The 144179-nt window shown below is 39.7% G+C and overlaps 3 protein-coding genes across 9 annotated transcripts; 2 read left to right on the top strand and 1 right to left on the bottom strand.

Annotated features, from left to right (window-relative positions):
- Nucleotides 1–48539: 48539 nt before the first annotated feature.
- LOC149316408 (DEP domain-containing protein 1A-like) lies at nt 48540–70821 on the top strand. Of its 4 annotated transcripts, none has more exons than XM_089515423.1 (12): nt 48540–48593; nt 54923–55188; nt 55735–55885; nt 57903–58021; nt 58661–58791; nt 59123–59170; nt 60046–60186; nt 60599–61447; nt 61916–62088; nt 63076–63252; nt 66264–66449; nt 69434–70821. In XM_089515423.1, the coding sequence occupies exons 2-12, from the start codon at nt 54956–54958 to the stop codon at nt 69572–69574; spliced, it is 2349 nt and encodes a 782-aa protein (XP_089371549.1). In that variant the 5' UTR covers nt 48540–48593; nt 54923–54955; the 3' UTR covers nt 69575–70821. The 4 variants fall into 4 exon arrangements, with proteins under 4 accessions (XP_089371549.1, XP_089371547.1, XP_089371548.1 ...); XM_089515421.1 differs by lacking the exon at nt 48540–48593 and adding an exon at nt 49742–49823; XM_089515422.1 differs by lacking the exon at nt 48540–48593 and adding an exon at nt 52309–52908.
- A 2145-nt stretch (nt 70822–72966) lies between these two features.
- RPE65 (retinoid isomerohydrolase RPE65) lies at nt 72967–86265 on the top strand. Its single transcript, XM_089515419.1, has 14 exons — nt 72967–73010; nt 73944–74026; nt 76831–76981; nt 77313–77420; nt 77510–77651; nt 79524–79671; nt 80104–80185; nt 80807–80939; nt 81086–81225; nt 82725–82854; nt 84078–84192; nt 84276–84370; nt 84810–84921; nt 85580–86265. The coding sequence occupies exons 1-14, from the start codon at nt 73000–73002 to the stop codon at nt 85729–85731; spliced, it is 1602 nt and encodes a 533-aa protein (XP_089371545.1). The 5' UTR covers nt 72967–72999; the 3' UTR covers nt 85732–86265.
- Nucleotides 86266–86634: 369 nt separating this feature from the next.
- LOC149316406 (methylcrotonoyl-CoA carboxylase beta chain, mitochondrial-like) lies at nt 86635–115966 on the bottom strand. Of its 4 annotated transcripts, none has more exons than XM_089515418.1 (13): nt 115920–115966; nt 110706–111038; nt 108130–108326; nt 107148–107326; nt 103328–103408; nt 102197–102375; nt 100929–101121; nt 99758–99849; nt 95953–96109; nt 92583–92705; nt 91228–91376; nt 90318–90399; nt 86635–87255 (listed from the first exon to the last, which is right to left on the bottom strand). In XM_089515418.1, the coding sequence occupies exons 2-13, from the start codon at nt 111032–111034 to the stop codon at nt 87166–87168; spliced, it is 1851 nt and encodes a 616-aa protein (XP_089371544.1). In that variant the 5' UTR covers nt 111035–111038; nt 115920–115966; the 3' UTR covers nt 86635–87165. The 4 variants fall into 4 exon arrangements, with proteins under 4 accessions (XP_089371544.1, XP_089371541.1, XP_089371542.1 ...); XM_089515415.1 differs by lacking the exon at nt 115920–115966 and adding an exon at nt 115158–115242; XM_089515416.1 differs by lacking the exon at nt 115920–115966 and adding an exon at nt 113850–115068.
- Between the last annotated feature and the right edge of the window lie 28213 nt (nt 115967–144179).

Raw genomic sequence — 144179 nt, 5'->3', positions numbered from 1 at the left:
ATGACAATTTCCCTTGCAACTATGTATTTTTGGGTTGCATTATCATTCTCGTATGGATGAAATCTCTGAGAGAGGAACATAGAATAGCAAGATTTGTAAACTCATCATGTGAAGCAGCCAAAACATGCTTTGACATGGTGGAAAATGTAATATTTCTAACACACCTGAAAAATGGAGTTCTGTGGCTCTGCAGACTCCCCTTTTGTTTGCCAGTGATGAGCATAAAAATTAAAGACATTTAGTAGGTTAAATAAAAAGTTGCCATGTGTCTGGCTTACAGGCAAGACAAGGTCTGCATTACTATGCATAAATTTGCATGATGAAGCAAGACACTTCAAAAGCCACTGTTTCTCTGATTTCATTTGCAGTTTTTTTCCAATATTAATGTTGAGGTTCTTTTCTCCAAACAGTGACTTCCCTGACTCACCTGATGTAAAACATCCATGTTGTAAATAAATATTTCAAAGTAACTTCTACATTATAATGCTAAAGGGCAATCAGATCTCCAGCTGAAATATACCATAAACAAACTAAAGTCTAAGTTGAGCTCATGCACTGATTCCTCCTAAATACTACTGTGCAAACTGTGGAGGATACTAATGTCAAACCAGGCATCATTAGGAGAGCTAGAACCAGGACAGACCTTGTGTATAATCCCTTGCGGCTATGAAATATAAGCAACTGACTAGGTCACAAAAAAATTTCCTGGTGAGTTTCTTTTATTACTAGCACAAGTGTGGAAATAGCTAGTCTGTTCTTAAATAGCTGCACCTCACTAGGACAACTCATGTGCATTTGAACTTAAGCCTATAAGTGGATGGTCAAAACCTTATGCTAGACAGAAAGTGTGTAGGGTGCAAAAGGCATACTGCACTCTTTCCACATACAACACCAAATATTCTCCCAACTTTCCCAGCAGTATTTCATCTGTTGATGATAAAAAGATGGTAATGCATTCTGGACAGATTGAGAATAACTCCAGGGAAAGAACTGGCAAAACAATCTCTCTTGCCTAAGAAAACTCTATGAAATCCATGGGGTCAACATAAATCAAGAGTGACTGGCATACACACATACACACACATGAACATTCTATATGTAGCCTGGTGAACCTAGTGTTTGATCTGGACATTCCTAATGATAAGCTGAAAATTAAATGGTATGTTCATTTGATAACTATGAAAGCCTGGATCTCAAAGGAAACATCCTTTTGGGTGCTCAACAACAGCTTCCTTTTATCCTGGAGAGAAGTGACCAGTGGGGTCCCACAGGGCTCTGTCCTGGGGCCAGTGCTATTCAACATCTTTATCAATGACTTGGAGGACAGAATTGGTGGCATACTTATCAAATTTGCAGATGACACCAAATTAGGAGGAATAGCTAATACTCCTGAGGACAGGATCAAAATTCAAAATGACCTGAATAGGCTAGAAAGCTGGCCCAGAGCTAACAAAATGAAATTCAACATGGAGAAATGTAAGGTACTGCACTTAGGGCGGGAAAATGAAATGCACAGATATAGGATGGGTGACACCTGGCTGAACAAGGCTACATGTGAAAGGGATCTAGGAGTCAAGTAGACCACAAGTTGAACATGAGTCAACAGTGTGATGCGGCAGCTAAAAAGGCCAATGCAATCTTGGGCTGCATCAACAAAAGTATAGTGTCTAGATCAAGAAAAGTAATAGGTGCCACTATATTCTGCTTTGGTCAGGTCCTACCTGGAATATTGTGTCCAGTTCTGGGCACCACAATTCAAAAAGGACATTGAGAAACTGAAGCGTGTCCAAAGGAGGGCAGCTAAAATGGTGAAGGGTCTGGAAACCATGTCCTATGAGGAATGACTTAGGGAGCTGGGGATGTTTAGCCTGGAGAAGAGAAGGTTAAGAGGTGATATGATAGCCCTGTTTAAATATTTGCAGGGATGTCATATTGAGGAGGGAAGAAGCTTGTTTTTTGCTGCTCCAGAGAACAGGACCCGGAACAACGGATGCAAGCTACAGGAAAAGAGATTCCACCTCAACATTAGGAGGAACTTCCTGACAGTAAGGGCTGTTCGACAGTGGAATGCACTCCCTCGGAGTGTAGTGGAGTCTCCTTCCTTGGAGGTCTTTAAGCAGAGGCTGGATGGCTATCTGTCGGGAATGCTTTGATTGTGAGTTCCTGCATGGCAGGGGGTTGGACTGGAAGGCCCTTGTGGTCTCTTCCAACTCTACGATTCTATGATTTTGTGTTGCTAATGGAATTTAAATTTAATTATTGGACTTTAAGACTCTTTGTCTCCCAGAGCCCACATGGCCAGAAGGAATGGCCTCTGCCTGCATGGATCCATACCATCTTAACTTAAAACAACATCTTGACAAAATGTAGGGCTGTTGACTCTAACATTGTCATATTTTTCTTTCTCCTGTATAATTTTTAACACCTTTGCCTGATGAAGAAACCAAGGGAGCTGGGCAAATCTGTCAGTCTTGTTTTCTTCCACATTAATATTTTTTTTAAAAAAATAAAGATCTTTCCATTCTGCTTATGAATTGCATGAATTGTTCTTATAAAAAAATAAACCAAAGAAATTCTTACTCATCTGCACTTGTCAAATTCAATAGGTATACAATTATTATATTGATATATATCTGGCTGACACGCAAGAGATGGAGAGAGCCATGTTTTACCTGTCATGTTGCAATTAGAGATGGGAAGCCTGTGAGAAATCAAGGATGGCAATTTTAATTCAGCACCACATAAGAAGCTTTTTGGGGGGGAGGGGACATTGGGTACTTGAAATTGTTGATACTTGAAAAATAAAATGAAATTGTTAAATAAGTCTCAGCCTATACCACTTTGGGCTGCAGAAAGCAATTATTATTTTCCTATTCCTTTCCAATTTTTAGGAAAGGTAATACTGAGGACCCAGATTAAATGTGCCAAAAAGCTAGTGGGCAGCAGCAGTAGGGCAGGTGATACTGGTGGAGGATCTCGCAGAAACAACGGCAAGGTTGAGATGAAGGCTTTCATGGCTGGCATCCATAGTTTTTTGAGGGTTTGTCAGGCTATGTGGCCATGCTCTAGAAGAGTTTCTTCCTGACGTTTCACCAGCATCTGTGGCTGGCATCTTCAGAGATTAGATGCCAGCCACAGATGCTGGTGAAACGTCAGGAAGAAACTCTTCTAGAACATGGCCACATAGCCTGAAAAACCCACAAAAAACAGCAGCAAGGTTGTTAACACTTGTTGGTACTGCACAAAAGGAGGCACAGTAAATCCTTTTTAAAATGTCTTTTACCATGAAAATTATATGATGAGACATCCAAAATGAAACAAGAGATGGTGTGAGACAATGAAACTCCCAGGTCAGATGGCACTCAAGGAACTATTGATGTAGAGCAGAGGACAACTGTGGGTAGCACTGTGGATAATGACACAAGTGATCTCAACCCAAAAAAATCCAAAGCTGCACAATACATATTATAGAAACAGGGAAACAAGGGAAGCTAGATATAGTAAAACAAGAAAGGGAACATATAAATATTACAATACTTAGGATGAGTGAGCTAAATTGGACAGACATGAGCCAGATAATTACACAGCATTTTAATCAGGAAATGAAAATCTAAGAAATGAGGTGGTAATAGTAAGGAGAGCTGTAGCAAAAGCAGTCAAAGGATATAATGCAAAGTTTGACCAAACAATATCAAGACTTCAGGGGGGAAAACATTAATATAATCATAATCCAAGTTTATGTTCCAACTACTGAGGCAGAAGAAGAAAAGACTGAAATATTCTGTGCTGGATTCTAGAAGGAAATTGATCACACACCAATACAGGACTTGTTATTAACCATAGACTACTGGGATGTAAAAGTAGGGAACCGAGCAGAATCAAAGATTGTAGGAAAATTTGACCTAGGATCAAGAAATGAAACAGGAGACTCACTGACTGAATTTTGCAAGACCAACAGTTCATTCATTGTAAACAAATTCTATAAGCAGCCCAAGAAGTGACTGTATACAAGGGCATCACCTGATGGGGGATATAGAAATCAAATAGGCTACATCACTGGGAGCAGAAGATGGAGAAGTTCCATTCTCTCTGCAAAAACAAAACCAGGAGTAAACTGTGGCACAGACTGCTATTATCAAAACTGAGCATAAAACTAAAGAAGAACATTAAATATCACGCTAAAATGCAACCAGAAGAACACCCCCATATAATTTAAAGATAATGTTAAATATATATATATATATTTTCACTATTAACCCTAATTGGCTGGGAGCCAGAGATCTTTGGCCTAAAGCCATTACTAGGCCATTGTTAAATTCTATCTATTGATGTAATATTAACAAGCAGAGGAGTTCGCAACAGAATACGGTGTGCCTGCGCCATGTGCAGATGCATTTTATGTGGCTTCCAGTTTATGTGGAAGCCGTGTGGGGAGGTAAACAATGGTGCGCACATCCATGGCGCCACATGCACGAGCCCTATTATCTCCTAGGGGGCTCGAGCATAGGCAGATTTTCCCTTACGTGGGAGGATCCAGAACGGATCCCCCGCGTAAGGAGGGTGCCCCCTGTATATCTGGCCTATAATAAGGTGCTTAAGGACAGTTAGAAAATGCCCAAATGCAATTACTGCCTGGGAAAACAGGGCTTCACATTTGAAGTCCCCAAATTGCATTTGCATTTGAGAAAGGCAGCATCACACAGGGAGGTACAGGATATGCCCTTGCATAGAGTTTAAAGGACATATTTTGAACACTAACAATGGTTGCACAATTCTCTAGGAAGGGCAGCTATGAAAGAACTAGACAAAATCCTAAAGTGTAAAGATATACAGCTGAACACTAAGGTTAGAATTGTTCAAGCCATTGTATTCCCTTTTACCATGTATTGCATCAAGAGCTGGACAGTGAAAAAACAGATAGGAAGGAAATTAATTCCTTTGAAATGTGGTGCTGGAGAAGACAGCTAACAACAACAAGCCCAATTCTCTATGTCTTGGCCTTACCTACCTTTATTTGGAAAACAAAGTACATGTCATTGTTATTTAAAATAGCATTTTGATGCAATTAACTGCAGCTGAAATAAGTAAATTGATATAAGATTTTGTAACTCATAAGCATGATAACCAGTCTCAGTATGATCTCAAGATGGTGAAAGGTGAAGGATAACTGAACTGTACTATCATTTGACTTCAGACATATTATGACTATTGTTGCCAATGTTTCTTAAGTTTAGAGGTGAGATGCTATCCATATGGAACAAAAATAGCACTATAGACACACAGAAGGAAAAAATAAAAGGCTTGAGAGAAATTCAAGCTTTGCAGCAATAGAGGGGGAAAAAGTATTTAGTAAGCTCCCTCCTCCAAACAGACCAATTAGGGATGTGCATGCTCAGTGGTCACAAAATGCTAGGTGACCATTGGGGTATGGAGAAAATGAAACCAGGATGATGGGCAAATAGAATGGGATAATCTTAGAGTCAGACTTTTTAAAAAGAAAAGAAAATGCTTAATCTGCCACTAATTCTGCCACTTCGTCCTTACTGTTCTCTACTCTTTTATCAGCATGTTGACACATTCTGTTGATATGGCTTCATTTTGTTTTACAATGGACCCTTGGTATCTGCTGGGATTTGGTTCCAGAGCTCACGGTGGATACCAAAATCCACAGATGTTCAAGTTCCATAAAATACAATGGATAGTAAAATGGTGTCCCTTATATAAAATGGCAAAATCGAGATTTGCTTTTTGGAATTCATATATTCTTTGAATATTTTCAAGCCGCGGATGCTTGAGTCTGTGAATAAAGGCTGACTGTACTAACTTTTGTAAACCACTGTGGGAATGGTGATACTGAAGGGCAGGTTGAAAATGTCTAAATCACACAAAAAAACTAAAAAAAAAAACTGCAGAGCATGGGTGACATATGCTAATCCCTTCTAGCTTTAATGAAATCTTGCACATTTTCTAGCCATTCAACCAAGGATCTTCTGTCAGTAATATTTCTATGAATTTAAGGCAACTTCCAGCCAAGAAAAACAATGACCAAAGTATACAGGAGTTGTAGCATGAGTCTTAGGCACACACAGCAAACTTTCTCTAATGAGATCTTCCACAGTTCAGCGGTCAGTAGGGACCATTAGACTTGTGTGAAACCTGGGCAAACAAAGCGTTCCATTCCATAGTAACAACTTCTGAATAATTTAAATAGAGCAGCTTACAACACAGCAATTTACTATGGCATATTTTACACAACTGTGCCAGGCCTGTGATAAAGCTAGTAACAAAGATAGATGCTGTTGTCATGGAAATAAACAGCATCCATTTTAGCCCCTCCTAAGATCAGTCAGAACAGCCCTTTACATTTGCAGCATATCCAAGAAGTGTTGGCAGTTTTATGTATCTTTGCTGTACATCCCTTTTTAAATTAAAATAGTAGTAATCACACTAGAGGTGTATATGTCAGGTGGGGGAAGATTAAGCAAAAGTGGATGCTGAAATAATTATAAGAATCGAGACCCTCAACAACGTAGACAGAAAGAATATAGTGGACTTTAACTGATCCTAGTAAGTCTATAGTGACAGCAAAGATAGCAGTCTTAAACTCATGTACTAGGGTGGGATAGGAAACAAATGGCCCTATAGATGTTTTTGGCCTGCACATCATTCCAGCTCCCATAGTCAATGGTGAGGTCTCATGAGAGCTGCATTTGAAGGAACACATCTGGAGGAACACAGTTACCCTAACTCTGAAGTAGGGAACATATCCAGGCGTAGCCATGTTGGTCATATAGCAACATGCAATAGCATTCAAAATCCACAAAACAGTGATCCCTTTATTAGTCCAACAGAAATGCACAAAATATATGTCACAAGCTTTCAGAGCTCCACTGGCTTCTTCCTCAAGCAAAGGTGTTAAAAGTTATACAGGAGGGGGAAAATTGATAATGTTAGTCACAGGCCTGCATTTTGTCAAGGTGTTCTTGGTGTTGTACTAGGGAGTCAGTTGCACTGAATAGCAAGTTACATCTGAATAGACATGAGTAGTAGTTTGCTAGTTTTGTATTTCCCTCAGGAGACTCACTGTCATGACTCTTTGTTTCTTCTTTTTGGCCTAATATCATGAAGGCTGGCAGGTCTATCTTTCTTTTATTTAGGCTTCCATGATATAGATCTGTTAGGAACATAACATGTGGATTATTTTGTCTCTGTGCAGGTGACTTTGTAGGATGACATTTAAATTTACTCACCATAACGTACAATTAAATGCTGTCTTGTTAAAATGTAAGAAGAGCCATGTTGGATCAGACCTGAGGCCTATCTTGTCCAACATTCTCTGCACACAGAGGAAACTAAGTTGGCTATGGGAAGCCCACTATGGGAAGCAACAATAACTTTGTCTCATATTCTCAAACTATCAGTGTACAAATGCAAACTGACTATAATATTGGGGAGGGGAGTATTTGACTAGCCTGACTAGTAGCCATTAGTGGCTCCATCCTCTATGAGTTTATCTAACCCCCTTTTAAAGCTGTACAAGTTGGCAGCCATCACTATATCTTATGGCAGTGAATTTTCCAATGTAACAATGCACTGTGTGAAAAATTACTTCCTTTTATTTCTTCCTCCATTTAATTGCAGTGAATGACCCTGGAGTCGAATATTAACACATGGGGGGGAGTGTCTCCCCATCTACTTTCTCTCCACCGTACATGAATGTATACACCTCATTCATGTCTCTTCTTATCTTTTTGCTAAACTACACAACCTGACATTCCTCATAAGGGAATGATTCCTGTCCCTTGACCATTTGGGCTGTGCTTTTCTGCAACCAAAGGCCTTTTCTTGTAGATCAAAATAATAAAAGAGATTTTTTTTAAAAAAATAGTATATTGTCTTTGGGGAAAACCAAAAAAATATTTCCCCATTAAAAATACATTGAGGGCTCATTCACACTACAAAATACTGTAACTCAGTGTGGAAATTGGGTTATTTCTGAGTCCTTCATATTTGTACCAAGTGCACTCAGTACAATGGGAGAAGGGGGCTGCAAAATCCCCCACTTAATCAGGTACTTTTGAATCCGGGTCTTTTACCACATTTTTTAGAAAGAACCAATCTTTTTAAAGAGCCACAAATGAAATCGTGCTGTCAATTCCATTCAGAGCACTCAGGAAGGGAGGGGTTATGTGCAGAGTCACAGAACATGCACATCCCCTGGTCTTGCCCTGCCAGCAAAGGACCATTGTTTTTCCCTCTCAGCACTCGGTTGCGGTGATGAAGAAACTTGGCTCCATAAACGTGGTAGATTCAAACTTCCCACACTTCAGAAACTGGTCCCTTTAAAGTGCCACCCAGCTTTTTTCTCTTCTGCCAGTGAATTAGTCCCCTTATTTGCGCCAATGGCTGATTCCCAGAGCTCACAAAAACCGCGGAGGGGGTTCTCATGGGAACGTGATGAGACGGTGGACTTTAAAAAAAAATTGAGAGCTTATGCGCACTGTTGCTTTTGCAAGGCTGCCATTCTCTATCAGTATGAAAGTACCTTCAAATACTGACATAAGTGGTATTATAAATATGCACATCATTTGATTAACATCTTTAAAAAAACAAGAACGATAGAACGTGTTCGAAATGGAGGCTCCATTTTAAATTGAAACTATGGTAATGTGAATGTCAGTAGGATTAAAATGCCACAGAAAGACTCATTTGTGGTAAACGTAGTGGGAACTTTGTATCACATCACTGAATCTCCCCAGATTTTCTCAGTACAAAAGCAAGAGTGTGAATAACCCTTGCCTTTACAATACAGCAAATCACAATTTTCTAAGGATCTCGAAAGAACAGAATCATTGATACATACCCATTTATTTCTGGCAATATTTATATTGCTTTTCAGAAAAACAGAAGACCACTGGGGAGTCTGTGGGGTTGATCAGAATGCCAGCAGATCACCATTTTCCTCTCTGTCCATTGGCATCGTCTCTTCCAGGAGGCTATCTAGAAAAAAAGAGGGAAGGAATCCAATCAGAAACATTCTGATTGGCTTATTGGATTGGTCACTTAAAATAATTTGTTATTCAAATTAAAACTACACGGTCCAACCTATAAATAGCAATAGGGGAGAAGGGCCAAGACATAAATCATTTGTGGAAGGAAAATAGATGCACAAGCTCTCATCGGATTCTTCATACAAACAAAACCCAGACACATTTCAACTCAGTGGCCAATGAAATTCTTATGTTACCTAATGTTTCCTCCAGACAAAAAGCTGAAGCACTGCTTTAAAAAAAACCGACATGATTATACTGATAATCAAAGTATATATAATTACAAAGAAACAACTCTAATACAGTACTTAGCCCACAAAAACAAGTTCAGGGAGAGGGCTGTGCATGTAGAATGCCATCCTGCTGCTGTGGGGTTTCTTGGCAATATTTGTTTTTTGCATTTGCCTTCCACTCAGCCTGAGAGTATGTCACATGACCAAGGTCACCCAGTTGGTTTCATAGCCAAGCAGGGAATCGAACCCTGGTCTTCAGAGTCCAACACTCAAACCACTTTGCCACACTGGCTCTCTATGCCATTGTAATGAGACTTGAGCATCCACAGATTTTGTTATCCACAGGGGGTCCTGGAACCAAACCCCAGCGGATACCAAGGGCCCACTGTATGCTGCCAGTATTAACCCAAAGATAGTAAAATCTAGAAACAGTTTGAGAAAATGTTCTGGCTGTACTGGAATCACCAGTATTTATCTCAGGACTCATCTGGATATTTAAAGTTAACCTTTCAAATAAACAATCAAAATAAAGAATAATGATCTGTTTTCAAAAGCCCTTTTTACAAAACTTCAATAATGAATAGTGTGATTCACAAACTACAACATAACAATATGAACACAATTTTGGTTCAGCATAACTGAAAATCAATGTGATGAAGGTAATTTGTGCACAGCCACTCAGGGTTGAATTATATTGGTATTGGATTTAGGACAAAGCAGCAAAATATAGGAGTAATGCTTGAGTGAAAAAGCTGATGGTGGGAATGATCAATGCAGCCAGAGCAGTGATATCATCATCACCTTGTGTCATCTGTTTGCCATTATATAAATTGGGCGTGAAGACCAGGTCCAGAGAAGGAGAAAGAGAAAGAGAAAAGTAAAACTAAAGGCAGAGATCTAGTCTTGTATCTTTGCCAGTGTAAATTCTTCATTTCATTTGATAAACTGCACATCACTAAATAACCTCCTAGTAGACTCAGCACCAGAGGCCTTAAATATCCCAAAGGTACCAGATCACATCTGATCTAAGGAGCTAAGAAAGCTAAGCAAGGTCAGCCCTGGTTAGTACTCAAATAGGAGACAGCCAATGAATACCAGGTGCAGTGGCCTGTATTTCAAAGGAAGGAAATGGCCAAACCACCTCTGAGTAGACCTTGCCTAAGAAAACCCTATGAAATTCATGGGATTGACATAAGGCGACAGGCAACTTGAAGGTACACACATACATACAATGTCAGCACCCAAGACAGTGGGTGAAAATAGTTTCTTAACACAGGGTCATTGGCAACACATGCAGATTTCCTGCACATTTTTGAATGTGCCTAATGGTACAACATATCTGGAGTTCAGTACTAGCATAGTTAATGAGACCAGGTTTATTGTTTACCTTCAAATTCCAGAAATAGTAGAATTATGTTGTCTGGAGAGCTGTAGTTATAGATGGCTTCTAGATGAATTTATTCTGTGGCGGGATACAGACGGGCAAAAAGGGGTGTATTCATGACGTCATGAAGGTAGAGCCTTCAGACGGCCCTTACCTGAATGCCGCCATGAACAGGCCTCCCGCACGCCCCAAGGGGGAAGAAGCAGCATTAAAAAGGTGCTGCTTTTCTCCGTTTCTTTTCCGTTTGATGCGCAGCTGCGCAGCTCCGTCTGTAAGCTGCTGCACCGGTACGCCAGAATTGCTACGCCGCTAATTTAAGTTACCCATTTAAAAGCTCCGTGTCTGCTGCGTCGCATAATGAGTTGGGGTCCTGGAACATGCGCAGTTTGCAGTCAGGCTTTAATTGCAGTGTCAGCTGCCATGCAGGTGTGGAAGCTGCAGCACAGCTGCAGCGCATTTTAAGACTCGTAACCCTAACCCTAACCCTAACCCTAACCCTAGAGCAACATGTACGCATGCGCTGCTAGAATTGGGGAAAGTTTGGACTTTAAAGTGAACCCCTACACACATTCCTGGGCCATTTTCACCTAACAATAAAAAACGCTATAACTGTAAATATTTACATATGTACAAGGGAGGTGATGGGGGATGGCAGGGGGACAGCGGTGGCAGCGGTGACAGCTGTGGCTGTGCATTGCAGATTCAGCAAGAGCGCGGGGACCAAAGGAGAGGAGGCATCTATGATGCTGGTGACACTGGCAAAGTGCAAGCGGACAAGGATGCCAACACCAGCTGATCACCAGCTGGCAGGAGACCACCACTGTTCTTGGGCAGAGCGGGGGGAAAAGTTTTAAAGGGGCTTGGGCACTTTAAATGTGCCCATAGGCTTTCTGCCGCCGCTGCTTAGCGCTGCAGCTGCGCAGCTGCGCACCCGCCAGCCGGCAAAAGAAAAAAAAGCCCCGTTTTTGGCCGCCCGTGAGGAAGCTGCCTCTCTCTTTGCAGCGTCCTCCGAGGCGGTGGTTTGGAAACTCCGGGTCTGAAACGGCCCCAGGTGAGGCGTCTTCACTGCCCCCCATGTGGAAGCCCCATCTCCTGAGCCACGCCCCCGGGGCGGGCGGTCTGGAGGCTCCGTATTCAGCAGAATACACCTCCAAGACGTCTTCCCCTGCCCATCTGTATCCCGCCAGTGTTTCAGTCAGTAGTTGAACGGAGCTATCCAAGGTGCTGAACCTATTTTGCCAACAGAGTTCAACATCTTAAGCCTGGTACAGACCACCTCTTTGCAGCAGCCTGGGGCCAAAATTAGGGCTCGGGAGAACGGAGCATCTGCACACTCCGCACTCTCCCAGCACCATTTTGGGCATGTACATGTTCATACAGCATGTGCGCCAATGACATGCCTTGTGCACCACGTCCAAACAGCATGGCACACAAGAGACGTCACCGCACCACTCCAGGGCACTAATGGTGCCTTGGCAGCAGCACAGAGAGGAGCTGCATTTCGCAGGTCCTTTTTCTGAGCGCATCACTGTCGTGACATGTGGTTGCCACAGCAACAATGTGGGGGATGAAGGGGCGGCCTCTGTCCGCCCCTTTCCTCCCGTCTGTCCAGCTCCTTAGTTCTTTTCAAGTTTAGACTAAGCCCCAAAGAGAATTCACTATCCTATGAACATGGAAGCCACTGACCACTATGGACTGTGTTAGCAAAAGAGAGCTGATGGCAAATTTATACAAAGCACAAAGATAAGTACAGGAGACATTGGGAGAGAGGAGCAGTGGCTCGTTCGTTTCAGATTTGTTTATATAAGGAATACCCACCTAAATCTAACACTGCACTGGTGCCCAACTGCTAGTACAATGATAATTATTTGCTTCAACCTCTACCCTATGCAGACACACCTGAACTGAAAACTGGGAGGAGAGAAGGTTATGCCCTCCTGGTTTGGTGACAGGAGCACTAAACAGAATAAAAAAACTTAGCAGTACAACCTTATTAGCACCTCACCAAAACCAACATATTCCATTCTATAAATATATTGTATAGAGTACAGTAGTTGCCTGATGAGACTAAGGCTCTGTCACTCCTGGCTCCAGCTAATGCTGTGGCAGGTCTTTTGCCGGGTGGTGGACTCCTGCCTACCTCCAGCCCACTTTCTCAGGTAAGCTTTCACGTTATGTGGTATGTAAAAGATGGTGCAACATGTGCTATTTTAGTCTTACTGTGCTAGTTTATTTAGATTTCTATTGCATTTAGACTTGTACTAACCTTTATACCAAAATAATTGCAAAATGTATGTGGATGAGTAAATGAATGAAAAGTTTATAAATGTGTAAGTAACAGTTTGCCAGATTTAGCTAACATGAAGAGTCTGTTGATATCTAGGAAGCTGTCCTCTTATTGTCACTTTGGAAGTACATACTGTGGTCTCACTCTGAGTAGTTACATTTAACCAGTGGGATACACATAAATGTTTTTGCATCATTCAAAATTGATTCATTAGGCCTACTGTGGTTGGGACTACCAGTAGAACTGAATCCTATGGCATGTTCCTTTGAAGGCTGAGTGAAATATGCATACCTTTGCATGCCAGTCTGATAATTTCAGCAAGTGAAATGAAGCTGGTGGGAGTGATGCTTTCTTGGGATTTGTTATATGATGGGAAGGGAAAGCCAAGTATAGTCAGACATGTGTTCTAGACTTTTAAAAAGCTGATTTCTGTAAACTTTGGGGATTACTGGCCATAATTTTGAGAACAAGGATACTGAGTAAGAAGGGAGTTCAGGATGTATGGGAGTTTCTTAAAAGTGTGATACTAAAAGCATAAACTAAAACTGTTCCAATAAGAAGAAAAAATGGGAGGAATTTAAAGAAACCAGAATGGTTAGCTAAAGAACTTTCAACTGAGCTAAGTGTTTAAAAAATATAGAAGAAATGGAAAAATGGGGAAAACACCAAAAAGGAATTCAAGCATATAGCCAGTATATGTAGGGAGGAGGTCAAGAAAAACTAAAGCACAGAATGAACTTAGGCTTGCTAGACAGATTAAAAACAGTAAAATGCTTTTTTAGTTATGTTCACAGCAAAAGGAAGAAAAAGTAATGATAGTTTCACTGCGTGGAGAAGATAGCCAAGTACTAACTGAGAAGAGAGAAAAGGCAGAACTATGCAACACCTTCATTGCCTCTATTTTTTCTAGAAAGGGAAACAGTGCACAACCTGAGGAGCAAGGATCAGGTGGTGCAGTGAGGGAAATGCAACACAGAATAGGTAGAGAAGCTGTATGGGAATATCTTGCTACTCTAAATGAATTCAGGTCTCTAGGGCCAGATGAGCTACATCCAAGGATATTAAAAGAACTGGTAGAAGTAATTTCAAAACCAGTGACAATAATCTTTGAGAATTCCTCAAGAACAGGAGAAACCCCCACAGACAGGACGATTGCAAATATTGTCCCCATTCAAAAAGGGGGGAAAAGAGGACCCAAATAATTATTGCCCAGTCTGACATCAATACCTGGAAACATTCTAGAGCAGATCATTAAACAGATGGTTTGTAATTATTTAGAAAACAATGCAGTCAGTCATCACTAAGAGTCAACATGGGTTTCTCAAAAAGAAGTTATAGCAGACTGATCTGATCTCTTTTTTTGATAGAGTCCCAGGCTTGATAGATGAAGGAACGCTGCGTGTGTAGCATATCTTGATTTTAGTAAGGCTTTTCACAAAGTTTCCCATTATATTCTTGCAAAGAGGCTAGTAAAATGTGGCCTACACAGTGCTACTGAGGTGGATCTGTAATTGGCTGACTGACCAAACCCAAAGGGTGTTCACCAAGGGCATATCTTCATCCTGGAGAGAGATGACTAGTGGAGTGCCACAGGGATCTGTACTGGGCCCTGTTCTATTCAACATCTTTATCAAATGACTTGGATGAAGGAATAGAGAGCATGCTGATTAATTTTGCAGATGATATCAAACTGGGAGGGTTGCTACTTCCCCAGAAGCCAGGATTAAAATTCAAAATGACTTTAACAGATTGGAGGGCTGGGCTAAAGCTAACAAGATTAATTTTAACAGGGGGAAATGTAAGGTCCTACACCTAGGCAGAAAAAATGGAATGCACAGATACAGGATATGAGATACCTGGCTAGACAACAGCTCATGTGAAAGTGATCTAGGAATCTTAATAGACTACAAGCTGAACATGAGTCAGCAGTGTGATTCAGCAGCCAAGAAAGCCAACACGAATCTTGGTTGCATCAACAGGAATACAGTATATAGATCAGGGGAAGTGATAGCACCACTGTATTCTGCTATGGCCAGGCCTCACCTGGAATATTGTGTCCAGTTCTGGGCAACTCAGTTCAAGAAGAATGCTGATAAGCTGGAGTGTGTCCAGAGGACCATAATGGTGAAAGGTCTGGAAGTCATGCACTATGAGGAACAGCTAAAGGATCTGAGAATGTTTAGCCTGTGGAAAAGAATGTTAAGAAGGGACATAATAGTTGTGTTTAAATATTTGAAGGGATGTCATATTGAAGAGGGACAGACTTGTTTTCCACTGCTCCAGAGACCAGGGCAAGGAGCCATGGATTCAAACTACAGGAAAAGAGATTCCACCCAAATCTCACATGGAACTTCAGAGCTGTTCAACAGTGGAATATGCTGCCTGGGAGTGTGGTGGAGTCTCCTTCTTTGGGGGTTTTAAACAGAGACTGGATGACCATCTGTCGGGGGTGCTTTGATTGGTGTTCCTGCTTGGCAGGGAGTTGGACTCAATTTCCCTTGTGGTCTCTTCCAATTCTATGATTCTAAAAGGCTAAAATGTATTCTGCTTGCAATGTTTTAGAAGAGTACTTCCAAGATAGTGTTACATATTATTTTTCTTGGTCCTGTTAATTGCTGCATTGTTTGTAACCCTAACATTTTTATTTTTCTAACCTAAGAAACATGATTAGCAATGCAATTCTATGCCTTTTTACTTGGAATTGAATTCTACTGATTTCAATGGGATTTTCTCCAAAGGGATCTCCATATCCATGGATTCTTTATCCACAGATTCAATCAGCTATGGCTTGAAAATATTTTTTAAAATATATAAATTCCCGAAAGCAAAGCATGATTTTGCCATTTTATATAAGGGACACAATTTCTCTATGCCATGGATATTGGTATCCACAAGAGTGGTCATGGAACTAAACCCTAGCAGATACCAAGGGCCCAGTGGATCTATAGAATTCCATCAAGATTTGTGATAAACATAGTCCTGCAAGACAAAGAAAAACTTCTACATAGAACTTATATTTCCTTTCTGTTTTGATTTCCCAATTCACTTTGCACTCTGAAAGAACTGGGCACTCAAGGAGTGCACTTTCCCACCTCCTTTTCTGGAAATAGCACATATAATACATAAATACTTGAAAGGCAAATCAATACAGCATAACCTTATTATGGAAGACTCCTTCTCTCACACATTTTAAATAGCCTGTCAAAAGTACAGGCCTGAAGCGTCTTTCTGAATACCAATGAAAAGCTGTACGTGAGCTATTTCACTGGTATATTTTTAAAGGACCCCCTTTTTAAAGAAGTACCAGTAGCAATGTTATTTTTCCTTTATTGAAACTGCTACACATCTGTCAATTTCCTTAGAGGCATCAAATATTTTGTCTGTGCCTTTTTGGCTTTAATTATCCTAGTGCTCAAACAAAATCAAATAATCATTCGCCAAAACCATCATTGTGCTGTGCAGTGACAGTGTTTTAAATGGGTAATGCTTTTATTTGACTTTTCTTAGCAATTATCCTTGAGTATAATTGTTTTGATCGCAAGACTGACTTTTCACTCATTGCTCATTTGATGGATGGAAATGGGGCTGCGGTACTTTTCACTGGGGAAATAAGAATTCATTTCTGCTGACCAGACCTATAGTCAGAATGTTTGCAATGGACAAATTCTGAGAAAGGCTGTTAAGGAGCTTACCACGTAACACTGTTACACGTCACTTGCACTGCATTAGGCCTGTCTTTACCTGTAGTTTATCACATAACATTGTGGCTCCCCCAGTGCTGTACAAAAATCAATTCTTTTTCAAATTGAAATAATTTATTAATGAGCCTCATATCTCACTATGGTTTAGTAACCACTTTGGGTTCAAATGTCTCATTTTGTTTTATTGTAACATTGGGAGCTTAGTGGATGCAGTGCAGATGTCCTTTCATTGCTCCTCCCTTCAGTATTCCCTAGGAATCTCTAGCAGGAAAACCCCAGACTATATCCAGTGGTTGGGCTGGGAGGATATGGGGATTTCCAAAAATATTGTATTTCATTCTTTAAATTATTTTAAATTGTTTTTTAATAAGGACAGCAGCACAATCATACAATTCTGGTGCAATCCTAATAAGGATTATTGCCTAGAGAAACCATGGGTTTCAGAATAAGTATAAAGAGTAAATATCTGTGTGCATGGGTATGTGCCTTCAAGTCACCTGTTGATTTATGGCAACCCCATGAATTCCATAGGGTTTTCTTTAGCAAGAAATACTCAGAGGTGGTTTTGCCAGTTTCCTCCGCTGAAATATAACCTACAAGACCTGGTATTAGCCAAGTACTAAGCAAAACTGATCTTGCTTAGTTTCCAATATCGGATGGGATCAGATGGAATCTTTAGGTATTTGGGCTCTGAAGAGTAAATATACAGAAGTGCACCCTTCCCAGCCACGGGGTTTTGTTTCTGGACAATAATGGGGTAGGCGGATCTGCAGATACTTGAGTCTATAGTCAACATCTGCCAGAAGCTGCACTAGAGAACCTAGAGATTCTTAAAGAGAATACTTCTCCAGGCATTTATAGGTCCTCTCATGCAATTCAGTGGTCAACTTCTGGCAGATGTTGGCCACAGAGTTGTGCTAGAGGACCTAGAAATTCCTAGAGGAGGTGTTCTCTCATGTGTGGGGGGGGGGAGTGTTTTTTTATTTGTGATTTTTTTAATTCATTTTCACAGGGGTCCTGCACCCTAACCCTAGTGAATGGGCCCACTGTATCAGCAACTGGCCTATTTTTTTAAAAAAAATGTAAAAGCTGGGTATTTTTGTAAAAGCCAGCTCCTTGCATTAATTCCAACTCAGTGTGAGTTTCCTAATTTAAGGCTGTTGTGGAGAAAAAGCAGGAACCCCTGAGTTCCTTGGTTGAAAGGGGAGATAAAAAATTAAATAAGTTAATCAATCACAACAAAATGTGTCATTTAGAAAATAGAAATGATTAAGGCTTGGATGTTGTCCTTTTTAAAATAAAGAGAGGAGAAGTGATGGGCATTTTAACTGTTGTGGTTGAGAAGAGTATTTTCTAATCCTAGCCTCAAATTCTGTTTTGGGGGTTGATCTATTTTGAGTGATACTGGAGCATGTAACCATTTATATTTCACATGAGTGATCTTACCAGTTCACATATATTCCTCAATGAGGAGCCAATGATCTCAAAATGAATTAGGATTTATTCTTAATAAATGCTGTTTTGTGCATCACTGTATTCTGGTAAGCTTCCCTCTTTTTGCCCAACCATATGTTTTGCTAAGCAAAAGCAAAATGACCCGGTTAATAATATAGGTCCTGTCAAAACCTGTTTCACTTCCACTGTTTTTTCCCCTCGGTCTAAAGTTGTTTAAAATCATGCGGCGATTCAAGCTATTTAATTACACCTGAGAAAACATTCAATAATCTCAATTATCCTATTGACGTGTATTAGAACTACTCAGATGCCACTGTAGATTTAAACAGTCTTATTTCTGATCAGCCGGAAATCTTCCAGCTGTGAAAAAGAAGTGCTAACTAGATAAGAGACATGCTACACTGAGCTGAACACATCGGAAAAATAAATCTGGCTAGTCAGCAAAAAGCAGCAAAGGATTTACTCAGGCTTCTGGAGGAACCAACTCCTATTCAGTAGATTTACATACCTCTTGAGATCAACGGAACTATGAAGAAGGTCTTGGTCTTCACATTTGACCCACTGAATCATATTATCTACAAGACAATCTCTTCACGGTGCCACTTCCTATTAGTTCCAGAATGCCAAATGCCCAGCCATCACCAACTAGAAGCATATTGCTTTCACTTAACAGGGGGCAAACGTGAATTCTCAATTAGCCACATTTCATTGGACAACATGGATAATTCACTCCCCTCAGCCTCTGAATAACTGACCTTTACAGAAGAGGTTAAAGGAAGAAATAATGCCAGTTTTATCCACTAGTGCACAGTAATGACTTTATTAGTTATTATAGTGGTTTTGATGGCTTCCGAGGCTTCAGGAACACTTTCTGAACTGACTCGTGTATCAGACAGTTTTCATTAATCTATCTGTAGCATTCCCATAATTCCTAGATAGTACAATCCTCTGTGTTGGACTAGAGCTTCCAGGTTTCTTGGGCTATCACTGCAGTCCAACACTGCACCATGGGTACCAAGTGAGGGAGTTAGGCCTAGGAATTCCACCATCCAGAGACATGTTCTAGGGCATCTCTGAGGAAATTGTTTTCCTTCAAGAATCTTGATGGGACTGCAGCTCCCACCATCTAGCACCATGGGCTAGGCTAGCTAAGGCTGATAGGAACTGCAGTCCAACAACTTATAGCTTCAGATAGTTTACTGATGACTAGATAAAATAGATTATTAGAGTCAATGTTTGTCATACCTAATTCTTCAGAAATCATTCCCTTTAAATTTAATGCAAATTATTCTTGGAATGTATGTATAGGGTTTCATCCTTATTCAATTATTTGGCCAAATATAAGTTGTTGTTGTTTTTTAAGCAAGTGGTACAATGAAAATAGTAGGGGGCATCCATTTTTCCTTTGGGCAGATGTGCACACACTTGCATAGAGAAAACAAAAATAATGACCACGGATCATTTACTTAACTTTAAAGTAGACGATGAAGACATTGAAATAGTTCAAGATTTTCCATACTTTTGCTCAGTTATTAATCAGAATAGAGACTGCAGTCAAGAAATCAGAAGAAGCACTTGGAAGGACAGCTATGAAGGAACTAGACAAGGTGCTGAAGAGTAAAGATGTATAATTGAATACTAAAGTTAGGATTGTTCATGGCATTGTTTTTCCCATTTCTATGTATGGTTGTGAAAGCTGGACAGTAAAGAAAGTTGATATCTGTAGGAAGAAAATCATGTCATTTGAAATGTGGTGCTATAGGAGAATTTTATAAATACCATGGACTGCTAAAAAGACAAAGAAATGGGTCATAGAGCAAATCAAGCCTGAACTCTCCCTAGAACCCACGGTGAAAAACTGAGACTGTTTGGCCATATCATTTGAAGATTCCCCAGAAAAGACAATAATGCTTGGGAGGGTAGAAGGCAATAAGAAACGAAGAAGACTACATCTCAGATGGATGAACTGACTCAAGGAAGCCACATCCCTGTGTCTACCAGATCTTAGCAGTACTGTTGATGATAAGGTAACTTAGAGGTCTCTCATTCATAGGGTTGCCATAAGTCAAAGTCAACTTGATGGCAGTTAACAACAAATATATAAAACAACTGTCTCCTATTAACATTAAGTCTTTGGGCATAAACTGTAAGGAAAACAATAAACTTATTTCTTTTAAATTATAAAAATAAAAAGCCAAGTGTGTCAAGATTTCATATTCTGTATCAAATACTCGATTTTATATGTTGTTTGGCCAATGAAAAGAAAAGCTGGTGAACAACCCTCCAAGTAATACTAGGGTTTTTCTATGTGCCAGGATTTGCAGTGAAGGAATATGCATTGTGTTTCATCACTTTCCTCTTTTATAAGTGTCACAAATCCTGATGAATTTGTTAAATATTTGAACAGAAGACGAGATCAAGCCATAAGCAGCACCGCTTATGTTATAAAGAAGCTGGCTTCAGGAGCAGGTTCCATTCTGCTTTTTGAAGATCAGTCACTGCCGTAGTTGTGAAGTATATTTGAAAATGCAATTGCAATGTGCAATTAAAAACTCTGAATAAAAACTACTTTGAGATTTAGCTTTTTTAAAAAATCCAGTGAATTGTTTTATGATGAACTATCATTCTGAAGCCTCTGGTTCTGGCAGCAACTATGTGTCTGTCGTTCAACTTTTCTTTTTTTCCCCCCTTCAAATGACACTTATTTAAAATAGTTATACTTACAGAAATGGCTAGGAATATGGATGTCTTTGGATTGATGTAGCAGCTCCTGGGAAACCTGCAGTCAGTTCGGCAGACTATATATCCTTTTATAACCTTCTGCACCTTCTGCTTATGATTTTCGCTTTGTCTTTGCTGATTTATTCATGCTCTCCTCACTCATAAGCACAACATCTATCTGTGGCTCACAGAGGGATAAATTAATTTCACTTTATTGGCCACTCGTGGCTTACTCAGGCATTTAAGAGCACTTCATAATGTTCAACACAAGATGAATAAAGACGATCTATACTAATAGTATTTATTTCACTCACTCCACTAGACTATATAGTCCACTTATAGTTATCATATTTTATGCTCCTTGTTTTATATTTTACTCACACTTAATTCATTCTGAATTGTGGATCACTAGGGTTCTTTGCATCTTTTTTAACCTATGGTAGTCTTGCACATCACAAGGAAAGCTCAGGGAAGCCTCCCAAAAATACATCTCAGAGGTGACCTTGTGATGAATAGAATGCACATGGAAAAGGTAAGTGCAACTAAGGTGTAACTTTTGTGAACCTCTTAGACAATGGTGTACATTGCCTATAATGTAATCTACAATGTAAACTCTTCTTCAGCCTTTCTCACTCTTGTAAACATTCAATATTGGCCATGCTCACCGGGGCTAATGAATGTTCCAATACAAAACAATCAGAAGCACCAGCTTGGAGAAGGGTTTACATAATAAAACAGTAACATCAACCTTGCCAAGAAAACCCCACGACTTATAACACCTTAGGGTCATCAGAAGTTGGCAATGACATGAAGGAACACAACACACACACACACACACACACACAGAGAGAGAGAGAGAGAGAGAGAGAGAGAGAGAGAGAGCATTAAGCTAGTATATAACTAGTTCTGTGATAGGAACTATTCATGCCAAGCATCCTAGAGCACCTTCTGTGTTAAAATGAATACAGATCACATAAATGGCTCATCCAATTTTCTTCAAAAGGAATTAGTCATCTTTAATATGTATGTGAGACATAAATGTGTCAAATTTTGAGATTAGTCCAACTATTTCAATACTGATGAATGTGTGTGTCCCACAACCATGTCTGCTACTGCTTTGTTTGTGCTGCTTTCTCTTTCCAAGAGTGAGCCCAGTCAATCAGAGGTGCATCTGCACAACACAATTAAAGCGGATTCGTGCCATTTTAATTGTCGTAGGTTCCACCTTATGGAATGCTGGAATATATAGCTTAGTGAAGCACTCAAAATTCTCTGCTAATAAGCTCCAGTATACTCTGCAAAGAACAGCAAGGAATTCAAAATCCACCTCCACATTACAGATCCCAGGATTTTGTAGGATGCAACTCTGGCAGTTAAAGTGGTATCAAACTCTTATCACTGTATAGTGCAGATCTATCCTAGGTAGTGAATATGATTATTTAAAATGTTAAATAGACAGTCAGATCCTGTAGATATGAACAATGCTGTCTGAATCACTCACATGATCAACTGGGATCCAGTAATGGCACCACAATGAAATTAAGCCAAACCTGGCACCAGGCCAGCATTGCTGCCAACCCTTATTTCAATGAAACACTGGTTAGCCAATTCCAGTCTTTTCTACTTTATCTAAAGGCAATATAACCACATATGTTGTAAAAGCAGATGACAATCAGTTAGCAAAACACCAAAACATGATATCTCTCTTGTTTATCTGCCAGATATTAGAAAAGAATCCTGAAATTCTGAGGGGACAAAAGCATAGAATTAAAAAAAATCAACAAAGCCTGTGTAGTCAGCCCTCCACATCCACTGATTTTTTTTATCCATGGATTCAAGCATCCACTGATGGACAACATTCCAAAAAAATATAAATTCCAAAAAACAAGCCTTGATTTTGCCATTTTATTGAGCATCTACAGATTTTGGTATCCATAGGGAGTCCTGGAACCAAATCCCAGCAGATATTAAGGGCCCACTGTGCTATGCCAAGCTGTTTCCCCTGAAATATACACCCTTTCTGTTTATTAAATGCAGTAAAACTGTTAGTTGTCAGAAAGGATAGTATTAGATTCTTAAAAACCTCACAATCCATAGCCATAATATTAAGGAGAGTCTAGGAGGAGGGGGAGATATTACAGTGCCATAGGAAAAATGTCTTCATCCATATTCCTTCTTGTCAGCCTAAACAACTGTTAATTCAAATCATACATAAGCAATCCTGCTATGGCAGTTCAGGTTCAAGGCCTACCAGACAACCAGGAGAGCAAAGCCAGCCTGGAACTGTCAGCTTAAAGCAGCAAGGAGCCCTATGAAATCATTTTTGTTTTGATGACAGAGATCTGGGGGAACTATTAGAATAATCCTTCTGTTCATTATAAAATAGAGCTCATGCCATCATCCTGGAGTGGTGTATTAAAGCTGTTAACATGCTGCAGAAAAACACGTTACGTCTTACATATCTCATGTAAGCTGTAAAAGAAAAAGTATTGCACTCTTCACAGCTCTGGCTTCTGGGGAGTTTCTATAAATAAACGCCAAAGTTGTGATTAGTCCCTTGTGATATTAACCAGCTGAACAGAGAGACTTTATTTCAATTGCTATTTATTCCAAATGCAATACTAATGTGTAGAATCAGACAGCACATGTGTTCCAGGAGACACTTCCAAAAGGAGAATGCTGTCTATTTTGCATTTTTGAGCTGCATTCTTAAGCATACTTACTGGGGAGGAAACCCAATATAGGACAAACTGAAGCCCAATATTTTTGTTGTTGTGTTCCTTCAAGTCCTTCCTGATTATAGTGACCCTAAAGCAAATCTATCACAAGATTTTCTTGGCCAGATTTGTTCAGAAGGGGGTTGCCATTGCCTTTCTCTCAGGTGTAAAGAGTGTGACTTGCCCAAGGTCACCCAGTTGGTTCTTATGGCTGAGCAGGGATTCGAACCCTGATCTCCAGAATCGTAGTCCAACCACACTGGTTAGGGCAAACATAAAAATGTATATGATAGTCCTGTCAAATCTTTCCAAGAACATCTGCTTTTTTTGCACCAATAAATCTTTATTTCTAATAGCAGAAGTCCAAAACATCAAAGTTAGGGAGGATTAAGTAAACAGAATGGAAGTCTTCTATGGGGTTCGGGGAGTTCCTTAGTTTGAAGGAATTGTCCAGTATGCTGATTCCTACCTCACAGATTCATTGCTCCACTGATACACCAGCTACAGTGAATGCCATGAACTCTTCAATGTTTCAAACAAAGATCTTGCCCAGCACTTACTAGTATTCAAGAACAGAACTACTGAACCTGGGACTTTCTAAAGTCAATACACTGTCAGTAAGCACAGGTCTTTCCTATGTTCATAAGATACATTGACTCCCATTATTTAAAAGATGAGCCAGCAAGGCATAGTGGTTTGAATTGGACTAGGACTCTGGGAGACCAGGGAGTTTATCAGACAAGGGAAATTGGAAGTATAATCCAATGGCAATCTGAACACAATCATGGGGTTTAACGTTATTGTGTGACAGACTACCAAATGCAATTTGAGGCAATGGGAAGTCAGTCTGAATGCAATCATAGGGTTTCACGTTATTGTGTGAGAGGTGATCACACGCAATTTCAGGCAATGGCAAGCTATTTTCAGGCAATAGGAAGTCAGTTCAAACGCAACTTGAATTCACATAAATTTGCTGAACTAGCGAATTCACATGAATGCGTTCTGGTCCCACTTTCTTTTCATTCAAAATTAAGAAAAATTGTGATAAACTCCCAAGTTTCAAACCCCTGCTCAGCCATGGAAATCCACCCTGGGCAAGTTACATTCTCTCAGCCCCACAGGAAGGCAATTGCAAACCCTCTCTAAAGAAATCTTGCTAAGGAAACCCTGTGAAAGAATCACAATAAGGTAACTGTAAGTCAGAAATAAGCTGAAGGCCCATAACAACAACAATTTAAAATGAAGTGTGATGTTTCTTTTCAAGACCTTCAAAGTTCATCTTTGCATTTGCCCAAGCCCTGTCTTGCAGGAAGTAACTAGATATAATTCAATAAATATGGTTGCAATCTGTTTATGAATTCATCTAAAGGACTTAACTAGTAAATCATCCACCTGTCTACCCCTCTGTATTATTAAACTTTATTATGATCATTTCCCTGTCCCCAAAATTATATCCAAATGTGATTAGACATGGTAAAACTCTCATTACAAAATCCCTACGAGAGGTTAATTGGGAACCAGTTCAAACCCATGAGAACAGATGGTTAAAATTACTTAATTATGCCAGGTTCAGAAATCTGGAGAAATTAGCCATCAGTGTGGATGGCATTCTCTTATAGGCATATCTCAAATGTATGGTGTTTTTCAAATATTAGCTCAAGCCATCCAGACCTGATTTTTGTACATTAAAATCAGAACAAAACCCACTTTGCTGTTGCAGCCATCATTTCTGGCCACCCCATTAGTCAGACTGATGAAGACAGATCATGTCAACTGACAGGAAAGTGACAGAAAATTATTGAGGGACTTGGAGGATGTGATCTATAAGCAAAGACTAAAAGCTCATTTTAGCTGTCACCACTATAAATAATCAAACTCTTGGTGAAATGTCTAATAGCAAGAAAATAGGACATGATAACAGTGTAAAAAATTTTGTTAAGGGTCTAAATACCTAGGATAGATTATTCTGAACTGTAATGAGAAGATGATATAGGTGTTTTGCTCAGAATTTCTTGCTTGGGAAAAATATGCTGGTGCTCACATTGTATGCCTTCATACCATCATATGGTCTCCAATGCACTGAGTGATGAGAGATTTCAGGGGCAATGCTATGGAACTTTGTTTCCTTTATCTAAGCCTGTACAGCGGTCCCTTCCCTGACATGGGGGATCCGTTCTGGATCCCCCCCACCGCGTAAGGGAAATTCCTCATACGCTTCAGCCGCATTAAAGCCATGGTGCTCATGCTCGCGGTGGTACGGCGGTGTGTTCACGCCACGGGTGTATGCGCCATTACTCTTTCCAGCACGTGGCACCACTTCTTCCAGCACAGCTTCCAACTTATGCTGGAGGCCGCGTAAGACACACCTACATATGATGCAAGCGCACTGTATCTGCACTGCAGAAATAATCCAGTTTGACACCACTTTAACTGCCATGGCTCAATGCTATGGAATTCTGAGGACTGTAGTTTCATGAGATATTTGGCCTTCTAACAGGCCACCCCACCACCCCAGGAAAGAGGTGAATGCTATCTGCTTGCTGCTGCTACTGTGTGTACTACCTGCTTGCTGCTTGCTACCTGCTTGCTGCTTGCCTCATCTTATCTGGTGGACTACTAGCCTCAGAGACTACTTCCTGCCAGGACCAGGACCCAGGTACCCAGCCAGGAACACCACCGAAGGAGGCAACACCAAGGGGGGGGGGGGGAAGCCCCTTTGGGTGAGCAAGGGCCAGTCCTTTTGGTTGGTGGGGAGGGTATACCGGGTTGTTGTGTTTTAAACAATAAGCCAGCCAGTAATAGCAAAGTGTGCTACAGGGAAGGCCAGGGAGGGGAGGCAGCCCTGGAGCAGCCATCATGACATTAATGGACAAAAGTATGTATTACCCTGGAAAAAGGGAGAGCCACAGGGTGTTGGTTACTCCCAAGCTGACCCCCATTTCAAATAGCCTGGATAGCCTTGGCAACAGCCCCCCTCCCCCCCCCCCCCCGGCTGAAAATACTGCTGCTCAATGCCAGGTTGGTGAATGAAAAAACATCTGATCTTGGATAAGCACACTGACCTGGCATGTATTACAGAGACCTGGCTGGATGAAGGGGGGGGGAGCTAATCTCTCCCAACTTTTCCCACCTGGGTTCACCACACAGCAGCAAACAAGGCCTGGGGGGGCAGAGTTGCAGTGGTCTTTCGGGATTCCATCTCCCTTAGCAGGTGCCCTGTCCCAGTCTACTGGGTATGACCTAATGTGTTTACCTAATGATGGGTGGCCAGGACAGAATAGGGATTCTGTTGGTGCACTGACCACCCTGCTGCACAACAGTCTCACTGCAAGAGCTGGCTGAGTTACTCTCTGCAGTGGTGTTGGAATCCCCTCGGCTTATTGTCCTGGGGGACTTCAACATCCATGCAGAGACTGCTCTATCAGGAACAGCTCAGTACTTCATGACTGCCATGACAACCATGGGACTGTCCCAAGTAATATCTGGGGGCACCTATGCTTCAGGACACACTCTAGACCTGGTTTTCTGTTTGGGGCAGGAGGACAGTGATCTGGGAGTGGAGGAACTCTCTGTAGTTCCATTGTCATGGACTGATCACTACCGGGTAGGGTTTTGACTCACTGAAACTCAGAGCCTCTGAAGGGGTGGAGGACCGATGAAGGCCATCAACCCCATGAGGCTTATGGATCTGGATGGATTCCTGATGGCTCTTGGGGAGTTTCCTGTTGCCTTGGCAAGTGATCTTGTCAAAGCCCTGGCAGATCTCTGGAATAGGTAAATGGCCAGGGCAGTGGATATGATTGCTCCTAAGCGTCCCCTCCCATGAAGTGAAGCCAAACGTGCCCCCCTGGTTCACTAGGGAGCTGGCAGTGACAAAACAAGTGGGACGGAGACTAGAGCAATGATGGCAGAAGACTCGGAGTGAGTCCATCTGAAAATGGGCTAGGGTCCATTGGAAGGCCTATGCCAAGGCAATAGAGGCACTGAAGAAATTATACTTCTCTGCCACCATTGCATCTGTAGAGTATCATCCAGCAGAGCTGTTCAGAGTGGTTAGGGACCTTCTACATTCTGGCCCCCAAGAACAAAACAAAGTTCTCTGTGAAGAATTTGTGAGCCACTTTGCAGACAAAATTGCTCGGATTTGCTCTCACTTGGATATGTAATCTTTGTGCCTGTTTGTCCTGCATTGTTGGATAAGTTTCAATTTGTGAATTTGTGAAGCCTGAGGATGTGGACAAGATCTTTGGAGAAGTGAGGGCCACCACATGCATACTGGATCTTTGCCCTTCTTGACTTCTGAAAGCAGCCAGAAAGAGACTGGCCGAGTGGGTAAGGGGGGGGGGGGGATAAATGTTCACTGCAGCAAGGCAGATTTCTATTTTGTCTAAAGGAGGCTGTGGTGAGGCCATTACTGAAAAAGACCACCCTGGATCCCACTATTTTGGATAACTATAGGCCAGTCTCTAATATTCCATTCTTGGGCAAGATTCTAGAGCTAGTGGTGGCCTCCTAGCTTCAGAGTTCCTGGATGAAACGGATTATCTAGATTCATTTCAATCTGGCTTCAGACCTGGCTATGGGATGGAGACAGCTTTGGTCTCCTTAGTGGATGACCTTCACAGAGAACTGGACAGGGGGAGTGTGTCCCTGTTGATCCCGCTGGATCTCTCAACAGCATTCAATACCACTGACTATGGTATCCTTCTGGGCCGCCTTTCTGGGATGGGACTTGAGGGCACTGTTATGCAGTGGTTCCTGTCTTTCCTGGAGGGGTGAACTCAGAAGGTGGTGTTGGGGGACTCCTTTTCAACTCCTTGGCCGCTGGCCTGTGGGGTCCCTCAGGATTCTGCTCTGTCCCCTATGTTATTCAACATCTATTTGAGAGACCGTATCTCCCCAAATGAACCTGCAAGAGCCCTAAGATCTACAGCCACCTTGGGTTCGTCTGGGGAGAAAGGCGGGATATAAATGAAAATAAATAAATAAATTCTCTATCTATATTAATAACTTTTCCCAACTTGACCATGCTCTGATGTTGCTTGGCCACATGTGTCCCTGTTTTTATATGCTGCCCTGGCTCTATGCTATGGAACTCTGGGGACTATAGTTTGTTGTGGCACCAGAGCAGAGCCAGGGAAGTTGAATTGGTCTCAAACCGGATTATTTCTGCCATGCGGATGCAGCCTATGAAGTGCGATTCTACCAAGGGCATGGTGTACTGTTGTTTTAAGGGAGCCAAAGGACTCCCTAAGCAGTGCTCAGTGGTGCATCAAATATGATGGTCTTTTATGGAAGTTTTTAAATGTCTCTGTTTTATATTACTATTGCAGGCATATCCAGAGTAGAGAATTGCACAGCCTCCAAAAGCATGATATAGAAATAAATTTGCTGCATTAAAGACAAAGCAGCTCTGACAGTGCATGCATTCTGTGTAGACACTGAAAAGGTTTGTCTTCATCTTTCCCTGATTCCTCTTTTCTCATGCTCAGAAGTATTATCAAATGCACCTGCACTTAAGCTTTTGGTTTTGATTTGTGAATACAGTCAGCCCTCCATATGCACGGAACCTGCATCCATTGATTCAACCATACACAGCTTGAAAGTATTCAAACAAAATTTCAAAAAGGAAACCTTTAACTTTGCCATTTTATATATGGCATGGCATTTTGCTACACCACTGTATATAATGGGACTTGAGTATCCACTGTATAAGGAAAGCAACAGAAAATCTGTGAAAGACGAATTCACAATAAGGCAGTATTCTATGTCTGGAATGTGCCAAGTCAGATTAAATCTGAGACCACACATTACTGTGTGGTGCTCTGTTACCCCATCGCAATATTCCCAGCATATTTATGGTTCTTTTGTTTATCCGTTTGTTCATTGACTCAGCATATTTAATACAAGCATGTCACAGAGATAACTGGTCTAGAACCTTTCTCACTACCACCTAGTTTTTGGAGAGGGTCTCCGCATGATGGAGCTTTCAAGTCGTTGTTGTTCTATGTCTCCAAGTCATTTTTGACTCATGGTGACCCTAAGGTCAACCTATCATAGAGTTTTCTTGGCAGAGGGTTTGCCATTGCCATCCTCTCAGGATTAAGAGAGTGTAACTTGCCCAAGGGCACCCAGTAGGGTTTTTTTTTTACTCCAGCAGAGATTTGAACCTTGGTCTCCAGAATCATAGTCCAATGCTCAGATCACTACACCACATCATACACACTCCCGTTTTACAGCCCATAAATGGCTGTACCATCTCAGTGAGAATATTCTATTAGTAAGTTGTGACAATGTTACTGGAACATAATTTGGACAATTATAATTTTAAAATGGTGGTACATAAATGTTTTGAATGCAAATCATAGGTTTATCTACACAATATGTCCCCTGTTTCCCCACCCCCACCCCCAAGGTGGAGGGGGAATGGAATGAAAGAGGAAATCAAATGACTGTAAATGGGCCATTGCATGTGCAGTTTTACATGCAGTAGCTCACCTTCCTCAAATTGTGTTGTTCTGAGGAAAGACATGTTACTTGTCTCTTCCTCCACTACAGGAAAAGAATGCCAGCCACTGTGGTACAAACCGAGCAAACTTTAACAGACTACAGTTCCTACTTTTAAAATTGACATAAACTGGACCATTTGGGACTGTGGAATCGTTCCATCAATAAACCATCTTCTAAGGCTTTTATAAAAACATATCAGATAAAAACACAGGAGAATTTACTCAAAGAAACAGAGGTTTTCTAGCTGATGAGCAGACATCATGCCTCTTGAGTCTGCCCTTTTCTGTTATTCTGTGAGCGGCATGCTTTCAAAGTCATTTACTTACAATCAGCCAGGCTTTATTATAACAGGATATAACTAATAAGTCAAAACATCTCTTTTTTTTACCACTGCATAGTTACATGCAAGATCTTTCTGTTATGGTCATCTTTAAAGGTGGGCAAATGTGTCCGCAATTTTAAATGCATAAAAATGCCCTTGGATAGCTGGTGGTGGAGGGTAGACTTTTAAAAGTTCCCGTGTGTGTGTGTGTGTTTCCCAGCTATGGCTTGAACAGAAAGCTTCACAATATAAAGGAGGTGATGAAAGGAAAATTGTGGGGCTGTGATGTTCCTTTCATCTACACACATAAGAGTAGGTGTGAGGGGAAAGAAACATTTTATCTTTCTGCTTCCCAGATTTCTCTGTTTTCTCCTGCTTGAATAAGATATCCTACAGAGACCCAGTGGAAAGTATTTATAGCATAGAACACAGTCAGCTTGTTGCTAGGCCCCTTTGTGCCTGTGAAACATAGACTAGCATCCTGCTGCCTTTGTACAACAGCCATGGAAACATGGAGAGGAAACCAATGTTAGGGCGTAAACATAGCAGCTTTGATGGCTATGATATAAATGATGTTACCAAAAAGCAGGTGGCTTTATTATGGATTTGAAGGGCTTTTGATATTTGTTTACTTCTTTGGCTGTCTTCTTGGTTAAATCTGAAATTGGAAAAGTTACTTTGGGGGTTATAATACCCAGAATCCCCACCCCCAATAGTATTGCAATGGCTATGCTATCTGTGAGAATTCTGGGCACTGTGGTCCAAAAATATTTTTTTCCAGGCCCTGGGTGAAATACTTCCATAGACAGAAGGCTGGGAATCATCCCAAATGGTACATGAGTTCTGAATACAGCAGAGCATATTATATATTACATATACCCTGCATATAATAATAGCACTTGTTCCAAGGCTGTAAAACAATTTAGAATCTATTGTAGATTTTCATATTCCTTTACATAGTTTCCAGCCACTATGCATTTTTGAGCAAATTTTTCCTTTTCCTATCAGAGTTTTATCTCAGCCACTTTAGTTGTTGTTGTTGTAACTATAGGTGTAATCCTTCTAGAACATTTCAGACACACACACATACACACGGCCCATTAAATCAGTGGAACTGTTCTATCCATGTTCTATCCAGGAGTAACTAAGAACTAGAAAACAAAAACAAAAGGAATAGTGAATCTTTTACTGTATCCTCCAGCTAACCTAAGAAGTTAAGTTTTAATTCTGTTTTAAAGCCTCTTTGTTGTTTAATGCCTCTAAAGAAACTTTTCCTCGTTTCCAGTAATAGCCTAAGCTGTAGCCCAATTAATATTCCATTTCAATAGGTACATCACTATCGCGGATGCATGAGTATCTCTGTATCAAGGAAGTGAGGAGACACTTCATGTACTTTATAAAGTGGGTTCCAGTCTGTCTGCATTTCTTTCTTACTGATAGACTTCGAACAGTCCTATCATCATCATCATCTGTTTCCCCTCCTTTTCCCCAATACATAGTCAAACGCCTTGTTATCAGCTTCTTCTTGGTGTGTGTCTTCAAGTCATTTCCAATTTGTGGCAGCCCTATCACAGGTTTTTCTTGGTAAGATTTGTCAAGAAGGGATTTGTCTTTGCCCTCCTCTGAAGTTGAGAGAGTGTGACTTGCCCAAGGTCACCCAGTGGGTTTCCATGGCCAAGTAGGGATTCAACTGTTAAGGAAAATGCAACATGGGACATACAGTAGAAGAAATAAAACATGTATGTGAAAGTCACAATGACTAAGCAAGAGCAATTAAGAAGCCACACAGGTGAAAAAGCTAATGTAATTTAGAAGTCCTGAATGTCAAGGACAGAATTATAGAATGTATAATTGAAAACACCTGAGATTCATTAAGTGTACAAGGTGAAATGATGAAATTCTTAAGTATGGGTGGAACTGTGTGAACCAATCAAAATGGATGTACACGCCCACTGGGTGGAAACTGACTAGTGGGTGGTGATTAACAATGGCTATAATAATTGCTATGTTTGCCAATGTATTGTGTGGGTAGTTTGGAGTATTGGAGATTGTGATAGTATTTGTATATAGTAGAATAAAGTAGATCTTTTATATAAGACTACTGAGTTGTCTGATGTCTTGGGTGAAGATACAAGAGTCAGCAGAATCCTGGAGAAGTTTGGAGACATCTGAGGAAGAAGAGTGAGAAGGCTTGGAGAGTTTGTCAGGGTCTTCAGCCTATTCTCTGAAACTCTGCTGCTTTGGAAGAAAAGCATTAACCACTGACCAAAGCTGGTCAGCTCTGCTGCATAACAAGGTGGTGAGTTAGAGCCAGAGGTGAAGAGCTACAACTCTCATCATCCCTGACATCAACCACTACATCATACTAGCTAGCAGGGACTAAAGAACCTTGCCATATATTTATAGCAACATATTTCTATTATAGATATAGTATATCTTTGTGTCAATTTTAACCAGCTTCAAGAATCAATCTAGATTGAAAACTGGGGTGTACATAAACAGTGGGCCCAGAATCTGCTGGGGTTTGGTTCCAGGACCTCACACACAGAGAGAGAGATACCAAAATCCATGGATCTTCAAGTCCAAGTGGCCCTTATATAAAATGGCAAAATCAAGATTTCTTTTTTGGATTTTAAAAAAATGAATATTTCAAGCTGTGGATGCTTGAATCTATGGATAAAGAATCCATGGGTATGGAGGGGCAACTGTATTTTAAAAATAAGCAAATGTTTATGCTACAATATATCTGTAGGTGGGCTTTAATTACATTTTCTTCCATCCTGGTCCTGCCAAGTGGCTCCCAGGATGCCATGGGTCAAGACAGGTTAGTCACCAGAGCATCAAGGAGAACCCCTAGTGAGCAACTACTACCAGACTTTGGGACGTTTATGCCTGGACATCCATCACCTCTCCCAACTCTCTGTTCCCTTTTGTGAAAGTCCTGAAAGGGACAGGCCACTGGTCTGGTACCAAACACTCCCCTTCCTCTCCCTTCAGGCTCACTGCTGGACTAACATAGGGATGTGGAGAAAGAGGAAGCTGTCAAGTTCTGAAGATGCAGATTTCCAAAGTGTGGGTCCAAAGGTCTCTGGGCTGAGGGTCTTTAGATGAAGAAGAAGAAGAAGAAAGAAGAAGTCTGGCCCAGCCTGGTTACCCATATTGGTCTCCAAGACTTCCACTTCTGGTTGTTTGGGGTTGGTTAGTCCAGGTCAGAATCCAAGCATAAACAGTTTTGGGTAAGGCCCAGGAAGCTGGCTTACCACTGCCCTATCTTGCCCAGTAATGCCATTATATGGCTGGCAGCAGCTCTCCAGGGTTTCAGGCAGAATCCTGGCATTCCCTCGTGGTCTCAAGTATTAACAAAGTCTGAATATATTTAGCTTCCAAATTCAAATGTGGTGCAAGCACCTTTTCTTAACATTCACTTGCAAAGTACAAAAAATATTTTGTTCCTGTTTCATTTTTTGAGACAAGTTAGCAAGATCATTGCTAGGCTTTAAAACAATGTGGCCATTAAGTATCTACTTTATACTCTCATTGTCTGTTTAAACCATTGGTAGGCATCTTGCAGTCTTCTAGATGTTATCGTACTGCAATTTTCAGGAGCCCTAACCATCATAGACAAGGCAAGGAATGCTGGCACTTGCAATCCAGCCACATCTGGACAGCTGCATGAGTCCCACCAATGGTCTAAAATGACATGCAGCATCGCAGGGCCGTTTTCCCCACCCACCCACCCCCTTGGAGGTATCAGGGATTGAAACTGGAAATTCACCATCCAAAGTGCTGAGATATGGGTCATTCCTGGAAATCTTTAGAATCTTACAAGCTGGGAGTAACAGGCTGATCAGAATAGATTTCACACCACCAGCTTGGGATTTCTTCTCCAGATCTTACTACCTGATTGCATCCTATGTTCTCTCAGTAGTTCTATTAGCTATTTACTCTCACTTTGGTCTCTTGTGCTCCTCTTTGGGGGGCTGGGGTTGTTCTTATGTAGATACATGACACTCAACAAAAAGCATGTATATAGGAAGGTAACAGCCAACTAGCTGTACTCTAAACCCAAAACATGCCACAGATACATCTGCTACATTTGTCGCACTCCTGCCTTGTAATGTCTAGGAAGATAATACCCATGTCATTATGTTACCATTTTATTCTTGTCCCTACTCTGCCTCTGCCTATTTGACAGCTGCTGGCAAGAGACAGAAAAACTGATTGTTATACAGGTAAGTTACAGGGAGGAAGGGAGAACTAAAACTCACTGTTGTCATTTTGGATAGAAACACACAATTAGCACTTAACATCCAGTTGACACTTAGCCAACATTTTGTATTTCAGTATTTATAATACCCTCCCTTACATTGAGCTCTTGCAAGATAGCCAAGAAATCCATCAACATCTTCTTTCCGTCAGGAACCAATTGCTTTCAAGCTATTAATTCTTGAGCATATATATTCTCAAAAATATAGTCCTCTATCCATATACATATGCATATACATGTGTGTGTACGCACATGTGCGCACAGGCACTTACAAATGGAATCTTTCTTTGAAAACTTTTACCACATTGTTTCTGCATCTCTCTACCTAACAAATTTCTATCCAAAAATAGTCAGAATAGAAAAATAAAAAATAAATCTTTGAAATGTAGAATAATTTCTACAATGCTCTTTGAACATATTAAGCTACTTTTGCTACATCCCTAATCATCATTTACAATGTATGTACTGCTCCTCCTCTATTAGAGCTACATAATTACATTGATGAATAACTCCTCTCACTCTCTAAAAGAACGTATGAGTATAATCCACTAGGTCACATCTGCAGCATGTGCTACTGAAATTATTTGGGGCAGAAGTAAAAATGTACACCAACTGGCAGCACACACCATGCATAGGCCTTGCAGAAGAGGCATTGGCTTATGATGGACTATGACCTAGAACACCGTTCTGCAAACCATTGTTTTCGGAAATGTCCATGTCTCAAAATGCCTTATCTTCTATGGAGCCCAAGTCAATATTTCTTTTTATTTTATGCAAACCAAGTTTGCAATACTATAGCGTAGTCAAAAAAACGACCATGAAGAGATTAAAAAAAAGGCCGTTTTACTTCTCTGTGACTCACACTGAATTCTGTGGAATGAAGATGGAAGAAGAAATCTGCACCAGACAACAAGAGCCACAGTTAATCCTACTTCAGTAGTACTTCAGATGGCATATAGGTGAATAGTTGCCTTTCACTCTAAGGATGTACAATGGCATCCACTTTGCTGCAGTTTGGTAGGTTTGGGTCTAGACTGTGCCTAGAAGAGAGCTAGCCTGCTCTTTGGCATCTCATAGTGGAATACAGGCAGGATATATACATATTACATACCATTAAATAAAGAATAAAAAAGCTACTGGCTAAGGCAGTGATGGTGAACCTTTTATAAATAATAAAATAATAAATAATAAATAAAACTTTTATTTATATACCGCTTTTCCTTCCGATCAAAGCGGTTTACATCATTAAAACTCTATGATCCAAGTCATAGTACAATATATCAGCCAATACATACAATTTCAAAAATACAATAAGAGAATTTTTAAAAACATATATAACAACAGTCGAGCATGAGGTTTTAGAGAACAAGTGCCCAAACTGCAACCCAAAACCCACTTATTTATTGCAAAGTGCCATGTCCCTCTGGCTTTCTAGTAACAAACTGCCAAACTCTGTGCTGGGGCGATGGCACATGTGCTCACAGAGAGGGCTCTGAGTGCCACCTCTGGCACGCGTGCCATAGGTTCGCCATCACAAGGTGACAATAAAGAAAGGGAGTGCTCCTATCTGTGGGAGCCTAGAAGATGGTGAGGGTGTACATTAGGTTTCCTTTACAATATACAGGCCATCACTTCATAGCTATCCTACTTTCATGTGATCAGCATTTTTGTAAGACCTATATAAATTTCATCCCCATGTATCCCAGAGTTAGAGGCAACTTGTTTTTTCCAAAGAGTTACTTTGGTAGCTAGTTACTCTTTGCAGGCAGTTACTTTTTGCCTGTAAAGCCATGGTGTTAATTACTTTTCAATGGAAAAAGTAAAAGAAAAAAGTACAAAAGAAAAAAGAAAAGTTCTTGAACTCATTCCTCTGTGTGGTGTGGGTATGGGTGCTGACACATTCTCAGGTATGGAAGGGGGAAGAGGAAGGGTCATAAAGTGGCTCACTCATGCTGCAGTTGGAAAAGATTGCTGTTTAATACAGTACTTTTGTATTTTTTTTCTCTCTTTCCAAAAGTGTAGTAACTGAACTGGCCACTAGGGAGGAACAGAGAGCATTTCTCTGTACTTTCCAATGGCACAATAATAACAATAACTTGCTAGTAACAAATATCTCAGTGAATTAACTTTCTGGATCACAGTAGCAGTAACATATCATAACCTATTAGGTGATCAGAGTGATAAGCAAATAGTGTCTTTGAAAAAGTAAAATTTTAGGCTCTAATTTATTCAAAGACTGATTAATTGAATGTTTGGATAAAGGACACTGTACTACTACCAGGTAGCTCTGAAGTTATTAACAACATCTGGGAGAATACTCTTTAGCTGGACAATTTGTTAAGAGTGAATTGTTATAACCTGTAATAAATGTAGAGCTCCCCCAACTTATTTCCCTACTGAATTAATGTTTTACAGCTTTTAGGACCTGTGTGGGTTGACTGTTCTACTGAAATGTTTCGGTGCCATGGAAACGCTGGTAGATATTTTCTCTTAATTGCATGAATGGCTGACAGATAACAGTGCAGCACTATGGAATTAAGCTCTTGATTGTCAAAGAATTGTGCCCAGAGCAGGAATGAAGAGAGGAGCAAAGAGAGTAGTGTGCCATTCTGGGACAAACAAAGGCTGAAACTTAATTGCAAATGTACAGACACTCAAACAACTAAACAAGTCCAAGTCCTAAAGATGGACGTAATCTAATGTAAATATAATTCAGGTGCCCAAACTTGTTAGCCAAACAGGAGGTACTTGAGGATGGAAGTACCTCCTGTTTGGCTGTTTGGCTTGAGGGTAACCTTGGATTTGCTTAGCATAGTCAGGGCAGAATTTGCAGTTTGATTCCAGCAACAGTGAGGCGTCAGAGGTGAAATTCAACTTGGTATCTCAGAAGGCCTATTTGGTTGATAGGCTCTCTGTTTTTCCCTTTGCAGTGGACACATCAAAGTCCCAGGTCAGATGCTGCAAGGCCCTGTGAAATAGCTTTGAGTTATCTGACCCTTTATGACCATGAAGTCATTAAGGTAACGAGAAGCGTGACTCAGCTTTTGAACATACCTTGAGAATAGAGCTGGATGTTTCAAATGCAGCACAAGCTATTGAATACCCATGAGCACAATTTTGTTAAGATTCGTGTCCTTCTCTGTCTGGAGCACATGGCACAACTAGAAAGCCAACTATTCATCAGAAGTAATTGTTACTATCCCAGTTTAAGCAGTCACACTCACTGCTATGGCTAGTTGGATATAATTCTTTATATACAAACCATAATACTGTATTTAACAGCTAAAATTCTTAAACTATTTCTGTAGTTTCTCCAGGTTAAAAAAAAGTTCCAAAAGTCTGCATGGGGCTTGAAGTCAGTGTCAACAAGACAACTAAAGCTCACTATGGAAATTTTAAAAGAAGTAACTGTGTCAAGTTTCTTGTAGCATAAAAGGGAAGGAGGGACAGGGGGATGGAGAGGGGGGAAGGAATGCAGCAGCACCTTTAAGATTAACTGGTTTTTATTTTTGCATGAGCTTTCATGAATATAAACCTAAATCTTCTGAAGTTTATCACTCAGTACTACATCGAAAGAACTGCGTTTATATCCACAAAACTCATGAAAAAATAAAAACCAGTTCGTCTTAAATGTGCTGCAACATTCCATTTCCCCCCTCCGCTTCCCCATCCCTTCCTCTTTTTTGTCTTTACTTTATGGAAATGTATTAGAATCATATTAAATAAACAGCATCAGTTTGTCTGATCATCTGCTAGAAAAGTGCAAACTCCCTGTATAGCTGATGTTCCACTTGGATTCAGAATATTACAGCTCTATCAACTCCTTGCCTAACTATCCCTAACAGTGGTATTAATGTCCCAGGAATAATAATGTGAACATTAATGGGAGCTATTCACACACATCACAGGGAGAATTAAATCCCTTCATTTGCAAGGAGAACTTGATTTAGGGACAAAACCTTGTATGCAAGAGGAATGCTCGGCTAAGCAGGGATTTGTTCTCAATAGCCTTTAAATGATGTAGATCTATCTGACAGTAACCATGCAGTTTTACTCCTGTAGAAACCATTCTCTGACTAGATGGATGTGGGTATTTTGGCACGCTTCCTTAGCATTACTCACATTTGATCTAATTTTACTTTCTGTTCATTACATTACTTTTACCATTTTCAATACTTCTTGTGGTTTAAATTCACTTATATTCTAAAATCAGACCTGTCAAAAAGTGAATCTGGGAAGGGGGTGGAGATGATGCACCAAAAACAACTTAATTAAAACTGCACATAATGGTGTACATTTTCTTAGTGCTGTATAAAAAAAACTTAAGTAAGCAACTTTATGATAAACAGCAAAGCAGCCCTTGGCCTAATTTCAAAAACCCTACACAAGTGAATGGTTCAGACGCCTGACATGAATGATTTCTCCCTTGCCTGGTGGGGAGGAAGACAGCAGAGTATCAAAGAGAGAGAGTCCAGTCCTGACTCATGTGATAGAATTTTAAACTCGGCACATAAACTGGTTCCCAGTCCTTCTCCCTAGGATATTATTACAGTCACTTAACACTTTATACTTGAGAATCTGAATCCACTTTAAAAACATTAGTTAAATTAGAAGTGGCCCTCCAGCTGTTGTTAAGACTACAGCTCTCCCTAGCCTTGGTTGACATAGCCAGGGATGCTGGCATTTGCAGCCCAACAACATCTGGAGGCCTGAATGTAGCATCACTGCAAAGTTTCAGATGGCTATTTTTCCAGTTCTATCTGGGGGTAGTGGGCTACCAGGGATTACACCTGGGGTTTTCATATGTAAAACACTGAGCTATGGGTCCGTTCCAGAAATTCCCTATCCTAAATTCAGTGGACAACTTATAGAAACATTCTATGACACTATACTGGCTTTCTTGTCTAAATACTAGGATTTTAATAAAATGTTTCTCATTTTTGGCACACATTAATTTTCTGTTATCATCCACCTATCCTTGCAGAGAAGGACATCCAAATGAGACTTAAATGAGATGTATTGAAGGCTAGGACAGTACTTATTTCATCTACAATGCGAATTTTATTTCCCAAAAGATCACAGACTTCTTACATCCTTTGCAAGGAGATCACCGCATAGATTTACCCAGAGAGAAGCATTTTACAACGTTTCCTGCATTTTTGCATAAGCTTTCATGAATATAAACCTAAATCTTCTGAAGTACAAAAGCTGTTGATAAATAAGGTAAGAAACAAAAGCTTAAACCACTGGAAAACCCAAGTGATTTATCATGAACACTAGTAGGAACAGGAAGCCAAGGGAAAAGCAAAAGAACTATCTGGATGCATAAATGAGAGGCAGGATCAATGCAATAAATCAACCAGAAATTACATTTTGAGTAATTAACTATTTGCAAGTAATTTTGGTCTTCTGGAAAAACTGGGTCATAGAAATTTGTCATCAAGATGTGCAGAATTTTATAATGCCTACCATTTATAATAGCATATTTTAAATGTTCTGAGTGCTGCATGCACATATTATTTCAGTCACCCTTTGAACAACCTTCCTTGAAACATAACCTAGCAAGATGAACTTCAGAGAAGAGCCAAAGAGACAAAGCTGGCCCTACAATTAGACACACTAAGGCAGATCCCTCTGGCAGCAGATTTGGAGTGTCTTCAAAGTACATCAAGCTGTTAAATTATTCAGCAAATACAGAAGATTATGATGGTATGTTCCATGACATGAAGAGAGAGATGGACCTATGAGATTTGCTGCCTCGGGTGATAAAATAAATTGATGAGCCAAAGCAATCATCTACTACAACAGGTTGGGCATATCCTACCCCCACCACAAACCCAGTAGTAAAATGACTTGGGCCAGCTATGTCAAGAGGACAATGACTTACTACAATCCACAAATATGTGGTTGGGATGAAATTATGAAGTCTGCCTGGCTCGCCATTCAGGAAATTCAAAATTCTGAGGTAGTAGAAAATAGCATATGTTCTGCTACTACAGCTAAACCCCCGGACCCCATTACAATGATTTTCCTCCCTCTTATGGTTATTAAACAGACAAGCATGATCCCTCTCGAGCTATCACAAAACAAAGTCTGTACAGAGATAAAGTGATGGTCCTTTAGGCATCACAAAGTCTAACAAGTTAAATTTATACAAACAAGATGTCTAATTATGTAAAATTATGTTAAAATGGCTTAAAGACAAAAACTCTCTAGTGTGTATTTTCTTTCCTAATGAAAAGCAATACCTTTTTCTTTCCTTATACTAACTAATCAGAACCATCATAAGACAACTTAGGCAGAATTGGCTTAAGCAGATAAGGGACTGAACTAAGGATGAAAAATTAACTAACATTCTTATATTTACCATTGTTATTACAACACTTCAGGAATTCACCTAAAGAAGCAGAATGCTAATGCCTAGAGGAATGCTGATAATTTATGATTGAGTCATATTTAACAGTGCAGCTATGATGCAGTTGCATTGGCTCAATACATCCAAACAGCTCAACTTGTGAAGTCCATTTATACACCTAAAAAGAAATTAAACAGCACCACCATGTGGCAAACAAAAAGAGCATGACCTGCAAAGATACAAAAGAAAAGCGGTACTCATATTCCTCATATTTTGTGCATCCTGATGCTATTTAAGCTTACTCAGAGGCACTGTCAGTAAACGTACTCCCAAGGAAATGTATACAATTTGCAGACTAGGACAGTTGGATCCTTCAAAGAGTTACGCTAATGGAGACAGTTCCCTTTCTGAAAGAAGCCAGAGTTGTTACTGCTGAATTGACCAGGCCATGTTTGATTTGATAGGGCCAGCACAACACAACTAGCTCCAATCTGATCGCCCTCCAGATGTTGGATATGTAGTTGAGGAAGCCTGGCCTGGTCAAATCATAATTCAGATCACATATTCTGAATTCAATTAATTTTGAAAACAACATACCCTTGAACTGTCCAAATTTGGCAGGGACAGTCCAGATAAATCCTCTGTCTTCCCACTTTTCAGTTGCATGGAAACATGTCCCAGTTTCTCTTTCCTCTTCTCATTTTCCCCCAGCCTATCATCATGCCTATGCCCAGAAGCAGATGAAAGGCTCTCCTTCCATCCCAAATGCCACTGCTGTGGCCTCCAAGTAAATCTTAGGACCGGGAACTGTTTTGTTATTCTGTTGTTCTGTTACTTGCAAAGCACCCTGTACTACTATTATTATTATTATTATTCCTCACTTTATTTCAACTGCTGCAAATTGAGTTCAAAGTGAAAAAGTAGTCTGACCCAACTCAGTGAGGGGAGAGGAGGGGGCAGAATCATGCCCTTCCCAATAGACTGAGGTAAAAGCAAATTGCTGTAGCCTCTCCTAGCTCATATATGCTTCTTCTTTTGCCCTCTTCACAAAACTCAGATGTTGTTTGGTCACATGTATTCTGGTTTACATCTGTAAAATGTTGGAAGGTATGAGTTAGCACAGTAAAGCTTACTAAGAGCCCACACTATGCTAATGTATTTTTAACAATGTGCAACTTTCTAGCCACTGACAGATACTCTTGAACGTTCAAAACAGCTGTAAGACTACTCAGTTATGATCTGACTTTTAAAGCTACTAAAATTCTTGGAAACAGAGAAAGAACATATCTCTCTCTCTGGTGACTGAGACAAGGACTTCAAATCAGGCACTGACAGCATAATAACTGTAAACAACCGTAATACAAAACTGCTATTGCTAAAGTCATTGCTGTGTAAAAGTGGGGCAATGGATTATATGACCTGTGCATGGTTTTTTTCATGGCTGAAAACAACTATTGTCTGGTTAATACACAACTTGACAATTTTTCTGCTTTCATTTCTTGAATGAGGAGAACGTCTTTCCAGTTCACCAGTATGATACCCCTTTTGCAAATAAAAGCAAAACCAAGATGTCTGGTTAAAAGAAGACTCAGAAAAATCATGTGAGTTTCATGGGATAATCACTGTTTAAACCCCTGATTTTCCTCTGTGATAAAATCCATTGAAAGGTATATGAAATAAATAAATAAATAAATGTTTATGCAATCTAAATCGCATCACCTACATACTAGAGGCAGGTATCAGCCAGACTGGGAAAATCATAAAGTTTTTAGAAATATAAAAAGTACAAGACTCCAAAACAGAAGCATTCTATGCAGCAACGCTTTCTTGCAGGTGCTAATTGTCTGAATTCTAAAAAGAATTAACAGGCAATAAGTCCCTTGCACAAAAGAGAGAGAGAGGGGGGGAAAAAACTTGCAAGACATGGCATTTCTCTTAATTTCATTTATTAATCAGTTACATTATTGCATTACTCTGTATTATTTGGAGTGTCAGGGGAAGAGGACACACTATCTCTTATCACATACGTAAGTAGGTATCTGAAACTTATTTTTCCAATACAGCTTTTGTGGATGTGTAAAAAAAGAGAGCTATCTTACAAACTGGCCCTGTTAAGGTGTTGAGGTCCAAAACTCCTCTCAACCTAGAGAAAAGGAAATGAACCTTCTTAGATTGTTGATAGCTGGAAGACTGAATTAGAAAAGTAAAGTTTCCTGCCAAAAAACCCTCCAAAATTGGTGTTTTAATGTTACAGTAATATACTTCTTGTTTTTACATTAATTCCCTACAGTCACCAACTGATGTCCCAACCTCATTTGGGCATGGAAACTTAAAGCCATATAATCTACATAAGGAATGAAAAGGTTTGCCATGATAGCTGATACTGGAAAGTCATTTCTTCTCTCAAATTCACCTTTCATTCCCTGTCTATGAAACTGAAGTTAACACACAGTTTGCTTAACGCCTGCTGTTGGTTTGATGTTTTAGTGAAGTGGCCGGTGGAGTGAGCAATACGTACTCTTATACAGGCATCATGATAGAAAGTGTTTGACTAGAAAGCCATCTGCAATTGAGAGGGATATTAGAAAGCTCTGTACAGAGATTGTACAGCTCTGTACTGGACACAAGTGGAGGCTTTACATTAACAGAAAATGCAATACTTTGACTGGAATGCTTAGTCAGTGAACGGGCCAATATAAAATAGTTTTTCATACTCAAATGGTTGATCAAAATACCATGTCTTTTACTACTATTTATTAATTCAAACAAAAATTCATCAAATAGTGATACCTTTTTTGGCCAACCAAAATGAACAATATACTTGCTGCAAGCTTTCAAAGCTCCACTGGGTTCTTCATCAGGTAAGATGTTAAATACCGGATAGGAGAGAAATTAGAGATATTAGTAAGATGCCTGCATTTTGTTGTTTCTGTCCTTAGTTAAGATGGCAAGGGTATCCTTAGCAGGCTGGCCCCTCCTCCTCTGGCCATGTGGCAATTGGGCAAAGTCCAGAAAATTTAAAGTCCACTTGCACAGCAACAAGGACTGCTCTTTTGCAATCCAATGTCTCTATTCCTGTGAGGCCACGGGCCTCTTTGTATGCAGAAGACAATGGATTCCTCAAGAAGTCTCCATGTTTTTGCATCAGGTAAATTTTGATAGGTGTTGAGGTAAAACATGCCAATCCGGTTCAAATTTGAGAAGAAAAAAATTGCTTTACCTTGGTTGAAGGTCCCAGTCCTCTGGCTCAGTCATCAGGGCTCCCGGGCCCTGTTGCAGCTACAATGTGGTATCTCACAACCTAGAGAACATTCCGGGGTAGCTGTGTTGACCATTTAGTAAATTAAAAAACAACAACACCAAACAGTGCTACCTTTATTGGCCAAACTAAATGCACAATATACTTGCTGCAAGCTTTCGAAGCTCCGCTGGCTTCTTCATTCTTCAAGATGATACATACCAAAGAGGAGAAAAATTAGAGATGTTTGTAAAATGACTGCATTTTGTTGTTCCTATCCTTAGTTAAGATGGTATGGGGAGGGTATCTTTAGCAGGCTGGCCCCTCCTCCTCTGGCCATGTGGCAATTGGGCAAAGTCCAGGAAATTAATGTATGCATTTATTTTGAATCTTTTAAATTATGTTTTAAATATATTTTAAAATGTATTTTATTAGAATTATCAGAAAAGTTTTTTAAAAACCAATTGGATCATATCAAACATAAAAACAACATATAACCATAAACAATATTGTAATCTTACATTTCATACGTATCACATTAAAAGCCTACTTATCTTGCTTTGGTTCCGACAAACCATTACATCCATGGCTTTAAACAGTCACACTCCATTTGTTACTTCCTTTTCTAGTGACTTGACTAAATTTGTCTCTGTCATTATATGTTTATCTCTTAACCTTAACCTTCTAATGGTATTGTAAAATGTATGTGCTTTCAATAGAACTGATGTTTAATTGTCAAGTCTTGAAATAGTACTTTTTCTGCTAATTCTTTATTTTAAATTTTGTAAGCTGCCTTGAGCATCTTGGCAGGAGAAGAGCGGGGTATAAACGGAATGAATAAATAAATAAATATTAATAAAATATCATCAAGATTGTTACTGTTATCACTTCGCCTTTTTCCCAGAACATCAACTCAAGGCAGCTTAAAGAAGAAAAGAAAAAGCACAGTAGTCCAACACATAATTAAAGCACTTTTTTCTTTTTTTAAAAAAACAAATCTTGTTTTATGGCCAGTGTTGCCAATTTCGCGACTTTCATGCGAAAACCAGGACTTTTCAGAGCTTTTTGTGTGATTTTCGCGCCTGGCTCTTTTTCAGTGCCTTTTCTGTGACTTTGGCCCATTTCAGCTCCAGACTGAGATGGCTGCAGAGCAACCAACCCTCTGGAGTGTAACAGTTTTCAGCCAAGAGGGCTGGAGAAAAAACTCTCTCTCTCTCTCTCTAATGACTCCCTCTAATGAGAGCCAGGACGGAGCAAGCCCAACCAACCCCAACTGTTTGGAGGAATCACATTCACACTAACAGTTCAGCCAATCAGAGAGAGGACAGTGATTGCCCCCCCCCCCGCCCCAGGCATTCTCAGGCTCCAGGGGCAAAGCACAGTGGCTGCAGTGCTGGAGAGAGGCAGGGAGTGAGGGATCTTGGCTGGCTTCCCAATTGCCTTGGATTTCCAAGTCAGAAATAAGTTTTAAGGCACACAAAGGCAATAGTTGATCATGGTATCATGGCTTGATGTTGTGGACTTCTGTGTCTGCCTGAGAGTGACATTTGAATTTATGAATTCCTGAGCTTGGGCAGAGTGCCCCAAGCCTACCTCTCAGGGTCGTTGTTGTACTGTGAGGACCATTTGGGTTGTGTGATGTGAATGTGATGTCCCTGAGTGTGTGTGTTAGTGATTAAATATGCCTCTGAGCATGGGCAGAGCACCTGGTAAGTTGGCATCCCTGCCCTGTCTTCCAAGAATTTTGTTTTGTGGATCTCTTTTTCGTTCTCTTTTCCATTGCCATCCATACTGCAGAAATAATCCAGTTTGGCACTGCTTCTAACTGCAAGGCTCCCTGCGATGATGGGATTCTGGGCACAACAAACCACCAAGCCCAGAATTTCATGCATGGAGCCCTGGCTGCCGGTAAAAGCAGAGTCTCAACATGTCACAAGAAACTACAATTCCCAGGATTCCCTGGTTGAACAAGGGAATTGCCTCCACACTTCCAGATCCCAGCCCCAGAGAATGAGTCCACAGGATATCAGTGTTGCCAATTTAAGTCCACTTCTTCAGCTGCATTTGGATTTAATAATGATAATAATGGTGATGATAGATAGATCTTGTAGCACCTTTGAGTCTCACTGAAAGAAAAGTTGGCAGCATGAGCTTTCCTAGACTTAAGCGTATTTCCTCAGATGCATGGGAATTGTAGTTCATTGTGGCACCAGAGCTCTTTCTCACAAAACTACACTTCCCAGTGTTCTCTAGCACAGCCAGGGCAGTTAAAGCAGTCTCAAACTGGATTATTTCTGCAGTGTGTCTTGGACCCAACTGAAGCTGCATCTTCACTCACGTTTTAATTGCCATGGCCCAGTGCTATTAAATCATGGGAACTGTAATTTGTTGTCACACCAGAGTTTGCTGAGAAAGAAGGTTAAATGTCTCACAAAACTACACTTCCCAGGGTTCCCTAGCACTGAGCCAGGGCAGTTAAAGCAGTCTCAAACTGGTTTATTTCTGCAGTGTGTCTTGGACCCAATTCAGGCTGCATCTTCACTCCAGACTCCACAGACAATCCAGTTTCATACTGTTTTTACTGCCATGGCCCAGTGCTATGAAATCCTGGGAATTGTAGTTTGTTGTCACACCAGAGTTTGCTGAGAGAGAAGGTTAAATGTCTCACAAAACTAGAATTCCCAGGATTCCTTAGCACTGAGCCATGGCAATTAAAAGGGTGTCAAACTGGATTTATTTGTGCAGTGCGGTTGCAGCCGAACACGTTTCTATTTGGCACAAAGCTTCCTGAACCTCCTTCATGTCAAAATAAATATCTTAAAAGGACTGAAAGATTCTTTGTTTGGTTCAATGGTGATTTTGAGAGTTGAAATAAGTTACAATTATTTTTATTCAATTATGTTTACGTTTATTTGCAAAACATCCGCCATTTTAACATTATGGGAATTTTCCGGGAATTGTGACTGAATATTCCGTGTGATCTGGGGGGATTCAGCGGGTTTTGGACAAACATTTTCGGGAATTATCTTCGCGGCTTGTTGGCAACACTGTTTATGGCTCTTTGTCACATCTGGCATGATCAAAACTGGAGATATGAAAGCCTTGGCCAGTACAAATAGGTGGAAACTTAGTTCCTTCTCACTGGCACAACAAAGTAAACAATTACAAGATGCAAAGAAAGAATATTAGTTTGCCCTGCATAAAGGAAAGCTAGGGAAAGCTAAAAGCAAAGAAAAATTGATTTTTCACTGGGGAAAAAAACTGAATCTGCTTCAGAATCTTCATTTTAACTACCTTATTTCTGAAGATTTAGTAGGAAATGTACTACTGTTGTAGATAGGATACATCAAACTACATTAATTTATCGCAGTGTTCCTTTGTCCAGCTGTAGTCCTCCTTACAAAACAAATACTTAAAAAGTTTGACCATCCAAAAGCAAAAATTAGGACCACCTGGAGCAAATAGAAAGGAAAAAAAGCAGGCAGTTCCTACATTTTAAATGTTCTATTTGTGGCACTGCTGTTTGTTTGGATACAGTGAGAGTGCTGAATTAACTTGCACCGCACTGACTTTTACGTTCAGTTCAATATTAAGTGTTTAGCCTTAGGGCATTATCTCTTTTATTTTATATATGCCTCTTGATTTTATACATAAGCCACAGTAAATTAAGCAGTGTACTGCAAATTCAGGGATGATTTTCTCTAGAGAAAATGGCACAGACAGACTGTGCAATCCCGCTGAAGGCTACTTTAGAAATCAAGGTTTATTGTATAAAGCAACATTTTACTTCTAAGCTTGTGAGCAATTTTCTTTAAGTCCTAAGATTAGATTTATGTAAGCATGAGTTCCATTAACTCCACTGAATGTTTATTTGGGCAAATATTTCCCACTCAAGACAACTACCATTCATTTCAAAGGGCCTTCCTGTGCCTGGAAAAAATGTCATTTTTTTTTTCTCAATTAACTAAAAAGTATCTCTGGTATAATCTAGGGATATCTCATGCATATTCAGATGCAGGTTGAGTATCCCTTATCTGGAATTCCAAAATCCATCCATACTACTCAAAAATTCAAGATTGTCCACATAGGTGGCTGAGACAATGACATCTTTGCTTTATGATCGTTTAGTGTACATAAACTTTGTTTCATGCACAAAATTATTTAAACTATTATGTATTAAATTAACTTTGGTCTATGTATGTAAAGTATATAGAAAATATGATTGATTTTCATGTTTGGATTTAGATCCCATCTCCAAGATATCTTGTTACGTCTCAGCAAGCATTTTGAAATCCAAAACACTCCATAAGCCAAACCACATCTGGTTTGTTCTAGAGAGATAAAGCTGGTCAGGTTTGTTGTTTTACATTTCACAGCTTCTCTCACCTCCCAACCCATCTATCCAGAAGTTCCCAGAATTCCATAGCATGGAGCCATGACACTTAGGGTGTCAAACTGCAGTCCAGTGAGGATGCAGCCTCACTGCGTGTGCAAAACAAGTTGTAAACAAGTGTGCAGCATGGGCTTCTCTAAACTGGATCTACTTTTTCAGGTGCATGCATCTATGCAGGATGGAGCTTGGCACTATTTTAAGTGCTATAGCTCCATCCCATGATGTTCTGGGATTTGTAGTTTTACAGGGTCCTTAGACCAAGAGTGCTGGTGCTGCTCAAAACTACAAATCCCAGAGACCTGCAGGATGGAGCCATGGCAATTAAAGCAGTGTCACACTGCATTATTTCTCCAGTGTAGATGCATCCTATGAAAACCTATGCGTAACTTCTTCCTCACACTGCCTCCACACTGCAGAATTAATGCAGTTTGAGACTGCTTTAACTGCCCTGGCTCAATGGTATGGAGTTCTGGTAACTGTAGTTTTGTGAGACATTTAACCTTCTCTGTCAGAGAGCTCTGGTGCTATATAACAGACTACAAATCCCAGAGTTCTCTAGCATTGAGCCATGGTAGTTAAAAGTAGTGTCAAACTTGGTTATTTCTGCAGTGTGGAGGAAGCTTTAGGCGCCGTCCACACTGCAGGCAAAATCCAGTTTGACACCTCTTTAACTGCCCTGGCTCAATGCTGTGGAATCCTGGGAACCTTAGTTTTGTGAGACATTTAGCCTTCTTTCTCATAGACCACTGGGGCCATAACACACGAGAGTTCCCATAGTTCCATAGCATTGAGCCAGAGCAGTTAAAGTGGTGTCAAAGTGGATTATTTCTCCAGTGTGAATGCAGCCCCCATCTTGATTGTACTGACACACATATTTTGGTAGCACATCTAAACTGTGGCGACTTGAGTGCTATAGAACTCTCCTTGGAAGGAGAATGGTGGTGGTGGTGATGGTGGGCAACCAGGCCTACTAGGCCTCGCTCCCGTTGCCCTGGCAACCACTACTCCATTCTACAGAGCCAGTCTCCTTCCGCCTCCAGGGCAGCCTGGGTCACGTGCCACCCCCGCTCGTCCAATCAGAAGCGCCGCGGCTGCGTTCAAACTGTCAGGCGTCGGTTGGGTGGCTGCGGCTGGGCTTTTCAATGGAGGGGCGCGTGGTCTCCCCGGGACCCTATCGCGCTACGAAACTGGTAAGCAGAAGGACCCAGGGAGGAGCAGGAAGGAGCAGAGGCTTTGCTTCCAGGCTCTGGGGACGATGGCCATTGCTACCAAGGCTGTGTCCACACTGCAGAAGCAATCCACTTTGAGACTGCTTTAACTGGCCTGGTTCAGTGCTAGGGAACCCTGGGAACTGTAGTTTATCGTGGCACCAGAGTTCTCTGTCTCACACAGACACTACAGTTCCCAGGATTCCCCTAGCACTGAGCCAGGGCAGTTAAAGCGGCCTCGAAGTGGGTTATTTCTGCAGTGTGGAGGCAGCTCAAGTTGACTTATGGGAGGTTTCATAGGGATTTCCTATCCTTAAGGCAAAGGAGGGCTCACAGCACCTGGTGTCCATTGACGGTCTCCCATCCAAGTACCAACCAGGGCTAACCCAGCTTAGCTTCCAAGATCTGCAGGGCTAAAAGTTGCAATGGAGAGGCTGGATTCTTTCCTGACAGCAGCGTCTTTTTTGATATGGAGCAGTGGTCCCCCAAACTCTGCTCTTTAAGAGATTTTTGACTTTAGCTCCAAGAATAATAATAATTATTATTATTATTGTGAAGTCGAAGGCTTTTGTGGCTGGCATCCATAGTTTTTTGTGGGTTTTTCGGGCTACGTGGCCATGTTCTAGAAGAGTTTATTCCTGATGTTTCGCCAGCCACAGATGTTGGCGAAACATAAGGAATAAACTCTTCTAGAACATGGCCACATAGCCCAAATAATAATAATTATTATTATTATTATTATTATTAACCTGCCTCTCCCATTCGGATCAATGCAAGTTCCAAAAAATAGCAAAATTACAATTACATAATACAGAAATCATAAAAAAAATCTACAATCCCTGACCCACTCCCAACGTAAATGACATTCAAAATACACTTTCTACAAGCATTCAAGTTAAAATAGCAGTTAAATTTAAATTACAAGGATTAAAAAGGCAGGCGGGTGATCGGGGAGCTATAGGCAGAGGGGCAGTCTAATGTTGAGATCAGTCGGGGAAGGTCTGCCGGAAGAGAGCCCTCTTGACTGCCTTTTCTTAATCTGACAGATCTCCTCTGGCAGGTCATTCCACAATTTTGGAGCGGCTGATGAAAAGGTCCTCTGGGAGGTTATGATCAACCTGGTCTTCTTTGGATGCAGAAGATTCTTCCCAGATAGGGTTGCCATAACCCGGCGGCCCCCGTGCCATTCACGGTTTCAGGGGGCCAGTCCCAGTCCGGTTTGGGCCCCCACCCATGCCTTGTTCCCGGTTTGGGGGCCCGCTCCGGCCATTGCCGCTGCTGCTAATGCGGCTGCTGCGGCGCCAACCCACCTCCTCCTCCGGCTCCGCCTTCCTCCTCCTCCTCAGCAGGCCGGCGGCAGAAGCACCGCCGCCACCGCGCCCCCATTGGGAGGGCTTGCGCGCCTTGGCGCACGCCGCCCAGGCCTCAGCAGGGGCCAGTGGCAGCGCACGCGCCTGGCCATTCCCTCCGCACGCTCCTGCCCGCCCCACTTCTTTCGGCGCGCGCGCACCTGCCCACCACACTTCCCTCCGCACGCGTGCGCCTGCCCCGCTTCCAGGAGGAGGAGGGGGGAGAGGAGGAGGAGGAAGGAGCCGGAGGAAGGGTGCCTGAAGGCCAGGACACAATTGGGCCAGAGGAAGAGGAGGAGGCGGAGGAATGCTGAGTTAGTGGCCATTAGGTCTGCCTTGGTATTTTGGTTTTTTTTAATTATTTTTAAAAATATAAAATACTTATTTTATTTAATTTTTTTAATTTTTATTATTGCTTTTTATTTTTTATTTTATTAATTTTTATTATTGCTTGTTTTTGTTTTATTTTAGTAATTTTTATTTTTGCTTGTTTTTGTTTTATTTTATTAATTTTTATTATTGCTTGTTTTTGTTTTATTTTAGTAATTTTTATTATTGCTTGTTTTTGTTTTATTTTATTAATTTTTATTATTGCTTGTTTTTTATTTTATTACATTAATTTATATTATCAAATATATAACCCCTGCCTTGTTTTTTATTTATTTTTTCATTATTTTTTATTATTAAATATATGCAAGTGCATTTTTTGTGTATTTATGGTGCTTTGAATGCTAAAAATGCCTTTCCTGGACAATTATAGTGATGATGATGGTGATGGTGATGGTGATGGTGATATTGATATCAACAAGCCTCTGAGGCACAGCCAATGTAACTTGCTGTGATTTTTACAAACTCATGCGCAGTGAAGAAAAACCACAGTCCCTTGCACAAGTACACACTTCTGAGAAGTACAGTTGAACCCGAGGGCAAGTCCATTTCTGCCATCTGACTAAGAATAATGCCAAAATGTCCTCCATTTTGATCATGCCTAAAAACATGCATTTATATTAACATTTTTTTAAAAAAAACTCAATTTTTGCGCATCCTCCATTTTTAGAAAAATGTGTTCTACATTTGAAAATGCTACCCTACATTTGTCCCGGTTTGGAGGTCCTCACTTATGGCAACCCTATTCCCAGAGGACCTGAGAGTGTGGGGTGGGATTAATCCCAGACCATTGGCGAACATGGCTGAGGCTTCTGGGAGCTGAAGTCCAAAATCTCTTAATAAAGAGCACAGTTTGGGGACCACTGATACAGAGCAATGCCTCAACTTGAAACCCCATTAAGTTAAATGGCGTACTGGGAGAATGGATGAGATGGGATGTTTTCTCTTGGCTGGTGTTGCCAGGTTTTCAAAACAGCAATAAGGGACAGCTGACATTGGTAGCCATGGCTGGGGAATTCTGGGAATCATAATGCCCTCCTCCAGCAATCTTTGGCCTGCCCTCTAGTAGCCATTTCCTTTTAGAATCATATTGCATTTACGCTCATCCCTCCATATTTGCTGATTTGATTATTAACAGATTTGATTAATATGTTCTCTCTAGGAATATCTAAGTCCTCCAGTGCAACTCTACGGTCTGCTTTAACTGCCCTGGCTCAGTACTAGGGAATCCTGAGAATTGTAGTTTATTGTGACACCAGAGCACTCACTGCAGTGTGTTTTGGACCATTCATGGCATGCTGAGTTGACAGTCAGGAAGCAGCTCTTGACAGGTTTTGTGTTCTTCCTGCATGCCCAATGGAAGCATGGATTTTAGTAAATTTAACCCTGTGTTTCTTTGCAATATTGTCTACATTCATAAATGTGTAGGGGCTATTTAAGTTTCCTAAGCCTCCAGTTTTTGTTTAGGAAACAAAAATATCAAAGCCAAGCCTGTTAGGGTCAAGCTTTAAATCAGCAGAGTGGCAGAAATGTGCCTTTCTCTAACTATGCTTTCCTAAGAACTGAGACTGACTCCAAAAAGACAACAAACACTACTTTGTAGTTTAAAACAAAAGTTTACTAATGGCTTTAGTCTGTCTGTCTGTCTATCTATCTATACACATGGACATAGAAGCTATATCCTAATCTAGCTAGTGAATAGTCCAGGTTAAGAAGAGATATTTATCTCACCAGCTTTCAAAAGAAAGTTGATGGAGGACCCAAATGGGCAGGAGAAAATCTTTGAAAGTGTGAGTCCCAAAAGGGGGAGTGACCTAAGTCACAGGGCTAATTTGAATGAGGAGACAGAGAGGGTTTGCAGGAAATATCTATGTACAGTGGTACCCCGGGTTACGAAATTAATTCGTTCCGCTGCCGCTTTCGTAACCCGGAAACTTTCGCTAGCCGAAAAGCCCATAGGCGCTAATAGCGAAAGCCGCGATTCCGTGTGAAATCGCGCCGAAAAGCACCAAATTTTTCTTCGTAACCCGAAATAACCTTCGTAACCCGGAAATGTTTTTTTCAATGGATTTTTTTCGTAACCCGGAAATTTCGTAAGGCGGCGCATTCGTATCCCGGGGTACCACTGTATATAAGGAGGGAGAAAGAGAATTCAAAAATCCTCCGACAACATAAACACAGTTTGTATACAGGCTGCACGTTGCTTCCTATCTGAAAGTGATTTCTATATTAGAAAATTCTCTAGCCCAACAGACATGAAGCTCATATTACTTAACTTGGTTTGTCTTTTCTCTTAGGCGTGCTTGCTTAAGAGCACATACATGGTATAACTGCTAATCCATATTATTTCCAGAAGGGTGGCAGCATTAAAAGAAGTAAAAATGTGGAAACCTTCTGCCCCCAGATAATGAAGATTCGTGTTTCCATCATTCTTACCTATTTAATAGGTTTTGCAGCGGTGTCCAGATGACAGTTAAACATCATCTAGGGAGCCCCAAATACCCCAGCACTGCTGAAGGACTTACACATGTTTTATGGCATCTTTTATGGTCTGCAATCCATTTCATTAGATGCATGAAATGCTATCCTGATTTACAAGTGTCATCCTGATGCACACATATGATTGATCTGTGTGAACAGTAAGAAATGGTCATTATTTGTCTGTTTCACTTTTCATTTCCTTCTGACTCCCACACACGCCTGTAGCTTGAGACAACACTTCATAGACCTTCTTGAAGCACCCTGTAATTCTTAAAAGGAATTTCAGTACAAAAATGTCTGGAGTACCACAAGTTCTTCATTCCTGATTTATAAGAATGCAGCAATAGGTTGTTAAGAAGTAATGTATTGGGAGTATTGATTGTTGTATTATAGCAAAACACTGGCCTATATCAGGGAACTTTTCTGTAGCATTATGATTCCACTTTCAATGCTGTGGTTTCATCCTGTAGAATTCTGGAATGTATAGTTTAGGAAGGGGGTTGATTTAGAATTCTCAGCTGAAGAGCTCTAGTGCCTCATCAGGCTATTTCTCCCATAATGGGATTCAAGACTACAACCCCCAAGATTCCATAGGATACAGCCATGGCATTTAAAAGGAAAAAGATGGTACATAATTTGAGCAGTGTGAAAAAATCCCAAGAGTGAGGAACAACCTATTGCCCTATGGGGGTAACTAGACTGCAACTCCCATTGACCCTTGCAATGTGGACAGAGTTGGAAAAGGTTGGTGGCCAAAGTGCTGAGAAACAGTCCCATGAAAAATTCTAAACTGTGAATTCCATTGAGTTTTTATTGGTTTTGTGATGTTTGTAAAATTTATATTTCACTTATCCCACCTTTCAGTGGAATGAAGTTACTAAATATTTTCGAGCGGAGATGCCACGAAGGAAACACAGGCAGCACTTCAAAAAATATGGGAATTGTTTTACAGCAGCAGAAGCAATCAGCTGGCTTCATGAATTGCTCAGGAATAACAATAACTTTGGTCCCGAAGTTACCAGGCAGCAGACTATTCAGCTGTTAAGGAAATTTCTCAAAAACCATGTGATTGAGGATATAAAAGGAAGATGGGGCTCAGAAAATCTGGATGACAACCATAACTTGTACAGGTAAGATATATGGTAGTCAGATTGACAAAATGAAGAATTAAAAACAGACAGATTGAATATCCAAGTTCAGTTGATTTCCTCCCCAGTTTCATTTTGTGAGCTACTATCAGGAGTGGTATCAAAGAATTTATTCAAGACCCTTAAATAACTTATGGTCTTGAAAATTAGCCACATTGAACCAGGGTTCATTGGTTGCCAAGGATTCTGAAGATGGTGCATTTATGCTTTGAGGGTTTGCAACTGATGGGATAGGACTGATGGGAGTTATAGTCCAGCAACATCTGAACGGGTACAGGTTGCCTATTTCTAGTCTGCCTCTCAGCCTGCATTGCTTATGTGTGATCAATGTATCCTCTAGTATAATGAAAATTACTGATTTTTATTATTTCAAATGTTTTCACTTTCTCAAATAAATTGTTTTACCTTGAAATGTAAACCTTACTTCATGATAGATATAGCCCAAGAAACTATGCTAAAGTTGAACTGAACAGATAACCTACATCTACATCTATATTTAATAGTGAGATTTTCTGTGTTAAATTATAGATTTCCTTCAGCATCTCCAGTTAAAATTCTGCCACGCCGACATCCACTGAGTGAGAGTACAGAGAATAGGTCCAAAGAGTCTGAAAGTGTGTTTAAATTACCACAGTACTCAAGAAAGACTCCCAAAAAATATAATTCCCAGGAATGTCAGGTAATTTTGATCAATTATGGGTGTAAGTTTATACTCAGCTACTTATGTGTAATCCCCACAAAATAAAATAGAACTTATTTCTGAGTAAACGTGTAGTTGATTCCACTGTGTATATTTACTATTTTATTTCTATTACCAAGAAAAAGAAAAGTGTTGCTGATGTAATATATCTTTAACACAAAGCACATCCTACAGTTTATTTTTCTGTGGTGTTGAAGAAGCATTCCATTCCTACAGTGTAGATCTTGGTCACTGATGGGCCTTAGTCAAATGTGATCTGCAATGCTAGTTGCCAACACACTTTATTTACAAAAGCAAGTCTGTCTTTTCATTTTTAGCACTGGGTTCAAAGAAACAGATTAAACTAGACAGTTCATAAGATAAAATTGGCAGCAAGAAGTAGTCAAGTATATTTATATTCCAGTCAGGCTGAAAACCTCTTACAAAGGGGCCCATTGTTTCATTACTACTTGTTGTGGTTATTTGCTTTCAAGTTTACTTTTAAGTTAAGAGGATACAGTGGACCCTTGTTATACGCTGGGGTTTGGTTCCAAGATCCCCCGTGGATAACAAAATCCATGGATGCTCAAGTCCCATTAAATATAATGACATAGCAAAATGGTGTCCCTTATAAAAAATGGAAAATCAAGGTTTGATATTTTAAAATTATACTTTTTTTGAACATTTTCAAACCATGGATGCTTGAATCCGTGTATAAGAAATCCATGTATAAGAAGGGCCAACTGTATTATCATAGGGTTTTCTTGGCAAAAAAATTATTCAGGCTGCATCTGCACTGCCTAATAATGTGGTTTGACAGTACTTTAACTGTCATGGCTCAGTGCTATGAAATTCTAGGGATTGTAGTTTGTTGTGGCAACCAACAAACAGAGTGAAGCTCAAACGACAATCCCCAGAATTCCACAGCATTGAGCCATGGCAGTTAAAATGGGGTCAAACCAGATTATTTTTGCAGTGTAAATGCACCCTCAAAGGAGGGTTGCTATTGCAAAACCTATTTGAGGACTATGGGGCTGAGCAGACAGGCCAAAATAAAGCTGCTTCGGGTCACTTTGGAGGTATGGTGTTTAAATGATGCATGCGTCCTATGAGGCTAGAAGGTGCGCCAAAGCCATTCTCCAGATCTAAGGACTAGTGTGCAGCTTTGGCACAGCTTCTGGCCTCTTAAGATGTGTGTGTTATTTAAACAGCATACCTCCAAACTGACCTGAAGCAGCTTTATTTTGGCCTGCCTGTTCAGGCCCTAAATTTCCCTTTATCAGTCTGTTCAAATTTAAGATCTCTGGGAGAGGTCCTTCTCTCTGTCTGACTGTCTTGCAATGCTCTTTCAATGAGAGCAGGAGAGGTTCTCAGTGGCTGTTCTCAGGCTTTGACACTGCCTCCCTAGGGAAGCTAGGATGGCTCTCTCTCTGTTCTCTCCTTCCATCAGCAGGTAAAGACTTTCAAGCTTTTATAAATATGAGGAGTTTTTAACATTGTGCTGCTTTTTTGAGTTTTTAACTCTGTAGATTGTTTAATTGTTTTGAAAATAATTTCTATCTGTTACTGATGTTTTTAATCTGCATTGATTTTAGTAATTTGCAAGATGCCTTGAGTCCATTACTGGGGGGAGAGATCGGAGATAAATGAACATAATAATACTACTATGATTGTTATTATTACTGCTGCTACTACTGTTACTCTAAGGATGAGACAATTTGACTTGCCCAAGTTGACTCAGGGCCAAAACACACTGCAGAAATAATCCAGTTTGAGATGGCTTTAACTGTCCTGGCTCATTGCCATTACAAGAGAGATGGTAATGACAAATCCTCTGCTATTCAAGCTGATTGATTTTGTTGTGGATTGAATTTTAGAATGCTTGATGAATGGGTGTGGAAATGACTGCTAGGGGTAAGGTGAAGATGGACAGCCCTTAGACTAGGTTGCCTTTTCTCAACTGTTGAAATCTACAAGTACACATATTTGTGACTCACTTCTTACTACCTCTTTGTAGGAGAACAAAGAAAATGTACAAAGTGAAACTATAGGAGATGAGAAGAGACAGACAGCATTTAGGAGGCAGATAACCCAAGCAGACATTGAAGAAGTTTGGAGAAACATCATTATGATACAGTGAGTTATACATAGTTTTCTATCTATCCCATTACTTCCCAATAGACCCTGAGGCTGGAATTGTTGTTTTCTGCATCAAAAGTAATTCCCAGTGATCTGAACAAAAGATTCTTCAAAATATTCTGTTAGTACCAACTGCATTCATGTTATATGGTCTTGAGGCATGGAAGTAGGCAAGCTTGTTGGCACTACTGGTTAAAAATATTTGCATTTATAAAGACCCGCCAAATCACTGAGGAAGACCATATACCACATGGATAGACTTAATCAAGGAGGACATGGCCCTAAGTTTGCACAACCTGAGCAGAGCTCTTGAGGATTGGATGTCTTGGAGATGTCTCATTCACATGGTCGAATAAGTTGAAATCGACTTGAAGGCAGTTAACAACAACAAACTGAGCCTTTAAAAATCACGGATGTGTTTTTAAAGCTTGAGCTTTTAAACCCAGAAAGGTTTTGGAACTTTTATTGTGATTACACAATGAAACATGGCTTTGATTCATAAGCTGGGGCAAGAACAACATGTTTAAGAAATCATTTTTATCATTTCTGGATAACTTGAACCACAAATTATGTTGAATGCTTCCCAAGTCTTGTGTTTCACTCAGTTTTGAAATTGTCTACTCCTTTCTCTCACAGTTTGCAAACTATTTTAGGAATTCCATCGTTGGAAGAAGTCTTGAACCCAGCACAAGTAGTTCCTCAGTATATAACATACAACATGACTAATACAAGTAAACGCGGTGTTGTTCTTCTACAAGACAAATCAGGCAAGTCCTATAACATAATTTTAACAGGATCTATTAGGTCCCAACAACCACCAGACTAATAATTATGTTTGATGGTGCTTCCAGATGAGTCCTCTGTGGTTAAGAGAGTGGTTTGGGGCAGTTGGAGAGCTGTTCACCTAAACGTCAGCTTACCATGTTGAATGGTTATTGTGAGTTTTAGAAATGCGACACTGCTTTGCATCTTCCAATGCATGCTGTTGAATTCCTTTGTGAAAGATGAAATATAGATAGGCTGAATATATGAGGCTGATTCTTGATAGGAATAATGAAAACTTGTTTTTTTAACAATTATAATTTTACTTTTTTGCAGAAGACCTCCCTCACTGGGTATTGTCAGCTATGAAGTGTTTGGCAAACTGTAAGTTGGAAAAAATATTTGAAATGTCAAGTGTTCTAACAAGAGACAGTTCAAAAGGACAGGAATGGTAGATTAAGATCATCTCTTAGGTTCTTCCATTGTGAATTCTGCATAACCCAATTTTTGAAGGCATGTATGTGGTAAGCAGAAGAAAGGCCAGTATGGTATCATGGTATATTCCATGGTATCATCCTATGGAATCATGGGATTTGTGGCTTGTTGAGGCACCAGAGCGCTTTGACAGAGAAGGTTAAATGTCTCACAGAACTATGATCCCTAGAATTCCATAGCATCAAGCCATGGTAGTTAATGTGTTGTCAAACTGGATTATTTATGCAATGCGGATGCAGCCTAAGACTTCAAAACATTTACCCCAACTTGGTAATGCGCCTGATCTGTTTAGTGACAATTTTTTAAAGAGTTGCCATGCCACTGTAAGCCAAAGGCCCATCTGACTCAAAATCAGATTGAGCCAAGCAACTAGCAAGGTTTTTATTTTGCAATACAGTGTGTCCTTCCTTTATGGGGGGATCCGTTCCGAAACCCCCACCCCCCCATGTAAGGGAAATTCTGCAAATGCTCGAACCCCATTGAAAACAATGGGGCTCGTGCACATGGCTCATGTGCCATTGCCTTTTATGGCACGCTGTTTTCAGCATAAGCTGAAAGCCACTTATAGTGTGCCCGCATATGACACAGGCACACTGTACATTTACAAAGACTATTCCATTAATATAATAATTCATACACATAATGGTGAATATAAGATTTTTACCAAAGAAACCCCAAGCTGTCCCTAGTGTTGTTTCCAGTTCTAATTTATGAATTATCATTGCAATCCATATTAGTGACTTTTCCTTCTTTTTCCACTTTAGGGCCTAGAAGTAATGACATGGGCCACCCAACATATGTTGGTTTTGAACGAGACGTCTTCAAAACAGTTGCTGACTATTTTCTTAGACTCCCTGAGCCTTTGCTTACTTTTCAGTACTATGAATTATTTGTGAATATCTTGGGTATGTATGCCTCTAGACTGGGATTCTGCACAGCTTCAGTGGAGAGTTGGAAATATAGAATAAGATGCCATGAAACAGAGAAGTACTCTTATCTGTCCTAGTTTCAGAATGAAAATAGCTGCTTTCTTTTGATGACTAATCTTTAATTTTTGATGACTTGGTTCTCTGTAGCAGTATAAACCATACACTCTGAACTGAATACTAGAATAAAAACTATTATCTGTCCTTTATCTTATATAAATGCTAATGGTTGCATGTGCGTTTTTTCATGTATGTATCTTCAGAATGAGTGAATGTTCCTTCTGCATCACTAACTCTGAATTTTTGTTTCTGCCTTAACATTTCTAGTTATGTTGCCTGTCTTGTCTTGTTGAACTGCCTGCATCTGAACTTGTATTTCATTTTCTGATAGTTTTGTGTGGCTACATCACAATTCCAAATAAATCCAGTGGAAAATCAGGTACCCGGAATGACATGGAGCTTTCAAAACCTCCCCACTTAAACTCTTTCAAGTCAACTGAATGTCTTCTGCTAAGTTTGCTCCGTCGTGATAGATCTGATACTTCTGAAACAGCTTCAGAAAACTATTCAGCTGAAAAAGGATGTGGTACAAAGTTACAATACTATCCTGTGGCTTGTAAGCATGCTGCTGTTCATGAGCTGACAAGCGGCAGTTGTCAGAATCTTTCCAGATTGCAAAATGAACAAGCTCCACCCCTCAAACTGAAGGCAAGGTGTCTCTCTTTGGAGGGAATTGGAGAAACCACCTCGAGCAAGTGTAGTAAAGATGGATTAAAAACACTTTCTCAAGATGGAATTCACATACGACCATTTGCAAGAAATCAAAACCAACTGTTGCACTCTGAGTACAAACCAAACTCATTATTCAATCTTTGTCCAGATAACATTAGCCAAATGGAAATCAATGGCTTTAGGAGAATTTCTTCATCAAATTGTCGTGACCAAGTGTTACCTAGTACGGACTGCAAATCAAAACAGCTTCGTCGGTCTCAGAGTTTATGTGGAAGTAGCAACTGCAGTTGGTGTGGCATACATGCTCCTGTTGCAGAGATCATAGTGAAGCCACATCCAGTAGTTCCTCTTGGTCAAAAAACTTCAAGTATTACCAAAGTGAATTCTCTGATAGGAGGTAAACCTGGGGATTCTGATATGGCCATCAACAAAAGACTCTGCAAAAGTGCAACTCAACTTTCAGAAAGCACATTTCCCCCCAGCTCCTTTATGTTGACTGGCACATCACGTAAGATTGCTTTCCAGAGCATGTTACTTGTTATGGCTTTGTTTTGTTGTTTTAACTAACTAGTTTGCTTTTCTGCTTTTTTTGCCAACCCAGGGTTTTAAATGACTAAACAAGTTCAACTAGGCTTGTGTAAAGAAATCCCATGGCCTGTAAGGTTAAGTAAATTTTAAACTAATGTTGTGTAGCACCAGCATCTATTTTTCAGTAGTGCATGCTAGTGCAAAATGTGTTTCCCTAACAAATTCCATAGAATTACCAGCATTTGTAACTGGTATAACAAATTAAAACTTCATTGAAGAAATGTTTCAGGAAAAAAAGGATTGGGATAATATCAAATCATTAGATTAGTGTCTCAGAGCTCCCTTACTCATGCAATTAGACTATGGAGTCTGAGCTGGTCTTGACTTGATTTAATGCAGCAAAATGTTTCCCAAGAATTATCTTACTTCCTGATGCTTACTTCCTTAGACTTGTTGCAACCTCATTTAGAAAGAGTTGCTATCGAAGCACTACAGATCTGCTGCCTGATGCTTCCACCACCAAATCGCAGGAAACTTCAGCTTCTAATGCGCATGATCTCTCGAATGAGTGAAAATGTTGATATGCCACTACTTCATGATGCTATGGGCAATAGGTCTTTGGTAAGATTGCTTACTTTTCAGAATTGTCTTAAATTATTCAAGTTTACTGTGGTGTATCAATCAGATTTAAATCCTTTTTTGTAAATCATATTGCAGATATTTCACTTTACTTTTACTCTATCATTACTACAGTTCAAGTAATCTTTCTTTGCTCTTTTTCTAATCCAGTAAATCAGTTTAATTTAAAAAAAAATTCATAGCCAGCAAAAATTTTAAAAATCTCCTGTGCACTGTCATTGGAGAAATGATGAACCAGAACCCTCCTGCAGCAAGAACATAAGAAGAGTTCTGTCTAATCAAAATACCTGTTTCATCCAATATCCTGTTTTCCATATGGCCTGGCAGAAGTACACTGCCCACAAGGCAGATGTGTGGACAGTATACCTCTCCCACTGTCGTTTCCAAGCAGTTTACATTCAGAGGCATATTGTTTCTGAATATAAGTTGGGTTGGTCTCATTTTTCAAACTCATCAAAGTTTGTCAACAGTAGTATGGAAAGGGAGAAAAACATGTTGGAAGGTGAAAGATGTCAACCCCATGCCACCTGTTTTTCAAACACCTGGCTTCCATGGGATTCTTAAGTCAAAGCACTCTTAAAGGGATGAGTTATATGTTCGCCTGTCCTGTGGCACAAGATTCCCTCACAGAATGCCTTTGGTCCAAGGAATCCCCTAAAATCCAGGAGTTCAAAAAATGGACAGCCCAGATCCAGCAGGCTGCTGATGACAATGATTAACTTTGTAAGGGCTAAGAGAGTGCAACTGCATGTGTAATAAGCATATCTCTTCTATACCAGCCAGCCTATTCATTTGCATGGAACTCAATGCATTCGCCTGCATGGAATTCCGTGTCGCCTGTGGCTACCAAGCAAGCACTTAAATACGGATTTCAGTTAACCGAGTACGACTTAGTGAGGATTGTTGTGCAAGGGTATTAAAGGTATATATGCTACTCAGATTCATAATTGTGCACTTAAATATTTCCAGATGATACAGACATTTTCTCGATGTGTCTTGTGCTGTGCAGAAGAAGTAGACCTTGATGAGTTACTTGCCATAAGACTGGTTTCCTTTCTAATGGATCATCATCAAGAAATTCTAGAAGTCCCAACATATTTACAGGTTGCGGTGCAAGACCACATAGAAACATTAAAAACTACTCAGGTGAGGAAAAAGTCAAAATATGACTGATGATGATGATGATGATGATGATGATGATGATGATGATGATGATGTTTATAATTCCCCTTTCACCAAAGGGCAGTACATCAGATCATACACAATCAAAAACAAACAAAACAACACTAAAATTATATACTAGTATGCTAAAAACAAAATTCTCATCAGTTGCTACCCATCTCAACCACCTTAGCACACTCAGGAACTTAGTCTGGCAAACTGAAGAGGAAGATCTTCAACCCTTTATGAAAGCAGGTAAGATCTTCCCCCAGCGGGAGGTGCAAAAGAAGTCTGTTCCACAAAAAAATGCAGAACCAGATCTTGAAAGGCTTTACGGCCCTGATAGACCCATACTTGTTGGTGGAACCACCAATAATCCTTTGTCTGCAGATCTTAAATTTCTAGATGTTACATATCATGCTAGCAGAGTTGCCAGATACTAGGGGAGGTTAAAGCACAAGGCCTTAAATAGTAAGACCAAAAGCTTGTAATGAGCCCTGCCCCGAACTGGTAGCCCGTGCAGAGATCTATAAGGAAAAGAGACATGTCAGTATTTGGGGACATTTAAGACAACCCAGGCAGCACTGTTCTATATTAAAACTAGAAGAATAAGAGCAGGAAGGCAAACCTGCCAGTTGACTATTACAATAGTCCAGGCATGAAATAACCAAGGCCTGGACAAGCAAATAGGAAGTCTCGACAATCAAAATCCTACAAATCCTATGTATGTTCAAAAGATAGATGTTACATGCCTTATAAGTTGTCCTAATAAAGAGGCATAGGGATGCATGATCATTCAGCAGGACTTCAAGGAATCCTGGCAATCAAGATGGGCCAGTTTGTAACCCTGTAAAATGTCTGTTTCTGTTCAAACACCAGCTCCTATGATTCAAAAATATAACTACTGAACTCAGTGGTTTTTCATCAGCTTTAACAGGCCTTTCCATGTTGGTAGAATTCAGAGACATAGCCATGTTAGTCTGGAATATCAGTATGCAAAGGATGTTGTAGGAACTTTCAGACTAACTGTATGAAACTGTAGTATACTTTCTGTCTTGAAGATTAAATCTTGGATTTTAAAATTGTTTTCCTTACTCTCTAGATCTATTATTATTATTATTATTATTCCAGCAAGAGGAATCAACCAAAAATTTCCATTTCCTCTTCAGGCAAAACTCTGAAAATTAATACAGTGGCCCCTCCCCTTATGCAGGGAATCCATTCTGGATCCCTCTGCCTAAGGAAAAATCCGTGTATGCTCGCGCCCCATTAAAAACAATGGGGTGCATGCTCGCAGCTAGGGGCAGTGCATGCATGCACCCCGGGCAGGTGCGCCATTGCTTTAATTGCCATGCAGCTTCCATGTAAGCTGGAAGCCGTGTTTAGTGTGCCCACGTATGGCGCAGGTGCACTATACTCTTCTATCTAATCAAGTAAGATCAAGGTCTCAAAAAAAGTGTCACTTAGGTTGAGATAAATCTAACATTAAGCAGTTAGATAGTGACTACTGTATGCATCCCTGTATACATTGCTGAGATTTGTGTATATATCATAACAGAATTACATTGTCTTTTCTAATGCCCTCATATTTTTTCTTGCAATTTGGGGGCAAATAATGTTGTGGATTAAAGGCCAGGAACTACTGCACTAGTACATTTTTAAACAAAAAACACACATACACACATTTCACTTAGATGCTGTCTTATAGATCAGGATCTTTTTCCTCCTGGAGAGAAGTGACCAGTGGGGTCCCACAGGGCTCTGTCTTGGGCCCAGTGTTATTCAACATCTTTATCAATGACCTGGATGACAGAATTGGGAGCACACTTATCAAATTTGCAGATAACACCAAATTAGGAGGAATAGTTAATACTCCAGAGGACAGGACCAACATTCAAAATGATCTGAGTAGACTAGAAAGCTGGGCCAAAGCTAACAAAATGAAATTCAACACAGAGAAATGTAAGGTACTGCACTTAGGGCAGAAAAATGAAATGCACAGATAATAGGATGGGGGACACATTGCTGAATGAAAGTACATGTGAAAGAGATCTAGGAGTCCAAGTAGACCACAAGTTGAACATGAGTCAACAGTGTGATGCGGCAGCTAAAAAGGCCAATGCAATTCTAGGCTGCATCAATAAAAGTATAGTGTCTAGATCAAGAGAAGTAATAGTGCCACTGTATTCTGCTCTGGTCAGGCCCCACCTGGAATATTGTGTCCAGTTCTGGGCACCACAATTCAAAAAAGACATTGAGAAACTGGAGCATGTCCAAAGGAGGGCGACAAAAATGGTGAAAGGTCTGGAAACCTTGCCCTATGAGGAACGACTCAGGGAGCTGGGGATGTTTAGCCTGGAGAAGAGAAGGTTAAGAGGTGATATGATAGCTCTGTTTAAATATTTGAAAGGATGTCACATTGAGGAGGGAGCAAGCTTGTTTTCTGCTGCTCCAGAGAACAGGACCCGGAACAATGGATGCAAGCTCCAAGAAAAGAGAATCCACCTCAACATTAGGAAGAACTTCCTGACAGTAAGGGCTGTTCGACAGTGGAACAAACTCCCCCGGAGTGTAGTGGAGTCTCCTTCCTTGGAGGTCTTTAAGCAGAGGCTAGATGGCCATCTGTTGGGGATGCTTTGATTTGGATTTCCTGCATGGCAGGGGGTTGGACTGGATGGCCCTTGTGGTCTCTTCCAACTCTATGATTCTAGGATGGGGAAGTTTTGGCCCTCTAGATATTTTGGATGTCATATCCAGGAGCCTAACCAGGCAAAGATACTGGTAAGAGATTACAGCAAGTTGTAGTCCAAAATATCTGCAGGACCAAAGGTTTTTTACCCCATTAAAAGTGGAGGTGTAGAATATTGGCTTACTGAATGGACATTCACTTGGATATCTGCCTAAGGTTTTAACTAGGTACTTTCTTATCAAACGTACTGAACCAGTTCTGATTAAAATGCCCAGGGAGTGTTTTCACTACCTTTTTTGTTTTACAGGTGGAACATTTAGGGGATGAACTGAGCACCATATTCCCAACTTATTCCTTTTGCAAGAGAATAACATCTCAGGAATTTGATGAACAAAGAATTTATACATCTCAGGCAGCGATTGCTGAACTTTTAGAAAATATTATTAAGGACAAGCATTTATCTTTGAAAGATAAGAAGAAAAAACTTAAGCAGGTAGTGGGAATATATATCTAGTAAAACTTCCTTTGATTTTAGGAGGTCCTTGGGCAATCCTTAGAATTTAGTTAACTGCCTCTTGACACATCTATACACAAAATGTGTGGGTTTGGGGTGGAAAAGTGTATTTTGATGTGGAGTACACTGACCTTCCTTTAGTTGGGTGGCTAGGCCTCAATATGCTACTGCAGCTCAATTTCACATCTCTTCTTTAGGTACTATGGAAGAAATATGATTTATGCTTTGACAGCTAAAGTGACATACTGGGCAAGAAACATAGCAGCTCTGTACCTGAGTTGCTGGTCTGATCTTTCTGTTAGCAGTCCAGTATTCTGCCGAGGCAGCATCAAACCAGATCTCCTTGTGACAAGTAGTCAGCTGCTGCTTTCTGCCCCAAAATGCCCCTTGCACAGCTGCAACATGCAGGACTTCCCTAGGGCCACAGTGCTGAGTAGCAGCTACTGTCCCAATGTGAGTACAATTGCATCCCAATCGTCTAACAAGGTTATAGCATCCTCTTGTTATAGACCAGAAGCTCTGGAAGTGGCATACACTATTGAACTGGATGCCCAGCGGTCTGTCAGGGTGAGAGTGCATTTCCCAAAATTGATGTGCTGGTCCTTTTTTTTAAAAAAGGTATTACTATAGCTTAATAGTAAGCCTATGGTAGAGGCTATCCAAATGATCCGATGCACATTAACTTGCAAAATAAATCTGAGTTCAGTGGCCTTTACACTTAAATTACTGTTCATTGGATTGCAGCCTTGAATGGATCAAAGCCTAATGTAGTGGTTTTGCAGTTTCCTCTAGAGTACTTTGATATTCCTGCTAAAATGTGTGTTCCATGTTATGAAAACATGCATACTATGTTGAGTAAGTAGTCATTTTTTTCTGCGTGTTGGTTTATTCAAGGTCATCTGACACCCAGTTTATGGTAATCTACTTTGTAGCAAAGTGCAACAACTTTGGCAGAGCTTAATACAGAGGATTTCTGGGGTTTTTTTGCAGAAAACCTTTGAGAAAATTCTCAGAACAAAATGCAACACAAAATTGTACTTGTCCCAGAGTTCACTAAGCAAGTCTTGTGACTCGAGCCCAGCTGCAAACAAGCAGCTTTTTAATTGCCACCTTGTCAAATGTTCTCTGGACTCTCTTGCGATAATGCAGATTTGTCAGGCTTTGAAATGTTTCCTAAATTCAGCCAAATACTTGAATAGAGTTTTATTTCATTCCAGGTAGTAAAAGGTCTTAAATCAGTATTTATAGAAAGGTTAGACTGACACCCTAAGCCATAAAGTTGTTATCCATCCTAACTCCAGACTGCCAGAGCCTCACAATTGTCTTGGGACAGCTGTTCCATATATGCTAGTACATGTTTACATCCTCAGTTATAAAAGGACCATTTACCATGAACATAGTTAGGTATGTTTCAAAGTTAAAAGGAAATTCTGGTTGTGTGGGTGAATACAATATCAAGAAGTACTTGTAGGCATTCTTCCTGGACTGTACACAAAAGCAAACAACAAATACAGTATCAGTCTCACATGAACACACAGCTTTACACAACCATAAGTACACAAGATACAGATGCAGGAATTATTCTGTGCACAAAGAGGTGAGTGCAAAACCTTGTTTAGCCTAGTAGCCATGGAATGGAGTCAAGGTCCAATCATTGTTTCTTTTCCAAGTGCTGACAAAACACTTTCTTCTCTAGCCCTTGGCAGCTTCCTACTTGGATCTGCTTGAATAAGCATTCACCAGCTGCTAAATTAAGGTCTGGCAATGCAACAGCTTTCTCCCATGCCCAATAGTTCCTGATTCCAATTTTTCTAGGTGAGTTAGTTTCACCAGAGAGGATTTTCAGCAAACCAGAATTTGTCCCTATCTTTTTGAAAACCTGCCCCATTTTAATTAGTGATGAAAGTGCTTGGGAACCAACCTTTCCAAAATGGTACAACCAAATCAATGTAGCCCATGAGTGAATCTGACAGAAACCAGGAACGTTAGGCCTTATTGTATAGGCCTGCAGAGGGCCAAAGGCACATGCATGTTCCCACACAGAGAGAATAGCAATCCCTTCCAGCTGACTGGGTACCTGACTTAGCTGATGTAGTTCATTTAAAAGCTGAAGAAAGTTTTCCTAGTGTATTATATATATTTGAAATACTGTAGATTGAGTGCATAATAGGTGTTTAGGTTCTTTGCTGGAATAGGCCCTTTATGTTGATCATGTGAATCTTAGAAGCCCCTTCCAGTATCTGCTTTGAGGTAGAAGAGAGGTTTCCTTCAACATCTCAAACTATCAAAAGGGGAAATGCAACACTGTCATGGTCCAATAGCTCTCCTCCGATATGCTTAGTGGCTAAAGCATCGGGCTATTTGCCCAAGGGGACAAAGGTTTACCTTTCTATATATGGTTTTCACCATTCTTATGATATTGGTTGCTCTCTTCTCCCTTTCAGAAAGGACTGCCAAAATTGCACACAATATTTTAGCTGTGACCACATGGCAGATTTATTACAGAAGGTATATCACTCTAAGGAATGTTTGTAATTATTTTTATTCTTTTTCATAATAATCTGCAACATATAATTAGCTGTTTTCATTTCCAAAGCAGACTAAATTTACATTTTCACTGAGTGGTCTAGTACAACCTCAAAATCTATGGTTAGGCATTCACATTTTGGGCCAGGAGTGGATTGATCCACTACAGTACTTTAAACTTATTTACATGAAAGACACTTGCCATTTTGTTCCTTATTTACCCAATTTAGAGAGTTTCTTTCAGAACTCTTCATAGTCTGCCTGGTTTTTCATAATCCTAAATAATCTGGCATCATCAATAAATTTCACCAACTTCTCATTCCAAAGGAATGCCCATCTTTACAAGATTTGTGTCCTGTAAAGTATCAGTTGCAGTCAGAACTCTTTCCTGGCATAGGCTAACTTCATTATAAATAATTTGGCATTATGTCTTTCAGTTCCAGAAAGAATATCCACAGATATACCGAGACAGATTTCCAACGACAGAAAGTGAAGCCATTTTGTTTGAAGACAAGCCTAAAATTAAACAGCCAATGCTCAGCCTACGAAAGCCAAAGTTTCGTACCTTGAGGAATTAGTGTATAGCTTTTACATGAGTAATGGGGGAAATGTTCTAAACAATATTTAAATGAGCCTGTGTACAGAAATGTGAATTTTAAAAAAAATATTAAAATAGGTTAGTGTTTCCTTGCCATATATGGAAACAAGGGCATCCCTGTTTATAAAATAATCCAAAACTGTAAATAGATATTTTTGTTTGTTTTGTATGAATTGAATGAAATACAGTGAAGGTGGCAATAAATAACCAAAGCAAAAAACGAGTACTGAGGAAACAGATGTGAATATTTGGTTCTCTGTTTGGGAAATGTCATGTTTAGATACCATAATAGGCTGACATTTGTGTTCATTTTTGATGTGTACTGTGTTTTTTCACCTAAGTCAAAATGTAGTTTAATAAGGGAAGATGAGAGGATTTCAGGAAACTTGATCATATATCTACAATTGTGTGTGTTTGCATGTATGTATTTGTTTTTTGCATTTTGCACTTACTGTACATCAGTCCACATATGGTCTCAAAAGTATACATATTCAACTGTTGTATGAGGGGCAGGATACCACACAAGTCAAGAGGAGGATTCATGGATTAGGGACACAATGTCCCATAGAAAATCATGATCACAAGACTGTGGTGCTGCAAATCAAGCCTTTCATGGGAAAAAAAAGTTATATTCAACAGCCATAAAGGACTGGTTCATTTATTGCTTACATGGGTATCAGTGAAAACGTGTTGCACCTGTAATCTTTTCAAATAACTGGAATTGTATGGCTAATGGCCACTTAGATGTATAATGACTGTCTTTTTTCTTTCAGTTCAGATTAATGGGTTGGATCCATACTTAAGATCAAAATCAATCAGTTAGACAAGTGCAGCAGTTTTCTTGGTGTCATACCCAGCCTTCTGGGTTGCCTGAAAACTGGCTCTGTTTCCTAATGCTTAAGAACAGTTTTTAGTGGGTCATGTGGAACTGCAGTAGAAGTGAGATCTCCCTCTCCTACTTCTGCTGGACCCTACTGTTTTATCTATGAAAGTTCAGTCTTAGATGTTGAATTTAACTTTCCTATTTGATTTCAGTAAGACCCAAGTATATGTCATGGTTTGGATCCAACCCAAGCATGTTCTGCAATAAAACTAAATTGTCCATATATTCCCAGGCATACATACATCTCTTTAGATGTATCAATTCCAGGACATTTGTGTTCACAGCACATACCTGTCAGTATTTAAGTTAATTAGGTTTTAGAAATGTATGAAATGATGGTTCAATAAAACTTGATTTAATATGGATAATCAGCTTTGAGTTCCAATTTTGGGGGGAAAGTGGGATGTAAATAAATATAATAAACCAGTAGCAACTTCTTCAGAAATATATTTCAAAAGTTGTGTGTTAAACTGCCAAAATTGTGTGTTAAATTACAGAAGCTGCTGAGCCTTGGGAGATATAATTTAGCACTTTGGTAACTTCTCTAAAGTTCAAAATAAAATCCAATGTAGATTCGGAGCCTTACTGACATGAAAGCTGTCAGCCGCCATGCCCCACAAACACTGGCCTGACTCAAGAAACAGCAGTTTGAACATTTTCAGCCATCATAACAGTTCATCCAAGCAGGAGGTTACTAATCCATATACAATACAGCTTGCTTTGTTGAAACCAGATTCTATTAGTATTCCAAGTAGTGCAGACTCACTGATTCAATGATATTTACCTGTGTGTTTGCTTAACTGCTAAACAGTTCTCTGGTTGGGACTAAATGACAGAATACTGACAGTATTCTAAGACAAATAATACAAAAGAAAAGCAAGTGAAATTATCACTGCAGAACTAACAGTTGGAGTCTGCTGTGTTCCACTTACTTTCCCATTTGGAAGACAGATGGGGAATTTCCCCCAATCTAGGGGTGGGCATACCATAAAACCTCTTTGGGCGGAAGGTACCCTTCCCTTGCTATACGGCTTAATTATAGCGTCATGGGGATTTACAAAGAATTGAAGGTTTGTTTGGTCAAATTCTTTTGTGTGATACTTACTAAGAAGCTGTGTTTGTTTTGTAACAGTCACAATACTCATTTGAGAGCCACAATCTGCTTTAACATGTACTGTATCTGTCAGCCTGCTTTGACATAATTTGAAGCATTCTCTAATAAGGAGTTCCTACACACTTACAGAGGATGCACTATTCTATAGTCTCTGTGCCAGGAGTTGGCAAAATGTAGCCCATGGGCTATAAAATGCTTCCAAGCACATACTATGGGTTTGGGGAACATTTCCTCCACCACCACCCCCATTTGGAAGACTTGTGAGCTTCCAAGAGGTTGAAAACAATTATTGCAGAATTTTTCAAAAATATATATTGTCCTGAAATGTCCTCTAGGGGACTTAATGAGTATTTTGCAGCACATTTTGTGCCTTCTGAAACTGGCACACGAGAGGCATTTAAAAAAAAAAAGAAATTACTTACTTCCTGTTATTAAAAATAAGACTCTTGGACCTAAAATGTCCCATGAAAGCCCCAAATTATGAAAATGCCCCCTAAAGTCCCTAGAAGGTGTTTGAGGCATAAACAGAGTTGGGAGAGAGCAGTGGTGGAGAAATGCAGCCCTGCAAGTTCTGGATAGCTAATGTAGTCCCTTAAGCTTCCATAGTTCCCCATCTCTGCTGTAGCCAAATTCCACTATCCCTGTATTGAGAAAAATGCTCTGACATATTTGCAGAAGTAATAGATTTGGCTCAAATGATTTACCTGCAAAAAATTAATTGTTTTGGACAGATGTACTATCTGATAAAATGCTTATTTGCATTACTTTGCAGTGCTTTCAGAAAATAAATTAATGATTTTCTATGGGTAATTTTTACAAAAAAAAATGTAACATAAAGAATTGTCCTCTAATATTCTACATGACTAAGAGGAAGTTAAACTCTGATAAATTAGTAATTGCTCAAGGTATCTGCTGCTACAAATCTCTGTTTGTCATCCATTGCAAAGAATAGCATGTTTATTGCGTGGATGCTGCTTTGGAAGCCATCCCATATTTCCTTGACTCTTGGAACCAACAGTATTCCTAGGGCCAGTTCTTCTGAGCTGGACATTTGGGTAAGAGGGCAAAGAGTTGATGCCAAGGTGAAAGCATGTTCCAGGCTGCTCCCCCACCACCACCACCACTTTGTTTCTTTGTAATCCACTTTTGCAAGGGGAATTAAGTCTCTAGAAAAAACATTCAAAGACCTTGGAACAGCAGGACAAAAATCTCATAAAGCTTCAGGAGGATTTGAGTAGTGAAAGATACTTCTGTTTCCTAGGGCAAAGCTAATTGGCTCATAGGTTTCCTTCAAGCCAATGCTCTCACCAGTAAAAGCTAACATTCATATAAATAGCCAGAGGACATCTCTTGAGTGCTATATTCTGCACTGAGTTTGGGAAAGTTCAAGTCCTTTCCTGGGGAGAAAATGTCCAGCCAGTAAGTATCCTCTAGGATTTCCTCTGCATACAGATTAAATGTCAACCAAGCAAGTGGGATTGTGCCTGACAATTTTGTCAGCTGCAAGGACATGCTGCCATTTATGGAATTCTTCCAATATTGTGAGAATAATCTACAGAAGGGGACAGTGAGCATAAAAAGCAACAGGCGGTGATGAAGGTTGATCATTTTAGGAAAGACATTCTATTCTCTGGTTTTGAAACTTATACTACATAGAAGTATCCAATGAAAAGTCTATGTAATGTACTGGAAAATATTTAAATGTGCTCTCAATGAGATGTCATCTTCCGCCAGAATGGTACAGACCCATATTTGAATCTTTAAAAAGTGCTGTGGAGCATAGAGGTTTACTATTTCCCCCTGACTCAATGCCCAGTGCTCAACTGAGCAAGCATAGTTGGATACTGGAAAGGATGACCAGATTGTGATCATCCTTCAAATCAAATACTGCAAGAGAGGGTATGCTGGAAAGTTCAACTTGGGACGAGGACCAGGATTGCCATGCTTCTGAACTATGACGATTAGCATTTGTAAGGAGAAATAGGTGCATGTTGAATCTTTAATGTAATTTGGTTACAAGGAAGGGGTAGACCATATTTAACTAAAGAAGTATGTGATACTGGTTTCTGAAATATTTTCAACTCCCTCCCTTGGTTGAAATCTGTTCTTAGAGATGAACATCACAACTTTCTGGAAATCCATCCATCTGGACTCAAGAATACTGACTAGTAGCAGTTTTCTGGAAATGGCTACAAGATCATATGTTCTCACTGCAGTTATATTGTCTTCTATTACTTATAGTCAAATAAATCCCTGTCCAACTGAAAGCTCTGTTCTTTATTTCAAACACTTAGGGAATTGTTCAGGGAAACAGAAAGTTGCTCACCATTGGCTTTCTTAACATTTTTTCAGAGTTGAGCACCCCGCTGGTGGATACAAGAAACTCTTCGAGACTGTGGAGGAATTGGCCACACCAATAACTACTCACGTCACAGGTTTGTATTTTCTGGTCCTTTTCAATCTAGTTCAGGAGTCTGCCTTCAAGTATCACTCAGACATTTCAAAGTGTTCTTGAATGAGAAAAATGACCGGACTCCCCCCCCCCCCCTCCCGTGAGATCTGATGACAGTATATTTCCATGATTTAAGACTGAAGTTTGTGTTCAGAAATTAAAGGTCCAGAGTTATACCTTCCTTTACAGATTGTGTTAGCTTAAGCCCATAGTTGGCCTAATTGAGGAATACTTTTGTAGGCCAACATATTGCAAAGGAACAAATTGCAGTAGAAACCATCTTATAAAAACCTTGAATATCTCCATCCTTTATTACAGTAGTCTGGTTATTAGATTTTCACTGGAACAATGTTAACAGCAAATGTCTTCAACAAGTGAATCAAGCTAATAGATTTTCTCCAGGCAGCTTCTCATTTCAAAGGCAACTCTTTTCATTGGTGGATGAACCAATTATTAAGTCAAGTATTAATTTCCTTGTGAGATGAATGACTGCTCACAAGTAAAAAGGTTTGCACAATCTTTCCTAGGCAGCTGATGTGGAAAAATTGGCCACTTACCTTTATGGAGCAATTAATATATCAGATCAGACACTCAAAAATGAATTTTATTTTTTTAAACACTTTATTACTGATTGTTTTATTATGCATGTTAATCAAAACTAAGGTAGACTGATGTCCCCATGATCTCATATTGGTCTTTGGAATGGTATTTTATCTTGGGCCATAATTGTTTTGTTAGATACAACATTTTGACACAAGGATAGATTTTGTATATAGCTCTTATCTTACAGCATATTACCAGTGTACATGTGATGTTTTTTAATCACTTGAGTGCTTTTGTTATTTTCTAAATTAAATTTAGGCTTGCAAAATTGGCCATTTGGACTCCTATTTCCTTGTTTCTATTTTCTGTGAACTAGCTATAAACCACTTTCAAGGATAAAAGCCATTTCCAAGGTGTCTTGCAGAAGACCACAAAAATGCAAATAATGATCAAATAAGACAACCAAGAAAAAAAGAACCAACCATAATTATATATAAAAACCCAACCCAATAAATTGCAAAAGTGCAATAAGCAACCACTAAAGTGAAATATATAGCCATCAATTACCCAATAAAGCCATAAAAATGCTGAAGAAAACAAGTCTTTGGGACTCCTCTAAAGACACCTCATGATGTCTGGAGTATATCAGATGGAAGCATGCCTCAAGCAGCAAATATAAGATGTTGTGAAGTCTTTATTGTTTTATAGAAATTAAAAAGAGCTACTGATAGGGTTTTCTGCTCTAGCTTGGGGTTTGGACAGTTTACGGCAGCCAACTGTCGTGGATCAGCAAGATCTACAAATGTGGCATCACTGTCCAATTGTTTTTAGAAAAACAACCTTCCCCTTATGTTTGTTTATCAAACTTTTAATGGTGATGAGTTTAAAAGTACAACTGCAAAGACTATGAGCAAAGGCAATCCTTCCAGTAACTTGGGGTGTAACACCACTGGAGAATTAAATCAGTTTGACTCGACTCTAACTGCCATGATGCTGTCCTGTGGAATCCTGGGATTTTTGCTTTGGTGAGATATTCAACCTGCTCTATCAGAGAGCTCTGGTGCCTTACCAAACTACAAATCCCAGGAGTCCTCAGGATAGAGTCATGGCAGTTAAAGTTAATTCAGCAGCATTTTTATTTTATTTTATTTTATTTTTATCCCGCCTTTCTCCCAAAGGGGGACCCAAGGTAGCTAACATACATAAAACACAATAGTTAACATTGTACAATTAAAATCGTAAAAATATAAAAATTACAAATATAAAATTTAAAACATACATAGCTAAAATTAACAATCCAAGACCATCCCTCTCATCCCCCAATGGGGATGCCTACATCCTGGTGGTCTCAAATCTTTAAAGGCTTTGAAAATTAAAGCTGTATTTTATTATGCATTTACACTCTATTTTACACTGTATTTTTAATGCATTTTATGTTGTAACCTGCCTCGATCCTTTTGGAGAGGCATGATATAAATTTATTATTATTATTATTATTATTATTATTATTATTACTACTACTACTACATTGGACCAGAATTCCCAGATGGTGCATTTTCTTCTTCTTTAAAGAACATCACTTGTAAACTGAAGAAATAGGGTTATAGATTGGGATTGTTTCAGGACCTGAAATTTCCAGGCCAAAACTTGAGGCCTAGGGACAACCCTTTGCGATGTCATTAAGCATTGCACATTAAGTGCCAACCACAGCTACTCACAGCATGTAATTCAAAACACACACCCAAAGAGAGAAAATATATTTCCTATTTGAAAATCAAGACAAAAATCTTAGCTTTTAGGCCCAGATCAAGATGGGATTATTTCTTCTCACTTAGGGAGATGGGATAAGGAACATTTAATCTAGCCAACTTGCTTCTAGCCAGAAGGTGGATGTAGAGCAGAGTGGAAGATGAGCCTTGGCTCTACAATGACTGGGAGGGAAGGAGGAGGCTAACTGAATAAATACTTAAGTACAGTCTTTGCAAGTTGCAACAACAAATTAGTTAAGCTTTACAACCTGAATATAGTTTGAATTTCAAACTAGAGTTTGCCTTGCTTTGTCCAAACAAGAAATAAGAGGACCCTGAGACAAACACATCACTATCACTACCACAACTAGGGCTACAGTACATGGCTGCTTAGTGGAACTTAAAGGATACCCTTATTTCTGAGTCTAAATTTAGGCAGTATAACTCCTACTGAATCTTAAGCATTTGACAACCCTGTTTGCTGTCTTTGCAATAGGCAGAATTCCCGTCTGGCTCCGAGGCAGTTTACTCAGATGTGGGCCTGGTTTATTTGAAGTCGGCTCAGAACAATTTTATCATTTGTTTGATGGCCAAGCCCTTCTTCACAAGTTTGAAATTAAAGAGGGGCACGTTACTTATTACAGGAGGTAGGTACAAGCTAATTGAGTTATTACCCACTGTTGCCAATGAAACTCAGTGCAATATTTCATGCTCAACAAATCAGACAGTGCTATTTTCCTGTTTAAAATAAAAATTGTATTAAGTGTAAATGAGAAATGAGTGCATGTCATTGACATAGCAGATGCTGGATGTGTTCTATCATCAGTATCACATATATTACCATGTGATCCAGCTTAACCACATGGGTGACTGTTGCATACACTCTTGAGAGTGCAAAAAATAATAGTTGAAACTGGGAACTTGAATGTAGGCCCCATGCAATCTTTTCATGCTGTGACTTATCTTGCATTTTTATAGATTTATACGGACCGACGCCTATGTAAGAGCAATGACTGAGAAAAGAGTAGTCATAACAGAATTTGGAACATACGCTTATCCAGATCCATGCAAGAATATATTTTCCAGGTGACAAATTAAAATATATTATGGGAAGCTTAATGTGTTGTTTACTTCATATGGTGGAAAAAATAATCTTTGTGCTTTCCATTTGGCAGATTTTTCACCTATTTCCAAGGTGTGGAAGTCACTGACAATGCCCTGGTTAATGTGTACCCAGTGGGTGAAGATTTTTATGCCTGCACTGAGACAAATTTCATAACAAAAATCAATCCGGATAATTTGGAAACTCTTAAAAAGGTAGCATATTGATGGATAAAATACAAGGTTGAACAGGAGCTGAATATTTTGAATGGTGATGGTGATGTGAATCCTTTTGGTTTTGAATGATTTTTTTAAAATGTGTTCAATGTCTGTAAGCAAGCTTCTATGTCTCAGACTTAAAATCTCATGCTTCAAAACTGCAATTGCTATTCTACAAAGTGCATGTCACCAGAATGTGCTAATAAATATGCAAAGAATTACGCTTTTGAAGCTGATAACAGAACCAAACATCATTCAAGGGACAATCCTGGGGTTACTAGCACTTGTGCATTCATAACTGCTTTTGTGATCTAGGAAATTGGTCATGTTGGTTTTATATATGAGGAAGAGCTCTAGAGACCCACTAATTTGACAGTTTGCTATAAATAAATCACAGTTGGCACTTCATTCAAGCCTTTCAAGTGTGACATTTTCAAACCAGGATATATCATCTGTATACAGTAACCACCATAGCAACCTAGGAATCTGACCTATACTGAGTTAGACCTCCATCCAACCTAATACTGTTGACAGTGACTAGCAGCAGGACCCCAGAATTTCAGGTATGAATTTTTCCAGCTCAACTTGGAAAAGCTCAATTTGGAAACTTGCTCTACCACTGGACTAAGGTCCTTTGTCGTGTGTTCCACCATTCCAACCCAAGAAATTACTTATAGGCAAAGTTTGGAATGTATGGCCCAGTACAGACCACCCAAAAAAGGGCGGTCTGCCAGTGCCTAGTTTTCCGCTGGGGGGGAAACGCAGTGGACAAACTGCACGGTTTCCCACTGGTGGAAAAAGAACTCGCCAAAAGCGGGTTCTTTTTGCGGTGCAATGCTGGCGCTGCAATGCACCAATGGCGCACTGGCGACATCAGTATCATGCCGTGACGTGCGGACACTAAGTGTCTGTCACACCAAAATGGCAGCGTCCATCTGTACAGGGCGCCATCATTTTGACATAGAGAATACAAGCTAGGGTTGCGGGGCATCTCTAAGCGACGCCCCGAGGCAACCCTAGCACGTCAAGACGTGCGTCAAGGCCCATATGTACCAGGCCTTAATTTCTAAAAGTAGTTTGCCATGTAAATCCTTGCTAGCATATCCCAATAATTTATTACCGTTACTGTTAGAAAAACTGTCATATATCTTGTGGCATTGCTTGTTACTTGAAAAGACAATGTAAAATTTGCATAATTCTACTTAGAATGCTTATAAAATTCCCATTAGAAAGCAGAATCTAAAATTGTTGTTACCCATCCGTAAAAAATAATTCTATCCCCCATGTTATATTACTTTTGAAATTTATTTTATTTGGACCTTGTTATTCAGACTGGGAACCCAGTACAGGCAACTGCATTACTTTTAGCTCATTAATTCCATGTTCTGCACATAGTCATTCAGAATCAAGCCTCATCTATGTATTCGTCACTTCCAGCATTGGCAAGTGATTTATTTACTCTTTTGACTTTTGGAAGAATAACCAAAAATTCAGGATTCCTGCTCTGCCCATCCCCAAGATACTTTCTTCCTTTTCTCTTCATTCCATGGAATCCACACTCTACCTCATACTGTCATAATCTCTTAGCTGCTGTGCATGCCTAGGCTTAATTGATTTGTTTATCTTCCATAAAATATCTGGTTTTTATTTTGTACATATGCAAACATTGAGGTTTCCCAACCTGGCTAAAGCCCCACTGTTTTTATTATTTTATTCCATAAGGATGGGACCTGGGAGAAGGAGTTTGCTATTAGTATGTAGGCTATATAGAAAATTGCCAGATATGTCTCAAGCATGTTACATGATACAAAATTGTCCCAGATGAATTTATGGCTTCCCTCCAAATCGCCTCTCTGCTACTTTCCTCAGGTGGACATCAGCAAATATGTTTCAGTCAATGGGGTAACAGCCCATCCCCACATTGAAAATGATGGAACAGTTTATAATATTGGCAACTGCTTTGGAAAGAATTTTTCTCTTGCCTACAATATTGTACGAATACCTCCCCTGCAAGCAGGTCTGTTCACTTCCAAGCATGATCAGTATATTCTAGGATATCACAGCATGGTTTCCTCCATAGATTAATTAAATGTGCCAACTACACATTGAGTTCAATGTATTTTACCCATCATAGGATTTCTGTAGCTTTTTTGTTTCTTACACTCCAATTGCTACCTAATGGTTGTTTCAAAAACAATCAAAGTAGTTTTCTTGACCACAATAGCCCAAATTCAGCAATGTACCATTTGTGTCTGAAGACAGAACACTTTTTTATTTAGTCATCTAGATGCTGTTCAGTTGCATCTCTGTCCAACAACATGTAGAGGTTTGCAAGACTGCAATGCTGGAATACAGCATCCCTTTTATTTTTTGTTCATGTTTGCAATTCTCACTGATTAGCATTCCAAAAAAAATGGTAGATGACATCTGCTTTCAAACACTTTTTCAGACAAGAAAGATCCAATGACTAAATGTGAGGTGGTGGTCCAGTTTCCTTGCAGTGACAGATTTAAGCCATCTTATGTGCACAGGTAAAGTCCAACCTCTTATAAACATGAATTATGGTATGATATAGCTTTTGGTAGCTCTTCATAAAATGGTGGCATGTCATTCATAAAATCAATCCACACTGAAAAACAGCAGTTTCAAGAAGTAGTTTCCTCAGAGTTGGACAAGTCCAGTAAAACTTATAGGACCCCAAAAGAGAGCAGAGCTAATAAGTGACATAATACTTAATATGCTTTAAAGACCTCATAGGACCAGTCCAGTCAAAAAATTAGATTGTAATTGTAGATAGTTTTTAGATTGTAAGCCTGAGGGCAGGGAACCGTCCAATTAAAAAGATTGCATGTACAGTGCTGTGTAAATTTACAGCGCTTTATAAATAAAGGTTAATAATAATAATAATAATAATAATAATAACCTAACCTACATCACTTGTTTCTAGAAAAAAATGTCCTCCCATATGTAAAAGGGCTTGTTGAGCTTTCATTCGATATTTTTCCAATTAACTGTAACTTAAGCAGTGAATAAAATGGAAAGGAATCATTAATATTCCAAATACCTATACCTTACACTTGTAGACTATCATTTTTATCTATGCAAAATGTTCTATGATCTAACAAGCAACACTTAACTGTATTTCTGAACAGTTTTGGGCTGACTCCAAACTACATCGTATTTGTGGAAACTCCAGTAAAAATTAACTTGCTCAAGTTTCTTTCTTCCTGGAGTCTTTGGGGAGCCAACTACATGGACTGTTTTGAATCAAATGAAAGCATGGGGGTAAGTGATGCTATACTGTGATCTCCCAGGTTCATTACATGCATGAATGTATGCAGCCCAATTTCTCTCTTTGTAAGACAATACAGAAATAGATACAATTTTATTTTTTCACACAGTTCAACAGTACTTTTTAAATTATTTTAAAGGTTTGGATGCATGTAGCTGACAAGAAAAAGGGGAAGTACCTCAACATCAAATACAGGACTTCACCCTTCAACCTCTTCCATCATATTAATACTTATGAAGAGAATGGGTTTCTGATTGTGGATCTGTGCACTTGGAAGGGGTAGGTACTGATGGTCTTTCATGCCATAGATTGGGAGGGGCTGAATTGTGTCCTATGTTTGCATGCTCTGTCCTTTCTCCCTTTATGTGCCTGCAGCTTAACAAATTACTCCTGAGTTTCATCAAACCAGTTCAAATACAGCAAGCTACCATATTGGCAAACTCAGGGCTACTCTACACATTTAAAATATTCCTCCTTACCATCAAATAGAATGTGATCCAACCACACACAATTCACAGATGTTCAGGCTCCCCCCGCCAAAAAAAACCCAAACAAAATGTGGGAAAAGACTTAATGGCTTTTGCTGGACTATCTGCTGAAATCTGCAGAAATGCACATTATTGTATGTGTGGCCATCTGTCCGGTTCACATGCATTCAGATGGATGTGCATTTTCTGCAAAGGGAGGGTGAATAGATGCTAATAGATGCAGATTTGAACCAGAAAGTGAAGCTATTTAACCATCAATGGGAATGTGCAAAAATGTGCACCAATTCTCATAGTACACTTACCATATAAACTTGACTATAAGTTGACCTCATGTACAAGTCGAGGACAAGTTTTGGGAACATAATTATGGATTTTCATATGACCTGTGGATAAGTCGAGGGTAAAATTTAGGGGCACGTAACAAAGGATGTAAAGGATGATGCAAAGGAAAATGATGCCGAAGAAAAATTTCTTCCTGACGTTTTTTATGGAACATGGCCACATAGCCCAAAAAAACCCACCAAAAAAAAAAAAAAAAACCTATGGATGCCGGCCCTGAAAGCCTTCAACTTTACGATGCCAAAGAACTTCTAAAATTCTGGCATGCATAACTGTTTGTGCTCATCCTAAAGGCTGGACAGATGAGAGAGTAGAGGGGATCCATGCTTCTAAACTCTCACCTTTTACCACTCTAGTCAGAGAAAGGGGATGGCTCCATACATACATACATACAAGTTAAAGACAGTATTTAAGTTGATCCATGGATAAGTCGACCCAGGTTTTTGGGGTCAAATTTTTGACTAAAATTTCTAGACTTATACATGAGTATATACAGTATGTGTAGACTAACCCTCAGCTACACGTACAAGGAAGGAAATGAGGTACTACACAAGCTTTTTCTTTATTTATTCAATTAATATTCAACTTTTTGAAATAATAATAATAATAATAAATAAAATTTATTTATATCCCACCCCTCTACAAGATGCAATCGGGGTGGCTAGATGCAAAGAGCTTAAGGCATATGGGTATCTTATTCCTTATCCCCACAACAGTCTTGTCAGGTTGAGCACAATGGGCCGAAGGTCAGCCAGCCATTTTCAGAAGGTCTGAATGGGAAACTGAAGTGCCATCTTCCAACTTCCAGTCCAACATTCAAACCTTTACACCACACAAACTCTGAACAGGGTGGCTTGGAAGACTGAATACAGCTCAAGTTCAAATATAGAACCATGTTAGATCTCAGTAGATGCTTATTTTCAACAAGCTGGTGTTTTTGTCTTTGTCCAGGTACGAGTTTGTTTATAATTACTTATATTTAGCCAATTTACGAGATAACTGGGAAGAAGTGAAGAAAAATGCACAAAAAGCTCCTCAGCCTGAAGTTCGGCGATATGTCCTTCCCCTAAATATAGAAAAGGTAATTGTAATCTAGTCTTCCATCTTTCATTTGAATAAAGATGTTTTTGAAATTGAGTTTAAAACCCAAACACTGCCCTTAAACATTAGCTGACAAGAATGTAAAATGTTTATTTTGGTTGACTGTTGTAAAACTATATAAACTATGTGGTCAACTTTTATTTTCATGAAAGTCAAATATAAACACTAGTGCTATTTTGTTCCAGTTGTATTTTATGGATTTTGTCATTTTCCACTTCTAGAATCACTATGTGTGACAAAATTATTATACTGCAGAGATTCATAGTGTGCATGTTCACCTGCAAAGTTTGCAGAGATATGTTACACCAATGTTACATCAAACTATGAGGTGGGACCCTTGGGGGGACGACAAGAAATGTTCAAGGGGTGTGTGAGACTTTGAGGCCCTGATTCATTCTCTTGCTCTGCTTCCCACTCTTTTTTTTTCCTGGAGAAGAGAAAGGCAAGGAGAATGTTTGGAGTCTCTGCCTGAGGGAGGAGGAGGAGAGCTATTTCCTTGTAAAATGTTAATAAATATACATGAATGTGTGAATGAAAGTACACATACTAAACAAACAGAATATTTTTATTCATATGCTATGTCAAGCAGGGCAGGGATGTACTGCATATAGATGTAAAGGGCGTCACATGGGTAAAAGGTTTGAGAACCACTACACTTCTTGGGAAGTTCTGGTTGAAGGCTAAGCAAACTGGGGTACAAGTTAGTGAGCAGACTTTGCATTCTGCTGCAACATTGTGCTTTCCTAGGAAGAAGTGACATTGATTCATTTATACTAGAAGAAGCAAGAGGGTTGTACTTGGGGATACTATTGAAACAAACCTACTCAAACTTGATCCTAAGTACGGTCGGACCTCCATATTCACAGATTTTTTATCCACGGATTCAAGCATCCACGGCTTCAAAATATATTTTTTAAAAAAGTATAAATTCCCAATAGCAAACCTCGATTTTGCCATTTTATATAAGGGACACCATTTTGCTATGCCACTGTATTTAATGGGACTTGAACATCCACGGATTTTGGTATTCACGGGTAGTCCTGGAACCAAACCCCTGTGGATACCAAGGGTCCACTGTATATAAATTGACCCTTCATTCTGTTTCTTAGTTATACTGTTGGGAGCACAGTAGAAACACTGGAGAATGACTTCATTCTCCCCTTGCCCATTTTTTTCTTATTAGTTTCCCTTTCTGCCTTTTAGGCTGATACAGGCAAAAACCTAATCACATTGCCCAACACTACAGCTACTGCCATTCTGAACAGTGATGAAACCATATGGCTGGAGCCAGAGGTTATTTTTTCAGGGCCTCGTCAAGGTAAGACCAACCTCAGCCAGAAACAACAAAGCCAGCCTAGTGTGTAAATCAAACAATTCACTAAAGTCTGTTTTGTTTTATAGCTTTTGAGTTCCCACAAATAAACTATACAAAGTATTCTGGGAAACCGTACACATTTGCGTATGGCCTGGGATTGAATCACTTTGTTCCAGACAGGGTAAGCATTATAATGCTGATAGACTGGTGTAGGCAAACACAAGTACAAATTTAGATTTATTAACATGGCCAGGGCTAGCAGTGGTATGAAAATGAAAAGTAGTATTGGCATGTTCAATCTGAACGCCATGTTTGATAACTGTTTAAGCAAGTGCCCTGAAGAGACCTGAATATATTATCAGCCCCAATTATTTGGTTTGTCATTCCACCCCTCCCAGCATGAAAATATTATGTGCCCAAGCTAAAAAATGCAAATGCATGTTTAACGATTTAGATAAGTATGCATCTGTAGTCAGTGCCTTTTGAGACTAACTTAAACAATCAATATTTTGCATGGATTTGAAGTATCAGCAGATAATGATACTTGTTGGTCTAACAAGCCTATATATGCAAGTAAAAATATAATAAAATTCAATATTTTCCCCATAATCTCTTTCTAGCTTTGTAAAATGAATATTAAAACTAGAGAAACCTGGGTATGGCAAGAACCGGATGCATACCCCTCTGAACCAATCTTTGTTTCTCAACCAGATGCTCTAGAAGAGGATGATGGTAATATTTTCTTAATTTTTTTGTTTTTAAAAACCTTTGCCCATGGGAAATATGGCAGTCTTTGATGGCCACCAATGTGGTGTAGTGATTTGATTGTTGGGAAGACAGGTTCAAATGCCCAGTCAACCATGGAAACCCACTATATGATCTTGGGCATGTCACACACTCCCAGCCTTATAGGATGGCATTGGCAAACACCCCTGAACAAATCTTCCCAACAAAATCCCATGATATGTTTGTCTTGGGGTTGCCCTAAATTGGAAATGTTTTTAAGGCACATGACAATATTATGTTCTAAAGGTGTCCAAAAATTGCTAAGGAAAGAAACTTTGGCTGGGATCCTCTAAACCAGTTATTACCTGGAACTGAGGAGCTATGTGAGTCCCCCATGGAGGGCTAATCTTTTAAATTTTATTTAATTACTGGTAAAAAAAAATACCATGATATTCATCCTTCAGCTATTCTAACTCCAGGGGAGAGAATCAAAATTTCCCCATCTCTGCAATAAACATTCACCAGTGGAATAACAGAAAAATTGTTACATTTCTGGCTGGCAACTAGTTGATTGCAGATCCAACTTTCTCAGATGAACTAGCAATTTGTTCTTGAGGCTTCTTGAGGCTTCTTTAAGGTAACACGTATTTATTTATATATTTAGGTGTTGTCCTGAGCATTGTCATTAGCCCTGGCAATGGACCAAAGCCTGCATATCTTTTGATCTTGAGTGCAAAGGATATGAGTGAAGTTGCTCGCGCAGAAGTGGACATAAACATCCCAGTTACTTTCCATGGTCTTTTCAAAAAAGCATGATAATTGTCTTCATTAGACCTATGATGAAAGTTTCCTTCTTAGGCACAAACTGAACAACAACAACAAAAACAAACCCTGCATCCTAACCTGCTGCCAGATTTCTAAAATTAGCCCAATGTACATTTACAGTATGTAAGCATACTTTTGTAAACCATGTTCTTATAGACCAAATAAATGTATATGCAAATTGTTAGTACTTCATATCACTAATCCAACAGATGGAGATTTAAGTAAAACAAAGCATCAGCATTATCCTGTGAAATTACTTTCATTGGTTATTCTGTGGCCTAGGGAGCTGATTCATGAGTAAGATACAGGCACGGCCCTACAACTTTTAAAACCAAGGAATTGGGAGTGTGAGAGATATTCTGTTCAACAGATAACACTCTCATATACTCTTAACAGATTATAAGGAAATTGCAATTTACCATTTATCAGAACAATCAGTACAGAAACAAATTAATTCTAATTGGGCTAGCATGATGAATTCATATGCTTTAAGACAATAAAGTCTAATTCATCAAATCATTAAATTACAATGGCCTGTTACAGACTGCCAAAATAAAGCTGCTTCGGGTCTCTTTGGAGGTATGCTATTTAAATGATGCATGGGTCCTAAGAGTCCGGAGGTTGTGCCAAAGCCACACTCCATTCCTAAGCACTGGAGTGCAGCTTTTGGTGCAGCTTCCGGATTCTTAGGATGCATGCATCATTTAATCAGCATACCTCCAAAGAGACCCGAAGCAGCTTTATTTTGGCAGTCTGTAACAGGCCAATAATTTGTTGAAAAAACATTCCCCCACTTCTGAGGGGAAAATGTCAATTACATTTGCTTTTATTGGCAACTCGGAGAATCTCAAGAATCTTTCTTGCATAAAAAGAAAGTGCTCTCTTATCTCACCATCCTAACCTATCCATATTCCCTGCATCAACGGTGTGGAAAGTGAGAATTGTCAAAGGAAACAATGTTTTACTTCAGTTAGCCAAGAGCTATGTACTGTATAGACTGATCTCTGCAAAGTGTGCAACACTCCTTCTTTCTGGGTCTTTTGGGGGAATAGCAAAGTGCATCTTTTCTTTCTAGCTTGTGTTTTGACTGACTCCTTTAGTTGCTTACAATTTTTTTTTAAAAAAATCTATATTCTTATGTTTTCATTTCTCTCCCCCAATTATGACTGTAAACTGTCTTTAATCATGGAGAAGCATCTAATAAATAATTTATTTAAAAGTTCATGTTTATATTTCATATAAATTTAAAATATCTGCCAATCAAGTATGGAGAAGCATGACTCTCTGACATATCTCTTGAAATTAGCTACATTTTCATACATCAATATCATAATGGTATTCTCATTTTAATATACAACTACTTAACATTTTGCATCAATACAATCAGATGTTCACATTCCATTCTTTCTAGGCAGGCTTTCCTGCTCACATTCTTAAGACAGGCATAGGTGACTGCTGCAAGGACATGATCTGTTGTTTCTGCTGTTTTGTAATTCTTAAACATTGTGCAATAACCTGTCAAAACAAGAAGATATCAGTAATAATAATACTAATAATATACATAAGCTCTTTCAACTCAGTGTTGTCATTAAATTAAAACATCCACAATTGTTCAAGTCATTATGAAACTACATTAAGGTAACCTGTGAAGATATAACCTGAAAAGAAAAAATCTTTTCAAGTATCTTGACCCAAAAAATCATTTCTTTGGTATTAACTGATGGATTACCTTCAAAAAGGAGTATGAAAAAGCCTTTTATATAGTTCTTATACCCCCAAATAAGAATGAAAATCTTGTGTCTTTGCTCCTTCTCCATTAACCTCTTGAGCCACATCCTGATTGTCATCATTCCAGAGAGAATGGGGAAGGGGCATTAATCTGAACATATTTGAAGGAATAAGTAACTACCTTCAGATGTTATAGCAGGTTATAGAATTCCAGAGAAGTCATCAGTTTAGATCAGTGGTCCCCAAACTGTGCTCTTTAAGAGATTTTGGACTTCAGCTCCCAGAATCCCAGACTACTGGCCAACATGGCTGAAGCTTCTGAGAGCTGAAATCCAAAATCTCTTAAAGGACACAACTGGGGGACCAAGGGTTTAGATATGATCATAAAGATAATCAAAACAAAAACAAAGAGGTAGGGGAAATTGCAAACTGCTCATAGTGCTAGTGTACAATATGGAATGGACCAGGACAAGTTTCATGAAGCAAATCAAGCAATGAATGATTCTTGGGTCCTTTCTCCGCTCAGCTATTTTAATGAAACTGCATTTTCTCTGTGTCTACTTGATACTATAGAGCAGGGATAGGCAACCTTTTTGAGCCAGGGGCCAGGTTGCTGTCCCTCAGACAACTGGGGGGCCGAAGCCGGGGGGTGGAGCTTCCACCCCCGGGGGCGGGGCCGCGTGCCGGGGGTGGAGCCTCCACCCCCAGGGGCGGAGCTTCCACCCCCAGGGGCCAGACCACCTCCTCTTTGCCGGCCCCTGACGGGGCCCCAGGCCCTGTCAGAGGCCGGGAAAGAGCCGGTGGGGACCGCCAGCGCTGGAGGCCTCCCCGTATTTGCTGGCCCCTGACGCCAGGGGCCCGCTACCGCTGTCGGAGCCCTCCTGGAGGGCCCCTGCGACGGCAACTGGCCTCCCAGGAGCCCGCTGCCGCCGCCGGAGCCCTCCTGGAGGGCCCCAGCAATGGCAACGGGCCTCCCAGGGGCCCGCTGCCGCCGTCGGAGCCCTCCTGGAGGGCCCCAGCAAGAGCAACGGGCCTCCCAGAGCAACGGTGCGGCTCCTGGAGCCCCGTTTCAGGGCTCCGGAGGCCGCACCGGGCCTCTTAATGGGCGCCGACATTTTGCCCTTCAAAATGGCGGCCAAAGCCGCCAAAATCGGCGGCGATTTCGGCAGCAGGAGGGACCTAGAGGACCCCAGCAAAGGCAACGGGCCTCTGGGAGGCCCGCTGCCATCACAGGAGCCCTCCTGGAGGGCCCCAGCGACGGCAACTGGCCTCCCAGGGGCCCGCTGCTGCCGTTGGAGCCCTCCTGGAGGGCCCAGCGACGGCAACTGGCCTCCCAGGGGCCCGCCGCCGCCGCCGGAGCCCTCCTGGAGGGCCCCAGCGAAGGCAACGGGCCTCCCAGGGGCCCGCTGCCGCCGTCGGAGCCCTCCTGGAGGGCCCCAGCGACGGCAACAGGCCTCCCAGAGCTCCGGTGCGGCTCCTGGAGCCCCGTTTCAGGGCTCCGGAGGCTGCAGCGGGCCTCTTAATGGGAGCCACCATTTTGCTCTTCAAAATGGCAGCTGAAGCTGCCGAAATCAGCTGCAATTTCGGCGGCAGGAGGGACCGGGGGCCGACCCCTGCTATAGAGATCATGTTCAGAATACATAACAACTTTCTTTGTTTAACTATAATGTGGATTTCCTCCTGTTTTCAACATTTTGCATAATTCTCGTAAACTGGCAAAACTAAGACATGACAGATTTCTTGGCAATTCAGCACCTTATAACCCAAAAATTAAAAGCAGATCTAGTAAATTTATAGTTATTATTGGCAATTATAAATATAATTGGCAGAATAAACAATACTTTTAAATGCAATATACCAAAACATGATAATTTTATGAGCAAATCATAAAAAATATTTTATGCCAATTTTTGTCCATAAAGTAACAAACTGACTTTTGATGTTCTTAAAAGGAACACATATTTTTAAAATTTTCTCCCCCAGATTTGCAGAAATTGTACACCTCCAGTTTAAAAAATTTAAGAAAACAGCTAATGGTGCAACTGAATTGTGGGATTTACTTCTGTATAAGCATGCATTGGATTGTGCTGCATACCACTTTTGACTATTGTACAATGTATGGAGAACAATTAGTATTTAAATTATTCAACATAAGCTAATGTGGGAGGCGGATGAAATATACCATGATTTTAACAGAAAAAAAAGAAAGTAGTGTGAAAAATCACTGTGAAGGCAGGAGCTGGGCAAGCCAGGTTGATGACAGCCAGTCACTGCTCAGGGAATGTTATGAAATGTGGGAGGGGGTCTGTAGGGAAGAAATGATACAAAACTGAAGCTTGTATCTAACAGAAAGCAGATAGGGAAAAGATGGCACATTGTGGAGAAATAGGAGAAAGAAGGCATAGAGATAAGGAAAAGCAGTAACAGAGATAAGACAGTCAGCTGGGGGGAAGAAATGAATAGAGTTTTGGGGAACTGCAAATGCTTAAATAGTTCAGGGATTAATGAATTTTTTAAATGTGTCTTAATACATTTATGCTAGTTTAATCTTTTTTTACACCTGTGTCTAGCTGTTCCTGTTACGTTTTGATAGTGTGATCATGCTTAAAATAGTGAACCCATTGAACAATACAGCCCCTGGTCCACATAGGGATCCCCTTGAGGCCCAAGTAGCAGATCCAGGAGAGGGGGAGGCTGGGGGCAGAAAGTGAATGACAAGAATCCAAGGGCTGGAATTGTGGGGTGAACCTGGAGAAGGGATCTGTCACAATCGTAGACAAATAGAATAGGAAGACATGGGAAGGAGAAAGTCTTTTATACATAAAGAATACATAGGGAATAGAGTCTACCTTCCTTGAATTCTGAGGCAGAATTACACCATCATCCCAGATCCTGGCTGTAGAGTAAAATGCACTGCTTTCTTTCTTTAATCTGGGAAGAAATTAACTTTATTAAGTTTGTTTTAAAGAAAAGGTAACATTTAAAAATTTAAAAATATCCTTGTAAGTAGAAGTCAGAGACATAGCCATTTTACTTTGAAATATCAGTATGCAAAGGTATTTTGTAGTAACTTTGAGACTAATTGCAAAATAAGACATAGCGTAAGCATTTGGGGACTTGCATGTGAGGAAGTAGAACCAGCCCATAAAAGTTTATGCTACAACTTCTTTTGCAGAGTTAGGCCTGTTACAGACAGCCAAAATAAAGCTGCTTCGAGTCACAGTGGAGGTATGGTGTTTGAATGATGCATGCGTCCTAAGAGTCCAGAAGTCGCACCAAAGCCACACTCCAGCCGTAAGGACTGGAGTGCAGCTTTGGTGTGGCTTCTGGACTCTTAGGACGCATGCATCATTCAAACACCATACCTCCACTGTGACTCGAAGCAGCTTTATTTTGGCTGTCTGTAACAGGCCTTAGTCTCAAATATACTTGTAGATATTCTGTGTGCTAAGAGTCACCCTCTCAGGCCCAGAAAACCTGTGAAAAGGCACACAAAAACAAAGAGAAGAGTCAGACAATACACACATTGTCTTGTGACAAAAAAAATGGAGTTAATTTATGTAAATACCTCAATTTTGAATTTAAACAGAAAACACATATTCTATTTACAAAAGAGAATATGAGAAGCACAAAAGCCAAAAAAAAAAAATCCACTAATTTAGTAGTGGTATCCAAACAGAAATGTTACAAATATTAATTCAGTCATAATAATGAAGAATTGAGGGTTGGGTGTGTGTTTTTTTTTTAACATTTACATACTTTTCCTTTAGAAATGTTAGATCTACTCCTGTTTCTGAGCAGTCATCATCCAAAGTGAGCGAAAATGTAGGAAAATGTCTTGAATCCACAAGGGCAATTCTTGCATTCGGCCAGAGGAACAGGAAGTTTGGATCAAATGATCTCCCACACTGAACACAAAAAATACAAAGCAAAGGAATTCAGAAATTAAAAAAATCACCTTTAAGCCAACTGAACAAAAGACAGTAAAAGGCTTTTGAAATATTGTGGGACACACTCTCCATTTAAGTAAAAACACAGATTTCTTGTTTTAGTACAGCCTGATTCTTTGCAGCTGCAGCAGCTAGAATACCACAAGTAACAGCCTGAGCCTTTATCATCATCACAGTACCACAGGTCCAAAACACACTGCAGAAATAACCCACTCTGAGACTGTTTTAACTGCCTTACCTGAATGCTAGGGAACTGTAGTTCTGTGAGACATTTAACCTTTTTTGTCAGAGAGCTCTGATGCCACGATAAAATACAAATCTCTAGCACTAAGCCAGGACAGATAAAGCGGTCTCAAACTAGATTATTTCTGTAGTGTGTTTTGGACCATATTCTAAAGTATGGATCTAATTTACATGTCAACCAAACCCCACAATTTACATGTCAACTAAAAATATTATTGGAAATATAATATTTTGCTACATCTTTATGCAGTTATCTCCTGCAACCAATGAGAATGGCCCATTAGGTAATCTGTACCACATTAGAAAATGTCCCTTTAAAAGAAAGTCAAGATAGCTTAGATATTCTTAGCACTGTCAAATACTATTGATAGTTCCAATTAAAGCATACTGAATCAAAAGAATTTACTTAAGTGCTGAATCATCATTCAACAACTGATTAAATGGCTCTGCTCTTACTGGGATTATCAATGGGGTTCATGTCTTAGAAAGAGATATATTCTAGGGTTTCCAAGATAAGACATCCCAAAATAATTTTAATACATCAGTTTTTCTAACACAAATTAAAGTGCAGCATAGATACAAACTATATGCCATGGTAATCATCTAATGTGGTAGGAAGTGCAAGTGTTAATACAATAACCATATCAACAACATAACATAACGTATGTCTGAATTCTAGGTAATGTAACTTTACCTACTTACTGTACATTAAGTTTACGTTAATGCAATGAAACTTTATTTAAGTCAAATGCAAACAGTGGTTTGATTTCTATTCCAATGCATGACACAGATTGCTCATTAGCTAAGAAAGGTGTCAAAGAGCAGTATAATGGTGTAATTGCAAGTAGGGATGGATTGGAGAGAGGCAAGTTGGTTATCTGCAGCTACAACCTAATGGGTGTCCATGCTGAACAATCTTACCATAGCATAACATTCATTTCCATAGCAGCCACCAATGACAAGGGTTATCTTGGGAACGGCAGCACAGGCAACTGCAGACATCATGGAAGCCTGTGCTTTTAATCTGTTAGTATGGTCCTCTGCCTAAATTAAAATGGAAAGTGTTGCCAATTATTCATTTTTAGATGCAGAAGTTATCTCAATTTTCTTAATGGCCTCAAAATATTATGCTTTAAAAATGAAACTTTTTTGCAAACACAAGAAGAAAAATGGACAGATATGTGTGGGATGCTGTTTTTCAGAGACCTTCCCATAAGAAGGGAAGTGTAGAGGCAAAACCAAAAGCGTGTAAGGTGAGCTGGGAGATTAGACCAAGAAGGATGGGACATCAATATACATTGATTTATGGACAAATCATAGTAAAGCCCACAAAGCCTTAGGGCAGAGTAATTGTTAATTTTAGAACTGTGTTTTGGGATGATGGCAGTTCTGTTTGCAAACATTTTCCTGCTACCAGCTATTGTTGCTGAAATAAAGTTCTTGCTATTTGAATCCAGAAGACTGGTTTACTGAACTCTGGGAGAGGGGCAGTTCTTGACAATATATCTGGTAGAGACCTTTAACTCCTCCCTAGACCTCTCATTCACCTCTTTCTGTACCAAGACGTTATCTTCATTTTGAACCACTGGCAAGTCTTTCTCCAACACTGCACCTCCCATATCCTAGAATCATAGAGTTGGAAGAGACCGCAAGGGCCATCCAGTCCAACCCCCCGCCATGCAGGAAATCACAATCAAAACATCCCCGACAGATGGCCATCCAGCCTCTGTTTGAAGACCTCCAAGGAGGGAGACTCCACTACACTTCGAGGGAGTTTGTTCCAGTCGAACAGCCCTTACTGTCAGGAAGTTCCTCCTAATGTTGAGGTGGAATCTCTTTTCCTGCAGCTTGCATCCATTGCTCCAGGTCCTAGTCTCTGGAGCAGCAGAAAACAAGCTTGCTCCCTCCTCAATATGACATCCCTTCAAATATTTAAACAGAGCTATCATATCACCTCTTAACCTTCTCTTCTCCAGGCTAAACATCCCCAGCTCCCTGAGTAGTTCCTCATAGGGCATGGTTTCCAGACCTTTCACCATTTTAGTCGCCCTCCTTTGGACACGTTCCAGTGTATGCAACTCTACTACAAGTCTACTATAATATTACGTAGACCACAAAAATGAAATACATACACACAACTTATGATAGATTCTGTTAGATCAGTGATTCCCAAAGGGGGCAATGGAAACCTCCAGGGGTGATGGTGGTGAGAGAAAAGCAGGTAGCAGGGATGCCTTCATTCAAAGTACTGGAACCCAAGAAAGACAAGGGGAACCAGCAGCTTTAGGACCATGGTGGGGAAGAGAGTTGCATGAACCTTCTTTTCAGGGTCCCTTAAAACCACCATGCAGCCTTGCTGTTTGCTTCATGTGGTGGTGTCTCTCACTCTTTGCCTATCCAAGCAAGCTCACCCCCTTAGCTGTGTCTTTTGCTAGTAGAGGCAGTGGCAGTTGGGAAACTCTCATGAGGCTTGGACACATGGCATCACTTCTGTGGGTTGAAGCAGTGCCATTTTGGGACAGACTGAATGACTGCAGCAAGGAGTTAGAACATATCATAGTGGGGAAGAAACAGCAGCAAAAAGAAGCTGTCAAATTTGGGATCCTGCTTAAGCTTTGTGAGCTTTGCTGGGACATGGCTGGCAGGTTGTAGCTGCACTGCTGCTCCTGCTTTCTTTCACTGGACCAACTGAGAAAAGAAGTAGCAGACGTGTGTGTGTCTGTCGGGGGGGGGGGGGCACTTGAAGCTATGTGGGGAAGAAATATCTCTGAGGGACAGGAAGGGAAGGAGTATCTGGGGTCTATTTTTGGAAAGTGCCTTGGAGTGGCTCCTGTAGTTAAAATCTCTCCCTTTTCCAGTCAACACCAGTCTCCAGTCCACAGCATGTGGCCTCTGTAAATCCCTTACCCACACACCAGCTGTGCTCCTCTTCACCCTGATGAAGAAGGACTGAGGTTCTCTGGGAGCAGCAAATGAGCACCTTGGGAGCAGCCCACTAAGCTGGCTGAGCAGCAACCAAGAGGCCTCTTGCTTGCACTGGCCTTTCCTGCAAGACTTGTAGGAGAGAGAGACTTTTCAGTCATTGTTTAGCCAGCTGCTCCCAGAATGACCAGATGGAAAAGGTTGGTTGTTTTGAATTTGCAGGAGAACAGTAGACTTAACATCAAGAAATACACATGGGCAGGGGTGTTAGGATTGTCACCCAAGAGAAAAGGGGTCAGTAGCCTGAAAAAGTTTGGGGATCACTGTATTAGATTCTGACATGACCCCTGCCTGATTGGGTAGTAACAGGAGTCAACCCATACATGGTTCTCTCCTTCATCAGACAGATCATGTGGCTTTCTCTCTTCCTTTGCTGTATTTCCTCCATCCACCACTCCCAGGTATTTAAGATCTATTTACTTATAAAACAGGTAAAACTTTTAATGAAGAAACTGATTGTGATCTAAAATTAATAAAATTCGTTTCCACCACCAGCTTCCTGCCTCTCACCTCCTGGGCCTTCCTGGCCTGTCAGTCAACTAGCTCACTTGCTTCCACAACCTGTGCCAAACATCTTTTAGGGTTTACTCTGCCCAAGTGCTTCATCTTTAATTGGGGTAGAAATCAATTTAGTTGGGAGTTGATAATCTGAACTAAAATTGCATTTTCACATCTCCCTAGGCTTCATGCAAGAAATGTGCATCCCATCTTCACCACTGGCATGTCTGCAAAGATTAGGGGGCATTTGTGAGAAACAAAGTGTGCAAAAAGTATTATTGAAAAATATGTGAAATCAGACCTTATTCAATAAGATAAAGTTCCATATTAGGTAAATTGTGCAAATAAATGCATAAATTAACAAAATGTGTTTAAAATGTGCAAATTTCTGTGCAGAAATAAAACACCAAGACTTGCAAACTCTGATGAAATAAGCCTGGGAAGAATACACACTTAGTATTTCGAGACACTCAATCAAACTGAGATAGATTTTTTTCATATCCTCAATCTGTAACAATTCTCTCACACGCCAATGGAGGAGGACAAGCAAATTTCACAGTGATTTGCCTACCACTGCTTGTCTTCTCACTAAAGGAACCTGGATCATGTCCAGAAAAACCAAGGGTTTCCCAGAACACCATTAAAAAGACTGTTACCCTAAACCATTCCTTGTATGGCGCTCACTGGCCCCTTATCAGCTATATAGAGTTCTGAAACAGTTTATGATTTTGCCTATGTGTACTCCTAAGCCAAGCCCCTTTAAACAGCAGCTTTAGAGGCACTGTAATGCACTCTATATTCGCTAACTTACCTGTTTTGGACTGCTTGGCTCTGCTGTGTACGGAGTTGTATTCATAATAAACAAGATTGGAATGTTTCTTTGGTTACAAAGCTGCACGAAGTGGGATCCTTTTAGAGAAGCATCATGAGTCAGCTCACCATTGTTAGCCACTATTCCAACTAGCTGTCTAACAAAAACATAAAACTCTGTAGTTTAAGAGCAACAGAAACGCTGGAATCAAAATAGTAAGTTCTCTATGCATTTAGTATTATGACTTTATAGTATCATCTTTAAAAGGCACTCATACAATCACCTCACCATTCTTTCATTTTAATGTACTCTTGAGGTGCTTATAAATGTTTACATTAAATAAACTACTTCTACCATATGTAGCATAAAGAAAGACAGTCAGAGCAGTGCACTCCTGCAAAATCACTTGCCCAAATCCCTCAAGAGCTCTTTTGGAAAAGCAGGATTACATTGTGCATGGCAAGGAGAAATGAAGGCCGGGGGGGGGGGGGGGGGGACAGAAATATCAGCACCTTTAAGACTTACTGGTTTTTATTTTGCAATACCACAATTTTCACATGTGATATTGAGTGTTATTCAGATATAAAACATATTTATACAGTTGTGGGTGTGGGATAGAATGTAATAGGATCCAGAATTTCAAAAATTGTACATGACATGTCAAGTGTTAATGTTATGCACAATTTTTACAATTCTGGCCCCTTTTACATTTTATCTCATTCTCATAACTGTATAAATATGCTTTATGCCTAAACAACACTCAATACTGCATCTAAAAAACGTGGTACTGCAAATAAAAACCACTTAGTTTTACACAAGGGGAAGCACTTTTGCTCATTCAAGGAGCTCCCCAATTTCCTTCAGTTTCTAGCTAATCTTAACATCCATATCATTTTTAAAAATGTCAACTCCCAGAAGCAGTTTTACTGGAAATGCAGGGAGGAGAAAGGAAAGCCCTTCTGTATGACTAGAAATCTATTTCTGTCAATGGTCCCTTCTGTCTATTAAGTTTTTTAAAAAAATTATTTAATTCAGATTTACAGAATTAAGCAAAACTGCTACTTTGATAATCAAAATAGACTGAAACATTGAAAGCAGAGGGGGGAATCCATATATCATGAAAAATTAGGAAATCTACTTCACATGCATTTTTGCTAATCTGGAATAAAATGGCACCTCATGACTGGGAAGTGCTTGAAAAGACTGTATTTTCACCATGAGGGTTGAAAACTGAGGTTAACATCTGCTGAGTAACAGGAGGATAATGATGGGGGAGAGGAGCAAAGGGTATTGTGTGTGAGAAGCAGCTTTGTACAAGGAAAAAGAGAGATAACAAGTGAGCAGAACTGAAGGAAATGGAAAGTAAGATAGCAATGCCCCTACCTCTGAGTCAGATCTGCTGTATTCCGGGAAAAGAAGAAAAGGAAAAAAACCTTCCAGAACAAGAATCTATGCTCTCTTCTCCAAAATCTACTCTAGTTTTTTCAAGAAGAGTGCGTTAGTCGATTGAATTCAATTTCGGACTGAATTACAGAAAAGCAGTATAGTATAATGGTTAGAATATTTGACTGGGACAGGAGAACCATATTCACCATTCAGATGAGCTTTGAGTTTGAGCCAATCACATTGTCTCACCCTGACCTGCCACATAAGTTAGTTGTAAGGATAAAGTAGGGAGCATGTGAGTCATGAAAGCTGCACTGAGCTCACTGGAAAAAAGGTAAGACATGCATTTACCTGATAGATAAAACAGAAAGTTAAATAAAAATGTCTCCTTTCCTAAGTATTCTTGGTTGGAAAGATCAAAGTTGTTCTGGTCCCCTGCCTCTTGGTGAGGTTTGTTGATTGCTGTTGTACAATCAGAGTGGAGCAAATTGCTCTTTGACAGAGCATTGTGCAAACTAGTGATGTTACAAACAAAATCAAATATACAAATACTAAAATCACACTGGAATGCCATCACACGTAATGTAGAGGGACAGACTTGGGCCTGGAAGACTTATTCTAACTCCTGATATGCTACCGAACTCACTGGTCACTGTCTGATAGCATTGGGGTCCCCAACGTGATGTCTATGGGCACCAAGCTGTCCAGACACTTTCTTTTGTATTTAATGAGTTAAGGCTTGTTTATAAATCTGTACAAGTAAAAAAAATTAGCTGGATACTAAAGGATAAAGCCCCACCTTTGTACTAATAATCTTTAGCACTGTGTAGCTGACTCATGGTTACAAAAGCTCAACCTAGCTGGGCAAATCTATTTAATGTCTGAGAAAATAAATCCTAAATCAGGAACAAACATGTAACTTTGTTAATCTCTGTATACAATTTTTGCAAGCAAAATGTTTCTATTCATATTCTCAGTGGTACAGTTTGTCTTTTTGCCATAACGGAAAAAGTATTTTAACTAGCACATTTTCATCTCAGAGGAAATCAAGGAGTTTGAGTCTGTAGCATGCTTTATTAATCCTAGCAAAATGATTCATTCTCTAACACTGTTTAGAGGCAAGCTTAACATTAAGGGAAAAGGTTAAGCCACCAGTGACTTCTCTTTCACATACAAAATGGACTTTAAATATTTATTTGAGCTTTTTAACATTTTGAGTGATTCAAGAAGTGGTGAAAGCACCCTTATTATCAGCCTTAAAGAATGAAGTGTGCTGTTTAGCCATTCAACTAACCAAAGTCAGAATGTGGCAGTTCTTCAGGCTTTTCATGCTGCATCACAAGCACTAAGTAGGCTCTTAATCCTAGACTTGATTTAAGGAACTAACTACCAAAATGGGACTTTCTAGTCAACAAATCTCTACATACTAGGTTGCGCTTAACTTTTAAAGTACCATTATGCTAAAGAAGGCTAGATGGTATTGAGTCCTCATGGGATGAACTAGGGTAGGGGAGAAATGGCTGGCTGCAGGAAGAAATATTCAGCGCAGATAAGTTTTAAAAAGGAAACACTAATAAAGCAATCTGATGTATGTCTACTCTGAAGTAAATCCCACTGCATTCTGCAGGCTCACTTTCAGGTATATTTATACAGGACTGCTGCCTAAGTAGTTCAAAATGTTTGTGCAGAGACACTGAATAAAAAAAAGGGGATGTTGTTAGAGTATTCTTTAATAATGTGTACTGTCTAGCCTAGGGCAGCAATACTATTTGGATTGTAACCTTTATCAGCTGACAGCTGCATGTGCATACATATACCGACATATGGAGAGAAAGAAAGAGTGTGTGTGTGAGAGAGAGACTCAGTGTGCTGTAGCACAGCCTGCTATAGGGTTGTTGAAGAAGGGTGGGATAGAGCCTCCCCCACTATTCTGACTGGCAACCCTACCTCTGCACTTCTCCCCTTCGCAAAAAACAAAACCAGCATGACTGTTTTTGCCCCACCAATGGTAGTATAGAAACACAGATTCCAGTTCTAAGGGATTGGGGGCTCAATAGAGATGGGAACTTACTACAAGATACTCCTGACAGTAAAGTGATAGGTTATATTAAATGTAAAGTGTATATAACTCAGTACATGAAATATAATATTCTGAGAAACAATCAAAATTCTGCATCAAGATTCTGACTTCAGAAATCCAGCCACTGCAGGAGGTATTTGCATGGCCCAAACAATACTGAAGCCATAATGTTTGTAGTCTGGCCACATTTCTGTCATTACAACAAATCTGAATACATGGCTGTAATGTCAAATTGACCGAGTTAAAAGAAACCAATTACTATCTGATTGATTGAAAAGTCTCAGGGACACTTCACTCCTCATAAACAACCTGGTTCATTTGTTTCAGTTTTACTCTTACCCTTCTATGTAAGCAAATCCAGTTACTAATGTTGTTCCATAATTAGCTTTGAATTCCTGGAACCTGCTACCATCTATCATACGACTCAGAATCTATAAAACATTGTCAAGAGAAATAAAAAATCAATAAAAGGTGGCTTCCTTAAAAAGAGAGAGAGTGGGAGAGAGAGATGCATTTCTTTAATCTGAAATGATTACCCAATATTAAAATATTATGAGTACACAGAATCTCTACTGTCATAACTAGTGTCATACTACATATAAAAATGTGAAGCGAATATTACAGAGGTTTTAATTGTTTATGTTCCACATAATCTTTACTATTGACTTTGTCACCTCAACTGGATATGCAGAATTAGTTTTAAAAAGCAGTTTGCTATAGAAATCTCTTAAACACATTAAATGCTAATACATTTATTACAGCATAATATCTATGGTGGATTAAGAGAGTCAGCATAGTGTAGTGGTTTGACTATGGAGACCAGGATTCGATTTCTTGCTCAGCTATGGAAACCCACAGCGTGACCTTGGGCAAGTCACACTCTCAGCCCCAGAAAGTGTTTGCCTTATGGTCACCATAAGTCAGAAACAACTTGAAGACACACAATAACAAACAGAATCATAGGATCATACAATTGGAAAAGAATACAAGGGCCATCCAATCCAACCCTCTGCCACATAGGAAGACACCATCAAAGGACCCCCAACAGATGGCCATCTAGCTTCTGTTTAAAAACTTCAAAAGGAGACTCCATCACTCTCCAAGGCAATTGACCAGCAGAAATGGTGGTTTAAATGCAATCCAGAAGACTAATGCATGATCCACAATTGGTAGCATATGTAGGAATATTTATATTGTAACAAATTTGTGTCTGTTAAAACTTCTAACGGAGGGTCACCACTTTCTACATCTCATGAAACAGACTCTAGTCCACAAAATGTTTGCTACAAAACATTTGTTAATATTTAAATACAGGAAGACTATGTTGTTTTCACCAACAGAACAGACCTGTATATATGGTCCAAGGAAACCAAGAGCCATAAGAGTTGCCACAATTATTTAAACAGGCATTTAATACCATAACTGACTTCAATAGTTATTCTATAAGTGATTTCAACATTTATCAGTAAATAACTGATTTACTCAAGATTGCAAAGAAAGCTTTTTGTACCAATTTTATATGAAGAGTGTAGCTATAGTCCTGCGGTGCAAGTCCCAGAAGTTCATCAGCATTATACAAAGGGCTGTCAAACTCTAGAGTCTCTTCTTCAGTAATATCATAATTTAGCATGGAAATAATGTTTCTAATACATTCATATGCTTCTTTTTCTGAAGATGCAAAATGATCAACACAACCACTGATCCTGAAAGACAGATTTCACTAATGTATGATATGCAGTACAATAAACTACAACAAAGACTATTAGCAAACTATTACCAGTAATGGTAAAACAGGTGAGAAGGGAAAATTATACTGAGACATGTGTATGATAAAAAAAAAAACAAATTTCCGTCTCAGGCTAGTTCATTTATTCCAGAAATGTCATATAGAAAAACCAATGTCTTAAGAGAGAGTTTCACTTTCTCCATTTTAACTCCATTACTAACACTAGGAGAAGGAAAACTGATGTGGGAATGAGAAAGGGCCATTTCTGTGGTCATGCCTAAACTATGGAATTCTTTACCCTGAGGGGTTAAGATTGGCCCCCTCTTCACTGTATGACAAAGACTTTCCTGATCAAACACATATTTATTTTATGAGTTTTACTCACTTTTTAAAATCTCCTGAATCTATGTGTTAATACCATAATGTTGATTTTAGCTCTTTTTCCAGATTATGCAGATCAGCATACTGTATGGCAAATTAAGTATGGCTTCTCTGAGAGTTCAACAGTTTTACAGGCAAATCTTCAACAGGAATATGAATGCCATTAGAAACATATTTATTGGATGTGGCCTGTCTCCTTAAAAGGGAACTCATACCAGCGCTCAACACAACAAGCCTGAAAATTCACATTTCAATATCATAAATAACTTAAGAAAAGTAGTTTTTAAAAACACAATTTAAAGAACATTAATTAAGAAAAATAAAGACCCCTCCAGGTAAAAAGCCCATTCTTCAGGAGCCAGTTAATTACAAAACGTTCAGCAATCAATCAGTTAAAAATGAGGTGTTTGGCTTCTGCTGGGAAGGTAAATGGCTGTGGACCAACACCCATTTACTTCTGGGCTGAAGTGTTCCAGAGCTTAACGGAGGTCACCGAGAAAGCCCCTTCTTGAGTCACTATCAAATATGCTTCTGAGGTAGAAAGATCTATCTCAGGTTTCCCAAAGATCTCAAAGCCAGGGTATGCTTGTATACCTTCGGACAGCTTGAACCTATAAGTGAAAATACAATTCCAGTAATAAGAAAAGGCAAGAAACTTATATTAGACCTACTTAGAATGCAACATGGCTCCTCCCAACTCCTCAGGATTAATATCTTCTCCTGTGGCAGCTTTAACTAAAGGGGGTCCAGCAAGGAAAAGGGTACCAATTTTATCGACCATGGCTGTCTCTTCTGCCATTGTAGGAACATAAGCACCTCCAGCAGTACAAGAGCCACACACAACTGCTATCTAGAAGGAGGAAGAAGAGAGGAAATAAAATGTAATATTTAGTTGTACGTTTTAAAAGCATATGATGGCAATAACATCAGGCAATGCTAGTGAAAAGCACTGTTTTGTTACCCATCTTAGAGAAAAATAAAAAAAGTGTATCAACACTTATTTTAAGAAGCAGTATCAAAAATGTCAAGGGTAAATTTCAAATGTGTGTGTGTTTGCGTGTGTGTGTGTGTGTGTGTGTGTATATATATATATAGTTAAGTAAAGTAAACATTTTTTTCCATTTCATTTTGAGTATTTATACCCTGCTCTTCTGCCACAAAGACTCTCAGAGGGGTTAGACAGTTCCCTGCCCTCAGGCTTACAATTTCAAAAAGACATGACACAAAAGGAGAAAGGAATGGCAGTGAGGATGGGGATTTTATTTTATTTTTTTCTGAAAATGCAAAACCACAAAACAAACTAGTGTGCACATCTATCTTCTTTCCATATGTATAGGACAAAAACTATATTGCAATTTAAGTCATCCTGCATTGCATTTTGTGAGGTGGGCTAAGGCTCTTCCAGTGGCACCACCTGTTACAAAGAAGTTGCAGTATTATGCCAGTGTAATATGCTAGAAGACGAAAGGTAACATTCATCTGGATGTGAATTGCATTTAGGCTGTATATAGGCTGCGAAAGGAAGGAAGGGTACTTGATATAACCCATTCTCTTATCTGTTGCAGAAAATTCAATGAAAGCATGAATAAATGATTAAGACAAATACTTAATGATTAACTATAGTTCTATCAAACATACTGTTCTATGGCACAGCAGATTGCAGCAACAAAAAAAATTCAAAAGTTTAAGATGCTACATAACCCTTATGAAATACTGCTAAACAGTTATGCATTATTTTGCTTATTTACTGAATTCCACTAGTAAATAGATTTTAAAATGCACTATCCAATATGCTTTTATACCTGAGGAATTCTTAATGAAGACATCACAGCCTCATTGTAGAATGCTCGGCCTCCATGGAACTGGTCAGGAAATATCTCTGCCTAACAATAAAGGAACAGGCAAGAACGGGAGTTTCAGCATTACAGTCAGTTTAAAACTCAGCTCTGTAACTATAAGCATGGGCTATAAATATAAATGGGCTATAAAAATATACACTCATCTGTACTTCATGTAACACCTAATCTGAGAAGCATTTTGTTTGAATGTTTTTCAAAGAATTTTGTTCTTTTTATCTAGTGTTTGAATAGCAATAACTAGTCATATCTAAAGATGACTATACACACTGGATACCTTGAAAGGTACCATAAACAACTACAGGTCAATAATTTCAGATATATCTAAGTCAAAACTGAAAGAACATAACAGTTCACACCCTAGTGTTTTCCAAAGTCACATGTACCTTCTTTCAGCCTACTTCTAATTTCACATTTAAAACATGGATCCAAAATACCCTGCAGAAATAATCCAGTTAGAGAGTGCTTTAACTGTCCCGGTTCAATGCTAGGAATTCCTGGGAAGTGTAGTGTTTGTGAGACATTTAACCTTCTCTGTCAGAGAGCTCTGGTGCCATAATAAACTACAGTTCCCACAATTCCATAGCTTTGAGCCATGGCAGTTAAAGCTATCTCAAACTGGATTATTTCTGCAGTGAGTTTGGAACTTGGTCGCCTTAGGCCTGAAGCAGACGGGCCAAAAGTGTCAGCTTCAGGCTGCGTTGAGGGGATGGCATTTAGACGACAGTTGTCCTGAATGCAGGTGGAAGTCATGTGGAGAGCACGTCAGCCTGGAAGAGATGGCACAAAAAGAAGCGGTAAAAAGCCACTCCTGCCAGTGGCCAGGTTGAGGACTGTGGTGGCGGCCTGAATTGGGCCCACGCCTGTGCAGTCACCATAGTCTCATGACGATCGGGGTGTCTGCATGATCCCTATCTGAGTATAGCATGGCTGAAAGTCACAGAAAAAGTCTTGTGAACAAAACTATGTATGAATTAAAGCCAATTTAATAGTACCTTAAATGTGTCACCCTTTACAGTACTTATCTTTCCAATTTACTGTTGATATGATCTAGTTCATACACTTGGGAGAGCAAGTACCACTAGGAATAAGTTTATATATTTTTAAACAGTATTATAAGAGGTTTTTTGATCAAAAGACAGAATATAAATATTCAAAATAATAAGAAATAAAATACTATGAAGCTGTTAGCAACTGACCGTTAATGCAATAATAATGAAGCTCAGCCAGTGGCAAGGCAGTTCATTCCAGTAAAGAGATGCTAAAGATCTTATAGTCAATTTTTACATAAAATAGACAAAGGCCCGGTACACATGGACCGAAAGCGCCATGTCGGCGCCAAAATTAGCATGGCAGAGTGCGCGGCAACCGCACACTCTGCAACCCTAATACATATGGACAGAGCCATCTTTACGCATCAATGATGTCATGTGCACACCACGTCCAAACAGCGCGGCATGTGCGTGACATTTCCGCGCCACCCCAGGCAGCTTACAGTGGCCTGTTGGCATCGCCACAAGGAGCTCTGAAAAGGCAAAATATAAACCACACAGCCGTGGGGATGATCCTGAGGAGAAAGGAGGCATCTCTTTAGCGTTGGGGTGTCAGGGGGCATGAAGCCCCAAGGACATCCCTTTTCCAGGCCATGGGGAAGCAGCATTTTGCCACTTCTCCATGGCCCAGAAAAACGCCAGATTGGGGCCACAGGGCTGCTGGTGAGGCTGCCCTGAGCCCAATCCAGTGCAAAAAGGAACGGCTGCAGGCCCCTTTGGGGAGTTCTTGTACTGCCCCAAAGTCTGATACATCACATAAAGTCTGGTGCATGCATCATTCATCATTCTTTATAATTGTGCTATCAGCTCGTCCTAGCTTGGCTTTGGTTTTAATATATTATTTTATACAGATATTTTTCAATCACACAAATATTTTATGAAACAGAGGTGAAAATCAACCATAACAGAAGCTAATGGAAAGCCCGCCCTATGTCATCTCAGTGTTGACAGCAAAGAATTATTTCTTTTCTGCCACCACTGCATTTGCCCAGTATCAACTAGCAGAGTTGTCAGGGGCCTTTTACACTCTGCCCCACAAGAGCAGCAGGCAGAGTACCCAGAGGCCCACTGTGAAGAATTTACACAACACTCTGCAGATAAAATCACTTGGATCCAGTCTGACTTGGATGCTGTGGTTAATACAGGTCCAGTGGATTTAATTGTTGCTCCTGCTTGTCCTGTGTTATTTGATACATTTCAATTTTTATAGCCTGAAGATGTGGACAGAATCCTTGGAGATGTGAGAGCCACCACACATGTACCATACCCATGCCACTCCTGGCTTATAGGAACAACCAGAAGGGGTTGCTGAATGGGCAAGTGGAGTGGTTCCATCCTGGCTAAAAGAGAATGTGATAAGGCCTTTACTGAAAAAAACTTTCCTGATGCACTAAATAAATACCAGCCAGACTCCAACGTCCCTTTTGGAGGGCAAGGTTCTATAGCATATGGTGGAGTCCCAGTATCAGAGCATCCAGGATGAAATGCCTTAACTAGATCAATTTTACTCTGGCTTCAAGACTGGTTACACCTCTGAGACACCTTTGATTGCCTTCTGATTGACCTAAGCAGTGAATCGGATTAGGGAGTATTGCTGCTGGTTCTGCAGGATCTCTCAGTAGCTTTCAGTAACATCAACCATTAGGGTCTTCTGGCTGCCTGTCTGGGATGGGTTACAGTGGGTCCTCCACATTTCCTGGAGTAAGGGATGCAGGACCACTGTGAATGTGGAGGGGGGCGGGCACATAAAAAACACTTCTTAAAAAAATATATGAGAGAACACCTGTCTAGGAATCTCCAAGTCTTGGCTTATAATTGATGTGGCAGAAACAGGTTTTAATGGGGTCATGTTTTTTTCTTTTTTACTATGTACTATGGTTTATATTGTTTTACCGTCGTGTTATTAACCATTGCTTTTTAACTTTTATACAAGTAATTTTTTAACTGTACCCAGTTTTTTAATGATTTTAAGCCTCCTTGGATTTTGTACAAGGAGAAAGGCAGAATATAAATTTTATAAATATATAAAATAACACAATAATAATAATAATAATAATAATAATAATAATAATAATAATAATAATAATAATAATAGCAGAATAATAATGACCAAAATAAAAAAGTGGCTTCCAGTTATGGAATTCTGGGAGGAATTTGTGAGATAGGATAAGAAGACCTCTCCAGAGCACTTAGGGGTTTAGTTAGATGACAGATGATAGATGACAAGGATGCTAACATTAATTAAAAATACTGACAATGATGCAATACAAGAAATTAATAACACGTTATATATAAATTTGATTATCAATAGACAGCAAACACACTCATGAGGAATAGAAGGGAAATATCTAAAGATTTAAATATTAATATTTAAAATTTAAATCTTAAAATAAGATTTAAAATTTCTTTGTTATAGAAGAAGGAACAATCTCTGCTTTAGATATCTTATTAATGTAGCAACGTGCGATTGGAGAATGTTAGAGAACATGTCAAGGTTAAAATTAAAAAAAGAAAATCAGTGTTATTTAGAGAGACAAGCTGTGTGAAAGTTGACATGGAGAAAAGATTTACAGGTACTTTTATTTGCTTTTGACATATTCTGTATTTTAATTTTATTGAATTAAATTTAATTTTTAAAAAATAACATGAATTCAGCAGAATATATTTAAAGCAGTCTGAAATGTAGAATTCATTTCACAGGACATATTTCTTACCTGAAGTGGCAAGAAAGCTCCTCCACTATCCACAAGATAAACAGATGGAAGTCTATTTTTAATTGCTATTTCTTGAGCTCTTAGTTGTTTCTTTAATGAAACAGGATAAACGGTCCCACCTTTCACTGTTGCATCATTTGCTATAAAGACACACCAAATCCCACATATTTTGCCAATTCCTGCAATGAAGTTCAGAATGAATGTTGGAAAGATCTTCCAGTGAGAAAAACAACATTTCATAAATTATCCACAATTTATCCTGTTCATAAATTATCAACATGGAAATATTTTCTAACTGTCCTATCAGGTTTTTGCCGTACAAAACATGCCATATGGTGCAAAATCAATGCAAGAGATCAGCTGTGGGCGTGAGCATGCCACTCTGCTTCTACTCTACAGCACATCACTCACACCATTAATTTAGCTAAGAAATATATCTGCCCCCCCCCCCCCAAATTACTGCATACAGTAACAAAAATAACATTTTAAATATAAATGGAATTTTACAATTTTACAATCTTAAAGGAAGATTGCCATAAATTCATTTATGAGATTTAAGGTGAACCAGGAATGCTTTATGTGATATTTGACACCAAATCTGGCCTACAATGTTTGTCTTTCTGGGTTTCAAACAGGTGTACTTGAGATTTACTCTATTCAGTTTTTAATACTATATCTTCTGGCTTTCTGTTTTAAACTGTTTTAACTTTGTGCTTTTAACAGAATTGTTTATCCAACTGTTCCCCCCCCCCCCCCCCCACTTTTGTATGATAAGATTTTTACCTTCACTTTGTTTTAATTCATTGTATTTGCACTGGCTCCCATGACAGGAGATAAGTAGGATATAAATTAAATAAATAAACTGCTGATGGTAGACTAAAACTGAGTTAACTCTATACAGCAAGTAGCGAGCATCTGTGGTATTAATGTTATCATTATTAATAATGAGGTTTATCTTTAATTCCCTCTTTTGTAAACATACCAGTGAGGCACCCTGCAGCAGGAACATCACCATAAGGCATATCTAGGCCTGCAAAAGGGGAGAGCTCAAGGAAAGGTTCATCATCAAGTAGCATCTTTAAGCGTTCACGAACAAGTAACTTCTTCTTCTTCTGAGTGTGACGAAATATTGCACTTTCCCCTCCTCCTTTACTGACTTTCTCAAGCAACTCTGAGTACCTGATATTAAAATGAAAGGCTCAAAAGAGCTCAAAATCCACATTTGTTGCCAAAGACATGAGGATCTTAAAAGCTAACCACACAGTGCCTGTATTAACTACCCTGTCACATCACTCTACACTACAGACTGCTGGGAAAACAGTGAGGTTAAGCTACTGCTACTAGCATACAGTAGGTGTGAGTTATTCATCCATCCGGTTTAGTTGACTGCATTATTAAAAACCAGGAGGAGAGGAAAAATAAAATTTTAATCTAAACTGGAGATGTAAGGGTATATATGAGATACAAATATTTCTTTCAAACTTTGGCGATATAATTGTACAATGTATACTGTATATTACTTGTCTATAAATCTAAAAATTTATGCCCAAAAATTGAGCCCAAAATCCCAAGTCGACTCATTTACGGGTAAGTACTGTATTTTCTGGCGTATAAGACTACTTTTTAACCCAGAAAAATCTTCTCAAAAGTCGGGGGTCTATACGCCGGGTGTCATCTTATAGAGTGGGTGCTGGACTGGAGAATCTGTGGTTGCTGCATATGGTGGGGGGAGCTCAAAATGGCCACGGCCGCATCCCCTCCATATGTGGCGATCATATGAAAGCAGGAAGGGTGGCGCAGCACAAGTACAGTAGAATAAAATCTTGGAGACAGGGAGGGATGGGCAGGCAGGGAGAGCTGACCAATTCAAGCAGGCTTTGCATACAACAAGTTTTCCTGCTAAGCACCTGCATGACATAAGCATTTGAATTAAAATTACCATATTGAAATCAAATCTGATTTTTAAAATTTTTATTTGGTGTGCTTTGGAAGAGGGGTAGTCTTATACAGCGAGTATATCCCAAACTCTATATTTTAACTGGAAAAGTTGGGGGTCGTCTTATACACCCAGTCGTCTTATATGCCGGAAAATACAGTATGTTAATATGATACTGGCTCTTTCAGATTTCCCCATGCAGTTTATTTTTGTCTTGAGCCAAGCAGTCGGAGTCCTTGGTGACTGATTGATTGCTGTTTGTTTAATAGTCCCTCACCCGCCAGCCCGCTTCACTGTCTTGGGAGTGAAGGCTGAAACACTGAAGCCTTGTACTGATTGCTGCTTTCCTCTTACCACTGGCATACACATGCTGAAAGACCCTTCAAGTTTTATACTTGACCTATCCATGGGTCATGTCAAAATCCATAATTTTGGCCCCAAAACTTGCCCTCGACTTATACATGAGGTCAACTTATAGTTGAGTATATACGATAAGCTTGATGCTGTAAAACATGAAAATACTGTATTTGTTTACTGGAACTAAGGTCGAAAACACAGTGCAGAAATTATCCAGTTTGAGACCGCTTTAACTAATCTGGCTCAGTACTAGGGAACCCTGGGATTTGTAATGTATTATAAAACCAAAGCTCTCTGACTGAGAAGGCTACATGTCTCACAAAACTACAGTTCCTAGAATTCCCTAGCATTGAGCCAGGGCAGTTAAAGCAGTCTCCAACTGGATTATTTCTGCAGTGTGTTTTGGACCTAAGACCAGAGGTTTGTTTCAGACTTAAAATAAAGCTGTTCCTTCAGTGCATTTATTTAATAAATAAAAGCAAAATAATCTTGGAATCAGTCTCGAACTTCTTAATCACTTTTATTTAATATTCCCTAAAAACTGTTGCAGTCATATAAAAACTGCACTAATAGGCCATTTAGAAATTATTACATTATAATTATTTGGATCTTGGTTTCCTCAAAAAACACTATGGAAATTATTAAACTGAAAAAAACTTGTGTGAAGTCACGACTTCATCTTCAATAACTTTCTTGCCGCTTATGTTAACAGTTCTGCACAAAGCCCTTTGGGCCGTTGCCATATGGTTCTCCAGTACTAATCCATAAAATTAGTGAGTCACCACCCTACCTTTATCAGTGAGCTACAATTAGCTGAAAGAAGTGTCAACCATTTTAGACAGGCATGAGTCATATAAATTATTATATTCAACATGAAATGTGGGATACATTTTAGGAAGTTCTTAAAAACATGCAAAATACATAGCATAGCTAAACTTTAAAAGAAGAAATAATCAAATCAGATGCCTTTAAGTTATCTAATATTGCACTAAATATCTTTCTCTCCAGTAGAAAATAAAGTTCAACTGTATACATAAGCTGATAAATCATTTCAAATCTTGGAGAGAGAATAAAGTTTAATGTCAATGGTATGGAAATTAAAATTCACAGACTGACTAAGCTTGAAGTCATCAAATCTCTCTTGAATAAATTGGGTTGATCTGGGTTAACTACTTTACAGAATCCTAAAATGCGTACACTACTCTCAAACTGCTGGATAAAAAAGTAAAAGATTAATGTTGTCATGATCTTAACAAGTATGTTACCTTTGAATGCAGACCTCACTGTTCCTTGAATTGCTTTCAAATACGTGTCTATAAAGGGAAGGGATGTCCCCATCTAATACTGCGATTTTTGTTTGCTGGTGTTTATTTTTTGTTTTGAAGCTCACAGAGGAAGTATGTATCAAGTTACTTGGAAGTATTTTGGCAGATTTCACTCTGCTCTTACACTTCAATAGGTTCCACATTTTCTGTCTTCTCATATGAAGTTCCTGGCACTTGCTCTTTGAAGTCCAGAATAATGGGGCACAGGATGTAGACAAGGGGCACTGCTGATATCTGGAGAGTGAGGTGAAAGCAATATGGTTCCACATGACCCTGGAATGCGATAAACATATTTATTACTTATTTTTAAAATACATATTCCATATAATCCCTACATTTATAAAGATAAACCAGTACATATAAAAAGTTCAAAAATCTATCACTGTGCTGCTCAAAATGGTGGTCCGTGGACCAGTGCCAGTCCCATCAACTACATTAAGCCTGGAGTTTCTAAGAAAGGAAGAATTATAACCGCCTATATTGGGAGAAAGGCGGGATATAAAATAATAATAATAATAATAATAATAATAATAATAACAACAACAACAACCAATGGGCATAAATATGATGCCAGTCCCTGGCACATTGTGGGGTAACTGTAGGTCTCTCACATCAGAAAGCTTCAGATCTAACATAGCTATGGCGGGATACAGACGGGCAAAAAGGGGTGTGTTCATGACGTCATGAAGGTATAGCCTTCAGACGGCCCTTACCTGAATGCTGCCATGAACACACCGCCCGCACGCCCCAAGCGGGAAGAAGCGGCATTAAAAAGGTGCTACTTTTCCCCGCTTCTTTTCTGTATGCTGCACAGCTGCGCAGCTCCGTCTGTAAGGTGCTGCACCGGTACGCCAGAATTGTTACGCGGCTAATTTAAGTTGCCCATTTAAAAGCTCCGTGTCTGCTGCGTCGCATAATGAGTCGGGGTCCTGGAACATGCGCAGTTTGCACCGAGGCTCTAATTAGAGCGTCAGATGTGGAAGCTGCAGCACAGCTGCACTCTATTTTAATGCTCGTAACCCTAACCCTAACCCTAACCCTAACCCTAGAGCAACATGTACGCATGCGCTGCTAGAATTGGGGAAAGTTTGGAATTTAAAGTGAACCCCTACACACATTCCTGTGCCATTTTCACCTAACAATAAAAAACCTCTAAAACTTTAAATATTTACATATGTACGAGGGAGGTGATGGGGGATGGCAGGGGGACAGCGGTGGCAGCGGCGACAGCTGTGGCTGTGCACTGCAGATTCAGCAAGAGCGTGGGGACCAAAGGAGAGGAGGCATCTATGATGCTGGTGACACTGGCAAAGTGCAAGCGGACAAGGATGCCAACACCAGCTGATCACCAGCTGGCAGGAGACCACTATTGTTCTTGGGCAGGGCGGGGGAAAAAGTTTTAAAGGGGCTTGGGCGCTTTAAATGTGCACATAAGCTTTCTGCAGCCAGCAAAAGAAAAAAAAAGCCCCGTTTTTGGCCGCCCGTGCAGAAGCTGCCTCTCTCTTTGCAGCGTCCTCCGAGGCGGCGGTTTGGAAACTGCGGGTCAGAAACGGCCCCAGGTGAGGCGTCTTCACTGCCCCCCATGTGGAAGCCCCATCACCTGAGCCACGCCCCCGGGGCGGGCGGTCTGGAGGCTCCGTATTCAGCAGAATACACCTCCAAGACGTCTTCCCCTGCCCGTCTGTATCCCGCCTATGTAATGTATAAAGCTAGAACATTTAATCAGTCATTATAAATTGTGAATAAATTCTATCCAAAGTATTTGCTAAAGCAAAATTTCCGCTATCTTCAGCCTGTGGGCTAAACAGACCATGTAAGATCTGGGTCTCACTGTCTCCCACAACTATTGCAGAAAAACCTTACTATATACTCATGTACATGGTTTTCTTCATCTGTATCCACACAGCAGTAATAAACCGGTTTGACGCAACTTTAACTGCCATGGCTCAATGCTATAGAATCTCAGAATTTGTAGTTTGTTGTGCCACCAGATATAATTATTTTCCGGCATCATATTTCATATGGGTTATTTTCCTCTACTAGCAATGGTCAGTTTTCACAACCGGACATAGAAACTGAAAATACCATTAGTATCAGACCATCCAAACGTTAGTATTTAATCCCATATGTCTGAGTCTGCAAGACCTGAGCAGGGCTGCTGATGTCAGATAGGGTGACTTTGGTCCAAACACACTGTAGAAATAATCCACTTTGAGAATGCTTTAACTGTCCTGCCTCAATGCTAGGGAATTCTGGGAACTGTAGATCTGTGACACATTTAGCCTTCTCTGTCAGAGAGCTTTCTCTGGTGCCACAATAAACTACAATTCCTAGGATTCCCTAGCACTGAGCCAGTGCAGTTAAAGCAGTCTCAAACTGGATTATTTCTGCAGAGTGTTTTGGACCCTGGAGGTCTCTCCTTCATAGGTGTTGCCAGAAATTCAGTTGGTGGCAATTAAGAACAATAGTACAGGGGGATAGAGTCAATCAAGGAGGCCACAGCTGAGTTTGCAAGACTGAACAAACACTTGCCAAGAAAATCCCTGGATGGATTCTCCTTGAAGGCATACCACAGGGTGACCAGACATCCTCCTTTTCCAGGAAGTATGCCCTACATCATTTCAACCTTCTGTCCAGGATGAATTCCAAAACATCCTTCATTTCAACCATGACTAAAAAGCATGAATTTATATTTGTGCAAATGTTTCCAGCCTTTCTTTTGACATTTGTTGTTAACTGCCCTCAAGTCGATCTCAACTCATGGTGACCCTATGGAGGAGACATCTCCAAGACCCTCTGTGCTCCACTGCTCTGCTTAATTCCTGCAACCCCATACTCATGACCTCCATCAGAGTCATGGCCTTCCTTTCTGCTTCCCTCCACCTTTCCTAGCATTATTTTTTTCCCCACTGAGTCATGCCTCCTCATGATGTGGCCAAAGTACGACAGCCTCAGTGTAGTCATCTTGGCTTCCACGGAGATTTCTGGTTTGATCTGCTCTGGGACTGTTTGACTTCTTGGCTGTCCATGGGATCCTCAGCACTCTTCTCCAGCACATCTCAAATGAATGGATTTTCTTCTTACCTTCTTTCTTAACTGTCCAGCTCTCATATCCATGCATGGTGATGGAGAATACAGTGGCTTGGATGATTCTAACTTTAGTGTTCACCGTTCAGCTATAGTGTTCTTCTTTTGATTTCTTGGCTGCAGACTCCACTCTGATCAATGCTTGATCCAAGGTACAGGAACTCTTTTACTATTACTCATTCTTTGGTTAAATGTATCTAGGTCCTCTGTGGTTATTTTGTTTTTAAGGGAATACAATGGCTTGTATGATTCTCACTCTTGTGCTCAGTTGCGTATCTTTGCATTTTAGAATCTTTCCTAGTTCTTTCATAGCTATGCTGGCCAAGGTCAGTTCCCACTCTTACTATTCTGACCCCCAGCCTCAATATGGGTGAACTCTAGTTTGCTAGTGGCCATTGACTTTGGGCACTGAAATGTGAAAAGGTCTTAATTATAGAAAACCACACCTTGAGAGCATCTAATCTGACCCCAACTAAAAGGAACTTGGAAACTTGCTTTGAATTCTTATATAAAATCCAAAACACACCGCAGAAACAACCCAGTTTGAGACCGCTTTAATTCCCCTTGTCAGTGCCATGGAATTCTGGGAACTGTAGTTTTGTGAGGCATTTAGCCTTCTCTGCCAGATAGTTCTGGTGCCAAATAAACTACAGTTCCCAGAATTCCCTTGCACTGAGCCAGGGCGATCAAAGCGGTCTCAAACTGCATTATTTCTGCAGTGTGTGTTTGGGGTCTAAATCACTGAATTACTCATAGGGTCTCAGGATCCAGCTTACAGTGTATCTTTGCATTTCAGAAATCTCTTCTGGCCCTGTCATAGCCACACCATTCTTACTCCCAGTCTGATTTCCTGCAGTCCCCATTCCTATCAAGGTTTGGTTTATTTCACTATTTCTATTTCTACATTGTCTTTTGACATAACCTCCCTTTTATCTCGGAGGCCCTACATTTTGGTCCCAAACACACTGCAGAAATGATCCAGTTTTGAGACTACTTAGCTGCCCTGAATCGATGCTAGAGGATTCTGGGAACTGTAGTTTTCGTGAGACTTTTAGCCTTCTCTGTCATACAGGCCTCAATAAACTACAGAACTCCCAGCATCCCCTAGCACTAAGCCAGGGGCAGTTAAACCGGTCTCAAAGTGGATTGTTTTCTGCAATGCGGTTTGGACCTTCGGACGACGCCTAGCCAGGCCTCACTTGGGCCCAGCCGCCATTTTGTGCCTCCAACCACCCCTCACTTTGCCCCCCCCCCCCAGCCTTAATGTCTCTCTTCCTTACACCGGAGCAAAACTCGGGCCTTTACCGTTTGCCACTCGGCCTGGCCTTTCCCAGAAATAGGGCCATTCCTTACTCCAGCTCGGAAATCTCCTTCCTCCTCGGACCCTCCCTTCCTCCCTGTCCCCCATCATAAACTTTGCCCACCCCGCCCCACGATGGAGGAAATGGCGGCTTTGGGCGCCATCTTCAGGAGGAGGCCTGGCAGTGCTTGCCGAGGGAAGAGCCTCGCTCTCCCTCGCTTCCTCCCGCGGCCTGGGAGTGAGATATTGAATTCAGCGGCCTGCCAAACTGTGCTTTTTAAACGATTTTGGACTTCAGCTCCCAGAATTCCGAGCTATTGGCCAACGTGGCTGGGGCTTCTGGGAGATGAAGTCCAAAATCTCTTAAAGCGCACAGCTTGAGGACTACTGTCAGTGCTTTTTAAGGGATTTGGGACTTCAGCTCCCAGAATTCCAGACTATTGCCCTCCATGGCTGAGGCTTCTGGGAGATGAAGTCCAAAAGTTCTTCATAAAGGGCATAGTTTGAGGACCACTGTTCTAAATAAGCACATTCTCCTCGCTCCTCTCCACTACAACATGAATACAAAGATGTTAGTTTATTATAATAATAATAATATTTAAAAATTACTTGTACCTCGCCTCTCCCTGTGGATCGAGGCGGCTTACATACATAAAACATGTTACATATTGTTTTTTTTTCTCTCTCGACAAAAGATTCTTAGGTCCCAAAACACACTGCAGATATAATCCTTTGGAAATATTACATTTGTGTCTGGCCTCACAAACCTTGCTTGTGAAGGTCCAAAGCACACTGCAGAAATAATCCGGTTTGAGACCACTTTAACTGCCCCTTGCCTCAGTGCTAGGGAATCCTGGGGATTGTAGTTTGTTGTGGCACCAGAGCTCTCTGATAGAGGAGGCTAAATGCCTCACAAAACTACAGTTTCCACAATTCCCTAGCATTGAACCAGGGCAATTAAAACTGGGTTATTTCTCCAGTGTGTTTTTTAGGCTCCCTTGTTTTCCCCCAGGGAAGGGGAGCAGGACCAAGAAAGAGGTTTTCCTCCTAAGGTCCTTTAGCTCCTCCACACTGGAGAAATAAAACCAGTTTGACAACAATTTTTGGTCCCAAACACCCTGCAGAAATCATGCAGTTTGAGACCACTTTCACTGCCCTGGCTCAGTGCTAGGGAATTCTGGGAACTGTAGTTTTGTGAGGCATTTAGCCTTCGCTGTCAGAGATAATTCTGGTCCCACAATAAATTACAATTCCCAGGATTCCCTTACACTGAGCCAGGGCAGTGAAAGCGGTCTCAAACTGGATTATTTCAGCAGTGTGTTTTGGACCTTCTATAGGCTCTGTCTATCCTATAGAAGCCTGGGATGTGTAATTTGGTGAGGCACCAGGGTGCGCTGACAGAGAAGGCTGAATATCACCATAAATCCCAGGAAGGTGCCATGATGGTTAAAGTGGTGTCAAACTACTTTAATTCTGCAGTGGGGAAGAGCCATTCATTAGAGCCAGAATGGGATTCTGATTCTTCACTTTCCTCTTGGATTGGGAAAGCCTCCCAAATTCTCCCTTAATCCAGATTGGCAGACAAAAAATTGCTTTGTTTTCTCCAGAGTCCTCCAGACTTCATGACTCATCTGCTCACGGGTTTTTAGTTGTTGTGGCGGTTTTTCGTTTGTTAACTGTGTGAATATAATATTGGTTTTCAATGTGATCATGTTTTGCATGTAATGTTGGACTATGACTCTGGAGACCGGGATTCAATTCCTATCTTGGCCATGAAACCCACACCTAGGGCAAGTCACACTCTCTCAGCTTCAGGGGGAAGATGGCAGCAAACCTCCTTTGGACAAACCTTGGCAAGAAAACCCTGTGATAGGGTCACCTTAGAAAGTTGGAAATGACTTGAAAGCACACAACACACACACTTGTTCCTGGCCTTTCAATGAAATGAGTTCCCTCCTGGAAAGAAACTTTCAGACATTAGGCATTATGTACTCAAAATAAGACTCATGGATTTCCATGTGGGGCAGCATCAGGGACTTGCAGGACTCCATTAAACTCCCAGGGAGGAGGTTTTTTAAGAAAAAGAGAACCCCCTAAGCATGCTGATCCCTCCCTAATTACTTCTCCTTTGGCTACAATCTTGTTGGCCATCACAATATGCCCTTTAAAATAATAATTGTATTTCTTGCAGTTACCAGAGGAGTTTCCATCATGTGGCACCCAAAAGACCAGGGGTAGGCAACCTTTTTGAGCCGGGGGCCGGGTTGCAGTTCCTCAGACAACTGGGGGGCTGAAGCCAAAAAATAAACAATTAAATAATTTTTAAAAAATTTAAATAAATAAATAAACTGGGACAAATGTAGGACAAAATTTTCAAATGGTGGACACTTTTTTAAAAAAAGTGGAGGACACACGAAAAAAATTGCTGATTTTTTAAAAAATGTTAATATAAATGCATGTTTCTGAGGCTTCTATAGACAATTGCCCCCCAAAGGCCCCGGCGGCAATCGGCGGCAGGACCGGGCTGGGGCCGGTCCCAAGGCCTCGCCGGGCCGCATCCAGCCCATGGACTGCAGGTTGCCTACCCCTGCTAAAGACTAAGCTTTTATGGACACTGCTCACTGTTTATTCATGTTACTATTGAGAAACATAAATTGATATATTGAATTGGATGAATAGAGTCGCCATAAAGTCAGAAATGACTTGAAAGGAACACAACAACTACAGCAGGGCTTGCTCAAAGTTGTGGTCCCTGGACTGGTGCCACTCCACAAACCATTGGCTGTTGGGCTGTGGAAAGTTTCCAAAAAAGAAAGAAACAGCTGCAGCCAATGGGCACAAATATTAGTCCCTGACACATTAGGGGAAGAATTGTTGTTCCCCATATTGTTAGCCTGAGAAACATAAAAGGTCCAAAACACACTGCAGAAATAATCCAGTTTGAGACCACTTTAACTGCCCTGACTCAGTGCTTGGGAATCTTGAGAACTGTAGTTTATTGAGGCACCAGAGCTCTCTGAAAGAGAAGGCTAAATGTCTCACAAAACCACAGTTCCCAGAATTCCCTGGCATTGAGCCAGGGCAGTTAAAGCAGTCTCAAAATGACTTATTTCTGCAGTGTGCTTTGGAGCTTACCAGCAAACTTTGTGAGGCCAGGGCTTTGGACAAGATGCAAATGTCATATTTCCAAAGGAAAGAATGCTTTGGAATTGGCCCAATAAAGGTATTGCTGCTTGTGGATTTTGTATTTGGTTGTAACAAGGCCAGTTTCCCATGAATATGTTTCCTCTATATACATGGGAAAATTTATCAATCCATCTTGCATTTTGTTAACTGTCCTGCAGAGGTCTCCAGATGAGCTGTTAATTAAGAAAAAAATCTTCCTGACAACTTTACTTGTCTCTCTTTTGTTCTCTGGTTGATGGCACTTCTGTAAACAATGTTACTCTGTCTTGAGACAGAAAAGGAATTAAAAGATTGCCATAAATTATTTCCTGTGTTTAGTCAAAAGAATTTTCCATCACTGGTGAATATCATCAAAGTTATAGCCTGTATTGCTCTACTGTTAGAACTGGCATCACTTAAAAGCAAGACAGCTAAATAATTAAAACTATGTGTACAACCATAGTCTGTTGTTGTTGTTTTTTAAATGAATTTATTTCTCCTTTTCAGCCAATAGTTATTATTATAAGAAGCTAATTTCTAAATGAATGGTTGTCAAACTTGTTCTTCCAGGTGTTTTGAACTACACCCCAAGAAGCCCCAGCCAACATGGCCAATGATCACAGATCCTGACAGTTGAAATCCAGAGGATGAGAATCACTATTCTAAGACTTAAATCTACCTCTTTGTCCTAAAGAGAATAGATCTCTGGGATCAAGTGATTTATAGTAAATGAATACACATATGTTGTTAACTGCCATCAAGCTTTCAACGTACGGTAACCCTATGAATGAGAGCCCTCCAAGTCACCCTGTCATCAGCAGTGCTGCGCAGGCCTTGCACACTCAAGGCCAAGGCTTTCTTGATTGAGTCTATCCATCAAGAATGCAGTCTTTCTTTTTTTCCTAATGCCTTCTACTTTACCAAACATTATTGTATTTTCTAATGGGTCATGTCTACTCGAGAGCTAGGATGGTGTAGTGGTTTGAGCACTGGACTATGACTCTGGAGAACAGGGTGCAAATCCCCAATCAGGTTTGGAAACCCATTGGTTGGCCTTGGGCAAGTCACATTCTCTCAGACTCTGAGGAAAAGACAAACCCCTTCTGAACAAATCTTACCGTGAAAACCCTATAGTAGAGTAACATTAGGCTTACCATATGTTGGAAATGACTTGAAGGCACGCAACAACAACTGCAACAACAAAATTCTTATAGTATGTCCACAGAAAGGATATCTAAGTTTAGTCATCTTGGCTTCTAGAGAAAGTTTAGGCTCGGATCAATCCCCCCCCCCTTTTTATCAGTCCATGGTATGTGTAGAACGCTTCTCCAGCACCACATTTCAAATGAGTTTATTTTGTTCCTTTCAGCTTTCTTCACTGTCCAGCTTTCACAACCATACATAGAAAATGGAAAGAAGATTTCATAGACAACCCTAACTTTAGTATTCAATGATATATCTTTATACTTCAGTATCTTATCTAGTAGCTGCCTTTTCAAGTCGTAGCCTTCTTCTGATTTCTCGACTGCAGTCTGTGTTCTGATTAATGTATGGAGCCAAGGTATGGAAAATCTTGAACTGTTTCAATGTCTTCGTGGTCTGCTTTAAAGTTATGTACATCATTCATGGTCATTATTTTTGTTTCTTAATGTTCAACTCTAAACCTGACTTTGCACTTTCTTCCTTGACTTTCTTCAGTAATTGTTCCAAGTCTTTGCTATTTTCTACTCGTAGTATGTTATCAACTGCATATCTTAAATTGTTGGTGTTCTTTCCTCCAATGTTCATGCCCCCTTCCTCCAAATCTAATCCTGCTTTACGTAGGATATGTTCAGCATACAAGTTAAACAGAAGGGGGGGTAGCATGCAGCCTTGCCTGGCCGCCTTGCCAACGGGAAACTATTCTGTTTTTCCACATTCTGTCCTAACACTAGCCTCCAAATGTTGTGGCATATCCATTTCTTTAAGATCCATAGGTTTTCATAGGTTTTCATGATCTACACAACCAAAGGCTTTGCTATAGTTTATAAAGCACAGGCTGTTTTTTTCTTAAATTCTGTGGTGCACTCTATTGTCCAATGTATGCTTGCAATGTGATATCTAGTGCCCCTTCCTTTCCTGAATCCAGCTTGGACATCTGGCATTTCTTTACCCCTTGGCTTACAGTCTACTCTAGAAGATATGACACACCAAGGAAATGAGATTTGGATGGGGGGGAGGGGGCAAACAAAGGAGCTTATTGCTTTACACTTAAAACGGGGCTAGGTTGTTTTAAATGCAGTCCCTGCTTCCTGTTTCATTTTGGGATTTGTAGTTCAATGAGGTTTAGGAGCTCTCTGGCTGAATATTCTAAGTGCCCCTTCCTAAACTACAAACTGCAAAATGCAACAGGAGGCAGGAACCACGTTTAAAGTGACCTAGCCCCGTTTTAAGAGTGTAAAGTGATAAGCTCCAAAGTTACACATGTTTAAGTGAAATAATAGTTATTGTAGTGACTAGCTAGAATGGGAGAAGTTTTGGGAAGAGGAGAATGGAGTTGCTCTTTCAACAGAACTGAAGGCATGGCCTTGCTTCTCATCTGCATTTTAATGCAATGGTTTTTGCCAGGGTGCTTTAGGAAATGCATTAAGAAATAAATTCTGTTTAACAAAGGTTACTAGATAGTGTGTGTGTGTTAATAATTAAGAATTTGAAAAGGTTACTGGACTATAACTCCCATAATCCCAAATGAGCTTGTTGGGGGATTTTGGTTGTTGTGATCCAGCAGTTTCTCAAGTTCTAGTTAGGATTTTAGCATTAAACTGAGAGGACAAGGTTCTCCCTTCTCTTTCCAAGTGTATATTGACCTTGAAACCTTGATGTTATCTCATGCCAGTGCTATTTCCAAACAGGTAATGCCTTGCATTTATTAAGTGTAGTTGCATGTGTGATGTAGCTGGTGTTAAACCATACGTTGATATTTCTTTACTATATCATGCACTGTCTACACTCCTCTTAATGGTTTTTTTCAAGATGTAATTACTGGTTTAGTTCTCACTTTAGTTTTTCTAAATTTAGTGGGGGAAAGCCACTATGTTTAATTAGTAGTGTGTAATCAGTGCTTTAATTGTACAATTACATGCTGGATAAAATGTAGAAGCAGCGATTGAAATAAATAGTGTTCAGTTAACTGATACCTGTTTTGGCTGTTAGTATAACTTGTAAAATTATATGATGTTATTTACTATGAGTACTGTATGAAATACTGCAAAATTAGACTATATTAACTACACAGGGAAATGGATAAACTTTATTGTGAGTTTTAATTATTTTTTGTTCTATAATTCATTATTTTTTACAAATCAATCTCTTTGTAAATTAATATGTGATAGCTTAATCACTGTGTCTCTTTTCCAGGAATTAAAGATATTGTGTTGTTAAACTAGTCAGAATGCAGCTAGAAAGATAAAATATCAAGTACGCAATAGTGTTTTCTAAGCATGACTACAGTTCATTGGTAGTAAGAGAAACTGGCACATCTTTTCATCTTTGCTGTATAGGAGGACTTGTCCAGCCAGGGCAAATGTCAGGAGGTTGCTGCAGTTCTCTGTTGTTGTTGCTGTTGCTGTTGTTGTTTTCAAAATATCCAAATGAAGTTTCTGCAACACTGGGCTGTTTTTGGCAATTCCCAGCACTAGCTCCAATGTCTTATTCTTACCCTCAAGTGTTTTGGGTTTTTTTCATTTCTGAAACATATAGAAACAAAAGAGTATTCTTCTCTTTTCCTTCCTTTTTTCCTTAAAAAAATTAATATTGTAGTTCATCAGTGAAATGGTCTTTTGCAATATAATGGCATGACTGTAAGGGGGGAAAAAGGTTGAAAACTACCTCGTGTAGAACATTTTCTGTGATGGCCCTTAGACTTTGTAACAATTTGCCGGAAGAGGTCCATCTTATCACTTCCTTGGAAGCCTTCAAAAAGGCACTGAAGACAGATCTCTTCCAGCGGGCCTATCCAACTGATCTCCTCTAATCTGATTTGTACATCTGAATATATGACTCTATCCTTACGACTGAGCAACATTGTAACAACTTTCTCCTTTTCCCTTTTATTTTTATTTCTTTGATTGATGTTTTTGAATTATGTATGTATTTTATGATGTTTTTACTGCTGTAATCCCGCTTCGATCCAAAGGGAGAAGTGGGAAATACAAATAAAAAAATATTATTATTATTATTATTATTATTATTAAATAAATAAAAACACATATTTCAGCATTCACCAGCTCATTTTTCAAAAACTCTTTTCAAAGACTTTCAAAGTCTCTTTGGAAGAATCTTACTACAGATCCAAAAAATTACTACAAACAGCCCCCACCCACCCCCACCAAAAATAGAACAAGTGGACACAGAGTTGACTGGAAAAACCCAGAGAGTTGTGTTATGAGAAATCATGCCTCTTTAATCCATTCTGGAACAGCCATGAAAGATGTTAGGATGTTAGGATTAAATATAGTAAGTCCACTGAATGATTAAAGATCTCATACTTGACTGTAATGCTCTGTAATTCTCAGGAGTCCCAGACAATCAGCTACAGTATATGGATCTTATGTTCCTTTTCAATAAGGTAAATGAATTAATACAAATGTGTGAACATCTTCTGTAAATATCTCCGTACCTCCCTTTGTCCAATACTCAAAATTCAAAATTAGAAAAACAATCCTTCATGTTGTCTTGCCCAACAGCAAATCTTGATTTAATTAAATATGTTAACTGTGCCAGTCTTTGGTCTTTAAACCAAACAGCATTAAAAATACTGTGTCAGGATCCTTCCTCATTTTCTAATTAAATCTAATTAATCTGCTATTCCAGTTGGGAGACAGTTTGGAGACCAAATACACTATATTATATTATACAAAAATAATTTTTAAAATCTTGCAAAATCTATCTTTAGGTGAAAGAGTATGCTGATTAAACATATTTTAATAAACACTAAATGAAAAATATGTGATGTATTATTTTTGCGCACTAAATTATGATCCGATCAACGGCTAGAGCACATTTAATCCATCCACTTCTCTGGAAGTCCACAAGAGACAGATATCTTGTGAAAGAAGTATTCCATATTAAACATTCTAATATTTAATCTGCATTTAGTGGGAGGAAGGATGACTTCCCCTTGGAAGAATGCGGAATTTTACTTGCTTACTTATAAACTCTGCAACAGGATTTTAAAAAATATTTACTGGTTGCTAGAGGGAACCAGGACATTGTCTTGCAATGTCCTACCTCATAGAAATAATCAGATCCTCATAGAGAATTTGGCTTAGGGGTCTTTGTGTGTGTTTAAATAATATCCCAAGGTACTTCAGTCTCCTTCTGAAATATAATTGCTTGGGAAATCTGTATCTAAATTATCTTTGTTGACCTTGAGAAACCCAAAAGCTCATCTAAAACTACAACAGTTCTTGTTTTCCATATGTCTAAAATATTAAACTGTATAGATCGAGGGAAGTAATAGTACCACTCTATTCCACTTTGGTCAGGCTTCACCTGGAGTACTGAGTCCAATTTTGTGCTCTACAATTCAAAAAGGATGTTGACAAGCTGGAGTGTGTCCAGAGCAGGGTGACCAAAATGGTGAAGGATCTGGAAACCATGCCCTATATGGGGAGACTTAGGGAGCTGGATATGTTTAGCCTGGAGAAGAGAAGGTTAAGAGGTGATATGATAGCCCTGTTTAAATATTTTAAGGGGTGTCACGTTGAGGATGGAGAAAACTTGTTTTCTGCTGCTCCAGAGAACAGGACACAGAACAATGGATGCAAGCTGCAGAAAAAGAGATTCCACCTAAACATTGGGAGGAACTTCCTGACAGTAAGAGCTGTTCAACAGTGGAACACACTCCCTCTGAGGGTGGTAGAGTCTTCTTCTTTGGAGGCTTTTAAACAGAGGCTGGATCACCATTTTTGGGGAGTGTTTTGATGGTCTCTTCCTGCATGGCAGGGGGTTGGACTGGATACTTCTTGTGGTCTCTTCCAACTCTATGATTCTATACTGATTGATATAAACATACTGATGAAAATATTTCCTTTGCGCACTCAAAAGCTTGACAGAGTTAGAACAAGAGAAAATAAGTTTCAGATCAGAACATTGAGATCCTTGCAGGAAACTGGTGGACAGAAAATGACAAAGGGGGGATATACTGTGCCACATGTATCCTGGAAATCAGATGTACTGTAATTGATTTAATTTTATGTAAACACTAACAGTCTTTGGAAACAGCCATCACAGATGCCTTGGAATCTTGCAAACTGTGTGGATACTATGATACATGGAATGTGATATTAGCTATATGGAAAGTTAAGCAATTATCTCCATTCCAGCTCAAGGCTGAAGATGTGATGCCTGTAGATGCTTTACTTATTCATTTCTGTTTGTTCACTGTGCCAGTCCTATGCTCTAGGGCTCATCTGCAACATTTATATAAAACAAGTTCAGTAAAATATTAATGAAGGGTATTCAACCAGGTCCATAAATCATAAAAGAAGCAAAACATTTCTACAGTAGCTTGGCAGTCTTGGGATACTTCTCTTAGGTCCAAAACACACTGCAGAAATAATCCTTTTTGAGACCACATTAACTGGCCTGGCTCAATTCCAGGGAATTCTGGGAATTGTAGTTTTGTAAGACATTTAGCCTTCTCTGCCAGAGAGCTCTGGTGCCACAATACACTACAATTCCCAGGATTCCTTAGCACTGAGCCAGGGCAGTTAAAGTGATCTTAAATTGAATTATTTCTGCAGTGTGTCTTGGACCTCAGTTTATTTCTCCTATCCCTGCTCTTAATCCTAAAATTGACCCATCTATCCATAGAGGGGAAAGGGGTAAATTCAAGAAATATATCTGTAGTGGAGCAAGAGAAAATAAAAATCTCATAGTCAAGAGCCCCTTTCAATGAGGATAGTATTTTTTGCAGCTTATTTTAGAAACTGAAAAGGCTTCTACAGATAAGAGAATTCCTATAGAAACCTATTGCACTGGTAATCTGTTAAACTGTGATGGCATAGCAAGTGGTCTCTCAGGCTGCATTCCCACTTACATTTAAACCGGTTTGCTATTCGCTTTCACTTCAGATCAGTGAATCGATTCCAGTCGTTGCATCGTTCCCACTATAAAAGCGGATCTTTTCATCGTCGCTTTTTTTTTAGGCACAATTATCATTCCCACTAGTTTGTGCCGCTTCAAAATGCATGTCAATCATCTACACATCATTGCTGATGTAAGTGGCAACATAGTGAGGACGGGGCCATTGCAGGCACCGAGCGGAGCGACTTTAGCAACTGGAGCCTTCCTCTGCCCCTTCAGCAACCCAGGCTGCTCTAGCACATCATTTTCTCTTTGAGCAGCCCAGCATGGGAACTTTTTTAAAAATTGACCATATATGTGATCCATGGGTTTTGCAATAACTTGTCTCACTGAGTTGCCATCAGCCCAATTGCCTGGTTCACTGCCTGAGTAATTGCAAATAATTGCAAATACAATGGAGCACATATGCAGTCAATTTTTTTTAAAAAAAATCATGCGCCCATAGGTCACACCACAAGCACAAAGGGAGCGCTGAGAGGGGGGGATGGCGGATTTGCAAAGGAGGGATAAACACCCCTCTGCCATTCGTCCCTCCCCTCTGGTATGATGTGATTCAGATCCATCATTCCTACCTGTTGAACATGCTTATGAATCGATTCTTTTCAAAAGAAGTGCCAAAAACCTAGTTTCAGGAAAAAATGATTTATTTATTTTTTGCATTTGCCTCACTTTATCGCAATTGAAACTGAGCGCAGTTGGCGTGGAACAGATTTCAAGTGGGAACAATAGGCATATAACTCCATCAGCAATTTGCTTTAAATCATAGTGGGAACACGGCCTCATAGTGGTAGTTGCTGCCACTGCTAACAGTGTTTAAGAAGGTGTCATTAACACATATCCTTTCGATTTGCTTTTCAATAAATCTTCTTCTATCCCTTTCTCTAGGGTCACATCTGTAAGGACCTCAGACTGCTTCCTAATCCTGTCAACGCAAGTTATGGCCTAGTGTGCCATAACTGCTTGTTAAAATTATTTTACAATGTTTAAAGAAAACTCTCTGCTACCTGTTCATTATATGCCTTCACCCTTGCCTAGTCTATTCATCAAGTTGCAAAGATGTTGTAGCCAGCTACTACTAATCTGGAACCTGAAGATCTCTTGACCTTAATGAGTCCTGTTACAGCTTGCCTTAATATTTTATAAGAATTTTCTTGCAAGTTTCTTCAATAAGGCTTCTGGCTGCTCTGGAATCAATCCCCCCTGTTTTCCACTAGCTAAAGTTCCATTGCTAAAGTTGCAATACGACTTTTGAGCTAAAGCTGAACATATAGAACATACTAAAGGTAGGAGAAGCCTGTAAGAAACGGTAATTATTTTCTAACTTTTCTTGACAAACTGACATGAGTAGGAGCCATTGCGAGTGAATTATTTTTAGCCAGTTTGCATTTTTACACAGATATCTCTCCAGCGATAGCATGCTTTTCTTTTTTTATTATTATAATCTTTATTAGTATTTTAAAAAAACACATACCACAATACATAATACATATAAAGTACAAAGCCACACTACAACAACTACAAAAACACCATATATACAAAATACAATATACAAAAAATACATACATATAATAACACATAAACAAACTACAAAACCAGACCAACATCCGTTACTTTCTAGAGGAGAATGAGCCATAATAAAGCCAAGATAAAGTCCTTAATACAATATAATCAAAAACAACTATTTATTTCATGCATGTTTAAATTGTCATCATACTTATTATCCATTATTTTTCCACTTTTCCTTCTTATGAATTTACGCTGTGTTTTAAATCTGCCTTTAAAACACAGCGATAGCATGCTTTTCTAACTTCTTTGTCTATAGAACACAGAGAATATTATCATAAAAGGCTAAAAAGTGGAAATTTTGCATGATAAAAGCGTTTTTGACCACATGTTGTTTTGTCCATCATGCTGCCGCCTTGCCTTCAATTCATTAACATTGTTCACCTTTTCATTGACAGGCAAAACCCATTATTAGGCTCTCATGTGCACTGCTACTCTATGACTGCCTTGGTGTGGTATGTGTTTGGGGCAGTTCCGCTTCTCAGGCAGTCACATGGTGCAAGTGGGCTGATTCTGCTCCTCTCCTCACTCCCCCTTGCAGCAATCCTAGTTACCAACACTCCCCAAGCCGGCCGCTGTTTGCTGTTTGGAAAGTGTTGGCAGCCAAGATCTCTTGTCTGTCTGCTTTCTCTCTTCCCCCTACACCCTGATCTGCCTTTTCTGTGCCCCCTGCCGCCTACTCTCACTTTTCCCCACCCCCACAGGTTGATCTGTCCCCCCAAACCCCCTAGCTGCCTATCTCACTTCACTGCACCCCTGCCGCTCGATCTCAATACCGGTATGTTTCCGAGTGCTCTAAAACGTAATTGCTTCACTATAGTAGCCTCATGTGATAATCGCTTTAGTCTCAGTCTGTACACTCCAATTTTACAACTGTATCCCATTCCAAGTACATTTGCATATGATTACTCGCAGATTGCCACACAGAATGTGAACAAATGTGAACACTACTGAATGTGGCAATCTAAATCATTTCCAGTTCATAATCAGCAGTGACGGATGTAGCTGATCTGTTACATAAACATATACTGAATCATGGGGATGGTGAGAGGCAGACTGGATGTCAAGCCAATGGATATAAAGGTTCTTTTTCCCCTTTACTAATCAAAACAACACAACTAATGAATTGATAAATAAAATAATAGAAATACAGTCAATTCCAAGCCACTATTCCTAATCAGATAATCATATTTTTCAAAGTTCCTTTTACTGCACCAACTGTGGTGTTCAATACCCACACAATTTCTCTAGGACAGGAGTTTCAGAGCTAAGTGAGAGTAGCCACTGAGAGGACCATCTCCTGTGTTCCCACAAATGTTCCTGTTAGGGTGATGAGATAGACAGGTATGCATACACACATATATAGGGCAAAGTAGCAGTATGTGGTTGCCAGGTTATATTTCTATGCTGATGCTTTTCATGCAATGGCTGTCTGCAGTGTGGCATTGTGTTTGGATAGTCATATGTTTGCTAGAGTTCTCTGTGGATGTGGACAATGGCATTGTGACATTGCTTTCCTTCCTACAAGGAACCCTTATGTATTCTTCGTAATGAGTGGAACAAGGGGAGACAGTTTAACAGTAGTTCTGACCTTTCCTAGTTTTGAAAAGTGATGCTGGAGAACTACTACTCAGTGTTTTTCTGACTGTTGTGTCCTGCAGGTTTCCATCTTGAATCTTCAGTATTTATATGAAATTGTTGAGGGAGTTCATAGGTATTTGAGGTATGGCATCATTAGTATGCTCATGATACCCAGCTTGGCCTCTTCTGTCATATTCTTCAGGTCTGAAACTCGTGTCTGATGTCAGTAAAGAGGTAGGCTGATTAATGCGCAATTAATTAAAAATTAGAATATCTTCCAATCTTCCCATTCCTTCAGTATTCCTAGCAATTTGTGTTTCCCCCCATAAGTATATCCTCTCAGGGCACTCTTCTTTAAGAAGTCTGTTCAGTTATCCTTGAGTTGACATATCAAGTCTCTTTAGTATCATCACAATTTAATAGCATATGACAAAAGATATATAATTGCAAATATACTACGTTTTGTGTGATTTGACTCCCAAGTCTTTCAGTCATTGGCAATTGAAGCACATTTGCTGTTAAAGTTGTGATTCATGTGTTCAGATTCCTTTATGTTCCTGATCAAATTTTGGCTGATATCATAATGAACAATAATTTAAGTTCTAGTAGATATTTAAGATGTGTGCATAATTTCTGTGTAGGAAAGAAAATCTGTTAATAGTCTCCAAATTCATCTATCTCATACCATGAAGCTCAATATGACAGTACAGTTGGGATAAAAAGTGTTTGGTTTCTGACAAAGCAACAACCTTTCTTAAGATCTGAAGGCATAAAAACATGACACTAATGGACTTTTCTTGTTCTTATTTCATGGCTAAAGCATCTTTGACATAGAAGCAGCTTGCCTGAACTCCATTTGTTCTTCTCAGAAAATCATGTTGCTTTAAGATAATACCTCTTGTTAGTGACTGCTTCATCTTTCCTGATGTCTACCAAATGTGTTGGGTTACAACTCCCCTGTTTCTTCAGATGACCTGGGACAATTGTCCTTGTGGTGGTGTCAAGATTACAAAAAACACCTGTTTTCATCTATACCTAAAAAGCCACTTGTGCTCATCCACAGATAATTTTCCATGGAATTTTTTAAAAAGAGTTAAAAACATTTCCCCCCTATTTTTAATGTGGTCTGAAGACGTTTTATGTGTATAACTATATGGTCACTGTAATAATCTTTGAGCTCATGAGATCACCTAGAGTGGGAAGGGGCAAACACCATTTCATTTATACCCCGTTTCTGATGCATCTTAGCTGCAGCTTTCCTTTATCAGCTTTGTGTAGAATCTGGAATGGATACAGATTAAACTTCTTGCAGAATCTTTGAAACTAACTGAGAGAAACAAGTTGGTAGCATAAGCTTTTGTAAACTTAAATCTACTTCCTCAGATGCATGGAGTGAAGTTACAAATTAGCAAATTGTACATATGAATAGCAACAGAAAGGCAAAACATGTGGGTATGGTGAGGAGGTGGACACGTTCTGGGGGACCAAGGCAGGAGGAAAGATATTGCCTAAATCCAAGGTGTCTCGATAACCATATGATTGGTGGAAGGAGTTACTGGAATGTGGTGTGATGTTGGCTGGGAACCAGAAAGGAGATGTGATAAACTGGCCAAGAGACCCCTCATGTCTGGAGTTATAACAAGTGTTATAATATGTGTAGAGTGTCAGAAAACTATTGTCTCTGTTCAACTCACTGTCAATGAACTGTGGATATATTCCAGTTTTGCCTTTTCTCTTTCCAATCTTACACTAACAAGGTTATGTCTTTGAATTCTAAGAAGTAGGCAGTTAGTTTTAAAGGCATTTTTAAATATCTCAGGAATTCTCTCAGTGAGTCTTTTCTCCCTCTGGTTACGTGGAATCTGTTCAGTTTTGTACATTATTTGGATTATCCTCAGGTAAGCTTGACACTGCAAGAGAACAAATCCCACACTATGCATAGCAAGAGAAGCATTTGTTCATCAGGAATTGCCAGAGGCAACTCTGCAGGGATTTTGCCAATCGGAGTGGAATGTAATGGAATACTGTAAAAGAATGGCAAGAACTCTGTACGATGGCTCTTAAAATGTAGCTTTTGCTTTACTGAAGTACATATAAGATAAATTATATAGAAATGTGGGCTTGAACTATTTTTGAACAAGGGTCACCTGTGGTTTCTGTGCAGCACTTAGAAATGTTCCTTCAGTAAAGTGGGTCAGAAGGTTTCCCCCAATTTGATGCAGAAGATTCTTCTTCCATTGTCTGGCTTTTTATACGGTCTTATAATCTTTCAAAATGCCAGCCATGCTCAGCAGAGAGCCTTGAGTTTAGTAAAAGAACATTTTGGACCTGTGAACAAATGACTATAATGAGTCAGAATGAAATCATCTCTAGAGTTTTAACCTTTGCTCTTGCACCTAGTGGTATCAGCGGTTTTTCAGGAGCCCCAACTGAATTAAACAGAAGGAAAACGGATCCACAGGTAAAAATGCAAAAGCAAAGATTCCTCCACAGGGCAAATGTGTAATATTTGTGCTGGTATGTGTGTGGTTGCTGCAGTTCTTTATTTTTAAATAAACGTTTCTGCTTTCAGTTTTCTGGTAATTCCCATCACTAACTGGAATGTTTTATTTCCACCCTCAAGTGAATTTCTTTTTAATTCTGAGACATACTAGCTAGGACAAAAACAAAGTATCCTTCTCTTCTCCTTTTTAAAAAGAATTACATTGTTGCAATATATCAGTGTATCAGTGAAATAGCACTTTTGCACTGTAACTTTTTAATTTATTGAAGGAAAATTGCCCTTGGCGCATCTCAGCAAATGATGGCTTAGAATGAATGTGTGTGTGTGCGCACTCACGCAGGTACAAGAGATCACTACAAATCTTCCCCCCAAAAAATGAATAGAATGAGTGGACACAAAGATGATAACAACTGGCAAAACCTGTGAGACTATGGGCTGTGTACACTGGCCATAAAGGTCAGCCTGTGGGGGAGTAGGGGAGTGGCGTCCACATGATGCATGCCTGACTCTGCCCACAGGGCGGCGTGACGCCATACACCGCTCTGCATGACACACAGCATCATGGTGCTTCTCTGGTGCTGCATCCACACAAAACAGCACCAAAGGAGAGCTTCATTTGTTGTTGTGAACTGTCTTTGAGTCAATCCCGACTCATGGCAACTCAGTGGATGAGACACCTCCAAGACTCCCTTATCCTCCACTACTCTGCTCAGGTCCTGCAAACTGATACCCATGACCTCCTTAATAGAGTCCATCCATCTAGCATGTGGTCTTCTTCTCTTTCTGTATCTCTTTACCTTTCCTAGCATTATTGTCTTTTCCAGTGAATCATATCTTCTCATGCAATGGCCAAAGTAGACTAACCTTAACTTTATCATCTTGGTTTCCAGGAAGATTTCAGGCTTGATCTGTTCAAGGACCCATTTGTTTGTCTTTTTGGCTGTTCACAGTATCCTCAGCACTCTTCTCCAGAATCACATTTCAAATTAATTGATTTTCCTTTTATTTGCTTTCTCACTGTCCAGCTCTCACATCCATACATGGAAATAGGTTTGTATGATTCTAACTTTTGTTCTCAGTTGTATATCTTTACATTTTAGGATCTTTTCTAGTTCTTTCATAGCTACTCTCCCTGTTCCCAATGTTCTTCTGGTCTCTTGACTACAGTCCCCTTTCTAATCAATGTTTAATCTAAGGTACTGGAACTCTTTAATTGTTTCAATCTCCTCATTGTCTAAATTGAATTTGTGTAGCTTTTCCATGGTCATTATTTTTGTTTTCTTTATATTCTGCAGTAAACCTGTCTTTGCACTTTCTTCTTTGATCTTTCTTAGTAGTTGTTCCGAGTCTGTGATGCTTTCTGCTAGTAGTATCATGTCATCAGCATATCTTAAGACCTTATCACATGGGGGAAATTGGGAGTATAAACAGCGAGTATCCCATTCAAAATGTGATATCGCAATTAAGATTTGCACATGACCTCAAAAATGATTTGTTGCTGTTTATTGCCTGTTTAATAGTGATGTGTGTGAAAATCTTAATTGCAATATCACATTTTGCATGGGATAATCGCTGTTTAAACCCCCGATTTCTCCTCAATTTTCCCTGTGTGATAAGGTCCTTAGATGTTTTTATATTCCTTCCTCCAATCTTCACTCCTTCTTCTGTGTTCAAGCTTGCTCTTCATATGATGTTTTCTTCATACAATTTGAACAGATAGGGTGATAGAATGCAGCCTTGTCTGACCCCTTTGCCAATTGGGAACCTTTCTGTTTCTTCATGTTCTGTTCTAACAGTATTTTTGTCCTAAGTACAGATTCCTCATCAGGACTATCAGATGTGGTGGCACTCCCACATCTTTAAGAGTGTTCCATAGCTTTTCATGATCTATGCATTCAAAGGCTTTGTTATAATCTATAAAACACATGCTGATTTTCTTTTGGAATTTCTTGGTTTGCCCCATTAGCCATCGTATGTTTGCAATGTAATCCCTAGTGCCTCTTCCTTTCCTGAAGCCCACTTGCACCTCTGGGAGTTCTCTTTCCATGTATGGTTGGATTCTGTGTTGCAGAATTTTGAGCATAATTTTGCTTGTGTGGGAGATTAATGCTATGGTCCTGTAGCTGCCATAGTCTTTTGTGTTTCCATATTTGTGGATGGGGATGTATATTGATTGAGGCACTTAAGCATGGACACTGGAGCATGTCCAAAGGAGGGTAACCAAAATGATGAAGGGTCTAGAAACTATGCCCTGTGAGGAGATACTTAGGGAGCTGGGTATGTTCAGTTTGGAGAAGAGAAGGTTAAGTGAGAGGTTGTATGATAGCCCTGTTTAAATATTTTAAGCGGTGTCATGTTGAGAATAGAGAAAGCTTGTTTTCTGCTGCTCTAGAGAATAGGACATAGAACAATGGATGCAAGCTGCAGAAAAAGAGATTCCACCCTTAAACACTAGTTGTTTGAAAGTGGAGCACAATCCCTCGGAGAGTGGTGGAGTCTCCTTCTTTGGAGGTTTTTAAACAGAGGCTGAATGGCCATCTGTCAGGGATGCTTTGATTGTGAGTCCCTGCATGGAAGAGGGTTGGACTGGATGGCCCTTGTGGTCTCTTCCAACTCTATGATTTTATGATTCTTATGCATTTGGAAATTTTGGGTAAGGAGGGCAAGATTTCCCAAAAGAATAGCTGTGTTTCTTGGTCTGTTCTCTGTGATCAGCACTTTGGAAAACCTTTATATATTTTTTAAATAGATGATATAAATAATTTGCTGTTATAGTGGAATAACAGTGCAGTCCTGACCTGTTAACACATGGCTCTGTCAAGGCTGTGAGCCTTTCAGCACAGCATTTGTAGATCAGTCCTCCTTTGTACATCTAGCTGGAGGAGGATCTTACCTGTTTTCATAAATGGTTGAAAACCTTCCTCTTTTATTTGCCAGATTAAGCTCCTGTGTGTGCCTAAGGCTGCTGAGATGGGTAGCAACTGGTGGGGTGGTGAGGATTTTATTTTTAGTATATTATAATGTTGTGTTTTATTGTTTCATTATATGTCTGATGTTCCATCCTTTGGTGAAAAGGGCATTATAAATAAACAATAATCATCATCATCATCTGGATGTCACTATTCAGTTCCCTTTCCTCCATATTTTCCAAAGGTCTCTCCTATGCTTTTTTGCAGTACCACATGCCACAGTGTTATTGCCACACTGTAACTAGAGAGAGGAGGGTTATTTAGATGGCGAAAACATTCCTGGTCAAATGTGAATTGAATCTTTCTTGTTCACGTGCATTTTGAATGCACCCAAGTAAGTTTGGGATAATCAATCTCCCTTCCCCAAGTTTTCCTAAAAGATTTGCTTCGTTGACTGCATGAATAACTGATGGAAATAGACCCAGGATAAACCAGGATAACATTCTGTATGCCTTGAACTTGTTTCAAATATATCTGCATCATCAACTCAATCTTTATCTGCAGTGCTGACATATGTGAGCAACAGAACTCACAGAGATATGTATAGATGTGGTTCTGGAAAAAAATATAGTGTGAACAAAACAGGAATGCCTTCGTGAGATTATTCTTATAGTCATGCTAAAAAAAATATTGTTTGAATAATCCCAGAGAGAGAAAGAGAGAGAGAGAAGATTATTTTTTAAAAAATTCAAGGCAGTAGTAATAACTTGGTATAGTAGTTTGAGCATTGAATTACAACTCTGGAGGCCAAGGTTCGAAACCCATTGGATGACCTTGGGTGAGTCAGATTCCTTCAGCCCCAGAAACCCTGTTTCAGAAACAACCTGAAGGCACACAATAACAGCAGTGTAATAGCACTGTGATATCATGACATAAGAGGACATGAATAATGATGCATAAGGCAGGGCAAACAGGCAGGTGTGAATGCTATTCTGGATAATGGGGAACTTATAGTTTGGAAAAGAAATCTGGATGTTATGCAATTAATGCACAGATGTTGTGATGGTGTGATATGCAGAATCAGCATTCTGTTACCTTTGCAAGAACGGGAAAATGCTTTTCAGATGTAACAACCTGAAACTACTGGCTAATGTGACAAGCACCTTGAACAATTTCTTTATTTTTATAATTTAAAAGTTTTCTGTTTTCTAGCATGGCTCTCACAGTACAAGGAAAATTAGTTGCTCTTTGCAAAATTGGTTGTATGTAAATTACAGTGCTTTAAAAGGGAATGGTGAAAATGTAGTATAGTGGAAACTGGCCAAACAGATAATTTGCATATCTCCTAACAGTAGTTTGAAAATTTAGCAGCTTTCATCTCCCCATAGTTTCATTTGCAAGCAAAAGTTAACTAGGGAGACACCAAAAAATTAAAAGAGAATATGGGCATTAAGAGCAGAGGATAAAAATATGGGTGGAGTATAAAGAGTTATGTAAGAGCCAGTGTGTATAATGGTTTGAGTGACTGTGGAGACCAGGGTTAAAATCCCAGCTCAGCCATGTGAACCCACCAGATGACCCTGGGCAAATCACACTCTCTCAGCATTGAGAGTATGGTAATCGCAAACCCTCTGAACAAATCCTGCCATAAGAACCCATGATAGGGTCTCCTTAGGGTCTCCATAAGTCAGAAATGACTTGAAGGCACACAGCAACAACTACAGTAAAGAGATATAGAAGAGACTTGTTCAAGACCTGGGTTTTGGGACTTTTTTTGCATGAAAACCACAGGTGAGGTGGAGGTTGTTTCTTTGCATAATAGGGTTTTTTGCTGTTGTTGCAAAAAACAAACAAAACCAAAGAGAGAAAAATTGAAATGTGTGCAAAGATGCTTATTATATTCTTGCCCAACAAGGAGAAAACTTTTGAAATTGTTAATTCTTGCAGATGAGAATGAAATAAGCGAAGTTTTGTATTTCTATATACTCTGTCTAAATTTAAAAGGGCATTGAAGCCTAGTCTCTTCTGCCAGGCTTGTCCAGATGATTTTTAAAGTGTGAATTTTAAATGATGAATTTCAGATGTGGATTGTTTTAATATGTGCACATCTTATTTGTCTTTTTAATCTGATGTGATGTTTTTTGTTAATTGTTGTTGTCCTCCACCTTGATCCATGGAGAGAGGCAGGTAAGAAACTATAATTGTTTGTTTCATGCACTGAGCTATACTAGTATGTATGTATGTATGTATGTATGTATGTATGTATGTATGTAAACTATATTGTATGTACTTAAAATCTAGATTCTGCTTACCTAGGCCTATTACCTCACTTTAGCACTCTGCATGTTGGTTATTTGCTCTCTGTATATTTCACCCTCAGGGGGTTGCAAGGAATCAGCAAATCTCCTGCACCATCACCAGCAATACTTAGGACTATTCATTTACACACAGCAGGAAAACTACAGAATAATTGGAATGGGGAAGTTGTGAATTCTGGAGAGTTCTTTCTTTCTGCTGCACAGCTGGTGGCAGATGATGGTGCTACATGAAAGCAACCCTGTCACTATCCATCCTTGTTAACTTATGCTGCTACATTCCACAGAGTGAATTGGCTTCATCTGGTAACTACCCTATTCTCCTGTCCTGGGTTATATACTTGAAGAGAATTCAATTTGCCTTGAATTCACGAGTTATCCTTTTGAGTTCTGGGTTCTTTCAAATGTGTAAAGCAGTCGTGGGAAGCATTTGTTTGCTCATAACTATACAGAGGCAGAGTGGGATTGATTTAAATTGTCAAGAGAAAAAGACAAGAAGTAAACCACATTCCCATTTTGAAACGAATATATTGATTGGTTACAAACCAGTAAGATTCTATTGTTATAGCAGTATAGTATTCAAATATATTTGGGTGTAAGCTGTAACAGTATTGAAATACAAACAGATAAAACCCCAAGTAAACAGTACTTGCATGGTTGTGCAACTGTATATAGCTTTCATGCACCTTATAAGTGGGAACATACAATCTTCAGACCTGAATGCGCTAAGGATGCACAAAGACACAATTAGTTTGGCTATCTCTGTACAGATTTGCTTCTGGACTTTTATTGTGTATTCCCTATCTTATTCACAGAATTTTATGGTGGGTTTGGGCACTGAAAGCTTCCATTTGAAAATCACCTGTACGTTGTCAGCACTACTTTCATCATTTTTCTTACAACAGAAAATCTGCTAGGAAGGAAAAGATGGAGTAGCTGAGAGAAACCACCCCCAATGGAAATACGGTATACTTGAAGTTGAAACTTTTTGAGAGTTGTTTGGATGTAATCCACTGGTTCTCAGACTTTTTATCTTTGTGACCCCCTTTACATATACATGTGAACACCGTGCCCTCCGCTCAACATAGTATATAAATGAAAATATTTTGTTTGTTTAGTGTGCATATTTTCATTTGTACATTCATGTATATTCATATTTTAACATTGTATAAGGAAATGACACCATCCAAATTAGAAGTTTTATTTAAATAAATTCAGTACTTAACATATATGTAAATTTTACACATAATGTCTCACATACAGCCACACTCACATAAACAAGTGCTCACAGATATGTACACATTCAGTCATGCTATTTCATTCTTTCTTTCACTCACACACATACTCATTTATTCTCTCATAGACTCAGTCACAGAAACATTAATTCTCTTTTTTATATGCAAGTATTGTTGTTTGTTGTTGTGTGTTTCCAAGTAATTTCTGACATATGGTGACCCTAAGGCAAATCTGTCATAGGGTTTTCTTTACAAGTTTCTTGTAAAGGGGGTTTGCCATTGCCATCTTCTGAGGCTGAGAGAGTATAACCTACCCAGGATCACCCAGTGGGTGTTTATGCTTGAGCTAGGAATTGAACTCTGATCTCCAGAGTCATAGTCCAACACCCAAAGAACTACACCATGCTTTGCAAGTATACACAAGTACATATGTGAGTATGTAAAAAAAGGTTTTCAGAGATGCAAAAAGACAACAGGACATATATGATGGCCACGTAGGGTGTATCTGGCCCTTCTCCCAGAGGTTCCACATTCCTGTGACAGAACATCCCAAATACGTATTAAAAATATTTTCATATATTTGAAGTATCATTCCTTATGCTTTTATATTTTTATTCCCTCTCTTCTAATGCAATAAATTGTTCTATCAATGGTAAAAAAAATTTAGGCTTTTGTTAAAGTCTAACCAGGATCTATAGCCCTTAATTAAACATTTCTGGTCTGTTTTTCTTCTGTTACTCTTTTTTTTTTTTTTTTTTTTTTTGTGGACCAACCCAGAGCAAATATGGCTTTTATTATTACACCAGTGATTCTTTTTTTAAAAATTTTTTGGAACCACACAGTTTGTCTGTGCATAATGCTAATGTTTTCCAGTCATATTGCTTCCCCAAAGCGAGACTCCATAAGCCAGGCATCTTGTTAGAACTCCTCCATTAGGGCTCTATCTTTATTTTATTTACTTTAAACATTATCCTATTTCATGGGAGCATGCCATTGTCATGACAATAGCCTTAAAGATGTTTAGCAATTAAATGCCTTATTAGTGGAGAGAAGCAACTAAGGCTTTTGCTGAATTTTCATGAAGTCTGTTTTGCTTGAAAAAAAATAATCGAAAAGAGTTTATTGGCCCGTTACAAACGGGCCTTTTAGTACGGAGTCAGTCCGTACTAGGGTTAGGAAGGTGCAGTGCTTCCGCACCCCCCTAACCCTAGTATGGACTGAGTCCGTACAAAATGGTGGTGCCCCATCTACATGGGGGCTGCCATGACGACGTCACAATCGTGCCGCCTCTATACGGGGCAGCGCGGATGTGACGTCATCGCTCTGCACCAGGGCGCTTAGTGCGCCCTTTGTGCGGACCAGGAAGGAGCTCCGTTTTGGAGCTCCTTCTTGGTTTGTGTTGCTGGGCGCAGCCTTCAGACGGCTGCGCCCAGCAACGCAAGGGAGAAAGGGGCCAAGTGGCCCCTTTCTCCTCCTCCCTGCCGCCGCGGGGTGTCCTTGGGGCTTGAAGCCCCAAGGACACCCCTTTCCAGGCTGCGGGGAAGCGGCCTTTTGCCGCTTCCCTGCAGCCTGGAAAGCAGTGGATCGGGGCCTCAGTGGCTGCCGTTCTGACCACTGAGGCCCTGATACCCCGGGGAAAGGGGCGGGTACAGGCCACCGCTTTTCAGCGGTCTGTAACGCACCTATTGTTGACTATATTAATTCAGCTGCCTATTTTAACCATATTTCAAGAATGGGTCAAAGTCATAAATGATCCATATGTTAATATATTTAACCTTATTTATTTAGGTTTATAGCACATTTATCTAACTGTCAAAAGAATTTTTTCCCCTTGATAAGGGGTCCAAGAGGTAAAATATTTACTTTTCTTATAGATTGTTGGTGTTGTACTGATTAACATAGAAGGATCTACCTTTATGCAAGTACCAGGAAGATGCTCAGGAATAGATCTACCACATTAAGGATATATGATGACCAAGAGTAAATCTGCAAGATACATAGGTGAACCATGATATTGGATTCTCAGATGAAGCTGAATTCATTTCTGATTAACATCTTGGAGCAAAATCTATGCATGTTCACCTGGAGGTAAGTCCCATTTGTGTTCTGTGGGACTCAAATGTCTGTGCAAAACTGCAGTGTCTGTCTCTTACACAAATTCATCATATGATTTATATTAACAAAAATGTGTTATCACTTGATCTCTGTGCATAAATTAAAGGTGTGAAGTGTTCCAGCTACACCCACCTTATGTATATTTGACCACAGACAAGAATGGTTTCACAGTGCATAAGGACTAATGGCACAATCAGGGTCCTTATGTACACCTATGTGTGGGTTATGTTTTTATTTTTGACCATAGGTAAAAAAAGTCAGTGTTGGGGTCAGCAAGTGTGTGGAGTTCAGAGATGGACTGATCCATGCAATCTCCTTTCATGATCCAAAATTGAATGTGAAGATCATGGAAGAATAGGGCTTAAGTGCCATTGCTTTCTAATTTGGAGCCCGAGCCCCAGCCCACTATTTAAACCGATTTCCAAACATCCATGCAGAGAAATGTTCATAAACTGACCGAACTGATTCTCGGGGAGCAAGGGAGGTTCCCTACATTGGCAGTGTAGAAGAAACAAATAATATAAAGATGAATGGAACAGACGCATAGATTACTATGAATACTTATTTGAAAGAAACTTTTTATTGAGCTAGGAATGTTATTTTTCTGTGAAGTGGATGTAAATTTGTTATGTCCTGCTCAAATTAGTTAACAGTGCCAGCAGTTATTTATTAAAATAGTTATAAGCAGCCTTTCTGGACCACATCCTCACAAGGCAGGGATCAAAACACAAGCATAAAAAATAATAATGTATGTAATACTGTAATAAACTTTCAAAATACAAAAAAAACCCTCTTTAAGAATATATTAAAGTATAATTTAGCCAATGTAAAAACTATTTCCAGAGCAACAGCAATCTGACAAGTTTTAGCAATTTAGCAAATGCTACCAAGGAACAAGTGGGAGAGGTATGACTCAAGGCCGCACATGAATCATAAAGCTTTCTTGAACTCCTCCCAATGGCAAAATAATTCACTTGATTTGGGCCATGTTGACATTCATCTGTTGCAAACTTTGAAGGGAAAAAAAAGGAAAATGGATCTGCCAACGGCTGTCATCTGGATATTTTTTGCACAAAGCAGAATTTGACCAGGCTTGTACATCTAAGAACAATGAGGGTATATTTGGTTTCTTCTTTGCCCATTTTTAAGCATGCACTGAATAGAAAGTTTACATCTTTTTTTTAATGAAATGTCATAGTTCCCACCCCATCAACTAATGCTTGGAGAAACAGCACCGGGCCCGGGGGGGGGGGGGGGAGTGTTGTGACTTGAGAATTGTTTTGAGACTAATATATTTACTGAACTAGAATTTTCCAAAGCTTTAAGATGATGATTTGGCTCTGCCTCTAAAGCTGTTTGGACTAAAGACATTCATGGTGATTATTAAATAGCCATTTCCTTTTTGTATGTAATCAAGCCTCTCCTAACTATCAAAACAAGAGTTTCTGGCTTCATTCTTCTTGTTAGATTGAATTAAATTTGTTACACATTTCATCTGCTGATTACAGACACTTAATTTGATGTTCCATTCAGTTTAAATATATCAGATGTGGGTGTTTCAAAGAACCTGAAGAGAGGGAATCAGGGGCTGTCAAGAGAGCCAGGAGTCAGCATCCAAACTTAGGGCTCAGACAGACAGGCCAGAATAAAGCTGCTTCGGGTCACTTTGGAGGTATGCTATTTAAATCACACACACATCTAGAGAAGCCAGAAGCTGCACCAAAGCTACGCTCCAGTCCTTAGGACCTGAAGCAGCTTTATTTTGGTTTGTCCATTTGGGCCCTTAGTTTCAGATATGATAAACTGCTTTTCAGCAAAAGCCAATGGGCAGTTTTGAGAGAACGTGAGAGTCAAATCCAATTATCTTCTTACCCTAATTTTCTCTTTATATTATTTTTTTGGACACAAGCCTTATAGATTGTTTTAGAGCACCCTCTATGGAACTGTGGCTAGATTTTGTAAGCTGAGCAACAAGTATTCAGAGGTATACAGCATCTGAGCATGTAAATAAGACCCATTGTGGTAGTAGCCACTAATAGCCAGATTTTCCATCAGTTTATCTTGACATCTTGTAAAGTCATCAAAACCTGGCCATGTCATTGCTTATCACTAATTCCAGATCTATTAAGCACAAATTTAGTAATAGGAACAGATCTTGATCCTTGAAGAATTCTATAGTTTACAATGAATGATATAACCTTCACACCATTCTTTTGCAAGAATTATCATTTGTCCGTCCCCCCTGCCCCCTACTCTTTGCTTTTTTAATTTCTCCTCTTTTTCCAGTTAGTGTAGAACTCTGAGGAACTCTGTCAGACCATTTTGTAGTGTTTGAAGATGTTAACTATTGGATATATAATTTTGATATGTCAAACACTTGTGTGTGGTGGAACAAAACTTGGGATTTACAGAACAAAAGGATCCTTAACTAGTATAAAACTTGGCCATGGATTTTCAGAGGTTACCAAAATAGTGGGGCTGTAGTTGACAGAGCTCTGAGGCTGCTTGAGTATTTTATTGCAGTGGTTCTCAAACAGTGCGGTGGAATCTGGGACAGAGGTGGCACAAGAGTTGCTCAAAAGATGCATGAGTCTGGGACGCTCTGATCCCACCACCTCCTCCTCCTCCTCCCAAACTTTTATGTGTAAAGTTTACATGTACATTGAGTTAAATATTGAATTTACTTAAAGAAACTGTTCTAATCTGAATGGTTATTTCTTTATAAAATGTTAAAATATGAATATACATGAATGTGAGAATGAGTCCAGTTGGTGGGACATAGTAAAGGAGCTGCAGGTAGAAGCAAGAAATTATATGCTTTGGAGAAGCTTGATAGGATCTGGTGGAGCTGCAGCACCTTTATTTTTTGGAGACAGTAGCTATCCCTTTTTCAAATATAGATCTATTACAATTTTTATCTGAGGTGGGAGTTGAGGTGGTTCTGCACATATCAAATTGCAACCCTCAGTGTTATATACCATTGGTATTCTGGTTAGGGTTGTTGTGCAAGATCTGTCGCTAAAGGAAGATGTGATTTGTCAAAATAATGTGAGAACCAGCTGGAAGTCTATAAAACCATACTTTGGTGAGGTTGTGGGGACAGAATGGAAGAGGTATAAATTTCTATGCACTTGACATTGCCACCTGTAGAGACCTGCTAATCCTTCAGTGTCACAGTTGCCTTATAGACTAGCAAGGATCAGCACATTCCCCATACAAAAGAGCATGCTTGATAATATGCTTAATAGCCAGAAAAATAATCTGTCTGGAAGTTTTACGTCTATTAAAGCTTCTGTCTTAAACACACTTATGAGAACATAAGTCTAGTTTGAACTTAAGCAAGTGCTGTAAGGAAGTTTGGTAACTTAAAAAAAAGGCACAGATGAACACTGAAGGTTTGGAGATACAAAGCTGAGTTTCAGGAAATAGTTGAAATATTAATTGTCTGCTTATCAGGGAACATAGGGAAAGAGCAACCTGATGATTTTGTATTTGTATCCATAAGTGTATAGTGAAACCAAGTGCATTAAAATCTAGTTATGATCCTGAACATCTCCCTATTACTCTGGAAGAGGAAGCATGTTACATCTGTGTGGAAGATCCTACTTTTCATTACAGATAGCTCAGAGTAGCTAACACAGAGATAACACTAACAGAATTATACAGTCATAAATATATAGTATAATACAATAGAATTTTATATAGATCAGCAAAAAAAAAGCATTAAAGTATTTAAAGTACTAATTGCACTGTTTTGTAAGCTACTTTGGGTCCCAATATTGCGGAAAATGATGGTATCAATTAACAACAGTAATAATGTGTGCAGGTATGTGCCGTCAAGTTTCCTGTCAACTTGTGGAGACCTCATTAATTTCATAGGGTTTTCTTAGACAAGAAATACACAGAGTTTGTTTTGCCAGTGCTGTCCTCGGAAATAGAGCCTACAGCACTTTCCTCCTAAAGGCTTCCACAAGTAAATGATTTTTCATTTGAATCCTAAATGACAGCAATACAAGGAACAACCAGATCTCCACCAAGGCAGAGTTCCATAGCTGAGCCACTGCTCTTGAAAATGACCTGTCATTTGTGCTAGACTCATAGCCCATGATTATCAAAGGTAGAAGAAGCAAAGCCGCTCTAACCAATGTTAATCCTGGGTTGGTCAGTACTAGGGAAGGTGGTTATGCAAGTACAGAATCATTGAGTTGAAAGAGACCTCAAGGACCATCAGGTCCAAGCCACCGCCATGCAGAAATACACAATGAAAACATTACTGACAGATGGCCACCCAAGCTTTGTTTTTTTTAAAAAAAAAAACTACTCTAAAGAAGGAGACTCCACCACACTCTGAGGCAGCAAATTCCACAATCAAGAAGTTTTTACTGTCAGGAGGTTCTTCCTAATGTTGAGGTGGAATCTCTTTTCCTGTTGTTTGAATCCCTTGCTCCAGGTCCTATTATCTGGATCTGCAGAAAACAAACTTGCTCCATCTTCAGTATGACTTCCTTTCAAA

This window comes from Sceloporus occidentalis, unplaced genomic scaffold, assembly GCF_023333645.1.
Source record: "Sceloporus occidentalis isolate IW3139 unplaced genomic scaffold, rSceOcc1.0.p SCAF_3, whole genome shotgun sequence".
Classification (NCBI taxonomy): domain Eukaryota; kingdom Metazoa; phylum Chordata; class Lepidosauria; order Squamata; family Phrynosomatidae; genus Sceloporus; species Sceloporus occidentalis.
The sequence above is the reverse complement of the archived record's forward strand: the minus strand, read 5'-3'. Positions and strand labels throughout refer to the sequence as shown.

Coding starts and splice junctions, on each gene's coding strand:
- LOC149316406 (XM_089515415.1), bottom strand. CDS start 115,198: ATGGCCCTATTTCTGGGAAAGGCCAGGCCGAGTGGCAAACG. Junction 108,327..110,705: donor AGTGAGGTCTGCATTCAAAG/GTAACATACTTG, acceptor TTTTAATATCAG/GTACTCAGAGTTGCTTGAGA. Junction 87,256..90,317: donor TGCCTCAGAATTCAAGGAAG/GTAGACTCTATT, acceptor TTGTTTTGACAG/GTTATTGCACAATGTTTAAG.
- RPE65 (XM_089515419.1), top strand. Junction 76,982..77,312: donor CACGTTACTTATTACAGGAG/GTAGGTACAAGC, acceptor GCATTTTTATAG/ATTTATACGGACCGACGCCT. Junction 81,226..82,724: donor GATCTGTGCACTTGGAAGGG/GTAGGTACTGAT, acceptor GTCTTTGTCCAG/GTACGAGTTTGTTTATAATT.
- LOC149316408 (XM_089515420.1), top strand. CDS start 54,743: ATGGGGGTAACTAGACTGCAACTCCCATTGACCCTTGCAATGTGGACA. Junction 54,803..54,922: donor TGTGGACAGAGTTGGAAAAG/GTTGGTGGCCAA, acceptor CCCACCTTTCAG/TGGAATGAAGTTACTAAATA. Junction 55,189..55,734: donor GACAACCATAACTTGTACAG/GTAAGATATATG, acceptor GTTAAATTATAG/ATTTCCTTCAGCATCTCCAG.